At 41.8% G+C, this 136,180-nt stretch overlaps 6 protein-coding genes across 8 annotated transcripts; 2 read left to right on the forward strand and 4 right to left on the reverse strand.

Annotated features, from left to right (window-relative positions):
* Positions 1-17,044: 17,044 nt before the first annotated feature.
* LOC120297685 lies at positions 17,045-23,033 on the reverse strand. Its single transcript, XM_039320603.1, has 2 exons — positions 20,950-23,033; positions 17,045-17,501 (listed from the first exon to the last, which is right to left on the reverse strand). The coding sequence occupies exon 1, from the start codon at positions 22,460-22,462 to the stop codon at positions 21,392-21,394; it is 1,071 nt and encodes a 356-aa protein (XP_039176537.1). The 5' UTR covers positions 22,463-23,033; the 3' UTR covers positions 17,045-17,501; positions 20,950-21,391.
* Positions 23,034-27,769: 4,736 nt separating this feature from the next.
* On the reverse strand, positions 27,770-46,448 carry LOC120297684 (25-hydroxyvitamin D-1 alpha hydroxylase, mitochondrial). 2 transcript variants are annotated; one of them, XM_039320601.1, is made up of 9 exons: positions 45,967-46,448; positions 41,113-41,303; positions 38,384-38,580; positions 37,190-37,390; positions 32,797-32,960; positions 31,568-31,734; positions 30,736-30,817; positions 29,840-30,037; positions 27,770-29,219 (listed from the first exon to the last, which is right to left on the reverse strand). In XM_039320601.1, the coding sequence occupies exons 1-9, from the start codon at positions 46,168-46,170 to the stop codon at positions 29,106-29,108; spliced, it is 1,518 nt and encodes a 505-aa protein (XP_039176535.1). In that variant the 5' UTR covers positions 46,171-46,448; the 3' UTR covers positions 27,770-29,105. The 2 variants fall into 2 exon arrangements, with proteins under 2 accessions (XP_039176535.1, XP_039176534.1); XM_039320600.1 differs by having other exon boundaries at positions 27,770-30,037.
* A 13,705-nt stretch (positions 46,449-60,153) lies between these two features.
* Positions 60,154-74,269, reverse strand: METTL1 (methyltransferase like 1). 2 transcript variants are annotated; one of them, XM_039320606.1, is made up of 7 exons: positions 74,111-74,213; positions 73,582-73,691; positions 71,305-71,471; positions 67,016-67,200; positions 65,877-65,990; positions 63,820-63,921; positions 60,154-60,650 (listed from the first exon to the last, which is right to left on the reverse strand). In XM_039320606.1, exons 3-7 carry the CDS (start codon positions 71,450-71,452, stop codon positions 60,510-60,512), a joined length of 690 nt encoding a protein of 229 aa, XP_039176540.1. In that variant the 5' UTR covers positions 71,453-71,471; positions 73,582-73,691; positions 74,111-74,213; the 3' UTR covers positions 60,154-60,509. The 2 variants fall into 2 exon arrangements, with proteins under 2 accessions (XP_039176540.1, XP_039176539.1); XM_039320605.1 differs by lacking the exon at positions 73,582-73,691 and having other exon boundaries at positions 74,111-74,269.
* Positions 74,270-106,779: 32,510 nt separating this feature from the next.
* On the forward strand, positions 106,780-113,573 carry EEF1AKMT3 (EEF1A lysine methyltransferase 3). Its single transcript, XM_039320607.1, has 3 exons — positions 106,780-106,999; positions 112,234-112,345; positions 113,088-113,573. Exons 1-3 carry the CDS (start codon positions 106,814-106,816, stop codon positions 113,480-113,482), a joined length of 693 nt encoding a protein of 230 aa, XP_039176541.1. The 5' UTR covers positions 106,780-106,813; the 3' UTR covers positions 113,483-113,573.
* Positions 113,574-115,738: 2,165 nt separating this feature from the next.
* LOC120297686 (elongation factor Ts, mitochondrial-like) lies at positions 115,739-124,503 on the forward strand. The gene is made up of 6 exons (XM_039320604.1): positions 115,739-115,890; positions 117,608-117,751; positions 118,976-119,104; positions 120,504-120,626; positions 123,325-123,409; positions 123,878-124,503. Exons 1-6 carry the CDS (start codon positions 115,795-115,797, stop codon positions 124,294-124,296), a joined length of 996 nt encoding a protein of 331 aa, XP_039176538.1. The 5' UTR covers positions 115,739-115,794; the 3' UTR covers positions 124,297-124,503.
* Positions 124,504-127,556: 3,053 nt separating this feature from the next.
* Positions 127,557-131,294, reverse strand: AVIL (advillin; the record flags this gene model as incomplete). The annotated part of the gene is made up of 4 exons (XM_039320608.1): positions 127,557-127,675; positions 128,471-128,581; positions 130,458-130,526; positions 131,106-131,294. Coding segments are annotated over 4 exons (483 nt in total), but the record flags the coding sequence as incomplete, so codon positions are not given.
* Between the last annotated feature and the right edge of the window lie 4,886 nt (positions 131,295-136,180).

Below are 136,180 nucleotides of genomic sequence, written 5' to 3' on the forward strand. Positions count from 1 at the left end.
GAATTGCATGAATTGCAATGAACAGAGGAATATCTACTTGAATGATTGGATGCATTGAAAGAAGAACATGCAAAAGAGTGCAACCCAGCTCTGTAAATGTGTTGTGAAATCCTTCTTTCTTTGAAGCATTTCACCTTTCTGGTCTGCTATTTCGCATTTTTACATACATGGGAGTCTTGCTGGTTTCTAAAGGCTATGAATCAGGTCCTGGATACCTTAAAAATGTGTATGCATACTTCCAATTGGTGGCGTCAATTATGTAGTGGATTGAATGGTGCAAATATCGTTTGCTGGACAGTCCTTCATAAGCCTAAGTGCACTTGCTTGAAAGTTAGCTAACTTCATAGGAAGTACATTTAGGACTAGTAATGTGAAATATGACATTGTTTCTATTCTATAAATCTAATTGATAAACTCGGCAAAATGCAGTTTATTTTTTGGGGCATTCCTCTCCCCAATATATGCTGATAATTGAAAACACAAATGAGATCTGCATTTCTTGCTTTAATTGCCTTTCATTTGCCACCTCCCCATATCATGAAGATAGGTATGCAATGTTCGGCAACAATAGTGAAAGGCCCTGTGCATGTGTATATATACACATATGTGCACATTTCACAATTCTCCCCTTCAACTGCATTGTTTCCACATCTGTTCCCTGGCCATGTGACTAAACATAGCACATGTTCTGATGTGTGTGTCTCAAGGCATCTTTTAATACTGGCAGTAGCATATTTTGGCAAATTTACTCCATGACTCATTCTTATATCAGTTTTTTAAAAGGGGAATGACATCATGTAATTAATACCCATTCACAAACAAATCGAGATGTTCTAATGATTTAGTTGAACCTCATTTACGCAAATTCTAATGGGAAATAGAATGATCTCAATGAGTATTACCTGCTGGTGTTTACGATGAGAAGCAGTCATTCACTTACAGAAAGACTGAAGAGGTTGGCAATAAAGCACCACTCCTGTTGTGTAGCTGTGGTACCTGATAAAGGTCCTGAGAGGAGAATAAGATGAAGGAAATGGTGTTTGTCACTTCTGCCAAAAACGTAACATTAATGAAATATCAGATTGGGTGGCATAGTTCAACTCTGTTGCTGATAACCACAATTAGAGGTACGATGGTGAAGCTGATGGAAACAGCTTGCATGAAGTGAAGAAGCTTCTTGGATGAGAAGTGAAATGTCTTCAAGGAAAAACAAAGGAAGTCCAGTTGCCTCTTGAAAAAGCACCTTTGGGGCAGATTGCATGCCTCATTCAAATCAACAACACTACTAATGGTTCAAAGAGAGTGATTTTCTCAATATCCACCTGCCTAATAGAGAAGGGAGTGTGTAAAGAGATGGAAGCTACAGTTCATGCTATTTGAAGTGAAAGGATTCTAACCATCAAAGTGAAAAGAAATTTTTCCATTGATCTGTGTCCACATTTTAGGTAGGCACACAGGGAGGTTAAGTAGACTCAAGTTAAATGAAGAGCTTTTCTCTAGAGTCAACTGAAGCTGCTAAAACTAACTTTAAAAATAGAAGTTCACACACACACACACAAACATAAACCCTGAGGGTGCATTTTCCATAAAGTTTTAAACCTGTGTGAGGGTGAAAGTCTAATTGCTTCTCCTTCAGAGATACAATAAAGTGAGTTGCAGCAGTAAGGATAAACTTTGGTAAAAGTAGTTATGTGGGCAAGAATCTTTTTTTAGGAATGGCAGGGGGTAACTCATGGAGATGTATGCGGCCCTAAAAGTCCTTTATCTACATCTCCCAGAATTCAAAGGACTTTGCCATAAAATGAAAAATCAAAGGAACAGCATTCTGGGGCATACAAGCTGGAAGGCTTGTTTATGAAACAGAAACATAATAAACTGTATAATTTTCAGCAAACCGATAATAAACAATTAGTAAATAATAAAAAATAAAAATTAATTTAAAAATAATAAATAGCAATAATGCCACGCAATACCCCAAAAATTGTTGATTTAAAAAAATGTCCCTAGGGGACTTTGTAATACCTGGATACAACAGAAGAAAAGGCAAAGAATGAGAGAAAATCAAATAAAAAGGTAAAATGCAAATAGAACAATTGTGACAAAATAAAGCAAAGACGGTACCAATAGTAATAGGTGTCTGGAGTGCAATCCCAAAATAATTGGAGCACCGTTTTAACGTCATCAGCATTGGCAAAATGCTGTCCATTGCAAAAAGTAGCCTTACTTGGAACAGTTTACATCCTGCAATTATACCTTTAACACTATAAAACAACAATATGTGCTTATCCCTCATCCTTGAGGATGACTCAATAGATGGATAAAAATGCCAAATCCAATCAACTATCTGGCTGATTGTGTGACCAATCATAATAATACCGTAATATAATCAAACTCTCCTTCCTGGACATTTCCCCAGTTTTGAATTAATTTCTGCTTCCCCTGAGGAATAAAACCATCTCAGTGGGAAACTCACTCAGGTCAATCAGGGACACATACATATATTTGGGGAGAAGGGATTTCTGGGCTTTGCAAGATGTTCATCTGAGAAACTCAGAAGAGCAAGCAGGAAAAAGCCAAGAAAAACCATAACAAAGGCTTCAACCACCCAGCCACCCCAATACTTTGAATAGAAGGCCCTTGATGAATTGATGTCCTACTGCTTTCCCTTTTTTAAGGGAATTTCAAGTTTGCTCTCTCTCTTCCTCGTTAAGACAGGCAAGAGTAATTCCTCCTTCAAGTGGAGGTCAGTTCTTGGGGACCTGATCCACATTTGTTAATTACATAGTTCTATACCATTGTTGAAAAGATTTATCATTAGTTTTTTTCTGGATTTTTTTTTTTTTAGTTTCATTTTAGCCTGGAGTCCTGGGATTCCCCAGGTAGATTCCCATCTAAATAGCAACCAGGGCTGACTATGCTTAGCTTTCAGCCCAGACAGACAGCTACTGCCACCTGCTGAGACATGTGCAGTTTTAAACAGCACACTTCCCACCTCCTCTTTTCCATTTGGCCATCGCCGAAAGCAATTTAAGTTAATTAATCTAACAATCCATGTAGAAGATGTAAAAATCCAATATAAATGCTAGAAATTCATTGAGATTATGGCTGGCTACAAAATGTACAAGAGGACACAAAAGATATAAGACAGATCCAATGAAAAATTTAAATTGCTCAAGAAACAATAGGAATACTTGGGAATACAAGCAAAGTGAAACCTTTAAGAAATGTAATGCTTAGAACAATAGCCATGCATTTCTTTATGATATAAACGGGATTAATGTCTATAACTATCAAATATTTGCCGCATAACAAACTTTCTTCCAACAGCAAATAATTAATTTTTTTCCAGAAGTGGGGGAAAGAAGAAACAGACATTCTTTTCCTAAGATGAAAATAATGACAGCATAATCAAAATCAAGATCTTTTTTTTTTTAAAAAAAAAAAACACATTACATTTATTACAGCCCTCACACCAATAAACTCTGGGCAGTTTCCAATATTGTTAAAAGCATGAAACAAAATGGAATAGCCTGACTAAAAAAGCCATAACAATAAAAACATGATAGAAGCTCCATACACACTTTACCTCAGGCATGGGAACAGATTAGCGCGTATTTCTTTCTGAATGGAAGATGAACACGAATTTGTTAAATGTTTGTGATTTCGTAAAAATGTCTCCTGTTGATTGATCTAAATGGTAGAGTATTGTCCTTTTTTCAAATTCCATCCAAATAACCAATTTAGCTATTGTTCTGCTCATCACAATTTGGAAGAACAAATGCTTGATGTTTTCCAATAACCCTTAAAGGCCTGCAGAATGAATGAGCACTATCCTGTTGCCTTCCAATTTTCTTTATTCTTTTAGCTTCTTCTTTAAAAAAAAAAAAATCCTTCCAATGCAAGCAGTCAAATCCTTGTACCATAGAGTTGGAAGCATCAATTCACACCATCTCAGCCAGCCTCCTGCTCAGTGCAGCAAACCAAGAAACGAGATTTTTCTTATTTCTAGAAAAGTCCCTGCAGTTCCAAATGGTCACCCGTGTTCTATACGCCTTCCTTGGGGTTTGTTTGGTTTTTACCTCTGTGTTAATTTGTTCTGCTTCCTAAATACAGTAATTGCCTTCTACTTGACATTTAGCCAAGCTTTTATTCTCCAGTGAAGACCAAAACCAGGAGAATTGTCTTTCCATCACCTGCTCCAAATTTGGTTAGGAAGCCCACTCTTCCCAGCCACTGGCCCTGTTTTCATGGAAATATGAAGATGTCTATAAAATCACCTAAAGTGCTGCAATCAGGCCAGGAAGTTACAGGTATCTGAGTTTTACTTAAACTGCACTAGGCAGGAAAGGGAAGTGATCAGAATATATAATTTTTTGGACTGCACTGGAGGGAAAAGGGTTAGTCTTAAGAAAAATATTCAGCTGAACTCCACTATTACCTTTACATTACAACTAATGAAGTTTGTGGCACAAAGATGGGAAAATACTGAAATAGCCACAGCCAATGAATAGATTGTAAAGATGATGGGATTTGAGGAAATGGCAAAATTGATCTGTTTGATCAAGGATAAGATAAGCACTTTTATTAAAGACCGGAAACCTCTCGTGGACGTTTGCTGAAAATGGAAAACAGTGAACTAGTGATTAATGGATTTGCTGATTAAAAGGGTTGATTATGGGAAGAAGAGAGTAATGATGTAACTTTATTGAAGTAGGAGAGCAGGTACATTGGTCTGTAACTGCTGTAAAGTTGGGAGTTGCTTTCTTTATATATCTTTTCTTTTTTCTATTTCTTTTTATTTTCCCACATTTCTCACTTTTTCACTTCACACTGATCTTTTTTCTTTTCCATAATCTTACTTGATATTATTTCATGTTTATCTTTTATCTCAGATTTGTTTTAAATAAAAATTATATTTAAAAAAAACAGTTTGTGAACAAGCAGCCAATTCCCAGCAACCTGGCCCTGCCTGGCCACAGCTGGCCTAAAGAATAATAAGCAATAAATAAGCTTGCATAAAGTCGATTTACTGAGAACGTTTATAGCTTACCACTGCATCCCCTTGAAATGGTTGCTGAGCCAAAGATACAGGTAAGTGCCTACTGCATCACATCAATGTCCCATGTTCAATGTCTCTTCAGGTTTCCTCTTTCCTTGTGGAAAAAACCTGCCTCCTCCTTCTTACCACTAAATTGCAAATTGTTGAACAGAGAAATGGATGTCAGCAGATATAATAATAATAATAATAATAATAATAATAATAATAATAATAATAATAGCACCACCCCCAGTGAGGCACTACCTTGACGTGGTTGTGGGGCTTGTGTACTCTGAGGAAGATGAGAGCTATGCCAGAGGTTCAATCATACTGGACAGGTCTCATCAGAGGAGTCAGACAAAGAGTGTCTCTCCCATAAAAAATATGGTGAGACGTAAATTTCAGAATGCCATACCGGCTCGGACGTCGCCCGGGTTAACAAGGTCCGCGCTAGATATTGGAGTTCCTGGATATCTGGTGAAAAATGGGTTACAGGACTCAGGACTGTTGGCTGAGCAACCAGGGCCAGCAGCTGCAGAACTACTGGAAGAAAAGGTGTTTACCCGTCGCAGATACACAGTGATGGAAAACAAAGAAATAATGATCTGTTACTACAGATCAAGTCCAACAAGAAGAGGATATCTAAAACGAATGCACCAGTTCTGGAAAGAACAACATCCAGAATCAGAAATAACAGAACAGAGACTAGCAGATCAACGCCGATTTATAACACGAAATAAAGTATTTACAGAAACAGAATTGGACGAACTGCAAAGGTTTACCCAGGGCAAAGAAATCAAAGCCTTACCAGAAGTAATTCAGAATGTAGAGGCAAACCAGGGGGAGTTGGCAGTGAAGGAATCCAGCAGAGATATACAACTGTTCTCATTTGGAAACCAGGCACCTCTTCCTCAGGAAGAACAAAACCCTCTAACTAAAGAAATAAAAGAATTGAAACAAAGAATAACTGAGCATCTAGAACAGCACAAAAACAACAGAATAAGGCTGCCTGCATTGAAGCTTGTTCCAAAGAAACAGCTAGCACAAGCATTAAAAGATGCAAATACTGCAATAGCAAGTATAAGCACCAATTCACTGCAAGAAACAAACCAACTAATGTACAGCACAGCTGCAGTTATAACAGAATACCTGGGATGCAAAATCAACAAAGAAGAAAAACAAACAAACAGTGCACCAGAAAAATGGAAGGTTAGACTAGAAAATAAGATCAGCAAGTTAAGATCACATGCAAGCAAGCTAGAACAGATGAAAGAAAAGAAGCTGAAGAACAAGAAGACCAAAGAATACCTAATCAAGAAATACCACTTAGAAACAAGGAAGATCAAGGAAGCACTGGAAATAATAAAGCAACAAATAACAGCTATAGCCAGGAAAATCAGTAGATATGAAGCTCGAATTGCAAACTATAGGCAGAACCTCCAATTTCAATCCAATCAGAAACGTTTCTACCAATCCATCAATGGAGAAACTGCAAGGAATCAGTCAGTACCTGACAAGGAAGAAACAGTGCAGTTCTGGAAGCAGATATGGGATAACCCAAAGAAATACAACAAGGATGCGGCTTGGTTAAAAGAGGTGGATGCAAATAAAACAGAAGTTGAAATGAAAGAACTAGTAATAACAACAAAAATGGTAGAAAAAAGAGCAAGAAAATCAAAAATTGGTCAGCACCAGGTGAAGATGAACTGCATGGGTTTTGGTTGAAACATCTAACTGTTATACACCCACTCATTGCCAAGCAGTTCAACAATATACTACAAGGTGGAGAAATTGAAAAGTGGCTAACAACTGGGAAAACCTACCTAATAATGAAAAATCCAGCAAAAGGGGCAACACCAGGTAACTACAGGCCAATTACCTGCTTACCAACAACTTTCAAATTACTAACTGGTGTAGTAGCTGATGCAGTACAACAGCATCTAGTTGAAAACAATCTCTTTCCACCTGAGCAGAAAGGAAACCGCCCCAATAGCAGAGGAACAAAAGATCAACTCCTAATAGACAAAATGATCTTGGAAAACTGCAAGAGAAGGAAGACCAACCTGAATGTGGCATGGATTGACTACAAAAAGGCATTTGACTCTCTGCCACATGATTGGATAATAAAGTGCCTAGAAATAACAGGAGTCAGTAGAAACATCAGAAAATTTGTGCAAAGATCGATGGCACAATGGAAGACACAGTTGCAGATCAATGGTGAGAGGCTGGGAGAGGTTAATATCAAGAGAGGAATATTTCAAGGAGATTCATTATCACCATTACTATTTGTTATTGCACTGTTTCCTCTGTCAACAATACTGAATAACTCAGGACATGGCTATCAAACATCAAAAACATCTGCTAGACTATCCCACCTCCTTTACATGGATGATCTGAAGCTGTATGGAAAAACATCATCTGAAATAGAATCGCTGCTCAACACTGTCCGTATATATAGCCAAGATATTGTAATGGAGTTTGGCTTGGACAAATGTGCCACACTTACTATCAAACAAGGAAAAATAGTGAAAACTGAAGGAATCAAGATGCCCCACGAAAATAACATTAAGAGTCTGGATGAGGAAGAGTACTACAAATACTTGGGTATCCTTCAAGCTGACAACATCAAGCACACTGAAGTCAAGAAAAAGATTAGAGGTGAATACATCAAGAGAGTGAAGAAGATCTTAAAGTCCAAACTCAATGGAGGAAATACCATAAAGGCAATCAACACCTGGGCAATCCCAGTCATTAGGTACACAGCTGGAATAGTGGACTGGACTCAAGCAGAACTAAAAGCAATGGATAGGCAGACCAGAAAAATAATGACAATGAATCATGCCCTTCATCCACGCAGTGACATTGATAGACTTTATCTACCAAGGCAAATAGGTGGGCGTGGAATGCTACAAGTACATCAGATGGTTGAAGAAGAAAAAATGGCTTTGGAAGAATATCTGAAGAACAATGATGAAGATGCACTGAAATTAGTATATCAGGAAGGTTACTAACTACTGGAGAGACCAAAATGGCCTACAAGAAAGACCAAATGAAGAACAGAATAGAGGCATGGGAAGACAAAGCACTACATGGCCAATACATGAAAAAAATAGCTGGGAAAGCAGATAATAATAAAACCTGGCAATGGCTAAGAGTAGGAAAATTGAAGAAAGAGACCGAGGGACTAATTCTGGCTGCACAAGACCAAGCCTTAAGGACAAATGCATACAAAGTCAAAATTGAGAAGACAGCAACAGACAGTAAGTGCCGCCTATGCAAAGAAGCTGAAGAAACAGTGGACCACTTGGTAAGCTGTTGCAAGAAGATTGCACAGACTGATTACAAGCAGCGGCATGACAAAGTAGCACAATGGTGCATTGGAAGATCTGCAAAAAATATCATTTGCCTGTAAGCAAAAACTGGTGGGATCATAAAATAGAGAAAGTCATAGAAAATGATAAAATTAAACTGCTCTGGGACTTCAGAATTCAAACAGACAAGCACCTGCAACATAACACCCCAGACTTAACAATTGTCGATAAGAAAGACAAAAAAAGTCTGGATAGTGGACGTGGCAGTGCCTGGAGACAGCAGAATAGACGAGAAAGAACTGGAGAAGATAACAAAATACAAAGACCTACAAATAGAAATAGAAAGACTGTGGCAAAAGCAAGCAAGGGTAGTACCAATAGGCATAGGCTCCTTGGGTGCAATCCCAAAACAACTGGAGCACCACTTGAACACCATTGGCATTGACAAATTCGCTATTAGTCAATTGCAACAGGCGGCCTTATTAGGAACTGCTTCCATCCTGTGACGATACCTGTAATACCATCAAACATCCACATCTGCCATCAAACATCCACATCTGCCTATCCCAGGTCCTGGGTAAGGACTCGATAGGTAGACAAAATGCCAAATCCAATCTGAACATCTGGCTGACTGTGCGATGATCCATATATAATAATAATAAAGTTGGAAGGGACCTTGGACGTCATCTAGTCCAACCCCCTGCTCAGACAGGAAACCATTTCAGACAAATGGCTGTCCAGTCTCTTCTTAAAAACTTCCAGTATTGGAGCATCCACTGCTTCTGGAGGCAGGTTGTTCCACTGGTTAATTGTTCTAACTGTCAGGAAGTTTCTCCTTAGTTCTAGGTTGCTTCTCTCCTTGATTAGTTTCCATCCGTTGCTTCTTGTCCTGCCTTCAGGCGCCTTGGAAAATAGCTTGACCCCCTCTTCTTTGTGGCAGCCCTTGAGATATTGGAACACTGCTATCATGTCCCCCCTCGTCTTTCTCTCTGTTAAACTAGACATACCCAATTCCAGCAGCCTTTTCTTATATGCTTTAGCCTCCAGTCCTCTAATCATCTTTGTTGCTCTTCTCTGTACTCTTTCTAGAGTCTCAGTATTCCAAGTGTGACCTTACCAAGGCATTGTAAAGTGGTATTAATACTTCACGTGATCTCTGTTAATGCAGCCCAGCACTGTGTTGGCCTTTTTGGCAGCTGCAGCACACTGCTGGCTCATATTTAAGTGATTGTCTACTAGGACTCTGAGGTCCCTCTCACAGTTACTACTATTGAGCAAGGTACCCCCTATACTATACCTGTACATTTGGTTTTTCTTGCCTAAATGTAGAACCTTACTTTTTTTACCATTGAATTTCATTTTGTTAGATAGCGCCCAGTATTCAAGTCTATCCAGATCCCCCTGTATCCTAAGCCTGTCTTCTGGAGTGTTGGCTATTCCTGCCAGCTTGGTGTCGTCTGCAAATTTGATGAGTTCCTCATCTATCCCCTCGTCCAAATCGTTGATGAAGATGTTGAAGAGCACTGGGTCCAGAACAGAGCCCTGGGGCACCCCACTACACACTTCCCTCCTCAGTTCCATTGAGGACCACACGTTGAGTGCGGACGGTCAGCCAGCTATGGATCCATCTAGTGGTGATGCTGTCTAGATGGAGAAAAAATTAGATAGATGGAGAAAAAATTAGCTATGTGGAACTTAAACAATACTTTGAAGTGAAAAGCTGTACAGATATTAAGCGTAGGGTTCAACATCACCATGCACCAGAATGAAAGGCCTCTACTTCAGGGATGGCATGCTAAAAGTTGGAGCAAGTTTTTTGGAGCCTGGGATGGAGCAGAAGAGTGGCTTTGGGGGCTTCACTTTAACCAAAAATGTCTTGGCTGGACATCATCTTTAGAACATCTGCAAGCCTCAAGCTTTCTGTCACTCTGTCCCCCTGTTTGTTTATTTCATCGAATTTCTAGACCATCCAATTCCAGAACGACTTTGGAAATGCAGTATTTTGGAAAATAGGAAATGTTCTTGGCGGTGAATAGCATTAATCAGAGGCTGCCAAAACATGGAGTTATCTCTTTCATAATGCACTGTCTATATAAAGCAGAAAAAGATCACATAAAGATTAACTTGTACAAAAATAATGTAGTTTGGGGACATTTTTTTTTCAGTTCCTGAAATGAAAAGAATGATATTTGAAGATTTTGTATGTTTCCTGTATATTTCTCTTTTTTAAAATATTGTAATAAAATAAAAACTTCAAAGAATTGTTCCCATTAAATGTAAGTTTTACCCATTATTAACAATTAAATATTTATAGTTGCTCCTATAGCTATAAATCTCAGAATGGAATACAATCTATAAAAGTAATAAAGCAATCAAATCACACTTAAAATACAGAACTTGAGGCTGGTTGTTGCATAGACAGGGATACATTGGTAAACTTTAGCATTACCTTCCAATAAAACTTATGGATATTTATTTTTTTTTTTGAGTTGGAGGAAAGTAAGGCCCTGATCATTTCAAATTTGGGAATTTTGCCTGAACTGCATTTTTTCCCATTCAATCCGTGTAGAGGCTTGCTGTTCACCTCTAAGGGATATGTATAAAAGTCATATCCGGTGAGGAGTGGCAGTAATAAGAGTGGAAGTTGCCCAGGGCAGACCAAGATAAGACATCTGCCAGGTATATCCCAAAGCTATTCACATGGTGCCAACGCTATCTGCATAACTATGACTTTCTGTGGCACAGGAAACTGTTCTGGAGAACCCACCAATTTAATTGAATGAGCACCCCAGGGTTAGCCCTGGCCTTGCCCCATATCTTTAAATCTTCTGGTAGCCCCTGCCAAATCCCAGGATTAATAGCTCTTAGGATATCAGAGGCAAGCTGTGTGTTGGCTTTCACACTCAGAGGAGTCAGCAAATTACTCCATCCCTTTCCTGGGGAAGTAGAGTGTTACTATAACACCTACGGTAAGAAAAGTCATAACCCTTGACACAGTGATGGGATTCAAATATGTGAACCACCGGTTCTCTGTGTGGATGCCGCTTCCAGAAGTCCATTCTGGGCCTGGGCAACAAAAAATTAACTACTGGTTCTGCCAAACTGGTGCAAAGTGGTTGAATCCCACCACTGCTTTGACATTGACATCATGTTGGCTAGATCCATGATACCAAGAACTCCTTCTTTGTGAATTGGCAAGACTTCCTTTTTTTTTCTTGTCTTTCAACGGCATCTGTAAACTATTAGTAGATACTAGTCTCTCACTTTCAACAGTATCCCATAATTTGGCATCACCACTTTCTCTGCTAGCTTCACCAGCATCATGAAAGCCTTCTGAAGACACCACAGCCAGGAAACCACTGCTGAAACAGGAACAGAAAATGCCTTTGACCTTATAGATCAGAGGTTCCCAACCTTTTGGGCACCAGGGACCGTTTACATGGCGAGAGCTTTTTCTGCGGACCAGAGGGGGCGTTGTTTTGTGTGCTGCCTGCATCCCACAGATGGGGCTTTGCTTGTTTTTGTGGCCTGGTTACTGGCATGCCATGGCCCGGTACTGGTCCACGGACCGGGGATTGGGGACCCCTACTATAGACCACTGGTATCAAACTTGCCATGTCACGTGACGTGTTGTGACGTATTATGACTTTTTTCACATTGCCAGAGCTGGGGTGGGCTCAGCCTCTGCATGATGCAACCAGCCCACAGTTTGACACCACTGCTATAGACGAAAAAGTCCCAAGCTATCTAGAGGCAGAGCTATGCAATAACATTTGGCACATAATATGAAATGCTATAATAAGCAAAGCTGTGAAAAAAATAATTTTCTATTCATCCTCATTCTTAAGTCCTAAAGATCCTAAAATAGTTTCTGCAGCTGCTAATGTACACATGAATTGCACCCCCTATGCTTACATATGAGACAACTTGGAGCTCTTTAAAAGTTTTGGACTACAAAATTTCTGTCATCGGTTGTGGAACTGATGCTGATGGGAACTGACGTCCAATCATTCTTGTTTTCCTTCCCCGTCCTCTGATTTTATCGATAATCTTTTAACTTGATCTAATGAATTCAAATGGTGCAAAGAAAAATGTCAAGCTTCAGCATTCTCTACATTTCCAAGAGTACTTCTGAGCCTCCAAGACATCCAGCTTGAGAATCCAAATAAATTTCCAGGTTCATTCGTCTTTGAAAATCTTCCTGTTTATTAAATACACTGCATGGGCATGTTGAAGCAAAACTAACTCTAAGGTTCCAACCTCATAACTCTATGAATTAAGTCTAATTCATAGACTTAAACAATAATTTTCCCAGCCAACCCTCCCCAACATCTTATGTAGTCCATATAAACAAGTTCACTTTGTTATGGGAGCCGTCTGCTTCAAATCCACACCTGGTCTGGTATCCTTCAAAAGGTTTCAGGCTGTCATGGTGTTCAGCTGAATTCTAGAAATTTTGTTTCTCCATCTAATTACTTGGAAGTAACACCTCCCCCCCCCCTTAATCTAAAGGCAAGTTGAAACACAGAGGCATGTAGCTGCAAAAGTTTCATCCTTGACAGATCACAGCTAAGGTTTCACTAGAAAGGGTGTCCATCTGCTAAGGGTGGTAGAAATCTTCAACATTTGGGCATGTTCTTTGACCATCAGGAAATAGTGTATGACTGGGTTCATCTTAATTGGGACTCAGTCAGTACCCACAACCTTTGTAGTTATATAGAAGATTCTTCAATGTTTTGCTTTCTGATAAATATTTGGTGCCCAGCTCACTCCCTCCATAGCAGCCACATTGACAGCTGTCAAATTCTCCCCTCGTTTTGTAATTCTTCACAGCATGTTCTACACATTGTGTCCATTGTCCAAAGATCCTAAGGGAGAGCTTACTGTTGGTTCAATTAACACTAAGGCAGTGGGCTTTTGGACCATACACTCCAAAAAAATGAAGAATGCTGGGTCTTTTACACAATTGCGTGCTTAAGCTGTATTCTCAGATCTTTTATTAACAACATGGTGACCACAATTGGGGCAGACAGGCATAACCACAGATTTGCCAGGAGGGAAACAGGTCCTCCTCCAGCTAAAAATCTGTAGCTTCTCTTTTTTCCTCTGAGGAGGGTGGAGAGTATCCTCTTTTCACTCCAAAGACACAGGCAGCAACCTGTGTCTGTGTCTTTGATAGTCTATGATAGTCAATGGCTTTCTTATAAACAAGGTTGATTGTTTATTGATTGTTGATTGTTGAGGCGAGATCTAGATCTACATCTAGGTAGCCAGCCATAGGTTTAGTCACTCTAGTAATTGCTCATAAATAATGTAATATGCATCATTTTATTCATCATTCATACTGGGTGTTTTCAAAATAGTTCACTGCTTTGGTGTTTTATATTTTGATACACATTTTGTAGGTTGTCCCAAAGTTGCTTTTTTTTTTTTCCCCAAAAGGCAACTGGACTTTGTTTTTCCTTGAAGACTTTTTGAAAAATAAAGTCCAGTTGCCTTTTGAAAAAGAACCTTTGGAACAACCATGGATGACTGAGGATGACTGGATGACTGAAGATCTCCCTAGACATTCTGTATGTTGTTTCTGTGAATTTGTATGCGCTAATGCTGTATTCTATTATGCCACATGAAATAATAATAATAATTGTTGAGGCTGGGGCTTTCCTTTGCAGCACCCCATTAAAAGTGAATTTCTCAATAAGCTGATCTTCTGAGGAGTGAAGCTTATTAGACCAAAGATAGTATCTGTGGCACCTTGGTGACTACAGGCATTCATTGGTCTACTTATGGATGCATTTTATTGCACGCAGCAAATGGAAATTTCTGGAGGGAGGTATCATTTTCATCAAGGAAATCCCTTCCAACACACACACACACACACACACACACACACACACACACACACACACAATAATGGAAGATCCCAAACAGGGACCTCCTGCATACAAATAGTCCTTGACTTAACAATAGTTCATTTAGTGACCGTTCGAAGTTACAACGGGACTGAAAAAAGTTATTTATGACCATTTTTTGCACTTAATCATCATTGCTGCATCCCCAGGGTCAAGTGATTAGAATTCAGATGCTTGGTAACTGACTCATATTTATGAGGGTTGCTGTCATAAATAATGCCATCTCGCTGAGCAACAGAAATTTTGGGTTCAGTTGTGGTCATAAGTAGAGGATTATTTGTATTCAGTTGAACTTTGGTGGTGCAGTGGTGAGAATGCAGTACTGCAGACTACTTCTGCTGACTGCCAGCTGCCGGCAGTTCAGCAGTTCAAGTTTCACCGTCTCAAGGTTGACTCAGCCTTCCATCCTTCCGAGGTGGGTAAAATGAGGACCCAGATGGTTGGGGGTAATAGGCTGACTCTGTAAACCGCTCAGAGAGGGCTGTAAAGCACTGTGAAGTGGTATATAAGTCTAAGTGCTATTGCTATTGCTATTGACCTTGGAAGATTCTTTAAAGCAGGACTCCTATATATGGCAACCTTTGAAGAAAGCTTCAAGAGACAAGAACAAAGCATCCATTCCAGCAAATTATTCTTATGTTCTTTCAGAGGAGGGTCTGTATTTCCATATGAAGAAATTTAGAAAAGTACATTTCAAGCCAGGTTTAAATTAATTGATGGTGTATGTCTGGTCTGGTGTCTCTAGGATTTAGTTCAGGAAGTTTGGGAAGAAATCTGGCACTGATGGGCCAGATTGAGTTGCTGTTCGATTACCCATATTTTGGTGACGGATGGCTGCATGTGCAAACTGCCTCAGCTGAAAAATTTGACATTGGGTGTAATGTGGGCAAATACAGGCATGCTGGTTTGTCTAGTGCTCCTTAACCTTTACAAGCTAGTCACATTTAATGGCTCTCTCCTAATTTTGCCACCATCAAGGGGATTCCATCGTAAACAGTGATTTATTTTATATAGAAACTTGTTTTAAAAAATTGGGACATGCTTAAATATACCAAGCACAGCACAAGACCTATTTTTTACCTACAAAAACCACCCCATGAAGTAAATTGGGTTGAGAAGAACCATAGAAAAACAAGTTTAATCACATTGTTGTGGTCTTGACTTTTTTTTTTCAGGGTGCCTCTGCCGCATTGCCTCTCTGTCTGGATCCCAGTTGTTTGACCCAGATGGGTAGTGAGAATGACAAAGACAATCAAGAGCAACAGAGAAATTCAGTGGCAAAATCAGGGTGATGGGCAATGCGAATATTTATCTTTAATAGCACTTCTGTTCCCTGTGATTGTGAGCAGCCTCTTAACTAAATCAGCTTTTTCTCAGTCAAGTGTCCCAGGTTCTGGATGGGCTTAAGTACCTACTTCACTTTCCTGAAGAATACTCTATCGAACTTTACAGGTTCAAGTTCTTTTTGAACTTCACTGTGTTTCTCTTGTTTATTATTTGGTCCTTTTGTTGCTCCTTGATTCTGGCTCCTAGAAGGGCTCCGTCTTTACTTTCAACTCCCCCCCCCTTTTTTTCATGGTTATGTTTTGTTTCCAGCACTTTGGAATTCCCTCGCGCAATCAGTTTGTTTCATTTCCTCATTAGCACCTTTTAAGGAAAGCCTGAAGTCCTATTTTTTACATTTTATCTCCCCCCACCAATAAAAGCTGGGTTTGAATTGCTGACATTACTGCCTTTGCTTTTTTTCTGATGATTTAAGTATTATTTTATTCATGAGATTGCTCTCACCTCAATCTTTAATGGACCATAGGCAGTTTGCAGATACTAGTACTAAATAAGACATAGTAAATAATACAAAGTCATGGAAAATACAAAAGTTACTTTAAAACATTAAAGCAAATATGGGAACCGATACTCAAGCTGGTGTTCAAATGCCTTCTGGAAGAACTGGGTTTTTCTAGCTTCTGGAGGAGCACTGGGATGGATGGTCCTCCAGGCTACTCCGTAGGAAAGGAGCTTGCACACAGAGGTCCCACCATGAGGACTTTTCTGCACTGGGCTGAGAAAGTATCCCTGGGAGTAGAATGGGATAACTTGCCATGGTCCACTTGCTGTGGGACAACTCACCACAGGACAATTCGACAATTCAATTAGTTAAAATACTTTTAATTTTTGTCATTCACATTTCATTTTATCCCTCCTTTGGCATCTTTTCTTTGATGATTCTATTCCACTATTTCTTCAATATTAGTGTAACTCTTGTCCCGTGGCGAATTGTCCCACAGCAAGTTGGCTGCAGCATGTTGGCTGCAGTAAGTTGGCCATGGTGAGTTGGCCATGGCAAGTTATCGTAGTTTCCACCCCCCCGAGAGACAGGAGGAAGAGCCACAGGCAGGACAATAGTCGGACAAAAGATATCTCAGCTACAGAAGAAATGGGGATGGAGAAAACAACTCAGAAGAGACCCTCCCTAGTAAAGGGATTGATGTCAGCCTGTCCTGTTGCAGGTTTCAGTCACAGACATACACTCACAGTTTCTCAGGAGAGTATCAGTTTTACTTCAAGGCTGAAGAGTTAACAGTGAAGCAAAGGAATGAAAATAAAGCAAAGGCTCGCCTGCAAAGTTTGTGTTGCCTCGTCTTGACTACACAATCAGTCGATACAAAATCAACACGTCAGGAACGAAGAACTTCCACTTTATTCCAGTAAAGTAACGATTTAAAGTCAGCACTGACAACCATTATATTCATGGCTCCTTTATACAATTCACAAAGACTCCGCCTAGCCCACACCCACGCTACCACCCATGCACCACCACCCTCTTCCGGACCGCCCAATACCCCCTATATGGCCATCCATCCGATTATCCAGATCTGCAGCTGCCGCCTCCCGACGCTTCCCGATGCTTCAACGGCTTCCCGATGCTTCGGCAGCCTAGTAGTCTCTTTTAGTGATGTTAGCTTCAGCCTAGTGTCCACGTAAGGAGACTGCGCAGATTTCGTTGTTTTCGCCATCTGCGCATGCGCTGTGCCATCCGGAGCACCATTTGCGCATGTGCAGCTCCAGCGGGACCAGCTGGGTGTCGGAGTGGCTCTTGCGCATGCGCGCCAGCCAGCTGAATGTGGGGCCTTTCGGACCCGTTAGACCGCGCGTTCGGGGAGTCGAGGCTTCATTGGTGCAGGTAACCCGGACGGCCTCCGCTACGGCCCGACATACTGCCCCCCTTTACCAAGGCTCCCCCTGAAGAAAAGAGAAGATATGTTACATCGGTTCCCCCACATCCACCTTTCCGACCCCCACTGCACCAATGGGTTTTGGTTTCCCAGGGTTTTGTACATGGAATTGTTTAACCAATCGAGGGGCCCTTACATCATCTGCCCGTACCCACGTAGCCTCAGGTAAAGGGTAACCTTTCCACCTAATCAAATAATACAATTTACTTTGCTTAATACGGGAGTCGAGTATTTCTTGTACTTCATAGTCACCATTAATGACAGGGCCTGGTTCAGCTTCCTTTCGGTACATATAGACTGGTTTTATTAAACTGCAATGAAACACCGGATGCACTTTCCCCAACAACCGGGGTAACTGTAATTGTACAGTAACCGGATTAATGATTTTAACAATTTTAAACGGGCCAATGTATTTAGGTCCCAATTTTCTACACGGGATTTTCAGTTTCAGATATTTGGTGGACAAATAAACTAGTTGACCCACAATGAATGGCTTACAGGGTTGCCCTTTTTTGTCCGCCTGCTCCTTCATTTTTCACCCATATTCTACCAGCGCTGTTTTTACAGCCGCCCATGCCCCAGAAATCCTTTGGGTCCACTCCTGTGGGAGATATGGCTGCGCCTCCAGGTTCCGACATTCAGGTATGGGAACAAAATCTTTCCCAGAAACCACTTTAAATGGTGCATACCCTGTACTGGCGTGCACCACATTATTATACGCAACCTCTGCAAACACCAGCAGGTCTGCCCAGTTAGCTTGCTGGTATGACACATAACTTCTCAAATACCGTTCGACCGCTGCATTAGCTCGTTCAGCAGCTCCATTGGTAGCAGGATGGTACGCAGTGCTAAGTCCCTGCGACGACCCTAACAATGCGGTGAAACCTTTCCACAATCGTGCCGTAAATTGAACCCCCCGGTCAGATATTATTCAGATATACCCATGAATACGGTATATATGTGTCAGGAACATGTGGGCCAATTTCTGAGCAGTCGGCAACTGCCTACATGGCACAAAATGGGCTTGTTTTGAGAATAAATCGATTACCGTCCAAATTACCGTATGTCCCTTACTCCTTGGAAGTTCCACAATGAAATCCATGGCAATATCCTGCCAGGGATGTTCCGGGTCAGCCACTGGCTGTAAATACCCCACTGGCCTTCCTGGACGGGATTTGCATGTAGCACATACAGAACATGCTTTTACATAGTGTTCTACATCCCTTCGTAACGTAGGCCACCAGAATTGGCGTCTAGTCAGGTATAATGTTTTGACGAATCCGAAATGTCCCGCCAGTTTTGCATCATGACACCTCTGAAGGATCCTAGTCCGTAACACAAGCGGTACATATAATTTCACTCCGAACCATGCCAACCCGTTTCTCTGAGTGAACAGATTACGATGTTCCCGGAACCACGGGTCCTGTGGTATTGCCGCCCTTAACTCCGATTCGATATTTCCTATATCGGAACGGGAACTTACCCTACCTACTCCCTGCGTATATGGCGGTAATATAGCCTGTACCAGCTCCTCCTTTTGGCTCTCATATTGGGGCAATCTAGATAACGCGTCCGCCAAGAAGTTACTACCCCCAGGGACATATTTAAGCTGAAACGTAAATCGTTTAAAGTATTGCGCCCATCTCACATGTTTCGGGGCTAAACATCGGGGCGATTGCAATACTGCTAGATTTTTATGGTCCGTCCATATTTCTATTTCTTGCTTAGCCCCTTCCAAAAGATGTCGCCACGTTACCAAGGCCCATTTAATAGCAAAGGCCTCTTTCTCCCATATCGCCCATCTCCTCTCCGTCTCTGTTAACTTGCGTGAGGTATATGCGCAGGGCTGTAACTTGCCGTTGTTGTTTCGCTGCAATAACACAGCCCCCACCGCCACATCACTCGCATCCGCTTGGACGGTGTATTGTTTATCAGGGTCTGGATGCAGTAGAATGGGCTCCTTGGCAAACAAAGCCTTTAGATGTTCGAACGCAGCCTGACTTTCTCTGGTCCATGCCAATGACTGACTAGGACGTGCCTTTACAGGAGAGTTCCGCATTTTCAACAATTCCGTAAGTGGCAGAGCCACCTGTGCGAAATCAGGAACGAACTGCCTGTAAAAATTTGCGAACCCCAAGTAGCTCTGCAATTGGCGTCTCGTCTTAGGTGCCTGCCACTCAAGTACCGCTTTCACTTTTGCCGGATCCATCTCTATCCCTGAGGCTGATATTCTGTATCCCAAATACTCAATACGGGTTTTGTGAAACTCACATTTTGAGAGTTTTACGAATAATTGGGCCTGGAGGAGTTTGTGTAGGACCTCCCTAACCATCCGTATATGCTCTTCCATGGTCTTAGAATATATCAAAATATCGTCAAGGTACACCAATACCCCGCGATATAAATGTTCGTGCAACACCGCATTAATGGTTTGCATAAATACTGCAGGCGCTCCCTTTAACCCAAACGGCATGACGGTGAATTGGAAGCTCCCCAAAGGGCAATTAAATGTGGTCTTCCACTCATCTCCTGGTTTTATGCGGATGCGGTAGTATGCTTCCCTAAGATCGAGTTTAGTAAAAAACCTCCCTTGGGATAAATGAGTTAGCATGTCCTTCAATAAGGGTAATGGATACATATTTTCAGTGCATACTGCATTCAATCCCCTAAAGTCCACGCAAAACCTTAATCCACCATCTTTCTTTCCCTGAAATATCACAGGAGCCGCAATCCGAGACCGGGCTGGCTGTATAAAGCCCCGCGCCAAGTTCTTATCAATGTACCTCCTTAGTTCCTCCAACTCCTTGGGAGACATGGGATACATCCGGGGTTTGGGCAGTTTTGCCCCCGGTATGATATCTATTGCACAACCTGTAAGGGCGATGTGGCGGCAACACATCACATTCTTGCTCACTAAACACGTCCCGTAGATCCTCATACTCCACAGGGAACAAACGTTTCCCTTCACTAGCTTCCACTGCCACTTTGATCCTTTCCCTACAGAGTAGTTTGGCATGTGATGGTTGCACATATGGATTCTCCCTACCATCCTCCGGAGGCCGGGGACCTACAACTAATCTCATATGGCGACATCCACCTGCCCACCATATGACCGGTTGCCATTTGTCAAGCCAGGCCAACCCCAAGATCACTTCTTCGGTCATTGATGGAATTACAATAAAACGTACTAATTCCCAATGATCCCTCATCTCTAACCGTACAAGTTCAGTCACTTGAGTCACCGGTGCCCCACCCAATAGGGACCCATCCACCTGTTCGAAATTGATCGGCCGAGACAAACCTATCAATCGGAGTCCCAATGCATCCGCTATTTTCCTACTGATTAGACATCGTGTGCAACCTGAATCTATCAACGCTTTACATTCCATGCATTGACCAGATTTGCAATTGGCCAGGAAGATTGGTATGGCGAATGGTACCACTGGACTGCTTACCATGGGATCCTCTTCCGGGTCCTCCCGATCATACTTGTCAGGCACCACCTCCGGGGTTGAAACCGCCACTCCTGGTGAAGGCCCATAGGGTGTGCTGTCTTCATTTTGCCGCAAAGCTCTCATTTGATCCGTACCCCAAAATGGCGTGACCTCCTGCCTTCTCGTCGCGAGCCCAGACTGTCCCGAAGACACTCCCATTCCTGGAGATATTGGACACTGGGCCACCCTGTGACCCGGTTTATTGCATCGGAAACAGCGGAATATCCCCCTTGGCGCCCCCGGTGGGACTGTTTGTACTGGAACCCCACAGCCTTAGGTTTACTGGTTGATTGCTGTGCGGGTGCGGGGAGAGAGGCGGGTGTACCTGGACTTATCTCCTGCAACCCAGCATAGAGTTCAGTAACTGTCTTATACCAATCGTGTAAACGAGCCGGAACCCCCCTCACCAGACAAGCCTGACGTAGTCCACATCTAGCCCATGCCGGAAGTGATGCACTAGCAATTTCTCAGGCCATGATCTTAATCGGCCTGCCACACGCTGGAATTCCCTAATGAACTCTCTTACTGGCCTTCCCCCCTGTTTTAAGTGTACTATTTCTGCCTCCGCTCTTTGAACCCTGGTAGGGTCCTCAAACTGAATCCTCAAGGCCTCAAGAAAAGAGCCTATATCGGCCAACTCGCTGGCGTGATCTCCAAACAAGTCTGCTGCCCAGGTAGCCGCCTCACCCTGCAAATTGGCAGTCACTGCTACCACTATGGCCCACTGTGAGGTGTAATGGGCCGCAAAGCGATCTAAATGATTCAACACATGGCCTAAAAACATGGCCAATTTGTCAGGATCGCCGTCAAACGTAATCCCAAGAGGCGGAGGGGTCCGTGGTATACCCGTGGGCCACACTAAAGCTGGTTGGCCACCCTGTTGTCCCCCAGTGATAGCGGATTGTCGGCCAAGATCCCCAGACCCCAAAGGCAGGGAAACAGGGGTGGTACGACTGGCATGTGTGGGTCCCATTCTCACACCTCCCTGTCCCCCTTGTTCCAGTTGTGCTGTTGACACCCTCAATTTCGGGCTAGCCAAACGGAATCCAGATGAATCAATAGGACGCTGGGGGGCCACCCCTTGTTTGGGAAGGAAACCTGTCTCCCCAAATCTATCCCTTAACACATCAAGGGTGTACTGTCCAGGAGCGGTGGAGTAACTCCAATCACCCTCCTCGTCACCAGCCACTCTCCTTTCCCTCCAAGCTGCATAAGAGTCTCTGTCACCCAGCATAGGCCGCCGACCAGTGTCCAAACGTTGTAATGCTGGACTTAACCACCATTCAGCCGCCTCGGTCGCTGCCGGCCTCTGCTTAGTCTCGGGGCCCACATCCACAGCTGGCGGAATAATCCTTTCCTTCGGGCGTACTACAGGACCCTCCATCACTGCACCTGGATCCACAGACGAGCCCTGGTCCTCCACCTGTTCAGGAGCATCTTCAGCCGGGACACCGTCTTGCACCCCTTCTGCCATGCTGCCTCCCGTCTGCTCCAAGCCTACTCTAAAGAACGAGTTTAGGGGGAGTGCTGACTTATTGTTGCCTCGTCTTGACTACACAATCAGCCAATACAAAATCAACACGTCAGGAACGAAGAACTTCCACTTTATTCCAGTAAAGTAACGATTTAAAGTCAGCACTGATAACTATTATATTCATGGCTCCTTTATACAATTCACAAAGACCCCGCCTAGCCCACACCCACGCTACCACCCATGCACCACCACCCTCTTCCGGACCGCCCAATACCCCCTATATGGCCATCCATCTGATTATCCAGATCTGCAGCTGCCACCTCCCGACGTTTCCCGACGCTTCGACGGCTTCCCGACGCTTCGGCAGCCTAGTAGTCTCTTTTAGTGATGTTAGCTTCAGCCTAGTGTCCACGTAAGGAGACTGCGCAGATTTCGTTGTTTTCGCCATCTGCGCATGCGCTGTGCCATCCGGAGCACCATTTGCGCATGTGCAGCTCCAGCGGGACCAGCTGGGTGTCGGAGCGGCTCTTGCGCATGCGCGCCAGCCAGCTGAATGTCGGGCCTTTCGGACGCCGTTAGACCGCGTGTTCGGGGAGTCGAGGCTTCGTTGGTGCAGGTAACCCGGACGGCCTCCGCTACGGCCTGACAGTTTGTTTTGAAAAAGGGGCACACAGAAGATTTGTCTAAAGTTAGTCCAAGTTTCAGAGTCAGGTCAAAGTTGTCAGCCAGTCCAAAGTCAGAGGTTCAAGAGTAGAATCTATACATGTCATACACAAGCCAGAAGTCAGACAATCAGATGTTTCTAGCAAAGAGAGCTTGACTCAGAGCTGCTTCTTAAATAAGGCTGCAGCCGGCTATCAATAATTTGAAGGTTTACTCCTCTGCCTGGCATGGAGTCTAATAGAACTTTGCTGTTCTGCTGTCTTCCCTACTGGTCTAGTGCAGGGATTGGAGGCCTTACAGCAGTGTTTCTCAACCTTGACAATTTTAAGGCATGTGGGCTTCAACTCCCAGAATTCCACAGCCAGCATTCCCTGGCCACCCCCTGCAGTGAACCACTGCAATACTCGTCACAGTGCTACCATTGTAAAGTATCTGGAAGCTGCAGCTGGCGCAGAATATATCAGTGCAGGCATTATGGATGCCTCTAGGTCCAGGAGAGGAACAGTTGAATTTTCAAAAGCTCTTAACAGGAGGGTTGAATTTTCAAAAGCTCTAACATTAAAAGATTCCGGTTTCTAGCAGAGCAGTCGACTTCTGTCAGGAGGCTGTTTTTTTATCTGTAGCACAACATTGAGGAAGGTATTTTAAGCGCCATACATGCAACCTGCTCTCTCGTTTTCTGTTGCTAATCTTGTCTTGATGCATGCTCTCTTGGCTTCTTTTTAACATCTAAATCAGGGGTCCTCAAGCTTGGCAACTTTAAGACTTGTGGACTTCAACTCCCAGAATTCCTCAGCCAGCAAAGCAAAGCTGGCTGAGGAATTCTGGGAGTTGAAGTCCACATGCCTTAAAATTGTCAAGGTTGAGAAACACTGCCTTACAGCATCCTCATCTCAGTTTTCAGCTGTTTCAGTGGTGCCTGTGCTTGGTCAGCCTTTGCTGATATCTGGTTTTGTCCCTCCTTTGGCTGACATTCCAGAGACAGAGCTGGAACAGGTTCTTCAGTGTCAGAATCAGACTTGGAATTTGTATCCTGAGCCTGGGCCACGACACAGCCCATCCCAGTAGTCCACCCAGGAAGCAATTCCATGAATACAAACATTATCTTTACAGTAAAGTTACTGTATGACAAAAGAATTGTACAAGTCTGAAAGCACTTGCTCCCCTCCCTTGCTTTTACTTTCCAGAAATCTAGAAAGGGTGAATTAAAATTATTTTATGAATGTCCCTGGGCCCTAATTATTATCCTTGTTAAATTTTTTTATCCTTTTATATATTCCAGTCAACTCACAGTGGCAAGCATGCTTAATAGTCTTGTCTTCTCTTTTCCCCAGTGGTTGGGCTGGGAGAGATGGACTGGCCCAAAGCTACCCAGCCAGTTTCCATGTCTAAGGTGGGACTTTTATTTACTGTCCTCTGGTTTCTAGCCCAGCACCTGAACCTCTACACCAGTGGTTCTCAACCATTTTAATGCCGCGACCCTCAACCAGTCGTAAGTCGAGGACTACCCAACCGGTCGTAAGTCGAGGGCTACCCAACCGGTCATAAGTCAAGGACTTTCCCTGCCTGGGAGCGCCGCACATGCATGGTGCCGCCCCCCTGTGCCGGCCGAGGCGTAGCTGGCAAGCGGCAGAGACGGCACAGGCCGACCACTGGCTGGGCCACTAGCTGGTCCAGCCCAAGGGAGGTAAGGCACCCGCCAGGCCCCACGCGCGCCAGCAACCCTCCCTGTGCCCGCCAGCTTCCCACCTCCCACTCCTGGCCCTCTTTTACTTACATTTTTAGTAGTTGCTCAGCAGGGAGGGGTGGAAGCTTCCAGACAGCTCGCCTTCGCAGCAGAGAACTTGCAGCACCGTTTGCAGACTGGGGCTTTTGGCGGGCTCAGCAGGGCAGAGACAGCCTGGACAATTCCTATTGGCTTTTGAAAGCCAATAGAATTAGACTCTATTCAAGAGCCTTGTTTGGCGACCCCCATGAAATGGTCATTCGACCCCAAATGGGGTCCCGACCCACAGGTTGAGAACCACTGCTCTACACCAAAATGGCTCCATGACACCAAATTGATCCCATAGCTCCATTCTTAAAATCACATAGATATTCTTGCAAAGTAATGGTTCTATCCCAGTATTTTTTTCCATAAGAGAATAGAAAAGGGTAGATCATGGGTTCTGAAGAGAGAAATTGATGCTTGCTATCTAATGGGTCCAGCTTCTACAAGGTTAGTGACTATGTGAGAGTGTCCAAAACATGCTTTCAAAATGCCAGCTGAACTCACAAGTCCTTAGAGTTGCCCAATTCTTAACTGAAGGTTTATATGCCACTTTTCTTTCATTCTCAACTGGTTTGGTTTACCCAGACTTAGAAGCTGTCAAAGCAAGAATATACAGTATTTGCAGCATTGATGTCAATGCTGCAAATACTGTATATTCTTGCTTTGACAGAAGCCTTGTCTTAAGAAGTCAGTCAATCTATTGAAATTGGTCCTTTCACACAGAATTGAACTGTACATACAACTTTAATTTGTTCTCTTCGTCAAATCTATACAGGAAAACAGGCAAATTATTTAAAATATATATGCCAAATTCAATTCTATTTAAATATTATAAAATTATATATTTCATATTAACCAGAATGGCCATTTTCATAATTGTGAGCCTTTTTTAATCAGACTTTTCTCCTGCCTTGATTTATGTGCCAACACTTAGGTGATGTATTTTATCTCTGACTTCATTGTAAAGAATCTATATGCAGAATTGCTATTACAGCTTTTCTTTCAGTAGGAAAGTCCTACAATCCCTCCCCTGTGTTCTTGTGAGGAATGGTAGGATATTTTGTTCCTAATAGGCTACTGGAATGGGACCCAGCTGAAGGAATCTTTCTGAGATGAAGTTTGCAATTCTATTCTTTATAACTTTTGAAAGGCTTCACATCCAAAATCCTATGAAAAGATCTGGGAAGAAACTACCTCTGTGCTGGGTAGAAGATGAGAAGCAGAAGTGTGTGTTGCTGTACATTAGCTTCCAAAAGCAGCAGCTTATCATTCCTAACCTTCTATACTCCCAGTGTTCAGAAGCAATGAATTACTGCTCAAATTACCTTTCCAGGGTTCAAATATATGGGCTGCAAAACTATGAGCAAAGAAAAGTTCTTTCCATCTTTTTTGTTGTCGAAACTACAATGGCCTGAAAGGCCATAGAACTCCATGTAAAAATTCTGCTGGCTTCTTCCCATCTCCTTGGGGCCTTTAGCATTAGAGCAGCTTCAAACGTAGACATGGCCTTGGCAACTGTGGTTCCCAGTGAGAAGCCCACCCTTCAAGAAAGGAGACTTGAAGTAGGAGGCAGGTGACTCTCTCTTTCTCCCTCCGTCTGTCCCCAGGAATGAAAAAGGGGTAACACCGCACAGATAGCTTGTGACAGTTGGTTAAGGTTTACTGTAGAAATACATTTGGCTGTTGTCCCATGGATGTTCAGCTGATAGATGGAAAGGAATTGCTAGCAGGCAGAAGAGAGAGAGAGAGAGAGAGAGAGAGAGAGAGAGAGAGAGAGAGAGAGAGAGAGAGAGAGAGAGAGAGAGAGAGAGAGAGAGAGAGAGAGGGAGAGGGGGAGAGAGAGAGAAAAGAAAGATAAAATCCTACAATTTTCAAGGGCAGTAGAACATTTTATGCCCTGTTCCAGTGTCGCCTGAACCACCTGACTTTCTAGGTGATTTCCATCTGAAGACAGTAACTCGGGTGGTCTAATCCTCCCTTGGATACTCTCCATCAACCCTTCTGTAGAGTTAATGATCATGCTGGTTGCCATACCACTGAAGGTTCTCTGAAGACAATCTTCCCAATAAACTACTCCCTCCATTAATGAGTCTAGAAAGGGGAGTCTCAGAATGGTGGTGAGCAAGTTTCCCGCAAACAGGACTAAAGGCTGGACTGAGTGGCCATGTAGAAGGCTCCACTATATTATAGAGAAACTAATTTAAAACATCAGCTAAGACTTAGATGTGCCTTATAGTCCAGGAAAGTATCACCAACTTATGGGCACTGGGACTTGGCACCAATTGTTTTATCTACGTCTTCCAAGCGCCAGTGCTAAACACACCAATGTACATCAGTAAGGAATAAGGAAGATACCCTTGATGTTAACTAGGCAAAGGGCACTGAACAGGCTTTTAAGTCCAGACCCATGAGGTAATTTTCAGAAGCAGCTCAGGCAGATGCCTCCTACTTCACCGGAGTATAAGGAGGAGGAAGAGGTGGAGCACAATCAGACTTGCTAGATTCTGTTATTATAGTCAATAAAAGTAGTTTTAGCCCTCCAGTGGAGTTGATTGTCTGGTCTTTTTTTAAGACTGACATCATATGAGTATTAAAAAAAAAATCCTGTATTTTTTTTTGACAATGTCAGCGAACTTGCCCAAATATAGCTCTACCACAGATTTACAAATAGGTTTTGTATTATGATTGACTACTGCACGGTGCTCCCTAGAAGGGACAGAATGAATGATAAACAGCTATAATTGAAAATAGATCAGGAAAGTTTTTAGATTGAGTTGTATCATTTAAACCAGGGATGTCCAGCCTTGGCAACTTTAAGACCTGTGGACTTCAACTCCCAGAATTCCCCAGCCAGCATGGCTGGCTGAGGAATTCTGGGAGTTGAAGTCCATAAGTTTTAAAGTTGCCAATGTTGAACACCCTAATTTAAATGTTTTTAAAAGGGATGCTTATCGTTTCAAGCTTTATCTGATTTATAATCGGTTTATATAGCTTAGCTTCTCTCCAGAATAGTGGGTGTTACAATTTGAGGAGTGATGAGTGTTTTCTTTCGATGATCCTGAGTGTATATCATGTTATATCACCTTTGGGGAATCAGAATTACATAATTCTCTTAGTTGCAACTTTAAATATGTAGCGGGAGTAGATAACCACAGATTTGTCCCTCAACCCAATTTAGATTTATTGTGACCTTAAAGCACAGGCAGAGTCAGTATCATATTTTTTTTAAAAAAAAGTTCATTATTTAATTCAAAGATAAAAAATAAATATAGCACCAAATGGACGTGATCCATTGTAATTACAGAAATTGCTTCAGTACAACTGTTTCAAAATACAAAAAAACCTTACTTCATTTTTAAAGATAAAAGTTTTTTTTCTTTCTGACAGCTTCTGCTACCAACATTTCTCTATTCATAAATTACAAGCTAGAAAAATATAAATATGTTGAGAAATGCATTAAATATTAAAAATTAGCATGACAATAATAACAATAAGGCACCGAGATACATAATTGTTCCATTCCCAAAGTTCTAAATGTGATATATCCACTGTGTTTTCACAGCAATAGAGGAGTTCTGATTATGGCGTGGTGGCCTAGTGGTGAAGACATTCGCCTCCCACCCAGAAGGTTGAGAGTTCAATCCTAAGTAGCAGCAGATGTTTCTCTCCTAGGGCGTAAAGAAAAAAAACGCGAACTCCATATGGCATCAGGAAGGGCATCCAGCCAGTAAATGCTCAGCTCCATCAACTCTGCCCCGAATTAAGGGACTACAGGGTTGTAAAAGGGGAATTTTAGAGGAGTTCTGATTACAGCTACAAATCAGAAGAAAGTCTTTTCATTCAAAATCCTGAGTTAAGGAAACCACACTCTATTGCTTTTTAGCAATTTGTGTTATTGCTGTGGCTGAGATTTGAAATAGGGTTTGGCTGGTTTTTCATAGCCTAGATGGAGACTGGGAATCATTCTTAGTGTTGAAGTCATTTTGAAGTGTCCATGTCCCAGAACTGCAGAGGGGATTTCTCTGGAGCTAACCTTGCTCAGCAACATGGGTCTTCACCCTCTTTTGTTGTCCTTTCAAACCAATATCAAGAATTCAAACAGGTAGCTCCACTCGGGGCTACCGAATTTTATACAGTAAGGTTCTATAAGCACCAGTTGTGCATTAACAGGAAATCCAAGTCAATAGTTTTCCCTTGTTTTGTCTGGTTTCAACGACTGAGAAACTGCAAATTGATGTCCTTCTCTGGCACAAGCAAGGTCCGTGTCATGGGGTTTACAATTTGCCCCTCCTCTTCAGGTTTCACTTCAAAATGCATCAGGATCTGTTTTTTTTTAAAGGGAAAGAAAGGAACCTTTTAGCATTCTTTGAGAGCAGGCTAACTTTAACTCAGTGAGACAATTTTTAATTTTAACGTTGTCATCTCAATTTACAGTACGAAGTCTAACTATTGGAGGTGGGAGGAGAAATGCATTCAAACAGGGCAGCTATAACCTGACTGATCCAAAATCCTCATGCAACTATTCCATCTTTTTCTCTTAGTGATATTTTTGCAGAAAAAAAAGGGAATAATTAATGGGAAACATGGGAGATTTAAAAATGGAAGACAGCCACCCAGAATTCCTTTAATAGTAAGAGTTCCTTTAATAGTAAGATGAGTGGCATATAAATTTAATAAAGAGGGAGGGAAGGAAGGAAGGAAGGAGGGAGGGAGGGAGGGAAGGAAGGAAGGAAGAAAGAAAGAAAGAAAGAAAGAAAGAAAGAAAGAAAGAAAGAAAGAAAGAAAGAAAGAAAGAAAGAGAGATGACAATGTTTTGCCATTATGTCCTTCCCCCCACCTCCCCAAAATTCCAAGTTTTCAAGCATGCCAGTTGTAGAGCAAGAACCTATCTGGAAAATATCATTATCATCATCATCATCATCATCACCATCTGTAGACCGTACCCTAGCTAGTGCCAGATATACTTCAAGTTCCGCAATGCGTCGGCCAATGCAACTGCGTTTGCCAAAGCCAAAGGGAATGGAGGCATAGGGGTGGTGTGAAGCGTTCTTCTGCAGCCATCGCTCAGGCTGGAAGGAGTTGGGATCGAAGAAGTACTTTTCATCTCGAGAGGTAGCAAAATGGCAAAGGGTTATCAGGGTCTAAAGAAAAGAGGAAGAGGGGGAAAAAAGGAGCCTCATGAGAAAAGCAATTCAGAGACCCATGTTCAGAGTGTCTACGTGATTCATTGCTCTACATCCACTTCCTTGTCCTTCTTGAAGTGTTTTCTTAGTTCCCATTTCTTGACCCAAACCTTCAATGGTCCCTTGTCTTCATTTTGCCCTTAAGACAATATTTCCATTAAGGAATCCTTTCCTTGAGTTCCAGTGTAATAAAAATTCCTGTATGCTTATCCCAAAATATTTATACATTTCCAGAGACTTGGGGACCCAGAGTAACAGGTTTGTTTTAGATCTCCCTGGTGTCCTACAGTGAATAGTTGTATCTACTTTACTCTTTCTTCCCATTTATTGTATGTTATTAATTTTTTCCTCTTGGAAAGGACTTCATCACTTCTGTGCTCCTTACAACTTTGTTGCACATTAGACATGTAAGGAGAACACCAGCAGCACATCATGGGCAGCTGGTAACTACCATCCTAGATCAATCACATGTGGCTGAGATCACATTTTGTCTAGAGTATCAGTCTTGTTTTGAGTAGACTCATAGCTTAACTCAGCAGTTGCTTCTAATTGTTGTATCCAAATGAGACACGAATGGTTTGTGGCAAAATACTGCAGACTAATGGTTACTGTGCTTTTTTTCCATTTCCATTTGCATCATCTCTGCCCTTGCTCACCTTCTTAGGGATGATATAGTCTCCCACTTCGATATCCCTGTCTGAAACGACTCGTGCATTACCAGGAATCACTGGGTACAATCTGTAAAGAGCAAACAAAAGCACAAGTTATTTTAAAGAAATCACAGATTTCACTCTTTGCTCAGCTGCCGAGGAGTATCGATATTCAGAGCAAAGCATGTTGATAAAAATAAAGTTATCTAACTAGGAAGCTAAATTTGCATCCAGCCTCTGTGGGTTACCATGTGATTGGAGCCAATTTTTTGTGGTGGCTGATAACCCATTTTACCTAATGGGAATTTTTTTGACTGGAAGTAAATACCAGAAACCAGAAAAAAAAAACTCCAAAATTTGTGGTCATGTGATCTCAGGATTCTGCAAAAAGCCATAAAGGTGAGCCTTTTGACAAGTGTCCAAAAGGTGACACCCTGACCATGAGGAATATGTGTATTACGGCCTTCAAAATTGGCTCATAAGTAGTTTGTGGTGAGTCTATCGTAACTTTGAAGCAAACAGTGTAAGCCAAGCAACTACCTGTACTCAAATGGATTTTTACATGAACAAATAAGTTACGGATGATAAAACTTGGCATCTCTGAATGCCAAAGGCTGACAAGAATAGAAGGCTGATATTAAGAGAAGGTCTTAAAAATAACAAGTGACCTTGAACTGCTACCATTCAGCTTCTGCCCTGAAAAGCACCCTAGCTGGCTTCTGGGCAAGGAGAAACCTATCCATCTTTTCAGCTTTCCCTAGCAAGATCAACACAGGATGTTTCTGTGTTTCTACCTGCCGCATACCAGCTTCCCATCTGCTCCTGAAACAAGACTCACCTCAGGACCTCCTTCACCACCGCCTTCAGCAGAGGCATCTGAGCGACCTCAGCAGCTGTTGGAATGAGTCCGTCCTGCATCACGGTGGTGATTTCTTCATGGACAGCAGCTTGTATCTGAGGGTGACGGGACAACTCATACAAACTCCAGGACAAAGTGCTTGAGATCTACAGGGATACAGAGAGAAATGGATTCAGAACTAGTCTAAAGATATAGAGAATAGGCCCTCTGTCAGGCTGGAGGCATTGTTGAAAGTAGTCCGTACTGTTTTTTGAGCTAGCTGTCTAGAGCAGGGGTAGGCAACCTTGGCTCTTTTATAACTCGTGGACTTCAACTCCCAGAAGCTATGCTGACTCAGGAATTCTGGGAGTTGAAGTCCACGAGTCATAAAAGAGCCAAGGTTGCCTACCCCTGCTCTAGAGTATTCTTCTTTCGTACAGCCAAAGAACACAAACTAAGAATCATGGATGGAATCCATGTACCTCCATCAGATTATGCCAGGTAAAGAGCAGAGCAGCTAATACTATTAGCTGCATTAAACAAAGCTGCAAGGAGGCCATATGACCAGGAAAAATGTCCTCAGACAACGCTGGCTCCCTCAGCTAAGAAACAGATGAGCACCATCCCCTAGAGCAGGGGTTCTCAACCTTGGCAACTTTATGACTCGTGGACTTCAACTCCCAGAATTCCTGAGCCAGCATGTCTCAGCTTGGAAACCTCTCCCTTTCCCCTCAGCATGGCTGGCTCAGGAATTCTGGGAGTTGAAATCCACGAGTCATAAAAGAGCCAAGGTTGCCTATCCCTGTGCTAGACTATATCCCTCACTAACTGGAAATGATGGGAAATGCAATCTAACACTATTGGGAAGTTCCTGATTGGGGAAAGCTGTCCTTGCTCTAAGCAATGGACACAGGAAATAAATTTCAGGTTCAGGCACAATCCCATCACACCTACATCCTTGTCCTCCCCTACAGAACAGCTACTCAAGGGAAGGAATATGGTCCTCCTGACTATTCAAGATAAGGTTATCGGGGCCTGCAGAACAGTTAAGTCCACCATAAGAAGATGAGATTATCCCTCTAATCTGTTGCCCACAAAATCTATCAATGCTTTCCCCATCACACAAACTAGTTTCAGCTGAAAAATTGGATGTGGCTTCCGCAGCTAGAGAGAAATAATGCTTGCAAGTATAGAAAATGTTCTATTTTAGAGCATCCCCAAATACTTACTGTGTCCACACCAGCTAGCAGGAGCTCGGTCACATTTCCATAGATGGATTTCATGGAGAGTTTTTCTTGTGCCAAGTAATAAGTGAGGTATTTTCCTTCGACTTTCTCCCCCTGGTTGATTCTTTCTGAAACTTCAGCCATTCGCTTATCAATGTGTCCTTTGGCTAGAAAAGAAATGGGCAAAAGATCATTCCTTGTCTCTTTGTTGGAGCCATCCAACAACATATTCAACAACATTCACGACATATCAGTCAAGTCTGAATGTTTCTTGTTTCTTGTTTTAATATGATCTTAGGCAAACAGGAGAATATCATCTTGTACATAGACTATCCCTGGCTCTCGCTAACATGTTAGCAATAGGTATCTATTTGTTTTAAGTATTTACACACTACCCTTCAATCAAATACTCAAAATACTGCTATTTTAATTCTGCATTCAGGGAAATTCCTGAATAATGTGCAAGGAGAAAAAGACAATTGTAACAGAAAATGAAATGAGAAATAGCACATTTCTGGTCCTTATAAAGCCATGCTTTATAATAAATAATACTAACAATAACATTGATAATCACATAAGACTATCTATCTATCTATCTATCTATCTATCTATCTATCTATCTATCTATCTATCTATCTATCTAATCATCATCTATCTTCTATCTGTCATCTATCTATCATCATCATCTATCTTCTATCTATCTATCTATCTATCTATCTATCTATCTCATCTTATCTATCATAATCATCTATCTTCTATCTGTCATCTATCTATCTATGTATCTATGTATCTATGTATCTATCTATCTATCTATCTACCTACCTACCTACCTCTCTCTCTCTCTCTCTCTATCTATCTATCTATCTATCTATCTATCTATCTATCTATCTCATCTTATCTATCTATCATCATCTATCTTCTATCTGTCATTTATCTACCATATATCATCTATCTCCCCTTTATGGATTACTGCCTTGTCGTGGCGAAGGGGCTTGCGTAACTCAGTGAAGCTATAAGCTATGCCGTGCAGGGCCACCCAAGACGGACAGGTTATAGCAGAGAGTTCTGACAAAATGTGATCCACTGGAGAAGGAAATGGCAAACCACCCCAGTATCTTTGCCATGAAAACCCCATGGACAGTACTAAAAGGAAAAAAGATATGACGCTGGAAGATGAGCCCCTCAGGTCGGAAGGTGTCCAATATGCTACTGGGGAAGAGCAGAGGGCTAGTACTAGTAGCACCAGAAAGAATGAAGCGACTGGGCCAAAGCCGAAAGGACGCTCAGCTGTGGATATATCTGGTGGTGAAAGGAGAGTCCGATGCTGTAAAGATTTTTTCTCCATAGGAACCTGGAATGTAAGATCCATGAATCAAGGCAAGCTAGACGTAGTCAAAAAAGAGATGACAAGACTGAACATCGACATCTTAGGAATCAGCGAACTAAAATGGACAGGAATGGGTGAATTTAACTCAGATGACCATCAGGTATACTACTGTGGGCAAGAATCCCTCAGAAGAAATGGAGTAGCCTTCATAGTCAATAAAAGAATAGGAAAAGCAATACTGGGATACAATCCCCAAAATGACAGAATGATCTCAATTCGAATCCAAGGCAAACCATTCAATATCACAGTAGTCCAAATCTATGCCCCAACCACTGGTGCTGAAGAGGATGAAATTGACCGGTTCTATGAAGCCCTACAGCACCTTATAGAATTAACACCAAAAAATGATGTCCTTATCATCATGGGGGATTGGAATGCTAAGGTAGGAAGCCAAAAGATAACCGGAATAACAGGCAAGTTTGGCCTTGGAGTACAAAATGAAGCAGGGCACAGGCTAATAGAATTTTGTCAAGAGAATACGATGGTCATAACAAACACTCTTTTCCAACAACCCAAGAGACGGCTCTACACATGGACATCACCAGACGGTCAACATAGAAATCAGATTGACTATGTGCTCTGCAGCCAAAGATGGAGAAGCTCTATACAGTCAGTAAAAACAAGACCAGGAGCTGACTGTGGCTCAGATCATGAGCTTCTCGTTGCAAAATTTAGGCTTAAATTGAAAAAAGTAGGGAAAAGCACTAGGCCACTCAAGTATGAACTAAATCATATTCCTGATGAATATACAGTAGAGGTGACAAATAGATTTAAGGAACTGGATCTGATAGACAGAGTGCCTGAAGAACTATGGATGGAAGTTCGCAACATTGTACAAGAGGTAGCAACTAAAACCATCCCAAAGAAAAAGAAATGCAAGAAAGCAAAATGGCTGTCTGAGGAAGCTTTGCAAATAGCTGAGGAAAGAAGGGAAGCGAAAGGCAAAGGAGAAAGAGAAAGATACACCCAATTGTATGCAGAATTCCAGAGAGTAGCTAGAAGAGATAAGAATGCCTTCTTAAATGAACAGTGCAAAGAAATAGAAGAAAACAACAGAATAGGGAGGACCAGAGATCTCTTCAAGAAAATTGGAGATATGAAGGGAACGTTTCATGCAAAGATGGGCATGATAAAGGACCAAAATGGCAGAGACCTAACAGAGGCAGAAGAGATTAAGAAGAGATGGCAAAACTACACAGAAGAACTATACAAGAATGAGCTTAACATCCCAGATAACCACAATGAGATGGTCACTGACCTCGAACCAGACATCCTAGAATGTGAAGTGAAATGGGCCTTAGAAAATCTGAGCAACAACAAAGCTAGTGGAGGTGACAGTATTCCAGCTGAGCTATTCAAAATCTTAAAAGACGATGCAGTAAAAGTGCTACACTCAATTTGCCAGCAAATTTGGAAAACTCAACAGTGGCCACAGGATTGGAAAAGGTCAGTTTACATTCCAATTCCAAAGAAAGGCAATGCCAAAGAATGTTCAAACTATCGCACCATTGCACTCATTTCACATGCTAGTAAAGTTATGCTTAAAATCCTACAAGCTAGACTCCAGCAGTATGTGGATCGAGAACTACCAGAAGTACAGGCAGGATTTCGAAGAGGCAGAGGAACTAGAGATCAAATTGCCAACATACGCTGGATCATGGAGAAAGCTAGGGAGTTCCAGAAAAACATCTACTTCTGCTTCATTGACTATGCAAAAGCCTTTGATTGTGTGGATCACAACAAATTGTGGCAAGTTCTTAAAGAGATGGGAGTACCAGACCATCTCATTTGTCTCTTGAGAAACCTATATGCGGGTCAAGAAGCAACAGTGAGAACCGAACACGGAACCACTGATTGGTTCAAAATTGGAAAAGGAGTCCGGCAAGGCTGTATACTGTCGCCCTGCCTATTTAACTTATATGCAGAGCACATCATGAGAAAGGCAGGGCTAGATGAATCAAAAGTTGGAATTAAGATTGCCGGGAGAAATATCAACAACCTAAGATATGCAGATGATACCACTCTAATGGCAGAAAGTGAAGAGGAACTAAAGAGCCTCTTGATGCGGGTGAAGAAGGAGAGTGCAAAAGTTGGCTTGAAACTCAACATTAAGAAAACCAAAATCATGGCATCTGGCCCTCTCAGTTCCTGGCAAATAGATGGGGAAGAAATGGAGGTAGTGACAGATTTTATTTTTCTGGGCTCCAAGATCACCTCAGATGGGGACTGCAGCCAAGAAATTAAAAGACGCTTGCTCCTGGGGAGGAAAGCTATGGCAAATCTAGACAGCATACTAAAAAGCAGAGACATCACCCTGCCAACAAAAGTGCGTATAGTCCAGGCCATGGTTTTCCCAGTTGCAATGTATGGCTGTGAAAGTTGGACCATAAGAAAGGCTGAGCGCAAAAGAATTGAGGCCTTTGAACTATGGTGCTGGAGAAGACTCCTGCGAGTCCCTTGGACTGCAAGGCGTTCAAACCGGTCAGTCCTAGAAGAGATCAACCCCGACTGCTCTTTAGAAGGCCAGATCCTGAAGTTGAAACTCAAATACTTTGGCCACCTAATGAGAAGGAAGGACTCACTGGAGAAGGGCCTAATGCTGGGAAAGATTGAGGGCAATAGAAGAAGGGGACGACAGAGAATGAGATGGCTGGATGGAGTCACTGAAGCAGTAGGTGTGAATTTAAATGGATTCCAGAAGATGGTAGAGGACAGGAAGACCTGGAGGAACGTTGTCCATGGGGTCGCGATGGGTCGGACACGACTTCGCAATTAACAACAACAATCATCTATCTATTTATCTATATCATCTTATCTATCATCATCATCTATCTTTCTATCTATCATCTATCAATCATCTATCTATCTACCTATCTAATCGCTCATCTATATCTGTCTATCATCTATCTCTATTTATAACATTTATATAGCCACCCATCTTTCAGCTCCAAATCAAAGATTAGTTAAATATTATTTAAAGTAAAAAAGTTCAGTGGCAGCAACACTCACCAAACTCAAACATATAGTCCCAAGATTCACAGAACTTCTGCCATGGCTTAGGAAAAATTTGGTGCAAAAATTTGGGCATGGCCATCGTGAGCAGAGTCATGACAAACATGGTGTTGATGGAGCTAATGAACTTCTCTGTTTCTTCTGGAACTTTGGGTTCCAGGCAGCCAATGCGGGATTCAAAGAGGACCGAAGAAATACCTAAAAAAACCAAGCCAGGAAGGGAATTAAAAGAATGGACACTTCAATCATTACAGCAGAAACTTTCTACACCAAACTTCATCCCTTAGTAGCTGAATTTTGTTTTGGTTTTTTTAAACAAGCACTGGCAACATACTTTCAACTTTTTCTCTGCAACCATCAGGGTTTTTAAATTGTAGTTAAAGAATTAAATTTAAATATTGAAGTTAGAGGTTTTCACTTTGCAGAATTCAACAAAAGTTGCCGTTATTTTAATGCCTAAAGCCCTCTGATTAACAAGAAACTTGGAACATGAACATTTATTGAGGACTCATTAAGTGATGGTATAATTGTGCTAAAGAGAGTAGTAATGAAAGATGTATGGGGAGAAAAGTATAAATTAAATATTCTTACGTGTTTGTATCATCAACCCTATAAAAATAGTATGTAGGTAGTCCTCGACTTCTGGCCACAATTGGGACCAGAATTTCTGTTGTTAAGTAGGGTGGTTGTTAAGTAAGTCCTTCCTAATTTTATGACCATTTTTGCCACAGTTGTCAGTGCAGTTATTAAGTGACTCATGCGATTGTTAAGCAAACTTGACTTCTCCCATTGACTTTGCTTGTGAGAAGCTGGATGGCAAGATTGAAATTTTTATTTTATTTTATTTACTCATTAAAGCGATTTGTCATAGCAAAATGACTCTGGCAATCATGTGACCCAGGACACTGCAACCATTGTAAATACGCACCGGTTGCCAAGCACCAAAATTTTGATTTGTGGGATGCTGCGACGGTCGTAAGTGTGAGGACCAGTTGCAAATCACTTTTTTCAGTGCTATGACTAAGTTGAGGACTAATTGTAGCTTATCTCAGATAAATTCAGCCCGGCTCCATTGTACTACGTTATAACATCATGCTATGTTTCTCTATTTGTAAATGAAGTCGCCAGTGTAACTTTGATACAGATGAAGTTTGGTGGGGCGATTACAAAACAGGCATAGCGATAAGGTACCTTCTAATCCAAACTTGTAGAATTCATCAGCCACATTCTTGACAACGTGTCGCTCATGGAGATTTCTCTGGTGCTGCAGCCGGCAGATCAGATCACTGACCACCTCATTCAGGGTGCCCGTGTACGATTCCACCTCCTTGGGCTTCAGCATATGTTTTCCTAGGATGCTGCGAATTTGCTGCCACTCCTCACCTTCCCTGCAGGGTAGAAAACAGCCTCCGTTAGCCTGCTGGGCAGGAGGAAAGCTCTGGGAAGAGAAAACTTAGAAACCAGCAAGGACATTCTCCCATTTCCAAAGAGAGATATAAGTATCAGCTTGGCAGAGCTACACCTCCACCCTCGGAAAAGAGATTCCCCCCCCCCATTCAATTATGTCTGATTCTCAGAGATTGATTGCATAAGTCGCTCCTGGCAAGGTTTTTCAGTAGTGGTTTACCATTGCATCATTCATTGGGCGGAGAGAAAGTGACTGGACCAAGATCACTCAGTTGGCTGTGTGCCCCAGGCAAGATTAGAACTCAGCTTCCTGGTTTCTAGCCTGAGGCCTTAATCATTACACCACACTGGGATAGATAGTCCACTAATAATCTGTAAACAAACAGCCCAGAGCCCTTCCAAAAGGGCTGAGGGCTTATCTCTTTGTTACATTTCCTTTTCTTGTTACTCATATCCTGCACCGGTCCAGGCTGTGGAAGCCACCAGCCAGCAGATGGGACAACCCCTATGGAGGGAGCCTGAATCATCCCCACGGTTTAGTGAGGCCCTCAGAGCGATTTCTCACTTCCCAGTTTGTATGCTTGCAGAAGACTCAGCAAGATTCTGCTGTTCTCACGTAATGCAAACATGAGGGTCTCTCCTTCCCTCTGGTCCTCTACAGGCCAGCTCTAGGGAGCAGTCCTCCAAAGGAAGAAACACAAAATGAAGCAGACTAGCCATGAGGCTAGTCCTTATGATTCAAAGTTATCTCCATTCACGCACTCATACGGGTAGTCCTCGACTTACGGCCACAATTGAACCCAAGATTTCTGTTGTTGAGACATTTGCTAAGTGAATTTTGCCTCATCTTACAACCTTTCTTGCCCCAATTGTTAAGTGAACCACTGTGGTTGTTAAGTTAGTGGCACAGTTGTTAAGTGAATCTGGCTTTCCTATTGACTTCGCTTGTCAGAAAGTCGCAAAAGGGGAGCACATGATTCCCTGGGACACTGCAACCGTCATAAATATGAGGCCAAGTGTCTGAATTTTGCTCACATGACCTCAGGGAAGGCTATAACCATCGTAAGTGTGAAAAACAGTCACAAGTCACTTTTTTTCAAGGGCGTTGTAACTTTGAACGGTCACTAAATGAACTGTTGTAAGTTGAGGACTACCTGTAGTATGACAGAATCCTTGACCTGATGCTTTAAGGATTTTAGCCTACCCTTTCCAGAGCCAGAAGGCTGAGATGCCAGAAGAAAGAGAATAATTTCAGCTCGGCATTTAAAGTAAACAAGCTGTGACTAAAATTCGGTGGCTGGCAGCTTCAGCCAGTCTGGCCGATGGTCAGAAATGTTGTGTGCCGTAGCTTTGGAGGGTCCATCGGTTAGAGTGGCATATAGTGATATATAAAAGACAATAAATAAGGTGTGTCCCTCCCATTACGCAACCCAGCTGTGAAATCCTTCATGTAGGACGATCTGAGATCTTTGCTCCAGAGTTTCCATTACTGCCCAATTCTGCTGATTTTGTGTGAGAAATAGAGAGGGCAGGAAACATCTTATCCCGTGACATGAAAACATATCTTAAGACAGCAGAGGCTGTAGTCAATTGTGTAATTCACCACCACCACCTACACATGTTTTGTGAGTATGTGTAGGTAGTAGTGGTAAATTACACAATTGTCTACAGTCTCCGCTGCCTTAAGATGTGTTTTTGTGTCATGGGAACAGACAATACTGTTGATATCCACATTGCTCAGGAACAGAAATTTTTTTTCAGAATAATATGTTGCCTTCTGTGAGATAGCAGCCCTCCCCACCCAAAACCTAAGTGAACTGGCAGTCAGATCTTACTTGAGCACTGATTGAAAGACAACACACATTATTGGAATTGAGGGCAGAAGACTAGTTGACCTGGTTCAGGGCAACTACACACAACTCTATCCCCCACCCACTTCACTTGCTTTGGCTGCCCGAAGTAACTGGTTCACTTGACCTACTGGTGGGGCTGTCCTATCTTGGTCTTTCTAAGCTCCTGCAGCCTTCTCAACTTGCAAACTTTGGAGAGCCAACAGCTTTCCTGGTTTTTTGCTTCCTAGAGAGCAAGAAATTCTTCCCCTTTCAGACAAGATTTATATGTTGCGTGGATAAAGGTTGTATTATATGGGGCTTTGTATTATATTGGGCTTTGATTCTTATTTTCAAGTTTGATTGTTTATTTTCTAGTTCTGATAGTTAGCTGTCTCAAGAGCAGAAACTCCTATAAACCAAAGGATGAATGGCAACGGGCTTTTAAAATGGCTGCCTAAATGGCCATCAGAGCCCCCTCTTCATATGCATAAAACCTTCTTGAAAGTCTCCGGGAAGTCACTAGGGGGAGCTACTCCATAGCTAATCAATGCATGAAATTATTTGCTGGGTGGGAAATAATGAAAATGGAATAACCTCTGCAAGGACAGCCTTCAGGGGAACTCTCCTGCAACATGGACTCCTGCCAGCCTGCCTGGACAACAAAAGGCAGCAAATACTTACGCTGTAAGCAGCCCGTATGCATGGCCTCGGCACACTCGATAATCCTTCCAGGAGGAGAGGTCGGAGCGAATGGGATGCTTGCCTTCCTGTCTTAGCACCTGTTCAATCAGACTGGGATCTGCCACATGGACTGTGAGGATGGGCCCAAAACTAGCCTTCCAAACCGGGCCGTATTTAGCCTTGCCTTCAATCTAGGAGGAGAGCAGGAGAGAAGCTTGTGAGGAGGGATCCCATAATGATCCAATGGCTTTCCCACTCAGGGAAGAAGATCCAGTCAGGAAACATAATAACACTCCCCCCTCCCATCTCTTTTGTTTGATGAACCCCAAACTCTGCATAATTTCTGAAGGGATTACTAAATTAGGAAGTATCTAGAAGGGAAGTATCTCAAATCCAATCCATTCCAGGCAAAAATATACTGAACCCCTGGAAGATACACTTCATGTGTCAAGTTTCTCAACAGTTACATTTCCTTCCTGAAGGAAAATTGATTGTGGAATTTTTCTCCCTTACTGGTAACCTCCATGTCAAAAAGGATAAGCATCTGATGTCCAAAATGAATACCCAAATAAAGGTAGTCCTCGACTTAGAACAGTTCGTTTAGTGACCGTTCCAAGTTACAAAGGTGCTGAAAAAAGTGACCATTATGACCATTTTTCACACTTATGAGCGTTGCAGCATCCCTGTGTTCACATGCCTTATATTTGGATGCTTGACAATTGACTCACATTTATGACGGTTGCAGTGCCCCAGAGACATATGATTCCCTTTCGCGACTTTCTGAGAAGCAAAGTCAACGGGGAAGTCAGATTTCACTTAACCACCGTGTTACTAATTTAAGAGCTGCAGTGATTCACTTAATGAACGTGGCAAGAAAAGTCATAAAATGGGGCAAAACCCACTTAACAAATTTCTCACTTAGCAACATAATTTTTAGGCTCAATTGTGGCTGTAAGCTGAAGACTACTTGTACATCGGTACATCACAGTACCTCTGTAATGCAAGGATCTTCACATATGTGAAAAGGGATTAACTTGGATTTAATATCTAAAGAAGCACTAAAAAAAATGCCAGTGCAAAGACAGTAGCTTATTGGACAAGATGGGGCAATTTAAATCCTGAAGATTATGTGACAAAACTAAGTCAATGGGCTTTTTCTGCTGCAATAACTGGGACTGAAAAATAGGTTTAGTCTTCTTTGGATCGATTCCTTGTGATATAGACTCTTAAAAGTGGGACACAAAAGGATTTTTGGCCCTCTGAAAATGTGTAAGATTGTGCTTTTCATTTATTTGGTTAGTCTTCTGCAGATTCTTGAGTAGCTTTCATTATTTAGTCTGATTTTCTGTTAAGTTGCTACTCCTTATGGTTGTATGTCCCTTATGATAAAGTAGAAAAGTGAAAGAAATCTAAGTACAAACAAAACTTGAGTTCTTAAGTTAAGCATCAGCATTCTTCAATGGTTCATTTGCTTTTCCCTGTTTGGAAAGTACAATAGTATATCAACAATAATCTAATTGCAAAAAAGGATCGTGACAATGAATATATACAATTGTCCTTAGAGGATATACATGGAAAGAGAGAATATATATTTAGTCTCACATCATGAATACTTCCTACATTATCCAAAGACAGCAGTGGTGCATAAATCAAAACAGCCTCACCCATCTTAAAAGGTATGTGGGGGTCTTTTTACCTTTGTGAAAATCATTGACATTAGATTACCAGTACAGCATTCAACAAACTTAACACTGGAATGGTAGTCCAAAAGAGTCTTCTCTTCACCCCTCAGATTATTTTCAGAGATAATCAGGACAATGATATTATAGATGCCAGCAAGGGCATTTTATAAGACAGGTACTGAATATTTTTCTCTGCCTATCTAAAGATGTACTGCTAAACCTGCAAACCTATTTTGACAATATAGTGTAGTAGTTTGCACTACTATGTTTCAGTAATGTAACTCAATATCAGATTATCAGAGACCTTTGGTAGGAAGAATTGGATTGCAGTAGAAAATTATTCTATACAATAGGACCATTGTAAATTTAAATAGGGGCAATAAAAAAAGTTGCCAAGAAAACAACATTCAGAAAACACCAAGAACACTTCAATAAAAAAAAAGAAGTTTTGTGTCCATTGTGCTAAAGTTACAGGAAACACAAGGATTGATGAATGGCAGAGATTTTGGAAGTAAAATAAAACAGTCTCTTTTTTAGAGCATGCAGAAGGAAGTAATTTCCACAAATATAATAAAACACCGTCTTATTGAGACAACTACTGAACACACTCATTGAACATGTACTGTGTGTTAAAACAAGAACGGGCTAGGGCACTCTCATCTGTACTCACCTCACAGAACTATCAGTGATTTAAAAATTATACAGTGTGTTCCATGCGCACGTAAGTACAGTTTAATGCTATAGATGGCCATAAGGTCAAGATGGCTTTGCTCAGCTCAGTGGCTTAGGTTTTTCAACAAACGCTACTGTCTATGTAACCGAGCACGGTAGACCAGCAAGCCAGGAAAGAACGTGCTGAACTAACATTTACTGAAATAACCACTGCAACGTTTCCATACATGCAAGTGATGATCCTGACCCCAGAACTTCTGCGCCTTGTAGGATACCTATTCCAGTTTTATAAACACGGCATCATAAGCCAGGGGTTCCTCTTATGACATGGTTCAGGAATGTCTTATTGTTCATCTGGCCTAGCTCTTGCTGAATTGTCATTAAGTGCCCGTGATTCCTCTCCCACTGAAGCAACAGAGATTTTTAAGCAAAGCTTTAGAGAATTGCTCAGTATTGCTTATGAGAGTCCTAGGGGGTATATTTCACGCCACATCCTTAACTTGGAGATTCATTTTCACACTGCTTTAAGGACGCCAGGGGCCAATCGCTTCACCACATTCACACAAGGAGATTATTCAGATAATTGGAATTCTGGGCAGAAGCTTAAAAAAGAAATAATCAAGGCATCATCCATGAAGTTAAAAAAAAACAAACCCAAGAATTAAGGATTCAAAGGACAATTTGAGAAATCATGGATCAAGAGCCATACATTCAGAAGAAATTTGCTTATCCAGTGGTGCCATTTCTTCTGTTCTGGGGCACCCCTTTTCAGCGTGTCTCTTTTTGACACAGTAAGAGACCCACAGTAAGGACACCCCTGAATAAACAACTGGGGAGAAGGGAGCAGAATTTGTCATGCTGCATGTGACTTGTGTTCCCGAAAGGTGCTCTGTGCCTGCTGGCCACTGTCCCCTTCCAAAAAAGGAAGGAACCATAACTGAGAAAAAGAGCTCTTAGATGAGGTTTGGATGGTGCAACTACCTTGCTTCATTCACAGATATTTTACAGGAGAGTCAGACTTGGTTATTTCCCATCTGTAAACCTTTTTTTAAAAAAAAAAACCCCACACAAAACATTTCCTTACGCACATAGACATATCACAGCTTGCAAAGGAAAGCCTAGAATGCTGCACATCTTTCGATTGGTAATCCTAGAAAGCTTTTGATTATAAGTTATCTTGGATCGATAGAAAAGTGGGGAAGTGTCCATAGGATCGGGTTTTTTTAGACTATGCAGTTCATTGGTTTTACATAAGCCCTCACAAGAAAAAGGGTTTTCTTTTTTGATGGGGAGAAGCATTAAGGAAAAGACTCATTACAGTTTCAAGCCTTAAAGGAGAGAGAAGGGGGGGAGGGGGAGAGCGAGAGGAAGAGGGATAGAGAGATTATCATAGTGGGTGATGAGGGTGTAGGGATGATATTCTCCTGTCTGTCAGTCTCTATCTCTCTCATCTCATCTCTCTCTCTTTACCTACATCTATCTATCTATCTATCTATCTATCTATCTATCTATCTATCTATCTATCTATCTATCTATCTATCATCTGTCTGTCTGTCTGTCTGTTTATCTATCATCTGTCTGTCTGTCTGTCTATCTATCTATCGTCTGTCTGTCTATCTATCTATCATCTGTCTGTCTATCTATCTATCTATCATCTGTCTGTCTATCTATCTATCATCTGTCTGTCTGTCTGTCTATCTATCTATCATCTGTCTGTCTGTCTGTCTATCTATCTATCATCTGTCTGTCTATCTATCTATCATTGCCTGTCTGTCTGTCTGTCTATCGTCTGTCTGTCTATCTATCTATCTATCATCTGTCTGTCTATCTGTCTGTCTGTCTATCATCTGTCTGTCTGTCTGTCTATCTATCATCTGTCTGTCTGTCTATCTATCTATCATCGTCTGTCTGTCTATCTATCTATCTGTCTATCTATCTATCATCTGTCTGTCTGTCTGTCTATCTATCTATCTGTCATCTGTCTATCTATCTATCTGTCTATCTATCTATCATCTGTCTGTCTGTCTGTCTATCTATCTATCTATCTGTCTATCTATCATCTGTCTGTCTGTCTGTCTATCTATCTATCTATCATCTGTCTGTCTGTCTGTCTATCTATCTGTCTATCTATCTATCATCTGTCTGTCTGTCTATCTATCTATCTATCATCTGTCTGTCTGTCTGTCTATCTATCTATCTGTCTATCTATCTATCATCTGTCTGTCTATCTATCTATCTATCTATCTATCTATCTATCTATCTATCATCTGTCTGTCTATCTGTCTATCTATCTATCATCTGTCTGTCTATCTATCTATCTATCTATCTATCTATCTATCTATCTATCTATCTATCTATCTATCTATCTATCTATCTATCGTCGTCTGCCTGCCTGCCTGCCTGCCTGCCTGCCTGCCTATCTATCTATCTATCTATCTATCTATCTATCTATCTATCTATCTATCTATCTATCTATCTATCTTCTCAAGGCGGCTCTTACCTGAAGCTCATGCAGTCGGGACAGACCTCTTTTGCAGAAAAGGTCGGTGAAGAAGCCGAGAGCGCTGGGTCCCGGCATCTCCTCCAGAGTCTTGTGGGTTTTAATAACTTTCGATCGCGCCCCGAGGAGAGATTCCACCCACAGCTCAGGAAAGAGCTTCGCGAGCAAAGATGCCTTCGTGGCCAGCTTGAGCGTCTGAGACATCTTTGCGCGGGGAAGCCTGAAGCCGCGGAGAGCGTCGGAGAACTGTGTTGCAGCGGCATCTTGGCCCACCTGTATTTATCTCAGCGGAGCTCAGAGCCCGGCTAAGAGTAGGCTGTCGAGCAGGGCCCGCCCCCCCCGTCACCCGTCCAATCAGAGGCGAGCGCTAAAGGGCTTTCACCGTCTCGTGCGCTTTTGTAAGCAGCCAAGTATCCCGTCGAGACTTCGGTCGTATCTCTTCTCTTCTCTTCTCTTCTCTTCTCTTCTCTTCTCTTCTCTTCTCTTCCCATCCCATCCCATCCTTCTCTCTTCTTCTTCTTCTTCTTCTTCTTCTTCTTCTTCTTCTTCTTCTTCTTCTTCTTCTTCTTCTTCTTCTTCTTCTTCTTCTTCTTCTTCTTCTTCTTCTTCTTCTTCGTCTTCTTCTTCTTCTTCTTCTTCTTCTTCTTCTTCTTCTTCTTCTTCTTCTTCTTCTTCTTCTTCTTCTTCTTCTTCTTCTTCTTCTTCTTCTCTTCACTTATCCTATCCTATCCTCTGCTTCTTTTCTCTTCTCTTTTCTCCTATCCTATCCTTCTATCCTCTTCTTCTCTTCTCTTTCCTATCCTACTCTCCTCCTCTCCTCTCCGTCCCTTCTTTTCTCTTCTCTTCTCACCTTCTCTTCTATCCTCCTCTCCCCCTCTCCTATCCTCCTCTCTCTTCTTCTCTTCTCCTCTCCTCCTCTCCTATCTCCTCTCCTCTTCCTTTCTTTTCCCTTCTCCCTTCTCTTCCCCTCCCCCTCTACTTCCCTCTTTGCTCCAAAATCTTTAAATCTTAGGAAAATTTAAAATCTTAAGTGCTTAGTAAAGAAAAACAGTGATCAGTGATGGTAATGAGCTATATTCATTATATAATCATAATCAAGTCTTTTTTTTTTTTAATCCCTCTGATATTTACATCCTATGACTGAAGTTGACCACATCATAGCATTGGAATGGATGGAGTTGTGTATGTCTGGGGAAAGTGTCCAGAGGAGGGCAACAAAATCATATTTTTTTAAAAAAAGCGGTTCATATGAGGAAAAACTAAACTGCTGAGTACATTTAGGAAGAAAAAAGAACTGTGCTAAGTGTTGCACATAAATTAGGGATGGAATTAGGAAGGCAGTTATGAGTCTGTGATAGATCACTGAGTGACTCAGAAATTGGCAAAGATTTCAAATTGCATTGTTTTAAATACTAATGACAACAACATTACTCCCTCCCACAGTATAGTGCTGAAATTCAGAAAGCTTGAGTTAATTAATCGTAGGGTTATGTAAAAGAATTATGAACAAGTTGCAAAATGAAGCGTGCTCTGAGTCCAGAATTATTTCGTTTTTTTAAGCTGGAATGAATACTAGCTTTCCCTGAAAGCATTTATCTGAAAAATGGAAACACCATCTCATGACTTTTCCACATGACCAGGTCAAAGTGCTGCCCTCCAGTCCTTGATGTGGAAGTTGCCTTACACCAGTGTTTCCCAAACTTGACAATTTTAAGGCATGTGGACTTCAACTCCCAGAATTCCACATGCCTTAAAATTGTCAACTCCTAGAATTCTGGGAGTTGAAGTCCTCATGCCTTAAAATTGTCAAGTTTGGGAAACACTGCCTTACACCCATTGCCAACTTCTATTCTGCCACAATAAGGCTGGTAAAGAAGGCTGTCTATGGGCCAGGTTAAGGGATCAGTGAATTCCTCAGTTTCCTTTTTCTCCCACCAAGCACTCTCTTTGTGTGTGTTTGTGTGTGTGTGATGTGCAAATGCACACCTATGAGTCAAGTTTGACTTCTGGCAATTGCCCAGATAAGTCACTGCAGTTTTCTTGGCAAGGTTTTTCTGGAAAAGGTTTGCCCTTGCTTTCTCCCTGGGGCTAAGAGAGAGTGACCGGCTCAAGGTTACCCAGATGACTTTGTACCTAAAGCAGGACAAGAATTCAGCATGTCCTGCTTTCTACTCCAGTGCCTTCAACCACTACACCAAACTGGTTCTCAAGCATCGTACATTCAGGGCCACCTAATGAGAAGGAAGGACTCACTGGAGAAGGGCCTAATTCTGGGAAAGATTGAGGGAAATAGAAGAAAGGGACGACAGAGAATGAGGTGGCTGGATGGAGTCACTGAAGCAGTAGGTGTGAACTTAAATGGACTCTAGAAGATGGTAGAGGACAGGAAGACCTGGAGGAACGTTGTTCATGGGGTCGCAATGGGTCAGACACTTCGCAATTAACAACAACAACATTCAGGGCCAAATTAAGGCCAACTGACGCCTAAGCAAAGCCCAACAATGCCCCTCCATTGCTTATTTGACAAGACATTAAGACAGGGGTCTTCAAACTTGGCCCTTTTATGACTGTTGGACTTCAACTCCCAGAATTCCTCAGCCAGAGTGCCTGGTTGAGGAATTCTGGGAGTTGAAGTCCACCAGTCATAAAAGGGCCAAGTTTGAAGACCCCTGCATTAAGACATTAAGTAAGTGCTGAAGGTGAAATAAGATGTGAAAACTTCAGATGTCTTCCAGGCCATTCCCCCAGGCTGGACCCCACATCTCTATTAAATGCAAACTTAAAAAAATATATATTTAGCGCTTAAAAAAAAATCAATAAAAGAACAAGCTTAAGGATCCCTTATGCGAGTCAAGCAAATGCTAGCCAGACCAGGACAGCCGGGTGCCACGGCCAATTTGGACTCGGATGAGAAATCCGACGATGTGTAAACGGTTCTGTTCCGAGGAACTGCTGCCTCTGCAAGCAGAGGAGGCGGCGCCGCCGGTAACCAGGAAACCCAGCGGCCACCGGTCCCCCCCCCTTCCCGGTGCAAAGGCTCGCCGTGCGGAGAGCGGAGAGCAGAGCAAAGAGGATCTCGCGCTTCCCAAGGAGCGTCCTCAGAACTGCTTCCGTTTAAGAAACTCTGGTGCCTTCTGTTTTGAATTTGGCGCTCTCTCAAGGCAAGTTTGCTGGACTTTTGTGGTGGGGGGATTTGAATTCTCGAGCGGGTATGTGCGCATCTGCGCTCACATTCCCTTTTATCGCTTGTTTATTTGCTTTGCAAACTTCCCAGTCAAGTTTGCAAACGCCCTCCTTCCGTGCGTTTGTCGGTGCCTGGCACTGCGCTTGTACTGGACGGATGCAAAAGTCTCGCGCCACCGGACGGAACAAATGGGATACCCGATGCTTACCTTCAAGCGTAAACGTTGACATTTTAGTCGCTCTCCACACCAGAGATTTTTTTTTTAAAAAATGCAAATTAAAGCTGAAAAACAGCAGATGAGGACAGTTGCAAACATGCCGGGTAAAGTTGAGCGTGGCAGTGAAAGATTTAAGGGCGTGACCGCCGGGGGGGGGGGAACTCTATGTTGCCGTTTCTAAGTGCCCCGAGCGTATGCTTAGTGTGGGTGCCTGTACTGAATGGGAAAAGCAACCATCAATGACATATTTATAAGGTGACCAACCGTCCTCCTTTAGGGAGGACAGTCCTCCTTTTGTAGGTTCTGTCCTCCCTTGAAAAGTGTCCTCCTACATGTCCTTCTTTTCGATATTTGAAGACTAATCTGCAGGGCTTTTTTTTCCCCTCATAGAACGCTCAGAATGGCGTTCTGGCACCTTTTTTGGGATGGGTTTTTTTTCAACTTTTGCATGAGCTGTGCTACTCCCCCTATTGGCTTTCGAAAGCCAATAGGAATTGCTGCTGAGCGCGCCAAAACACCTGGCTGGCAAACTTTGCACATGCAAGCTGTCTGTATTATTGTTGCAATGAATAAAATGTTTCTTTTATTTACGATATTTTTTTCTTCAATTTATTTGTGTCCTCCTTTCCATTGTAAAAAAGTTGGTCACCTTAATATTTAGACAGAGGCAGAGAGCGGTGGGTTTGACAAAGATGGCAAACGTGCTGGCAGGAGTAAGATGAAGGAAGGAGGAAGAGGGAGGGACATCTCCAGATGCTTGCAAAACTGCTAAGCCCACCGATCGAAAATAATCTGGCTAAAAGGCACAGAAGGAGTTATGTGGTCAAGTGAGAGGCTAGCTCCACAAGTCCGTTCTTTACAAGGACTGTAAGCACTGACTAGAATCCATACTAACCAGAGTGGCAAAGCATCCAGTCCTAGCCCCACACCAACAAAAGGCAGAAAGACCTGTCCCAGAGCTAATTGAGATTGGTCTAAGAACAGCCACCATCACTCCGGCCCCTGGAACAGCCAAAGCCAGAGCCAAAACAACAAACCCCAGGGTACCAATGCCTTCCACTGACAGTTACAGAGATCAGCGTAGTACATTGTCCTAAAAGCCAATGAAAAGTGCAGTTGCAGGATGCAGGTGCCAGGCCTTTGGACCGGGAGGAACAACAGGGGAGACTTTTGGTTGTGCATTCTCAAAAATAGTAAAAATACAGCCAGATGAAACTGCTTGTCAGTGGAAGCAGCAGAAAACGTCTACTGCAGCAATGGAAAGAGGGCCAGTTGGGTGAAGCTGGTCCTTTTTTCCTGGTTGAAACTGTCTTTCTGTGCCAAACGGCTTTGTTGCACTGGATTTGGTGTGTCTTTCATACAAATTGCTAAGAAGAAAATAAATGGGTAGCTGTTATAATCACCAGATGTTCTGTGCAGTCCTTTTGTATCTTATGATTCTCTGAATAAAAGAAAAAGAACAAGAGAAACAGTGGCTTTATTCACATGAAGGCAGGACAAGAAGTAACGGATGGAAACTAATCAAGGAAAGAAGCAACCTAGAACTAATGAGAAACTTCCTGACAGTGAGAACAATTAATCAGTGGAACAACCTGCCTCCAGAAGTGGTGAATGCTCCAACACTGGAAGTTTTTAATAAGAGACTGGACAGCCATTTGTCTGAAATGGTATAGGCTTTCCTGCCTGAGCAGGGGGTTGGACTAGATGACCTCCAAGGTCCCTTCCAATTTTATTATTATTACTATTATTACGTATCTTTAATCCAGTTACCAAATTAACCCAGCTCTGGAATTTTCAGTAATTTGAACCAATACCCAGCCAAATTAATTGAATTGACACCCACAGTTGAGCCACAAGGACATTATTCCAAGCAGAACATCTTGGCCATCTGTATCTGCTTAGTAGTTACGCAATCTGGGTTGTTGTATAGGGAAATAATATATATTTCTGTTGGACAGGTTTCTTTGTTTGTCTGTTTATTTGTGAAGCCTGTTACACATCAAAATCTCCTTGTTTTTTTCTTGCTACAAGATTTATGCAAATCATCAGTTTTGCACTTCTGGGAAGTCTGGATCAGTGCTACTCAAATAAAGATGTCTTGAGGAGCATTTTCCCAGAATGTATAGTGAATTATTTTCTCCTCCAGATTTTTCTCAAGAAAATCATTCCATCTCACTGCCAGAACAGTGCTTTGTAGAGTTTTTCCTGGGATCTTTCCCTGAACATATATGTGGCTATTTTTTTCTGTAATTTCACTGTAGACTTTTTTTTTTTTTAACTTGAGATTATCAAGTAACTTGATTGCAGAAGGGGTAATCTGCAAGGCAGGTGGGATCTGACTGGAAAAGGTGTATTAGTTCTCTGTCTTACTTTTATATTTTTTGGTTGCCACACCTCTGTAGTCATCCTGTCCTTTACTTTTCAATAACCAGCATTTGCTGTTCAAGAGGTTCCTCCCCCACCAGAAATTATATTCAAATAATTAAGGAGTAAATTGTTCAACTATATCTTCTGAGATGGCTTTGGCTGGTGGTATGATGAAAGTTAGTTTTATTTCCCTTCCAGAAGTCTGCCTGCCAGACTATGAGGAGCATCGGTGTTGTCAGGACAGCACTTGGGGGCAAATGTTCAGGAGAATGGGCACAGCATGTTGGATCGCTAAAATTCCCTAACCTCAACTGTCAACAGTTGGGAACTCAGAGCTACACACAGCCTGAGAGGAGAGAGCCATTTCCAGTAAGTTGCACATGTCATTAGTAAGCAGACGGGAAGGGCTTAAGTGAGACTCCACCATTACTTTTGTCTAAACCAGTGGTTCTCAACCTTTTTAATGCCGCGACCCCCAACAAGTCGTAAGTGGAGGACTACTCAACTGGTGCAGCACCATTTGCAGAATGGGACTTTTGGCGGGCTCAGCAGGGCAGAGACAGTCTGGACAATTCCTATTGGCTTTTGAGAGCCAATAGAATTAGACTCTATTCAAGAGAGTCTATTCTATTGGTTTTCAAAAGCCAATAGAATAAAAGGGAGTAGCACAGCTAAGGAAAAGGGGAAAAAATGGCGGACTGCATTGTTTGGCGACCCACGTGAAATGGTCGTTCGACCCCAAATGGGGTCCCGACCCACAGGTTGAGAACCATTGGTCTAAACTATATCAACCATTAAGGCTGTCCATGTAAGGTAGTGGTTAAGGTGTTGGAGTAGAAATAGAAGACATAGATTTTCATCCACCCATAGAAGGTCCCTATGGGCCAGTCACTCTCTTTCAGTCTAGGCACTGGTATGGTATAGTGCAGGGGTCTTCAAACTTGGCCCTTTTATGACTTATGGACTTCAACTCCCAGGATGAACTTCTGGGAGTTGAAGTCCACAAGTCATAAAAAGGCCAAGTTTGAATACCCTTAGTATAGTGGTTAAGGCATTAGGCTGGCATCGGAGACATCCAGGTTTTCGTCCATTCTCAGCCACAGAAGCCAATCTACTTTACAGGATTGCTTGTGGGGGGAAAATGGGAAGAGGAGGGGTCTGTGCCTTGAGCTCTCAAACTGCAAGAAAGTTCAGTTCCATCAGCAACCGAGCGTCCAGCTGTGAATCTCACCCCTGGCACCCCTTGATGACATTTCAAATCCTTCTCACCATTTCTCACTAATTTAATACTACAGACTTTTTGGTCATTTCTGTGTCCCAATGCTTTTTGTTATAAAAAAGCAATTGTATCAGCATAGGTGTTCACATTATTTTAACATGTTAATTCATCTAATTAGAAAAAGCAGTGCAATCAGTAGGGGGCCCTGGTGGAGCAGTGGTTAGAATGCAGTATTGATGGCTAATTCTGCCAACTGCCAGGAGTTCGATCCTGAGTGGCTCTAGGTTGACTCAGCCTTCCATCCTTCTGAGGTCAGTAAAATGAAGACCCAGATTGTTGGGGGCAATAGGTTTACTCTGTAAACAACTTAGAGAGGGGTATAAGTAAAACACTGTGAAGTGGTATATAAGTCTAAATCATATTGCTATTGCTTGCTTGTGACTCTTTATCATCTCATCAGTGGTTGTGATCTCGGAGCAAGCAAGATGGAGGACAAAATGAAGGAGCCACAATCTCCGTCTCTTTTCTTTCTCTGGGTCGTGGTTTGGATTCCTAGGTATGTCCCCATGTGCAGACAGGGGAAGAGACTGTATTTTTCCAGCTCTACGTAGATCCAGGGGACTTAACATGTCTCAATATGCATACAAAGAGATCCTACTTATGATGGGAGAATTTTGGCTTCGTGACATTCCACTTCACACGGAGAAAGTCTCTACTTACATTGGTCATGGAGTGAAAGGGCAGCAGTGTGTGAATATAATTCCTTCAATCGTAAAGCTACAAACTAATTTTAACTCAGAGTCAGCAACATGGAGCTGGACGGAGGGGGAAAAAATCCCGTTTCCGTAGCAGGGCAAGGCCATACGACAGCATAGCTCACTCATTTTCCTTTGAGCACTGGAGAAATATTAGTTAAGAGGGAACTTCTGAACTTTCCTTTTTAAAAAGTGTGTTGTGTGTGAAATATTCCATTCAAAATCTTTGCTGCAGGTAGAAGACAGTTGTTGCCTTATCAACTAGTTGTGCTTATTGAATTATCAATCAACAACACAAAAGTCAAATCTTAAAACATTCTGGGCTTGGGTTTTTTTATGTTAAAAATGGTTAAGGGGAAGTGAAATTATACAATTGATCTCACCGTTTATTTTAAATGCCACGAGTTATCTCTCCAAGTAAACAAAACATCATGAGTTAAGATACCCCTTGCATGGTATCATGCAGTTCTGGCATCATCAGCCAAATCTTTTCTTTCCTTTTCTTAAGGTATTTATGATCCAAAGATAGCATTTTGACTTCAGATTATGTTAATGGGAATTAGGAAATAGGAAAGTTTATATTCATCTGAGCCATTTTTATCTAGTTTTATAACCAAAGAAGTCCCCTTTGGTATAGGAAGCATCATTTGATTAATAATGCACTGAGGTCACTGTCTTTATTTAAATTATGTATGAGTCGTTCTGGTTGCTTCTAAACTGTTAGCTGCATTTATGCATTCGCAATAAAGTAGGATGAAATTGTTGGAATTTTAATTAAATTGGTCACCTTAATCTTTTATCTTGAATAATCTTTTAGATCCACAATTTGTAAACTGCACACCTTTGCAGTTACAATGGGTAGAAATACAACGTTGCTTAAAAATGAATGTCAAATACTGACTGTTCAGCAAATATATTGTACGTGGTGCCATTCTGTAGTTTTTAGTGCTCTCCCAGCATCACGATTCTAGTTATTTTCCCAAAGCCAGAGAATTGCATATTGGTCCTGCCAAGTTCTACAATATTTGCAGTTTTTACTTTTCATTTTGTAAATAGAAGAATTGGAGACAGCTGCCTTACCTGCTTACTCACTTTGTCTTCTTGATTCCAAATGGGCTCTCCAGCAAAGAGAAGCCATCACCTACTTCCTGTGATAATTTGAACCAGGGATGCTAAGAAATGAATGCAGGACCATTTGCAGATACGATTAAGCAGCCCCTTGTGGGTAGCCCCCCCCCCAAAGAGGCAAAGGAGCCTGGATTTCCAAAATTGGCACATGTCAGTTTTAAGCAGAAATGCAAAGGTGGAAATAATGGATGTGATTTAAATGAAAGAAGATGGCACATAATCAGCAAAGCTGACACCAGCCAGAGCACACAACGTACAATGTTCCCCATCCAGGTTTGCCTACACTTTTTTTAAAACCTTAAACTGCATTTTAACAAGAAAACTAAAACTGTAAAATCAAGAACTCCTCTCTAACACCTTTCCCACCATAAAACAATTCTAACACTGATTTCTGGCCCTGTGTTTGAATTGTTTGGGCTCGGGATAAAGTCAGGCAGCTCCCTTCTTCCACAGATCTGTGTTCCTCTGCTTTGGCAGATAGTTATTGGCCCCTGGGGCTTTTCAGCAGGGACCACGCCGAGACTATGCAACTCTGAAGAGATCTGACCCTTTTTCATACTTTGCAGCATTTTAGGTAAAGTCGTAATTTATTGTCTAGTTTCCAGCCGCTGTTGCAACAGTCTTTTTTTTTTTTTTTTTTTGCTTATTTGTAAGCACCATGAATCGTTTGGAAAGAATGGATTTCCTGTGCAAATATAGGTAGTCCTCAACTTATGACCACATGAGAGGCCAGAACTTCCCATTGTTAGGCAAAGGCAGTTGTTAAGCGAGTCACATCCAATTTTACGACATTTTTGCCATGGCTTTTAAGCGAATCACTTGCAGTTGTTAATGATGTGATTGTTAAGCAAATCTGGCTTTCCCCACTATCTTTCCTTGTTGGAAGCCAGCTGGGAAGGTCACAAATGGCAATCACATGACCCTGGGGACACTGCAACCGTCATAAATATGAGTCAGTTGCCAAGCACTCAAATGTTGATCTCATGACCATGGGGGATCCTGTGAGGATTGTTAAATATCGGTTGTAAGTCACTGTTTGTAACTTGGAATGGTCGCTAAATGAATAGCTGTAAGTTGAGGACCATCTGTACTGTATGCTTGGATAGACGCTGTTAATGTGACTTTTGTTATTCCTTGTGTCTCCTAGTTCATTGTCGAATAATTGGCTTGTTGCAATTTCTGTTTATTTACAAGAACGCTACGCAGAATGCACAAACTACACACGTGCAGTTCGGACACAGAATGTAAACATCTGGCCGTAAAGTGCTCTGGGGACTTTCCAAGATGCAGACTGGCTTCGTGTTTGATGCATAAACAAAATCTGCTTCGAACAGTTTGTTGACCTATTTTAATTAAAGATAAGCAAACAACATCTAGGCAGCAATACACCCAGACGACTGGAGTTTTGTAGTCCAGATACAGTGGCCCTAATCAAAGAGCAGGATAAATGTGGTGGCAGGAGTTTGATCTTTGCACTTTGATTTTCTTCCATGAAAGAGCATTCACCCCAAGATGACAAGATGGCAGCTCATCAGAAAATGCAAGGTAGAAATTAGATAGCCTTCCCATCTGCACTTTCCCACTTCTTTCCTAAACACAAGAAATGGCTCTGCGGTATAATCCTCCGTTTTATTTATTTATTTATTTATTTATTTATTTATTTATTTATTGCAGATCCCTGTGGAATTCTGAATGCATGTTACGAGCATTCACAAAAATAGCTCTCTTGGTGGCTGAGACCAAGCATCGTACATCCAGAAGGGAAACCAAATTGCAAAAAGAAGTCAACTGCCACCATATTTCTCATCTTACACCAGGGGTAGGCAACCTTGGCGCTTTTATGACTTGTGGACTTCAACTCCCAGAATTCCTGAGCCAGCATGGCTCAGTATGGAAACCTCCCCCTTTCTCCTCAGCATGGCTGGCTCAGGAATTCTGGGAATTGAAGTCCACGAGTCTTAAAGTTGTCAAGGTTGCAGACCCCTGGTCTAGACAACCACAAGAGGATTGAGACCAAACTTTGCTGGGGGTACATAGTTGTGCTATGCAACTTATTAGTGAGTAGCTTCCCATTTGTTTTTGTTTTTGTTTTTTTTGTTTTTTTAAGTTAAAAATCGTCAGGGGGGCATATTAGGGACCCTGGCTCTATGGGATCTGTCTTTGAAATTGCTGAACACTCTGGTTGGAATGCATGTACCAAGTGATTGAGTAATCATAAAGGCCGAAACACAACTGGCTCTAAACTGAAATGTGCACCCAAAGGCTGGGTGCTTTTTAGCCTTAAACTGCTTAGATGGATTCTTTCAGACCAAGGTTTTTGCCTTCTGCTCAACAGGTATTTTAAAAACATCCTCTTTGAAATTGAAAGCATCTCCCCTACTTTGCGCATACTCATCCTTGGCCTGTCGCAGAAGGTTCTTGGGGGAAAAGTAGCTGATTATTACAAAAAGCTTTTTCATGATATGATAAAAGAGCCATCCGGAATTGATCTGCTACAGGTGGTGTCACATCTGTTGCTCGAATCAGGCAGCGGCCTATCATTTTTAACAGGTTGGAGGAAAGGACCAGAATGGCAGGACTTTTGTTAAAGGTCCTTGGCCCCAGTGTACAAATACAGATAATTTGTAGGACTATCCAACACAAAGGAACAAAAGTCATAAAAATCTAGCCTGATCCAGCTTTGGGAAGAGTAAGGAGCTTTTCCTTAAAAAGGGAAGCTAACCTGTGGTCTTAATCATTCTGAGGTCTACAAATTCTCGTGTTTGGTGGAGGAAACATGCCTTCACCCTGAGCCAGACTCTCTCATCCTGAGCGCTGCTTCCTAGGAATTACCCAGCTTACTACACCGAGTACTTGTTACTCAAGAATTCAACACTGATGCACATCGGTGTTCAGTCTGCCAACCAGAAAGTAACCGAAGCCGCCTGGAGCAACGGGGAAGCTGCGGGAGGTGGGGTTAGCAATGACAACAACCCAATAAATATAACAAGCATTTCTCACCCAACTGAGAAGTAACTCATAACTTGGGGAGTGTTTACAAGGTTGCACGCACAACAATCACCTTGCATTCATTCCCGTTTGGCAGTGACTCATCCTGAGTGAGAACATACTAAGTCTCCGAAGAGAGATAACATTATGCGTTATGAGCCTTTATGACACATTGCCAATTCTGTCTATTCCAATTCTGCACCAATTGAGAAGATGGCATTGGTAACTAGAGGTTACATTCCTAGCTCTTACGGATGCAATGAAAAGGCTGAAACTGTGCAGGAAATTCCATTTTAAATTTCCTCTAAAAACAAGGAGTTCTCAAGCTCTTGCTAGGAATGGCACTGACATTGATGGGAATCCTCAAGGCTCCTAACTCTTCCTTGAAGTTAGTGGCAACGAAGGAAATTACAGAAAATGAGTACATAACTTTAATTAAATCTTATGATTATTCAAATAATAATTTGGACAATGTTCGTAGTATTTTACATGCATAAACTTCTATCTATGCTAAAATATACATTGCATGCATGGCATGAGGGAGAAGAGATAAACATGTCATGCAAACTCCCAAAACTTAATTTAACTAACTAATTAATCCAGATAGGCTTAGATTTGGATGTTGACTGACCCAGTTTTGTTTGGGGCTAAACTATTTCCATCCAAGTGAGTTATTTCTAAATGTTTATATTTAGTAATCCTTTTACCGTGGGCTTTTAGATCTTGATCTATTGAAAGTTTCTGTTCTTAAATTTTACTTCTCCTTTGCAATTATATTCTACAGTTTCATGTCTTTTAATTGTTCTAAGCCACTCAGAACTGTGTAGCTGAAACAGAATAGAAATAAGACAAAATAAAATGAACTACCCCCATTCATAGTGCAGATAGAGCTATTTTCCCCCGATATTTTTAACGGAGGCAAAGTCCAAAAGAGGCCTTGTAAAAATGGGGCCTAACAAGCCTATTGGGTCATTTCAGGCTACCCACTTGCAGTCAGACATGGAAGAGATAAAGTTAGATGGAATTGCAGTGGCGCAGTGGTTAGAATGCAGTATTGCAGGCTACTTCTGCCGACTGCCAGGAGTTCGATTCTGACCAGCTCAAGGTTGACTCAGCATTAAATCCTTCTGAGGTCGGTAAAATGAGGATCCAGATTGTTGGGGGGCAATATGCTCTGTAAACTGTTTAGAGAGGGCTATAAAACACTATGAAGCGGTATATAAGTCTAAGTGCTAGTGCTATTACTGTTATGTAAGCCCTCCCAACCTATTTGGAGTAGCACTGATTATGATTGCACTGTTTTATTTTTAATTCCATCCTGGAGGGGAAGTGAAATATTCAAAAGGCAAAAAGGGAAGAGAAAATGATACCCACCCACTAAAAACTTTACTATGGAAAGATTGGTTGAAAGGTGTAGGCAAAACAAAGAAATGAGTTGACGGATTAGGAAGAAGGATAGCTAGGTCATTTGTCATGGCTGCAGCAGATCACCATTATCCAGAACAAGCATTTTCCACCTCAAAGGAAGCCACCTGAGCAGAGGACTTGCTCTACAGTTGACATGGAAATGACAGCTGTCGTGTAGCCACTGCATTCGAAGGACAAGAGTTTCTTCTACCTCTTGTGCATTTTAGACAGAGAACTATTTAATGATTCAACAAGGAGCCTTCATACAGGGAAAGGGAAGGGCAAAGCACGCAGTTTCTCCTGCAACTGAAGCTCATGAAAGGATGAATCACGAAAAACCAAAGTATACTAACAGATGGCTTTGGGCAGAAGGCATTTCACCCATCTGCCCCTCAGCTTCTCTGCAAATTGCACTGGCCCATCACCTAGGAACCGTGGTGACACAGTGGTTAGAATGCAGTATTGTAGGCGAAGTCTGCCGACTGCCAGAAGTTCAGTCCTGACCGGCTCCAAGTTGACTCAGCCTTCCATCCTTCCGAGGTCAGTAAAATGAGGACCCAGATTGTTGGGGGCAATAGGCTGACTCTGCCTCAGAGAGGGCTGTAAAGAACTGTGAAGCGGTATATAAGTGCTAAGTGCTATTGTTATTTTTTCTATATGACATTATGAGAGGAGCAGGCTGGCAGCTTGTTGCTGCAGTAATTCCCCACCATCCCATTTTAGAATTGGCAAAGATCTGGAGGAAGAGGGGAAGGCACTTGCCCTGTAACATATACCAATTCTTGGAGATACAAGAAGAATTGGTTTGAAAGTGAGCTTTGGGGGAGATAAAAGAGAATGACAAGAAATACCAGAATGGACCAAGTCCCCAAAGGTCTTACTCATGCTCTGAAGCCAAGGGAAGCTGGATCCCCCAATTCACTTATTTTAATGAAACCTTTCCAAGTTTATTATAAACAAAATAAAGTGACAAATGAAACTATGACTTAAAAGAGCCTCACCTCCATCCTTAACTCTTAGTCCTGCTTGTGAACTTCTGACCTTTATATGGTCATCAGGAAGGTCAGTTGGATGTATTCCTTCTAGGGACAAAATTAAGAAGCAAACATGTGAACCAAGAAAATCCTTTTGCAACAGGGAAATGTTTCACCAGAAAGGATTCTCCACCCCTATTAATGAAATGTCAATTCCAGGGCAGCCAGAAGTATCCAATCCTACACCTTCTCCAGTCTTCTTGCTGCAGACATGAATGCCTTCAAGGATTTGGGAAACTCCCCGTCATGTCCTTGCCATTTCCTGTTCCTGTTCCCTGTCCCTGACGCGACGGAAGACAGCCGGGAAGACTTTGCCTCCATTCCTCTGAACCTTCTTCCCTTCTTCAGTTGACGTTCCTAGAAGGCTTACAACGGGGTCAGTGGCCTGTTTGAAGAAACAACGGTATGAGTTTACTGGATGATCCCAACATCCAGATCAGCAAGTATGTCCAATGGGGACACATCACATCACACAGCTCCTCAAACAGTCCTTGCCCAACTGGCGATCCCAAGATGGAAGCACAATTTGCCCAACCGCCTGCAACTTCTGCAAAGAGCCAATACAGAAGTTGAACATTTGGAGAGTTTTGTCCTTCCCTCCCTCCCCCCACTCCATTATAATATTATTATTATTATGGATCATCGCACAGTCAGCCAGATGTTCAGACTGGATTTGGCATTTTGTCTACCTATCGAGTCCTTACCCAGGACCTGAGATAGACAGATGTGGATGTTTGATGGTATTACAGGTATCGTCGCAGGATGGAAGCAGTTCCTAATAAGGCCGCCTTTTGCAATTGACTAATAGCGAATTTGTCAATGCCAATGGTGTTCAAGTGGTGCTCCAGCTGTTTTGGGATTGCACCCAAGGAGCCTATGACTATTGGTACTACCCTTGCTTGCTTTTGCCACAGTCTTTCTATTTCTATTTGTAGGTCTTTGTATTTTGTTATCTTCTCCAGTTCTTTCTCTTCTATTCTGCTATCTCCAGGCACTGCCACGTCCACTATCCAGACTTTTTTGTCTTTCTTATCGACAATTGTTAAGTCTGGGGTGTTATGTTGCAGGTGCTTGTCTGTTTTATTATTATTATTACAGTCCATTGCACAATCACCCAGGTGTTTAGACTGGATCTGGCATTTTCAAGGTGTTCCCAAGGATCTGGGGTAGAGATATGTTGTCAGATAGTGTTAAAGGCATTATCACAGGATGTAAACTGTTCCAAATAAGGCTGCCTTTTCAATTGACTAGTGATGATTTTGTCAGTGCTTATGGTGTTCAAGTGATGCTCCAGTTGCATTGGGATCGGACTCAAGGGCGCCTATTAGTATTGGTACTATCTCTGCTTCCTTTTGCCACAGTTATTCTAATTCTATTTCCAGATATTGCCAAATGGAGTAAAACAGTGATGGCGAACCTTTTAGAGACCGAGTGCCCAAACTGCAACCCAAAACCCACTTATGCATCGTCGAGTGCTGGGTGGGTGTGGCCCATTGGCTGGGCATGGCCAAATGGGTGGGCGTGGCTGTGGTGGTAACGGCAGACTGGGGGGGGGGGACTAAAAAGATCAATCAATCAATTCCAACTTTGCAAGATCTTTTTTTTTCCCGTGAGAAGTTGAAATCGACTGATTGAACCTTTTTTTTTTTTTGCACACGGTGGCGGAGGCCTAAAGTGAAAAGATTTTATAAAACCCAGCTGAAGGCCTAGGACTGGGGCAACGGCGCGTGTGCCCACAGAGAAGGCTCTGAATGCCGCCTCTGGCACCCGTGCCATAGGTTCGCCACCACTGGACTAAAAGTTAGCAAGATGCTTTGTGAATAAATCTGTTTATTAACTTTTACTTGCAGGTCTGGATTTACAGATTTTCAGTCCTAGGTACTCTTACTAGGAAGTCAAGGTTATAATCATAATGCCGAGGTTGTAGAACAACCTTTCCCAACCTAGTGGGATCTTCAATTCCCACACCCAGACATCATGGGAGCTGAAGTCATTGTTATGCTATTTTTTTCCCCAACTCTAGGATGTAAGAGATGCATAATGCATCTAAATTTAGCCTCTTAATGTCTTGTGGATCAGCAGGATTTACCCCAAATGAATCTATTCCAGCATATGCACCTTCTTCTTTGCTGAAATCCCTTGCTTTCACTCTTGAGTTTCTAAATATAACCATTTAAAATGGCTGTTATACAATTGGATTATCAGTGAACTCCCAGTACATCACATAACTAAGGATGGTGTGGGTGGAGGAGTAGAAATCTCTTTTAGAGAAGTACGGAAGCAGTTCCTGTGGTTTTCAAGCGGTTGCAACCCTATCTTCCTTCTTTCGTTTATACCCTGCATATAGACAGATGTACAACATTTATATGGCTACCCATCTCACAAAAAGTGATCCTGGGGGAATACAGAACACTTGATAAAACAATAAAAATATAAAAACAGTCATTATTTTTTTTTAAAAAATCACAAGGTACAAGAGAGAATAGATATTAAGCACGGTAATAGAACCACCTCAAGATTTCACTAAGTCTAAGTGTCAATGCTGCTAACATCGGATGTTTTTGCACTGACAACAGATGGAGATGCAGCCATTTTCTTCTTTTTGCTTTTAGAGTTAAATGATGCTGGGGAGAGGGGGGAATGTGCATGAGAGTCTAGTTAGACATAATAACACGGAACCTAGTGGTGAGAACCAAGGTTATTGAAATAAGAGATGATGAAGAATTGGCCGGACTGGAGAGCTGAAGGGGAAGCCCGCACTTCAAACTAACTGGGGAATGTGATTTATGACTGTTAACTGGAGGAGGGAATTGTGCTTTGATACTATGTGCTCAGGAGAGAGGAACTCAGTTTTTGGCTTTAATTGTGTTAGTGCTGATGCTATGCTACTCAAATAAAGATTCTTTAAGGTAAACAATGCCTTGAAGTTCTTTGAAGAGTTTCATCTGTTAGAACCATGACACTAAGCTTGTTAGTCAGAAAGTTCTTAATACAGAGTGTCTTCGATTTACAATCATTCATTTAGTGACCAAAGCTACAACGGCACTGGAAAAAAGCAACTTATGCCCAATTTTCACACTTATAACCATTGCAGCATCCCCCATGGTCACAGGATTAAAATTTGGAGGCTTGACAACTGGCTTGTATTTATCACCGTTGCACTGTCCCAGGGTCATGCGGTCACCTTTTGCAAACTTCCCAGTGGCTTTTGACAAGCAACGTCAACTGTGGCAAAAAAAAAAAAGGTCATAAAAAGAGAAGGCATAAATTGCTCAAATTTTGGGCTCAACTGCAATCATAAGCTATAATTGCTCATTCTACACAGGTTTGATACTTTGGTAACTTGTTTTAAAAATGCACTTTGCCCGATTGCAACTGGCGCAGAGAAAGTCCCATGAGCTGCAACCGGAATCAGGAACTTTAATGCAACGTGCAAAGAGTGACATACTTATATATTAGTCCCATCCCCCCGACACATATACCCATGGAAAATCATATCTGGAATTGCAAAATCTGTTACGACAGAAATTGCCCAGCCACACACACTTTCTTACCAATTCTTTTAATGGCACTTCCTCGAAAAGGGGGTGTTCTCGAAAATGCTTCACCATCCATGTGTGCACCTCTTCCACGTCTGTGATGGTATATACTAGGGCCTACGTGAATGAAGGCTAAGTTATATAAACAGGGTGCGAGACAGACCTTCACGAATCAAATACCGGACTGCTAATGAAGGGAAAAGGTAATTTAAAGACACTCACATCTGCAAGTTACAGGTTCACTAGAAAAATCTTACAGCAAAAACTTTCCTGTGCTGTAGAAAAAACAATATCAGACCCGTGAGTAATTCCCAGCTACCTCTGACTCCGAACTCCCTTCTCACCTGGAGCAAAATGTTTGCAATCTTGGGGTTGCTGGGAGGCACTGCTGCCACCATTAGTTCCGTCATCCCCACAGGAAGCGCTTCACTTGGGCTTTTCCCAACCTCTTCCTCCAGAGCGCTAACTTTGGGGAAATCATGGAAAAGCCGAAGGGAGAATATGATTCATCCCAACTGGGTGAGGCCGGATGCCGCTCATCACAAAGACAAGACCAAGTTGGTTTCAACTCCAACGAAGGATGGCACACAAGCACTTTCTACTTTTTTTTCCTGGCAGGTGAAAGTGGAGTCAGTCAGAATGCCCTGCAGGAAGCAGCTAGAAATCAGGATTGAAGGAACCTCCTCCCAAGGTTCCCTGCCAGCACCAGCTCCCTGCGAGATGTAGGGTAAAGTTGATCCTTTTCCTCCGGCAAGCAACTGGCACTCTTCCCTACTCTCAGATCAGAAATTCCCAAATGTAAGCAGGGAAGGGTTTAGGATATGCTGACGTGACGGGCACACATTGAGAGATTTCAATAAAGAAATTAATTGACTTTCTGATTTAAAGGCAAATTCCTCTCTGCAGGCCACCAATTAAAATCTGCTCTGATGAATAAACTGATCCTCAAAGAGAAGATGCATCTTCCATTCATACTCTCTCTTAGGAGCACTAAGGAGAGAAAAGACTGTCTAGACCAGAAGTTGGGAACAATGACCTCTTTATGACTCATGGACTTCAACTCCCAGAATTCCTGAGCCAGCATGAATGGCTCAGGAATTCTGGAAGTTGAAGTCTACAAGTCATAAAAGCCCTGGTCTAGACTAATGTTGGGTATATACTATTGTATTCTGCTTTGGCCTGATGTCAACTACTACACCAAACTAGCCCTCGCTCCATTATCGATTGAAGCCAAAAATGTGTGAATGGGCAGACACTGTATAGGGTAAAAATTCAGGAAAAGGGTTATCTCCAAGTACTGCAAACACTTAGGAATGATCAATACAAATGTACAGTCATATCCCTCCTACCTTTTTCCAGTGACCTGATTTAATGGGAAAATCTTAATTGGGATTTTTGTTAGATAACTGAGAACCTAAAGCTTTTACTGGCTTAATGAGAAGTCATCCTGTGATCTATTACTTGCTCATCTTTTGTTTAACTCTGCCTGGGAGTTGGCTGACTCTCCAGGGACTTAGCTGGAATTCCTTCCCTTGATTTGTCAAGGATTGTTGGAAGCCTGTCCAAGAATCTTCTCAGACTCCACTCCTGACATCTGATTATACAATGGCTATTTTGGGAGAGACAATGTTTTTGTCTGGACGATTTTAGGCGGTAGGCTTAACAAACCTATTTTAAACTTTTAAAAAGGACCCCAAAAGTCTAGTCCCTTTTACTCCACTGATTTTACAGCCTCACCAGCATGGGTACTCCAATTCTCCCAAATGATGAAAATGAACGAATGAATTAAAAGTGCAGTGTAATCTGAAGGCATCTGCCTACTGACAAGGCTCGCTATCATAACATTGTTATGATATGTTTGAACTACTATGGTAGGAAAGAAGCTCTCCAATAAGGAAGCTTTCTAATCTTGTACATTAAATGCTTTATTTTATGCCAAAATCAAAAGAGCCCCTGAAATGTAGGCAAGCGGGGAGAACTGAATAAGAATCTTTGTCGAGTAATTTCATTGGATTATAAACCTAGGCTGCTTTGGGGAGGTCTAAGCTACCCAAAATATATTCCCTGCTCACCTCTTCGCGCAAGATATAGGCGTATTCTGTCAGCAAAGTGGAGCTGATAATCCGCCACTTGTGTTTTGTCTTCTTGAAATGAGGATCAGGGAAGAGGAAGAACATTTTGAGGAGCTAGAGAGGTGAGAAAAGATAAAAAAGCACGGAGGAGCTTTGCCTGGTCTTTCAGCAACTCAGCTCTCCTACTCAGCACTCAGACAACATTCAGTCACGAAAGCTATCAAGAGCATTGCGGGCAATCCTCGACTTACCACAACTGAGCCCAGAATTTATGTTGCTAAGTGAGAAATTTGTTAAGTGGGCTTTGCCCCATCTGACGACTTTTCTTAAGTGAATCATTCCAGTTGTTAAAATCAGTAACATGGTTGTTAAGTGAGTCTGGCTTTCCCCCACTGACTTTGCTTGTCAGAAGGTCCCAAAAGGGGATCACATGACCCCCGGGACACTGCAGTGGTCATACATGAGTCAGTTGTCAAGCGTCCAAATGGAAATCATGTGGCCATGGCGATGCTGCAACAGTCACAAGTGTGAAAAATGGCCATAAGTCACTTGTTTCAGTGCCGTTGTAACTTCGAATAGTCACTAAGCAATCTGTTGTAAGTCGAGGACTATACCAGCAATCATCTCTCTCTTTTGAATGAAGGCTGCCCCTCAGCAGCAGGACATATGGATCATGTACAGTAGCTTTTTATATTAAAACACTCTTCAGGCAACAGAGTTATTATCTAAAGCAGGGGTAGGCAACCTTGGCTCTTTTAGGACTCATGGACTTCAACTCCCAGAATTCCTGAGCCAGCATGGCTCAGCTTGGAAACCTCTCCCTTTCCCCTCAGCATGGCTGGCTCAGGAATTCTGGGAGTTGAAGTCCACAAGTCATAAAAGAGCCAAGGATGCCTACCCCTGATCTAAAGCATCTCTTTGATGCCTTGGGAAGTCGGTGCAGGATGTACATAAGATGTCCTTTGTAAAAATATAACAATACCCTCTCACGAGCCACCACAAAGATCCCTGAAAACTCTCCCAAAGCTGAACAGAGCAGGAGAAGATTCTTCCCTGCAAGCACAGAGAAGTGTGTTTCGGGGGCCCCAAGATGGCGCTGCTTCTTGCAGGATCCCCAGAGAGGCTTTTCAGAGACTCACCTGTCCCTTGCAGAAGAAGTTGGGCAGGTACTTCATAGCATTGCTGCGGATGCAGGCAATATTCTGGAACTGCCCAGGGTGAGAGGCTCGGAGTGCCTGGATTCGGTCACAAACATAATCGGAGACTTTCACACGGAGCTCCAGGCCCAGCATTAGTGTGTTTGGGAACAGGGGGGACAGGGCCACTACAAAAGAAAACAGCAATCAGCGACCTTATGTCCATTTATATTCCACCGGCATGAATACAGGTTAAGTGAAGTCTCCAAAGTTTTCTGCCTCCACTCGAATATTTTTCTTCTAATTGCAAGAGCAGGGAGTTGACGTGGTACCAAGCATCAACCTCCTGCCTCTCTTTAAAGTTGAGCGGGCAAAAAGCACCTTGGGACAAGGGTGGGGGAAAGGAAACCACACCATTTTGCCTTCTGATGAAAAGATGCTTTATGAATGGTAGGTCCATTGCGGTACCGGTTCTCTGCCCCTCCCCTGCATTTTGGGTGCGCGGCAACAGCCCACATTTATGGCTGTTTTCAGTGTCCCACAGTCACATGATTTGCATTTCACAATGGTTTTTTTTTTTTTTTTTTTTTTTTTTGCCAAAAATGGCATTTATTTCCATTTTGGGTTGGGGGGGTGTAAAAATGCCCCTTAGCGAACAATTGGTGCACTTAAGAACTGAGGCGGTAACTTTACAACTGCAGTGTTTGTTTAATGACCACCACAAATAAGGTAAAAAGAATGGGTCGGTCATGTGACAACCACTTTAGGACCATCATGACTTAAAACGGTAATGGGCAGCTTCCATTACAGTCTTGAGTTGAAGAGAGTACCTGTATAGAAATAGTTCTCTTGCTGAAATCAGGAGGAAAAGTCCTCTTACTTTGGACTGGATTGCCACCACCTTTGATTGTACAACTTCCAATTTTTTTCATCCATTTTTTTTTTATTATTCCAAGCAGACAAACGTAGCAGGTTCTACCAATCTGGTGCCCGCCAGATGTAAGAGAATTACAATTTCTAATATTCTTAATTACTAAACTGAATGTCATTCTAGCTGGCATTTTGGGAAGCAGTAGTGTCCAACAGCTTGGGAAAACTGATTTAAATTGGGTGGGATAAAATATTTCTTTCTGTATTTAAATTCCACATTTAAAGTAGTAAAAACCAAAGCTAAATTTGCTTAAGATTTCTGAGCAATCTTTTATTCAAAGCACTAATCTGATCTGCCTTCTTTCAGGAAAGTTGAAGCTGCCATGCTCCTTCAGATTATGTCCCAGAATTATGATACTGTGGAATTCAACACTCTATTCAACAGTCTGAGCTGCCTCTTGCTGTTCTTTCAAAGCAATTTTTGAATGCTTCTAGCAACAGAGATGTTCCCTAAAGTGCCTGCCTGACAAGCCTTGACAATCTCTCAAACGTGGTCATGATGGCAAAAGGCTAAAGCTTCAGGATCCTGCTGGGGCATTTTGCAGAATTGGTATTCTTGAGCTCTGATCACAGCACATACAGCCCTGCAACTCTCAATCATTCAATTTACACTAAAAGACTTTAAAATCAGGGCAATAGACAAGCCTTGTTTGGCTGCAATTCCCATTGTCAAGCAGAATATTATAAATCTGCAAAACAGGCATACAGACTTGGGAGTCTCTTATTAGTTAACAGCTTATATATTATGAATGTTTGATAGGTATATCCTCTTGCTTGAGGGCAAAATGGTAGAGCAAGGTCCACCTCAAATTAGCATTGTTTGCAAGATGCATATAACTGATGGGCTGCACAGACCATGCTAACACACTTCTTGCTTCTATCACCTCCAAACATGTCTATCATCCATGCTGGCTGGGGAGTTTTGGGATAGAGGATGGCCTCTTGTTGGAAAGATGGCGGGGGGGGGGGAAAGAGTCAAATGGGAGAAAAACGAAATAGCAAGGTCAACAAGAGATGCATAGCTGGAACTGAATACAAACATTTATCAATAGGATGTGTAAATAACAGGTCAGATGTGCTTCTTTGACTCTACCCACATTTACAGTAGTGGTCAAAATTGTGGAAACCTTTTGGGAAAAGTATATTTTTGAGGTTTGATGGCTAATAACACTTTTTTTGCAGTAGTACCATAAAATTATATATCAATGGAAAGATAATTTAATCAAGAATGTAATGCAACATAGTTTGTTCAATTATCTGTACTGTATTCTATGAAAAGTTATGCAGTGGTTCTCAACCTGTGGGTTGGGACCCCATTTGAGGTCGAACGACCATTTTATGGGGGTCGCCAAACAAGGTTGTCCGCCATTTTCCCCCTTTTCTTTGGCCACGCCCCTGGCACCCAGTGATGTATAAGTGGTTGGGGGTCACCACAACATGGGGAACTGTATTATGGGGTCGCGGCATTAGAAAGGTTGAGAACCACTGAGTTATAGCCAAATAACCAGAAAAAGGAAGCACAACTTGCTTAGATTATATCAGGTAGCTTTCCTTCATCTGATTGTAGCCAATGAGCATGAGTGTTTAGACAGCCAATCAGGTGTCATCTTGTTTTGGCAATGAGCCAATCAGATCACAGTAGGATTCAGTTATTGATGTCATGTATTGAAGCTGAGAGGAGGACATTTGTCAGAGTGTTATATAATCGCTATCAAGTTGGCTGGGTTTTTTTGTGTTCTTTCATTTAGTGAGCTTGTAAAACGTAATAAAATTAAACTAATGATGCAAAGAGTTGACTGGTTGTCCAGAAAGCGATGTGAAATAGTATTATAAGTGAACAAGGCTACAGTTATAAAGAAATTAGAAGAAAAATTGGTGGAAATTTAACCAAAGGTGGCATTTATACTGTACACTTTCCCCAAAAGGTTTCCACAATTTTGGCCACTACTGAGTATTTATATTGCTATTTATTGGGACCAAACTACGTTTGCTTTCATGGAAGGCTGTGCAGGCCTGCAGCCTTCACTGTACCAAAAGATAGGAGCTTTGATAGATTTACAGGTATCCCTTGACATACAATCACTATTGACCAAAATTTCTGTTGCTAAGTGAGATGGTTGTTGAGTTTTGCCCCATTTTATGACCTTCCTTGCCACCGTTAAGTGAATCACTGCAATTATTAAGTGGGTAACATGGCTGTAAAGTGAATCTGGCTTCCCCATTGACTTTGCCTGTCAGAAGCTCGCAAGGGGCACCGCAACCATCCTAAATACACGCCAGTTGCCAAGCATCCAAATTTTGATCACATGACCATGGGGATGCTGCAACGGTCATAAGTGTGAAAAATGGCCATAAGTTGTTTTTTTCAGTGCCATTAATTGTAATTTTGAATGGCCACTAAACCAAAGGTTGTAAGTCAAGGGCTACCTGTACTAGGCATGCCAATAAGACCACAACCCTACATTTTCATTGCTACAACCATTATAAAATTCATTGGGTCCTATCTTCAATGTGGAATATGCTGCAAGGAGTTAAGATCTTCTAGGACAATGATGGCGAAACTTTTAGAGACAGAGTGCCCAAACTGCAACCCAAAACCCACTTATGCATCGTCGGGTGTGGGGTGGGTGTGGCCCATTGGGTGGGCGTGGCTGCGGTGGTGAGACTAAAAAGTTCAATCAATTCCAACTTTGCAAGATCTTTTTTTTCCCCGCAAGAAGTTGAAATTGACTGATTGAACCTTTTGTTTTTGTACACGGCAGCGGAGGCCTAAAGCGAAAAGGTTTTATAAAACCCAGCTGAAGGCCTAGGATTGGGGCGACAGCGCGCGTGCCCACAGAGAGGGCTCTGAGTGCCGCCTCTGGCACCCGTGCCATAGGTTCGCCACCACTGTTCTAGGATATTTCAGATGGAAACAATTTAAGTCTCAGAAGCCTTACAGCATCTCTAGGTTTTATTTCCTATGAACTCACACTTGCCAGGATTTGAAAAGTAGCTTCACAGAACCGGTTCATGCAGGAACAACTGTCCATGCGAAAAACTGAGCACAAACGACCCGTAACTATATATGTGATACCTAGCAAAACAAGGCCCTTTTAATCAAATTGTACACATGGTAGCCACAATCATCACCTGAAAATCACCTTTAGTGGAAATCAGATCATAGGCCTGGATGAAAAAAGAAGAAGTACCCAGCTTCCTTCCTGACTTATATCACAAAACGTTTAGAGATCCTATCCCAAAAGAAAAATAAAATCTAAAAAGGTGGTATGAATATTCACATTATCACTGAAACCACCTTCCATAAAATATGGAAATCAGCTTAGTCATCTCTTATGAATCAACAGAAGGAAAAAAATTACCAAGTAATCCTCCGTAACCACAGCCAATATCAGCAAATTCCACTTGATAACTAGGTTTGATTCTTTCCTCCATGTTCTTTGGATCATTGTTCCAATTATCATTGGTTAAAGGAGCAAAAAACTCTGGATATAGTGCAGACCAGTCCATTTCCTCAGGCTTGGCAGGACTAATGGGGAAAAAAACCCAGAGGTTTATGAAACAAATACTGCAGAAGGGAAGCTATTAAGGCTATGCACACTTCAGAAACAATGCAGAAGACCTATTTCAGATTAGACATAAATGCAGTGCTTGTCTACTATTCAATACAGCTGTTTGGGCTTGAAAAAAGAAGCCACTGCTTTAAAAGTTGCATTAATTTGAACAAATGGATTCCTTAAAGCATCGGGTTTTTTTTCAGGCTTGTGCAGAAGCTGAAAAAAGTCTGGGCTGCATTCACGAGCAGCAGAATTCCTCTTGTATGAGTTGAAGGTCTGCTTTTGAGTCATTTTCAAAGAATACCCAGTACTAAAAACTACATATAGATCAGTTTCTATATTCTGTCTTCAGAATTCTGGGAACTGGAATCCTAACATATTTAAATGGTGCAAAATTTAAAAAAAAACTATTTGAACCTATATTCTGGAATATAATTTAATATGGAGTTTTTTGGTGCTTTTTGAGCTTGTTTGTTTGCATCTGACTAGGTAACATTGCTAATGACTGCAGGTTTGCTCTCAGCTTACAATTCCTTGATTAAGGTATTGTTATCTGCTTGCTAATCTGCTGTTAAACATTGATTATCTGGGTGTAGGCTGCTGGAGAGGGTTTTTTTTTATTTGAATGGTGCATAAATGTGGTTTATCTCTATGTGTCTACTGATGGCTGATTTGTCTGAATGTCAAGTTTCTAGGAATTCCCTAGCATTTTTGGATTTAGCTTGGTGTAGAATGCTCAGTTTTCCAGTTGAAACTATGGTTGAATCTGCCCATGTGTTGCGAGATTGATTTCCAGTTTGTCTTCTAACTACTAGTTGGTGTTCAGAAATGTGCTCTGATAGTCTTCTGCCTGTTTGTTCTACCGGTACATAGTGGCTGTTACAGTCCTTACACTGTACACTGTAGATGACTCTTGTTTTTTCTTGGGCTACCATGTTTTTTTTTAGTTTACTTAAGATGTTTTGGAGGCCTTTAGTTGATTAGTGGGCTGTGGTGATGCCATGTGGTTATAACAGTCTGTTGGTTATTTTAGAGATGCTTCTGAGATGACTATTTTAAAACACAGGAATATTCAAATGACTTATACTTCTGCTAACATTCCAAGGACATGTGTTATAGTCAAATGAAATACCAATCTGGAAGCAAAAGATTTCCCAAATACAATAATTTAGGGACTTTTGTGTTAAGACTAACCACGATAAATTCCAATGATGTCAACAGATTCTTAGGATTGCAATCAATCCACTAATTCAATAAATTCTCACTTTGGAAGTAAAATTATCTGAACTGTCTTCCAAAAATAGCTTAAGTTAGATAGTTTATCTACCTTATTTTCTAAAGTTTTTATATATTAACATTTATCTCCTATAATTATATGCTGCACTATATTATTAGTTTCTGTAGCATGAGTATTTTAAGGTATATGACTTTGTAATAGTAATTCTAAGTGGTATTTTTCATAGCTTATGGCTGTAAAAGTGCCATCACTGAATGTTATTTTATATTGACCAAAATAAAAATTGTCTGACTGCTCTGTAACTTCATTTCTGTTTCATAGGATTACTTCTAAGCAACTACACAGAGGACTGCAATGTTAATAATACTTTGCAGTCAAATCCCAAGGACATTACAGTATTTCTAAGCAAAATTCAACTCAAGCAATAATGGCTGAATTAAATAAAATTTACTCCTAAAACTGACTAAGCACTCACTGCCATTCTCCTATAATGCACCATGAAAAGGAATATGCCAATCTTTTCTGAACTGGGCACTCTCCAGATATGTTGGCATTGCAGCTCCCAGAATTCTTAATTAATGGCCAGGCAGGTTTAGGATTTCTTTAAGTTAGTTTGCAAATCAGAATGTGTAAAAACTGGGCTATGCATACACTCTGCCATCTCTCAACAGGGGCTTGGTGGCAGGTGCAGTTCCAACTGGCCTCCAGACAGTCTTTCTTCTGTCTACATTAAACTCAAAAATAGTCTAATCTAGTTTGCAGAATATTATAAAATTTACATATCCAGTGTAAATCATGGTAAAACTCCACATTATTACAAATGGCCACAAAAATTGGACGTTTACCTATCTCCTTGCTGCCATCTGCACTTCTGTAGCAATGACTATATAGTGTGCTGGCGAGAAAGATGTTGTCTTGCTATCTTTTAGAACAATCCTCCTTTAAAATCAGTAACCTGGATGAAACAAGAATTTCATGCTTTTCTTCCCCCTCCTTTAAAGAGATAAAGCCTTACTCCCGATAGATATATTTTTCAGAATTCAACTAGATTTACATTCAGGTTAATCTATCAACAGCAAGAATTGGCCATCTCATGCTTTGCTAGATGTTCTGAACCACAGCTCAATACGACCAGAAGCAAAAAGGGCTGCATCCACATTGAGCATTCAGAACAGCTCAAACGAAAAACCAGTGACTCGTGAGCAAATGCATTCCCACGAAACAAAAACACTCGCTGGAAATTCGACACTCTTCCTTTTCGGGGAGGAAGGGGAGGGCTTTTGTGAACTCGCAGGAAAACTATTTGCAGCACAGAGTGGGAAGGAGATAAGAAGCTAAGGAACCGTTTAGGGGGCAAACCCTGTCTACACTCACTAGAATAAGGTGTGATCCGCCAGCGGGTTAGAGTGTGCGCGCTGCCGGTAGAAACGCTTCTGGGGCACCACTCTTGCCTCTTCCTCCATGGCCAGAGTCCGAGCGCCGGAAATGCCGAATGCACGTGGATTCGCCTGCAGCTAGGCGTCGCAGATAATTGACGTCACGGCGAAGCGCAAGCGCGGGAGGAAATTGGCCGCGCCTTCCTTTTAAAGAGCCGGTGTGTACCTATCGATGGACGGGGATGGGTGCTATCGATGGACGGGGAACTTCCAGCAATATTAAAAAGAAAAAAAAAGTATATTCGAATAAAATACACGTCTACATCATTTCCTTCGTCGTTCTGTATCTATTAGCTGCAAGGTACGAAGTTGGCAAATCTTTATCGAAAGGTGTATTTGGAGCCAATTTTTTTAAAAAAGCATTATTGTGCCACAGCTCAACCCGATTGTCAGAAGTAGTAATATATATTGTTTAACGTTCAGAACGAGCTACATACATTATCTTGTTAAAGGTTTATTATCGCCAGGTTTAAAAATGTATTATGATTGGTCATACAGTCCACAGATGCTTAGACTGGATTTGGTATTTTTGCCCACCTATAGGGTACTGTACTTCCCAAACATCTGAGATAGGCAGATACCGTTTGATGGTGTTAAAGGTATCGTTTTCATGGCTAGTTGCACAATCAGCTGCATGTTTAGATTTGATCTGACATTTTTATCCAGCTATCAAGTCTTTCCCAAGGACCTGGGATAGGCAGGTGTTGTTTGATGGTGTTAAAGGTAGTGTAAGCTGTCTGCACTTAACTGATGGTGATTTTTTTCAATAGAAACCAAAAGGAAGAGCTGGATTCCACTGTGTGCAGTTACCTTGTGTTGTGTATTATGGATATTCTGCTGCCTCTGATGAAATTTTGAATAGCTTATTTTAAAATTATTTTACTTTGTTATTTCTGAAGGTTTGTATATCAACAGTCCAATTGTTCTGACCATTCAATGCTTCCAGGATCAGTGTCACTAAAAAGAGATCCCCTTCTAGAATTAAGAAAAAATGTCATGTCAACAATTAACTAATTGTAGTTAGTTACAATTAATCAGTGAAATGATTTGCTTCCAGAAGTTGTGGGTGCTTCATCAGTGGAGATTTTTAAGATACTGGACAGCCATTTGTCTGGAATATATAGAGCAGCGGTTCTCAACCTATGGGTCGCGACCCCATTTGGGGTCGATCGACCATTTTTCGGGGGTCGCCAAAGGTGGCGATCCGCCATTTTTCGCGGCGCCGTGCACGCACACCGCGCATGGGGGCACCGCTGCGCATGCGGGCGGCGCCGCTGCGCGCGCGTCGCACATGGGGGCGCTGTCACATATGCGCGCTGCGCATGGGGGCGCCCCCATGCGCGCGGCGCCGCGCATGCGCAGAACGTTTGTGTGACGGGGGTCGCCATCACACAAACGTTGAGAAGCACTGATATCGAGTCTCCTGCTTGAACAGGGGCCCTTCCAATTCTTATTCTGTAATTCATGTACTTATGTTGCCCTGGTCAGAGAATAATGAGTGTGTCCTTTTTCTGCTTTTGCAGCATTAAGTTGTATCAGGATGATTGCTTTTATCATGCATGGGTCAATCATAGTTGCATGTTTTCCAGAGCTATCTACCAGGTACCTCCAGCATTACCAGCCACAGGAACAGAACTGAACTCCTTGCTCACTTTCTTCAGGATGGAATTCATTGGTTATTTATTATTGGTGTTTAATTAATCACAAAAAGGAAAGAAAGAAGAGCAAATCACAAAAAGAATAGTGATAGTCAAAGAAAAGGGAAAAATGAAACATAAGTGCTCTAACACAAAAAGTGAAAGAAATGCAAGAAAAAAATAAGATGTCATTATAACAATAAACAGTTACAATTCTACATACACTTGTATCTCATTTTATCCTGCATGCTGTTTCTACTGCTTGTACCTTTCAATTGGAGTATTTTGAACATGAGTTTTATCACTGTTTTCAACAAGTGTTTAACCTTGTTCAGAAATAGCCTGATTCACAGGTAAGAGTTATGGGATAATCTCTCCCCAATGATGTTTACTATCCCGTTAGATCCAGCAAGAAATGCATGCTCCTGTTCCCATCTGTGAGAGCGCTGTTTCAAAAACCTTGACTTCACGGTCAATTCCAGGGCCTTGATAATGTGGGTGACTCCACTTTGTGGTTAAATTGATTGTGAGGTGATATTTTTGGCTGCTATGTTGTGCTGTGTGTTATTTATGTTTTTAATTATTAGGTTTGCTTTTCTGTTTTTATTATTTTTAAATTGCCACCCAGAGCTATGTATATCAGATGGACTTCCACAATAGATAAATGATAAATAGACAGATGGATAGACAAAGAGGAATTACAAGGGCCATCTGGCAAACTCCCTCCCACTTCCTTACATGCCTCTTGTTAATTGGGCTAAATTCATTTCACTGCACTCTGTCCCATTTTAAAGAGAGGGATTGGTCATAGTTTTTCCTGCTGGCATCTAATGCTTGGTGGGAGGGAAACAAAGCCAGAGGAATCTAGCAGTTTCTTCCTTAACATATCTGCTGGGGCACGCTGTGAAGACAACACCATTTGTCACCTTATTACTGCAGCAAAATGGAAATAAAGAGTAGAGTTACATAATTTATGCAGGCATACTTTTCTGCTGGCTCGTGGATTGATGGATAACCTTTAACTCAGCGTTCTGAAAGCTATGTTTATCTAAAAAACCAAATGTTTGGATCTTTTTAAGATCTCAGGATCTTTAAAAGCATCCCACAGAAAGGGTTCCTTGAAGATTATTCATCTTCAAACCAAAACTCAAAGGTGGGATCTTGTCTGAATCAGTCCATTTGCCTTGGTGACTACTATATTAGTGAGTTCTATAATATCTTCTATATAACCCCATTTTCCTCATGTGGTTGTTTAGGTAATTGCTGGGGGACATGAGCAGTGTACCAGCAATTCAACAAACAAAATTATTTCAAATATTGCTGAATTACAGTTGGTGGTATTACCACTGGCTATGTTGGCTAGTTCTTGTGGGCAGTGAAGACAAAACTCTTGTCCGTGAGATGCCAAGCTTACTATGGAGGTAGACTATGATTTATAACAGGGGTGTCAAACTTGCAACATCATGTGACATGTCGTGACATATTGCAACTTTTTTTCCATTGCCGGCAATGGGATGGGCGTGGTTTCGGCATGACGCATCCAGCCCGCAGGCCGGCAGTTTGACACCTCTGATTTATAGCCTCCTACATTATTAGGTTATTTGGGGTGGTCTCTGAAGCAGATCTTAATACTTGGGTAGGCTCATGTAAAAGAAAGCAGTCTCTGCCTGATACTGCTATTTAGGAATTCAAAGATCAAATAACACTTAGCAATGGCACTTAGACTTATATGCCACTTCATAGTGCTTTATAGCCTCTCTAAGTGGTTTACAGAGTCACCATATTGCCTCCAACAATCAGGGTCCTCATTTTACCCATCTCGGAAGGATGGAAAGCTGAATCAATCTTGAGATGGCCAGGATCAAACTCCCAGCAGTCGGCAGAATTAGCCTGCAATACTGCATTCTAACCACCGCCACCATGGCTTGGGTAGCAAAAGGCTCAAAACCAACCAACCACTTTGGGGTTTGTGCATCATACTATATCATCATGTGATTTGTTTGGATTTGGCTTTGCATATAGTGTGAACTCAGGCAAATGTGGCTTTATTCAAACTATCATACTTAGTGTAAAGATCATTGAAAAGTGTCTGGAAGTCATTGGGATTTAGGGTAACTGATTCAAAATAGATGTGGCAAGTTGTGTTCATCAAACCAGCAGCAGGCATACATCTGCTGTACTTTGAACTGACTATAGTTTCTGGATAGTCTTTGAATGCAGCCATCTGAATGCTGCATTAACTTATCCAAGTAAGCTATTATCAAGGCATAGACAACTATTGTGGTTTGGAAGAGATGCAGCTGCTGCTGCTGACAGTTATCTCATGTTCCAGAAACCACCTGGCCTTCTGAAACCAAGACTGGATTAAAAACACAAAGAACTATTATTCTTTTATCTGAATAGCTTAAATCTTACATGTTCTATTTCCTGCCTCTGACCACTCATTTCCCTGAGTATGTAGGATATGGGCGTAATCCACTGGTGGGATTCAAATATGTGAACAACTAGTTCTCTGTGTGGATGCCGCTTCTGGAAGTCCATTCTGGGCTTGGGCAACAAAAAATTAGCTACTGGTTCTGCTGAAGTGGTGCGAACTGGCTGAATCCCACCACTGGTGTAATCCATAAATCAACCAGAGCATCAATAGGAATGCTGACCATGTGAGCAAGAAGCTTCTTAGGAAGTGGCTCCCAGTCTTACCATTGTACAATAGTAATCTGCTAAAAAGGCAGGAATCCTTTGAAGTTTGTTTGCTGGAATCCTTTGAAGTAGACTTTTGATATAGGAGACTTCCGTACGTGACTTCTTAGTCAATTATATTGTTAGCCTCTTTCAATCAAAATGGTTACTTTGCAGTTTGTTATTTGGAGTCCTGAGAAGTTGAAATTCTTTGATATTATTATCGAGTCTGTATGTCAGACCGGTGTCCATTATTTTTTTTAGTGCAAAGTTAAAGTACCTGATAAAGTACACGTAATATGTCTCACATATAGCTTGCATCTGTATCACCAATCTCCCTTATCCCTGTCAGGATCTAATCCTCCCATCCCCCCCCCCCACACACACACACCATCCAGCCAGAACTGATGAAGCTTCTTGGATGAAAAGCAAAACTTCTTCCTCAAGGAAAAAAAAAAATAGCCCAATTGCCTTTTGAAAAAACAACTTTGAGAAAACTAGGCCTGTCTAATCTAACAAAGAGAAGGTTTAGGGGTGACATGATAGCTGTTTTCCAATATTTGAAAGGCTGTCATGAGGGGGGGATGAGGGGGTTGATTTACTCTCCAAACCATCTGAAGGCAGAACAAGAAGCAATGGATGGAAACTTGTCAGATGAAGATCCAACCTGGAACTAAGGAGAAATTTGGGGTGAAAATGAGAACAATCAGTTAGTGGAATGGTTTGCCTTCCAGAGTTGTGGGTGCTGCATCACTAGAGGTTTTCAAGAAAAGTTTGGGCAGCTATTTGTCCAAAGTGGAATAAGGAAGGATTCGTGCCTTGGGCAGAGGGTTGGACTAGAAGACCTCCAAGGTCCCTTCCAACTCTTATAATTCTATGGGTAATGAGAAGGATTGCAACAAAGATGAGAAAAACCAAGAAGAACTGTAGTAAATTAAGAAAATGATGCTACTTGAATGGCAGCCTTAGGAACAAGAGAGACATGACAAGAAGAAATGTGGTATGAGAAAAAAGATCTGTTGACACAAATCCAAATGGACCTTTCCCAAATCAACTGTTTTTCTTCATTCTTCTTTATGTGGGATTCTTGGGACTCTTTTTTACTGGAAGAATGGCTCTATGGGGATTTTTTTTTTTAATGAAACTGATAGAATGAATCATCCAGTCACTCACTGAATATCAGCTGTTTCTGGTTGAAGAAGAATTTGCTGCATTATTAAGAATTTTACTGTATTTCTTAACATACATGTGAGGATTGTTCCATGGCTCAAACAAAGCTGCAAATGCTTTCAGGTGGGCAGGAACAGAATCAAGAGAAACCTACTGTGTTCCTCCCAAAATAAGACTTACCCCCAAAATAAGCCCTAACTTGATTTTTGAGGGTGGATCTAATATAAGTCCCCTCCCCCAAAATAAGCCATAGTTTTGGGGCAAGGCACACACCTAAAAATCAAGCTAGGGTGGAGGTGGATGCCCCATGCATCCCACACCCACCTACCTTACCGGTAAGACTGCCACAGCCAGGCCTCCCACGCCCCAACACCGGTCTCGCCACTGCCTGAGTTCTTCTGTGGCCACTTGCGACCACATGGCTCATTGCGCCAATTGTGCTGATGCCACCACTCAGCGTTTCAGGCCAGTGCCGCTGCTTGCAGCAGGACACCTTGCGGGTCTTTGGACTGGTGCCGCCACTCATGGCAGGTGGCCCTGTGGTGTTTTGGGCCAGTGGCACTGCTTGCAGCAGAATGCCGTGCAGGGCTTCAGGCCAGTGCCTCACTTGTGGCAGGAGGCCATGCGGTGGTTTGGGCCAGTGCTGCCATTCACGGCAGGAGGCCATGTGGCACTTTGCACCAGTGTCGTCACTCACGCATGCCATGACACAATGCACCGTGCAACCTCCTGCAGCAAGCAGCGGCACCAGCCCCCAAAACCGCATGGCCTCCTACCGTGAGTGGCAGCACCAGTGTGAAGCACCATATGGCATCTGGCTGCAAGCTGTGGCAAGCGGCCGCTGAAGAAGTCAAGCAGTGGCGTAACAACTGTTGGGATGGGGAAGGCCTGGCTGCAGCAGTCCTAAGGTAAGACATCCCCTGAAAATAAGACCTGGTGAGTCTTTTGGAGGTAAAAAAAATATAAGACCGGGTCTTACTTTCAGGGAAACACAGGTATATAAAAATAACATTCAAAAAGAATCCTAAAGGTACTCAAACTCCTAATTAATTAATACAGATTGGCGAATCTGTCAAAGTCCTGGTTGATTTGCCAGAATAAGGACTTAATATAGATACTTTATATTATTCTTCCTCAATATCCTGCATGTACTGATGAAGCTACATGGTGTTTAGTGTTTCCCAAGAGCTCAGGATAATTAAATAATAAGAGCAATTCCTATGGCAAAATGTATGGGATAAAACACCTGGCTATTTGAAGAAAACTCTTATCTTTTTATATTTTATGTGCATTCTTATCCAGCAATAACTATATGCTCTGTCTCCAATATGGAAAACCACTTAGCTATGATTAATTTAAGTTTAAATAAAATTAAATATCCTCTAGTTTTATTATTCGGGTTGAGATGCAAATTATGACCAGCGTGGTGGCCTAGTGGTGAAGACACTTGCCTCCCACTCGGAAAGTTGAGAGTTCAATTCTAGATAGCGGCAGTGTGCAAAGAAAAAATATGTGCTGCAAAATCCATCAGGAAAGGAATTTGGACAACAAACACTCAGCTCCATCCACTCGCCCTGATTCCAGCCTGTGTAGGAACTACAGAGTCATCATCATCATCACATCATCATCAGGTTGGAAGAGACCTTGGAGGTCATCTAATCCAACCCCCTGCTCAGGCAGGAACCCCTATACCATTTCAGACAAATGGCTGTCCAGTCTCTTCTTAAAAACTTCCAGTATTGGAGCATCCACTGCTTCTGGAGGCAGGTTGTTCCACTGGTTAATTGTTCTAACTGTCAGGAAGTTTCTCCTTAGTTCTAGGTTGCTTCTCTCCTTGATTAATTTCCATCCATTGCTTCTTGTCCTGCCTTCAGGCGCCTTGGAAAATAGCTTGACTCCCTCTTCTTTTTGGCAGCCCCTGAGATATTGGAACACTGTTATCATGTCCCCCCTCATCTTTCTCTTCATTAAACTGGACATACCCAATTCCAGCAGCCATTCCTTATATGCTTTAGCCTCCAGTCCCCTAATCATCTTTGTTGCTCTTCTCTTTACTCTTTTTAGAGTCTCAACATCTTTTTTACATCACGGTGACCAATAGTTACTACTATTGAGCAAGGTAGCCCCTATACTATACCTGTACATTTGGTTTTTCTTGCCTAAATGTAGAACCTTACTTTTTTCACTATTGAATTTCATTTTGTTAAATAGCGCCCAGTGTTCAAGTCTGTCCAGATCCTCCTGTATCCTAAGCCTGTCTTCTGGAGTGTTGGCTATTCTTGCCAGCTTGGTATCATCTGCAAATTTCCCCATCTATCCCCTCGTCCAAATCATTAATGAAGATGTTGAAGAGCACTGGGTCCAGAACAGAGCCCTGGGGCACCCCCAACAAACTTCCCTCCATGCAGATGTGGCTCCACCGAGGACCACACGCTGAGTACAGCCGGTCAGCCAGCTATAGATCCATCTGGTGGTGATGCTGTCTAACCCACATTTTTCTATCTTATCAAGTAGTAGGTTGTGATCTACTTTATCAAATGCTTTACTGAAGTCCAAGTAAATTATATCCACAGCATTCTTCTGATCCACTAATTTTGTCACTTGGTCAAAGAATGCAATAAGATTTGTCTGGCATGATCTGTTTTTGACAAACACATGTTGGCTTTTAGTAATGACTTTGTTTGCCTCTAGGTGTTTGCTGATTCGTTGTTTGATTATCTTTTCCAGAATTTTCCCAGGCATTGAGGTCAGGCTGATAGGTCTGTAATTTCCTGGGTCCATTTTTTTCCCTTTTTTGAAGATGGGAACTACATCAGCTCTTTTCCAGTCCAGTTCCCCAGTGCTTCAGGATCTTTGAAAAATATGGTTCAATGGTTCTGAGATTATATCTGCCAGTTCCTTGAGAACCTTGGGGTGTAATCCATCTGGTCCTGGTGATTTGAACTCATCTAAGCTGGACAGGTGCTCACTTACCGTTTTCTTGCCTATCTTAACTTGTGTTTCTATTCTGTTTTTTATGGCACTATTTTTGGTAGGTTGGTCTGTTTGTGTAAAGACAGATGGAAAAAATGAATTAAATAGTTCTGCTTTCTCCCTGTTGCTTGCCACCTTCTTGCCATTTTCCCCCACTAATGGACCAATCATTTCCTTCACTTTTTTCTTGTTTTTTACATGTTGAAAGAAGCTTTTTTGTTATCTTTTACTTTGGTCGCAAACTTTAGTTCTTTTTGAGCCTTAGCTTTCCTCATTTCATCTTTGGAGGCCCGGGCTATTTGCTGATATTCTGACTTAGTTATGTTCCCCTCTTTCCACTTTCTATACTTGTCCTTTTTATCTTTCAGTTTATCAGAGAGTTCTTTATGCAGCCATGCTGGTTTCTTTTGAGAGCTGTTATTTTCCCTCTTTGTTGGTATTGTGCTGGACTGGGCTTTTATTATCTCACTTTTCAAAATTTCCCAAGCTTGAGTTGTTTTCCCCTTGAGGATTCTCATCCATGGAATCCTTTCCAAGCCCTCTCTAAGTTTATTGAAATTAGCTCTCTTAAAGTCCAAGACTCTAGTTTGACTGTGTTCTATTGCTTGTGCTTCCATAATGTTGAATTCCAATATTGCATGATCACTTCCTCCCAAGTTTCCTGTGGCTTCAACACCTTCTATCATTTCATCTCTGTTAGTGAGAATTAGATCCAAAATGGCTAATCCCCTAGTTCCCTTCTCTACTTTTTGGGAGACAAAATTGTCTGCTAGGTTTGCAAGGAATCTGTTTGATCTTCCACTTGGTGCAGAGTTTATCTCCCAGTTGATGTCAGGGTAGTTAAAGTTAATAAATAAGAACTCTTCTCAGACATTGATCATCTTGAGTATTTATATGATCCATTCAATTTATGTGACTCAAGTGTTGAAAGGAAAGTCTTCATTAGGGTCTAGTCCAAGCTGGGAATAACCAAAATGCTTTAGAAAGAAGGCTGCAGTTTACCGAAATGAAGAGCCAGACAGAAAAATGGCTCTGGGAAGAACTAACCACATTTAATCAGAATGGTGGGTTTGTATACCTTCTTGGGCTTTTGTTTGGAGTTGTTCCTGTGGCATGAACTTTGACCTGAGTCTGAGTGTGCCTTTCTGGTATTCTGAAGGTGGTGGGTTACTCATATTATGTCCCAAAGGTCATATTCTGCTTCCCTGGGGCTGTGGCTGATGAGTGTTGGATTTTTGGTGTAAGGGATCGTTGATTCTAGGGATCTTTATCTTTTTAATCCAAGCTCCCCAGCTCCAATCTTTCTGACAAGATTATCACAGCTGCATTTCTGCAGACCTGATTTCTGTTTGGGGCAGAGAGACTTGTGGGAGGGGGGTTGGTTTCTGCCTTTAAGATCCTTTAGGGAAATATATTCTGCCTTTTTAATATTTCCCAAAAATATTTCTTTCTCTTGGGGGGGAGGCTGACTTCCCACACAAGTTATATCCTCATCCAGCTAACTGAATTTGTTGGGACACTTTACCAAAGGTTGATGGGAGCTCCTAATTTTATTCAAATCTGAGTTAATAATTTAATTTCTTCGGGATTTCATCAGCAGTTTGATTGGATCTTTTTGGAACATTGATGTGACACTAAGAAAAATGCCAGTTATCTTTCTACTTTCCAACAGGCTTACAATGTTTCAGTCGTAGCCCTAACAAAGAGTCTGTGATGTCATCATCCTACTAATCTATTACTATTTCTCAGTAAACATTTTTGCTTACATTGGCTAATCCTCCAAGAGCTATTTGTTTCAGCTTGGAATTCTGCTTTCTGGTTTCCACCCAACAACACTCATATTTTTGGGGAAAGAACTATTTTTTTGTGAGATTATTAATTCTGGCATTTTGACCACATATTTGAGTCCTTTTCCAAAGAAACGTCCATCCTACTTGCAAACAAGTAATAGAGGCAATGATAATTTTAGCTTCATATTTATTAAGGAATTTAGTTCCTAATAATGTATGTGATATAAATCTAGAATGGATTTTTAGCTAAGATGCAAACTTTCCAAATTCTTGATCAAGAAGTTCAAGTTCCATTATTGAATACTATTACAAGGTTGAAAGTTCCTTGATCCCCACTGGGTTCTGTAGTACTGTTATCAGACACAAAGAATCTGATCAGAAACCTGTACACCTTCCACTATTTCTTCAAAATATAACCAACTGTAGTTTGTGTCAACCCATTCATCAAAATGTGAACCAGCTCCATAAATAAATGACAGCCCCATCTCCATGATTCCTATATTCCTGAAAGTCTGTTTTTTTTTGTTTGTTTTTTTGATGCTTGAATTGTTTTCTTCTAGTGAGTAATGGCAAAACTGTCCCGATACGTTGCGCGACGTCATGTGACATCGCGAGTGTGACATCTATGTAAGTTTTTAATCTTTTAAAATTTAAATTAATAATTCACTTATTATTGCAACAAATCATAGTGAGGTATCTTTGGCAGCATAATCTTTTAATAAAAACTAATTTATAACCTAATACAAACTAATCTTAAAGAAAGAGAATAGAGTATAAGGAGTAAAAGGTGCCAGGGAAAAAAATAGAAAGAAAGAAGACAGAGAAAAGTAAGAATATAATAATGAAAGAGAATCTTCATCACAATAAGTACAAAATAATATAGTGAATTTTCACTCCCTCTACGATAGACATGTCAAACTCGTGACATCATGTGACGTCGCGCAACGTATCGGGACAGTTTTGCCATTGCCAGCAATGGGGATGGCACGGCTTCCGGATGATGCGTCCGGCCCGTGGGCCGGCAGTTTGATACCCCTGCTCTAGGACTACTATTAATTATATCTTCATCCCATATCAATCTTTGGTCTATAGACAAAGATAAAACATCATATATTCATTCCTGAAAATCTATAAGGGATTGTCAGAAGTAACAACATATCTTGTTTTAATTTATACAAATAAGCCAAATTTATATTCCTTCTATTCTAACATTTTTAATGTTAAGTTTATTCAAATATTGTCATAGGATTTGATTTCTTCATTTCTTCAGTGTCCCATTTCATAGAATTCAAGTCTTTAACAAGTCTCTTTTGTAAATCAATAGGAAAAAAAAGTATCCAAATAATTTTCTTGTTTTATCATTTGTATTTCTCTTTTGAATTTTTAAATCTCAGCCAGTTTCTTTTACCGATCCAGTAAAATATCCTTTTCAAAGTCATTCTTTTGGTTTGCCAGTTTCAATGCCATTGTCTTTTTAGATGGAGAATAAGGGCATCTGGAGAAGAATGGTGGACTGAAAGTGTCTTCATGAAAATGGAGCTGACAACTGCAGTGAAGAACAAAGAGTCAGTGAGCAGACCAGCTCTTTGAAAGCTCTCTGGACAAGGAGATGATGGGAGATTGTTCATGTGTGCTCAGCTGCTCTCACAAGACAACTGCAGGACAGTGAACTCCTGCAGCTTTGAGTGCTGGGACACAATAGGAATAGCCATCTTGTTCACAATCACATAATGCCTTTTTAAAGGACATTAGGTTTGCTAATCTTATTGGCTAATCAGGTTTAGAAATTGCTCATATAACTATTTCTAAGCTATTTAGAGACCTTCAGAATGATAAGTTTGAAAATGCAGGGTGAATTTGCCTTCAATCCTGAACAAAGGAAAATGTTAATCATAAACTTAAAAATTTAAAGAATTTGGCATAAAGCTAAATAAGATTTTGATACTAGAAAGTTATAAAAAGACTAAGGATCCAGATAAATTTGGAGTATTGAAACTTTTATGATAGGATTTTGGAATTAATTATAAAGAACAACACTACCAAGGTTGTAAGAATACCAACCTTGCTGTGAAGCAAAATCAAGACTCTAATAGCGAGAATCACACAAAGTGCACTAACCAATTAGGTGGTAAGACAATAGGGGAACTCAGGCATCACACAGGTTATGTAGAAAGTAAACACAGGGCCGGTCATAAAGGACTCAAATGTCTACACACCAATGCACAGACTATGAACAGCAAACAGGGTAAACTAGAAATTCAGGTTAATGAGGGCAGATATGATATTGTTGCCATTACGGAAACATAGTGGGATGAAACCCACACATGGAACACACAGCTAGAAGGATTTAAATTATTTAAAAGAAACAGACCAAATAAAAGAGGAGGTGGAGTTACTCTCTATATAAGAAATAACTACATCTCTACAGAAATAGAGCACAACAATGATAAAAACTGTCTTGAATGCATTTGGGTCAATATAAAAGGGGAAAAATGACATTGCCATAGGTGTATACTATAGGCTACCCAGCCAGAGGAAATAGATGAACTTTTTGCTAATCAGCTAACTAAAGTATGTAGGAAGCATATCACAATAGGAATGAGGGACTTTAACTACCCTGACATCAACTGGGAGACAAACTCTGCACCAAGTGGAAGATCAAATAGGTTCCTGACAAACCTAGCAGACAACTTTGTCTCCCAAAAAGTAGAGAAGGGAACTAGGGGATTAGTCATTTTGAATCTAATTCTCACTAACAGAGATGAAATTATAGAAGGTGTTGAAGCCATAGGAACCCTGGGAGGAAGTGATCATGCAATATTGGAATTCAACATTATGGAAGCACAAGCAATAGAACACAATCAAACTAGAGTCTTGGACTTCAAGAGAGCTAATTTCAATAAACTTAAAGAGGGCTTGGAAAGGATTCCATGGATGAGAATCCTCAAGGGGAAAACAACTCAAGAAGCTTGGGAAATTTTGAAAAGTGAGATAATAAAAGCCCAGTCCAGCACAATACCAACAAAGAGGAAAAATAACAGCTCTCAAAAGAAACTAGCATGGCTGCATAAAGAACTCTCTGACAAATTGAAAGATAAAAAGGACAAGTATAGAAAGTGGAAAGAGGGGCACATAACTAAGTCAGAATATCAGCAAATAGTCTGAGCCTCCAAAGATGAAGTGAGGAAAGCCAAGGCTCAAAATGGACTAAGGCTTGTGACCAAAGTCAAAGATTACAAAAAAAGCTTCTTTTAACATGTAAAAAACAAGAAAAAAGTGAAGGAAATGATTGGTCCATTAGTGGGGGAAAGTGGCAAGAAGGTGACAAGCAACAGGGAGAAAGCAGAACTATTTAACTCGTTTTTTGCATCTGTCTTTACATAAAGGGAAAAAAACAGATCAACTTATCGAAAATAGTGCCATAAAAAACAGAATAGAAACGCAAGTTAAGATAGGCAAGAAAATGGTAAGTGAGCACCTGTCCAGCCTAGACGAGTTCAAATCACCAGGACCAGATGGACTACACCCCAAGGTTCTCAAGGAACTGACAGATGCGATCTCAGAACCACTGAATTATATTTTTCAAAGATCCTGGAGCACAGGGGAACTACCAGAGGAGAAGAGCTGATGTAGTTCCCATTTCAATAGAAGAAGGGGACGACAGAGAATGAGATGGCTGGATGGAGTCACTGAAGCAGTAGGTGTGAACTTAAATGGACTCCAGAAGATGGTAGAGGACAGGAAGACCTGGAGGAACGTTGTCCATGGGGTCGCGATGGGTCGGACACGACTTCGCAATTAACAACAACAACAAGTTCCCATTTACAAAAAAGGAAAAAAAATGGACCCAGGAAATTACAGACCTATCAGCCTGACCTCAATACCTGGGACGATCCTGGAAAAGATAATCAAACAACGAATCAATGAACACCTAGAGGCAAACAAAGTCATTACTAAAAGCCAACATGGGTTTGTCAAAAATAGATCATGCCAGACAAATCTTATTGCATTCTTTGACCAAGTGACAAAATTCGTGGATCAGAGGAATGCTGTGGACATAATTTACTTGGACTTCAGTAAGGCATTTGACAAAGTAGATCACAACCTACTACTTGACAAGATAGAAAAATGTGGGGTAGAAAGCACCACCACCAGATGGATCCGTAGCTGGCTGACCGGCTGTACTCAGTGTGTGGTCCTCAATGGAACCGCATCTACATGGAGGGAAGTGTGTAGTGGGGTGCCCCAGGGCTCTGTTCTGGGCCCAATGCTCTTCAATATCTATATCAACGATTTGGATGAGGGGATAGATGGGGAACTCATCAAATTTGCAGACAACACCAAGCTGGCAGGAACAGCCAACACTCCAGAAGACAGGCTTAAGATACAGAAGGATCTGGACAGACTTGAACACTGGGCACTAACTAACAAAATGAAATTCAATGGTGAAAAAAGCAAGGTTCTACATTTAGGCAAGAAAAACCAAATGCACAAGTACAGCATAGGTGGCACCATGCTCAATAGTAGTAACTGTGAAAGGGACCTCGGAGTCCTAGTAGACAATCACCTAAATATGAGCCAGCAGTGTGCTGCAGCTGCCAAAAAGGCCAACACAGTGCTAGGCTGCATTAACAGAGGGATAGAATCAAGATCACGTGAAGTGTTAATACCACTTTACAATGCCTTGGTAAGGCCACACTTGGAATACTGCATCCAGTTTTGGTCACGGCGATGTAAAAAAGATGTTGAGACTCTAAAAAGAATACAGAGAAGAGCAACAAAGATGATTAGGGAACTGGAGGCTAAAGCATATAAGGAACGGTTGCTGGAATTGGGTATGTCTAGTTTAATGAAGAGAAGGATGAAGGGGGATATGATAACAGTGTTTCAATATCTCGGGCTGCCACAAAGAAGAGCGTGTCAAGCTATTTTCCAAGGCGCGTGAAGGCAGGACAAGAAGCAACGGGTGGAAACTAAGCAAGGAGAGAAGCAACCTAGAACTAAGGAGAAACTTCCTGACAGTTAGAACAATTAACCAGTGGAACAATCTGCCTCCAGAAGCAGTGAATGCTCCAACACTGGAGGTTTTAAGAAGAGACTGGACAGCCATTTGTCCGAAATGGTATAGGGTTTCCTGCCTGAGCAGGGGGTTGGACTAGATGACCTCCAAGATTCCTTCCAACTTTACTATTATGGATCATCGCACAGTCAGCCAGATGTTCAGACTGGATTTGGCATTTTGTCTACCTATCGAGTCCTTACCCAGGACCTGGGATAGGCAGATGTGGATGTTTGATGGTATTACAGATATCGTCGCAGGATGGAAGCAGTTCCTAGTAAGACCGCCTTTTGCAATTGACTAATAGCGAATTTGTCAATGCCAATGGTGTTCAAGTGGTGCTCCAGTTGTTTTGGGATTGCACCCAAGGAGCCTATTACTATTGGTACTACCCTTGCTTGCTTTTGCCACAGTCTTTCTATTTCTATTTGTAGGTCTTTGTATTTTGTTATCTTCTCCAGTTCTTTCTCTTCTATTCTGCTATCTCCAGGCACTGCCACGTCCACTATCCAGACTTTTTTGTCTTTCTTATCGACAATTGTTAAGTCTGGGGTGTTATGTTGCAGGTGCTTGTCTGTTTGAATTGTGAAGTCCCAGAGCAGTTTAATTTTATCATTTTCTATGACTTTCTCTATTTTATGATCCCACCAGTTATTATTAAAATCTCATGGAAGTAGATCCTGTTTGGGGTTTTGCAATCTGTAACGAAGGTAAAGTAATTGCATGATTTTAAAAACTAAGCACTGGAGGGAAATAAAGATTTTAGGTAGAAAAAAATAGAAGGCTACAAAATGATGCAAAACAATGGAATGGAATGGAATGGAATGGAATGGAATAGAATAGAATAGAATAGAATAGAATAGAATAGAATAGAGAGTTAGAAGGGACCTTGGAGCTCTTCTAGTCGAGGGGTCTCTAACCTCTAATCAGCATGCCAGCAACCGGTTGGCACAAACAAGCAAAGCCCCATCTTTGGGATGCAGGCAGCACACAAAAGCACGCACTTCTTAGGCAGGAAACTCTATACTATTTCAGACAAATGGTTGTCCAATCTCTTCTTAAATCTTCCAGTGTTGGAGCATTCACAACTTTTGGAGGCAAGCTGTTCCACTGATGGAGAACAACTTGACTCTCTCTTCTTTGTGGCCACCCCTGAGATATTGGAACACTGCTATCATGTCAGCCTTGTCCTTCTTTTCATTAAACTAGACATACCCAATTCCAGCTTGGTGTCGTCTGCAAATCTGATGAGTTCCCCATCTATCCCCTCATCCAAATCATTGACCACTCCGCCCTCGCGCCCCGTCGCGCACAGATGATGCTATGGGGCACGGGCGGAGGGCGTGGCCACCTTGGTGCTGCTGGGCTGCCTGGGCAATCTGCTGCGGCGGGCTGTGGAGGCAGTGGGTAGCCCTGCGGACAGGTGGGGTGGGGCTGGAGTGGGCAGGGTGGGGGTGGGGTGAGGGTGGGGCAGGGGCGGTTTTGGGGCACTTGGTCTCTAAAAGGTTCGCTATCACTGACCTATAGTATACCTGTGCATTTGGTTTTTCCTGCCTGAATGTAGAACCTTACTTTTTTCACCATTGAATTTCATTTTGTTAGATAGCGCTCAGTGTTCAAGTCTGTCAAGATCCTTCTGTATCTTAAGCCTGTCTCCTGGACTGTTGGCTATTCCTGCCAGCTTAGTGTCATCTGCATATTTGATCAGTTCCCCATCTATCCCCTCATCCAAATCATTGATGAAGATGTTGAAGTGTACTGGGCCTAAAATAGAGCCTTGGGGTACCCCACTGCAAACTTCCCTCCATGTAGATGCAGTTCCATTGAGGATGACACATTGAGTGCAGTTGGTGAGCCAGTTACGAATCCATCTGGTGGTGATACTGTCTAACCAACATTGTGGTCTATTTTATCAAATGTCTTACTGAAGTCCAAGTAAATTATATCCACAGCTTTCCTCTGGTCCACTAATTTACTTGGACTTTCATTATAATAATGAAAATACTGAAGGGCAATTTTGAAGAATGGAATCAGAAATTAGTAGGCACAATATCAACAATATCAGTACAGGTAATCCTCGACTTATAACCACAATTGAGCCCAAAATTTATGTTGCTAAGTGAGACAGTTGTTAAGTGAGTTTTGCCCCACTTCATGACCTTTCTTGCCACAGTTGTTGTCAATTACTGCAGTTTTTAACTTAGTAACTAACGTGCTTGTTAAGTAAATCTGGTTTCCCCATTGACTTCGCTTGTCAAAAGGTTGCAAAAGGTGATCACATGACCCCAGAATACCGCAACCGTCATAAATACGAGTCCGTTGCCAAGTGTCTGAATTTTGATCACGTGACCCTGGGGATGTTGAAATGGTTGTAACTGTGAAAAATGATCATGTCACTTTTTTCAATGCCATTGTAACTTCAAACAATCACTTAATGAACTGTTGTAAGTCAGGGACTATCTGTAATAGTGTCTGCTTATATGCATACACTATACTCATTTAGACTTATAAATATGATTCTTGATAGCATTATATAAGCTATTTACATGCTTGAACCTAGCCATTGTATTGTTGACCTTTGGGATTTGAGTGCTTGGAATCTTAGGCTAATTATAATTTCTGACCAAAATATTCCATGGCATTGTATTACTGCTATTATATCTTATCATTGTGGTAGCTGCTTTTCTACACTGCTTAGAATAGCTTTGATTGAAGTAGTTGATGAATTAATTAATTCATTAATCAGTAAATAAGGTGGTATCATTCCACCTAGTTGTGTGCTGGCTATTGTGAAATCTCTCTTGAAAATCCCAAACTGGATGATGGCCAGTCTCAAATTTTCCATTTTATTGCAAAGTGCTCAAATGTGAAATAGTATCTTGATTTCATGGATATTGGATTTTCTGTTTTTTAATTAATAAAACATATTTTTTTCCACTGGGTTTCGTTTTAATGTTTAGTTTTATTTCTGCAGAAATAGCCAAAAAACCCCACAAAAAAACAAAATCTTTCTGGCTTCTTTAGTTACTCTGCATCTGCCAACTGTTTGGTCTTTCCATTTTGATTTGCATGATGAACTGGTAGCATCCATCTTGATTGGTTCCATCTCTTCCTTGGTGGTCATTGGGATATTATTCTATTTTACATGGAGGTCACTGATATTTATAAACTTTCAGGATACGTTTTGCAATTTATGCTGTTAAGTAGCTACATGCGGCTCCTGGAAGGATTGTCTAGAGCAGTGGTTCTCAACCTGTGGGTCGGGACGCCATTTGGGGTCGAACGACCATTTCACGGGGGTCACCAAACAACGCAGTCCACCATTTTTTCCCCTTTTCCTTAGCTGTGCTACTCCCTTTTATTCTATTGGCTTTTGAAAGCCAATAGAATAGACTCTCTTGAATAGAGTCTAATTCTATTGGCTTTCAAAAGCCAATAGGAATTGTCCAGGTTGTCTCTGCCCTGCTGAGCCTGCCAAAAGTACCATTCTGCAAACGGTGCTGCACCAGTTGAGTAGTCCTTGACTTACGACCGGTTGAGTAGTCCTCGACTTACGACCGGTTGGGGGTCGCGGCATTAAAAAGGTTGAGAACCACTGGCCTAGAGATTTGGAAATGCATTTTCGTCTATATGCAAATATAGCTTTCCATTCGATTTCCTAACCCACATTTTTCTATCTTATCAAGTAGTAGGTTGTGGTCTACTTTATCAAATGCCTTACTGAAGTCCAAGTAAATTATATCCACAGCATTCCTCTGGTCCACTAATTTTGTCACCTTGTCAAAAAATGCCATAAGATTTGTCTGGCATGATCTGTTTTTGACAAACCTATGTTAGCTTTTGGTTATGACTTTGTTTGCCTCTAGGTGTTCGCTGAATTGTTGTTTGACTATCTTTTCCAGAATCTTCCCAGGTATTGAGGTCAGGCTCATAGGTCTGTAATTTCCTGGATCCATTTTTTTTTTCCTTTTTTGAAGATGGGAACTACATCAGCTCTTTTCCAATCATCTGGTAGTTCCCCAGTGCTCCAGGATCTTTGAAAGATATAGTTCTGTGGTTCTGAGATCACATCTGCCAGTTCCTTGAGAACCTTGGGATGTAATCCATCTGATTTGAACTCGTCTAGGATGGACAGGTGCTCACATACCATTTTCTTGCCTATTTGTGTTCCTAATCTATTTTTTACAGTATTGTTTTTGATACAGTATTGTATTTTCCTCTATGCCATTTGGCTTGAGAGGGACATAGAGCTTGTTGCTGTTGTTTTTGACAAGGGAATATTGATCTTCTGAAAGACTAGTACTTTCCAAATAAATGCTTGTCTTCTAGAAGCTTGAATCACTTGGATTAAAAACAAGCAAACAAATATTAGCTGACAAGTTGGTGGCCTTTGAGATGGACTTGGTATACCGAGAAAGAGATCAGTTGATTGTCTGCAAGTTGCAGCCTGACTGACAGGGCAGGACTTTTCTGCTGCTGTTCGTTGTCACAGTTGAATTAGGAGAGAGAGAAGGAGAGGAAGGAAAGAAGAAAGGAAGAAAGGAAGGAAGGAAGGAAGGAAGGAAGGAAGGAAGGAAGGAAGAAAGAAAGAAAGAAAGAAAGAAAGAAAGAAAGAATGAAAAATAAAGAAACCGCCCTTTACATCCATTTTGAGATGGGTTACAAGACAGACCAGATATCTGCCTTGCACAGAGTAGACTTGTCAGCTGAGATATTTTATTTGTTTATTTATTTTGGGGACACTATCAGTCACCCAGGAGATTGATATCTTTGTGCCAAAACAAACAGAAACGTTCTGTATAGGAAAAGCACTGAATGAAGTACACCTCCTCTAACCCCATCCTGTCATGCATTATAGAGAGTAACTAATAGTTGTTTTTCTTGCCAGCAGATGATTCTGGATGGGAGGGGGGAAAGCAGCCAGGATATCTGTCAATCATTGCCCGAACTTTTTTTTTTCAGTAAATCTGCAAAGACAGCACTGCTCCCCAGCCTAGTTCCTTCTACACAATAAAGCTGATTCAAATTCTGCCAGCCAACTTTTCTGCTGATTCTAAGACAGGAGGAATGTGCAAATAACATAGCTGTAAGGAAAAGGCCCAGAACATGGGACACTCTAGATCAGGCATATCAAAATGCCGGCCCGCAGGCCAAAGGCGTCATGCCAAAACCGTGCCCACCCCATTGCCGGCAATGGGGGAAAAATTGCGATACATCGTGCGACGTCACATGACGTTGCAAGTTTGACATGCCTGCTCTAGACGGCAGTGAAAAAAATCTTTCATTATTTTCCAATCTGCCTTAAGCTTTGACTCTTAACTTAGGTTGACCCCAAAACTTTGTTGCTGAGACAGTTAAGTGAGTTTTGCCCCTTTTGACAGCCTTTCTTGCCACAGTTGTTAAGTGAATCATTGCAATTGTTAAGTTTGTAACACAGCTGTTAAGTGAGTCTGGTTTACTCTAACTTTGCTTGTCAGAAGGTCGCAAAAGATGATCACATGACCTGGAACACTGCAACCATCATACATATGAGTTAGTTGCCAAGGGTCTGAATTTTGATCATGTGACCATGGGGCTGCTGCGATGGTTATTAAGTGTGAAAAATGGTCGTAAGGCACTTTTTTCAATGCTGTTGTAACTTTGAATGGTCACTAAATCAACTCTTGTATGCCAAGGACTACCTGTACTTATATGGGAGATCACCAGGACTAAAGCCCATGGCTGTAGGTTGAAAGTCGAAAATACATATATATTCTGGATAAAGGCCAGGGTAAAACTTCTCTATTGCTGTTCAAAAAACTCTACAGAGTTGCTCACCTGGATGGAGGCTTTGTCTTTTACTCTCCCCTATCCAGTGTTTGACCAAACACGATAAAAATAAGTTTGAGGTGTTCCTGTTCCCTCCTCTCCCTCTGTATTAAAAAAGGTAATAAGACTCTGCCGTGTTTGGAAATCTGTTCTTCCTGTTGATGGAAATGTTTGTAGGTGGTAAGGTTGGCCTGTACCTGCAAGTTTCCATGGAGGATTAATAGCCCACTGGATTCCAGAAGTCAAGGCCATTTCCATCACCAGGATCCTGAATCTGACAAAATCTGTAGGCTGCGTTGCCAGCTTCACCCTCCATTTATTTGCAGGCTTGCTTGCTGTGTAGAGGATGATGGGGGTTTTGGGGGGATGGGGGGAGAATATATCAAAGGAAAAGGAATACTCCTCATCCCGTATTTACAATTTCCAAAATCCTCCCCCCCCCTGCTACATTTACCGTTTGAGGAAAAAAATCCCTTGCAATTAAAATAAGCTGTTTTTCTAAGCTTATTTTTTTTGTGTAGTGGTTAAAGTACTAGACCAGTGGTTTAAATCCACCTTCAGCCCTGGAAGTTCACTGGATGACTTTCTCAGTCCAATTTAAGATTTTTTTTTTAAAAAAGTAATAAATAAAATAAGATTAACCCTATCCTTCCCAAGTATAACTTTTCTGGAAATACTTTTCCAGCATGACATTTAAGTTGATCACCCGCTCCCCTGGCACCTGCGTGGGCACCCTGAATAACAGGATAGTTTCTATGGGAATCTTTTTTTGTTTTTTTTGTCCATTCTCAAAAGCATCGTGTTGTTATCTGGTTCTTCTCTCATTTTTTAGAAGGTACAATCTGTTCTTTTCCAGAAAAGGTTGATGCAGAATACTAGCAGATTCGGTATTTGAGTGTAAGAATTTTAATGTATATTGCAACCCTTGTTAATAGCTGACAAATCAAAGGAGGTGCGTAGTAAGAGGAGTTGTGAGATTCTTTTCCAAGTTGCTTGAAAAATTTAAGATTATCTAGAAGTTGCAAAAATAATATTGGGGTGGTCAAAAGCCCAAGAAGTAGTACGGAGGTCTGAGAGCTTTACTCCCATGCTTTAATATAATATCTTGTTTTGGTTTATGATCATGTTTTTATAGGTCTTTTTCACTACTTTTTATTAAAATGTACCCATGAGAACTCCTGCAATAGAATGACTATGATCAACAGTAAATAATGTTTATAGTTCAGGGCTGAATTGTGGGACCCTTGGTGCTCTCTGAACTTGATTGTTTTCTTGCAGACGTTTCATTACCAAACTAGCTAACATCATCAGTGCCAGAAGGGAGTGGGGTTTGCTCTCTATTCAGATACCAGTGGCTTGCCCTGACAAATATCTTGATTGAGCAAGTAGTTTTGGTGGTAACAATTGGGTTGACTTGAGCTTCAGCTAATGGGGAGGAAAAGCGGTCTAGACCAGGGGTAGGCAACCTTGGCTCTTTTATGACTCGTGGAAGAGCCAAAGTTGCCTACCCCTGGTCTAGATAATGGAGGTTTGAGTCCTTTTCAGTCCTTCCATTTATTGTGGCTCTACTGATCATGCTGAGTCACCACTGAACCTAGACGTTTTTCCTCTTGAATTTCAGTTCATTCTCAAACAGGAGCTGGAATATATCACTCAGAAATGGAACTCTTTCCAGCTTTCCTGAACTAGTTGAAATAATAAATGGGGAGAGAGATAAAGCATATGGAGGTATTTTTAAGCAATGCGGATATGGGGCCAGTTTTGTTTCACATGCATTCCTGTGTCCCTCCCAAATTCATCATCTTTTCTAGGCAAAATTGATCCAGTATTATGAATCTATTCCTGGAATTGATTTACTTTGCTCAGAATACGTCCTACAGTTGTGCAATTTATACTTGTTCTGACTCATGGCTCTTTTATATAGCTAAATCTTGAATATCTTTTAACAGCCTATCTTGGTGCAGAAATGTTGGGAATGAAGAAATTATATTGATGCCTATAGTTACTAGTCAAAAAACAGCCCCCTTCTCAGATTCTTAAGTGGCTTTATCTATAAGAAAACAAACAGTTTATGCTTCAAGTAACATCTGCATTGAAAAAGAAATGAAAGTTGTTGAAGGATCCTTGTTAGTTTGCTTTTTTCTTTCTGTTATTCCTGGAACTCACATCTTGTTAATCTTTTATTTAAAAAATTATATACTGAGTTCTTAACAGAAATTTAATTTATTGTATTTAAGGCAAATGTTCATAGTAAGTTTTATCCTAAAAATTAAAAAAAAGATTTTCAATTCACTGATTTTTTTAAAATAAAGACATTGTTTACCTTTCGCATATAGTCAATCACTGTACACACACCCACACGTCAGTTATGTAATGAAACATAATGGTCACCACCCGCATTAAGCACTCAGTGCATGACGACACAACCAATACAAGCCAAGCAGCGCATCACAACCAGCACGGACAAAGTATGCACGCATCAGACTCGAAACACAAGCAGCCTACATGCACCATTTTAATGATTTTGTCGCCAACCTGCTATGGTCGACAGGACGATTCAAGTCCATTTGGACCAAACATCAAATTTTCAAAAGTTACTTTTAAAACTTGGAAAATCCGTTGAAAAAAGGTGCCAGAATTCCGTTCCGGTGTGTTCTATGATAAAAAAAGCACTGGTGGCAAGTGGCCCTCCTGTTTTTGTGCAGCTCTACCTCTGCAATATGTGATAAACTGGGCTTATCCCTCTTTCTAAATAATACTTTCACAATGCTGATTGGCTCAAAGCTAAGTTGATGAAATGGGAGACACTGGTTTGAAAAATCTAGACTCCCTTGTTGCTCAAACCAGAATGACCCTGTAGAATAGGGCCCAGGAACTGGAGGGGAAGGGATGTGCCCACATAGCTAATAGAAAGGTGGGCCAATCCCATTTCCTAGGCCCAGGGGCTAACAGCAACACTAACAGAATGGCTGGTCAAGTGTTCAGACTGTGTACATGGCCAACCACTGTTGGACTAGGAATCGAGAGGGGAGAAAAATGTAACACTGGAATAGCAGAGGAAAATTTAAGGCTACCCCAGGTTTGGATTGGGCAAAAGGTAAAGGCAACACTAGAGCATGGCAGAAAAAAACGTCATTGTCGGGACATGTTTTGAAAGAGTCAACTGCAAGAAAGTTTAAGACTCCATACTGCAACCCTGAATTCTATATTGGATGGGTGAAAAGCAAGGATGGTGGGAATATATAATAAAACAGCTCCTAACTGGGAATAAGAGCTTTTGGTTTCTCTTGAAATATTAGTTAGAATAGAGCTGGAAAGGATCTTTGACCCCCACGCTCAATCAGAAGACCCTATACCAGTGATGGCCAACCTTTTAGAGACTGAGTGCCCAAACTGCAATCCAAAACCCACTTATGCATCGGGTGGGTGTGGCCCATTGGGTGGGCATGGCCTATTGGGTGGGCGTGGCCCATTGGGTGGGCATGGCTGCGGCGGTAACAGCAGCCTGGGTGGGACTAAAAAGTTCAATCAATCAATTCCAACTTTGCAAGATCTTTTTTTTCCCGTGAGAAGTTGAAATTGACTGATTGATTGAACCTTTTTTTTTTTCTGCACACAGCGGCGGAGGCCTAAAGTGAAAAGGTTTTATAAAACCCAGCTGAAGGCCTAGGACTGGGGCGACAGTGTGCATGCCCACAGAGAGGGCTCTGAGTGCTGCCTCTGGCACCCATGCCATAGGTTCGCCACAACTGCCCTATACTATTTCAGACAAGTGACTGTCCAGTCTCTTCTTAAAAACTTCCAGTGATGAAGCATCCACAACTTCTGAAGGCAAAAGCTGTTCCACTGATTAATTGTACTCACTGTTAGGAAGTTTCCCCTTAATTCCAGGTTGCTTGTCTCGTTGATTAGTTTCCATCCATTGTTTCCTGTCCTGCCTTCAGATGCTTTGGAAAATAAGTTGATCTTTTTTGTCTATATAATAGAGAACAATGATAATAATCACTTTTTTCTCTTCCATTCATAAATTCTGCAGAGTGCAGATATTAGTGCTGAATAGCATACAGCAGCTTACTGGAGGAATGTATCACATGAGTATAAACAGAAATATCCTGGATCTTTCAGAAATACAGTAAAAAAAATCTATCCAGTTTCTCTTGTACTGTTTTGAAAAGCAGAACTTTTATAGATTTAGTCATTTTTCTTGAAAAGCAGAACTTCAATTTTCTTTGAAGGAAGGTTCCCCCCTCCCCAATTTAATGAGCTCTACCAGTAATAGGATGCAAGCAAATTGAAACTGCAAAACAGCTACTCAATTAGTCCCATCTTTGTTACACAGATGGCCAATAGAATGATTCACATGATTTTCAGGACAGGAAGTAGAAATAAAACTGCAACACTCAGAAATTGGCAGAAACAGGCTACACCAGAGCCATAATTAGAAATGTTGCACCATCGATGTGAAAACATATTCTTCAGAGAAAATACCTCTTGCACAAGGCAAATTTGGAAAAGAATCAGACTTCTTCAGAAAACCTTGGCTTGAAATTGTGAGCTTTTTAATCTACACAGAAACACAATCAGAGAACAGGAAGAGGAAATTTCATCTTGCTTCAGCCCGCTTGTCAGGCTGAATGAGAGTCCAGTCAGACTACACTCCTTCTCTACAATCCAGTGATTTTATTGATTTATTTATTGATTTAAATCAATTTCATTGATTTAAATACTCAATTTATATTGCTGCCCATCTCAGCTAAGCGGTGGTGGCGCAGTGGTTAGAATGCAGTACTGCAGGCTACTTCTGCTGACTGCCGGCTGCCTGCAGTTCGATCCTGACCAGCTCAAGGTTGACTCAGCCTTCCGTCCTTCTGAGGTCAGTAAAATGAGGACCCAGATTGTTGGGGGCAATTTGTAAACCATTCAGAGAGGGCTGTAAAGCACTGTGAAGCGATATATAAGTCTAAGAGCTATTGTTGTTGCTAAGTGATTCTGGGTGGCTTATGTAATTAAAACAACAACACTTAGCAACGCAAGCAAAATAAAAGCCATAATTAAAACAATAAAACTAATTTGCAGTAAATTATTAACAATGCACCAACCAGCAGGCTCAGTAACACCACTGGGGATCTGGTACAATGACTGAGCCATACCTTAAGAGACTTCCTGAAGGCCAGCAGGATTGGGGCTAATCTAATTGTTGTGTCCTGGGCCTGATGAGGAAACTCAGCAGGCCCAGAATTGTTGCAAATGGTCCCGGGCATTCTAAAAGCTGCCCGGGACCAGACAGAGCGGCGCCAGACTTGTGCGCATGCGCAAGGCGCGAAGAAAGAAGAAATCTTATTGGTTCACTCTGTCCGGGGTTCAAGCCCTATAAAAAGGCCTGTGTGCCTTTTGCTTTTTGCTGGAAGTTGGAGTAAGAGAATAAAGCATTGATTAGTTGTCACCATGTGTCTTCATCATTCGCACGCGAACGGAAAACACAACACTAATCTTGGGGGAGACTGATGTTCCAAAGGGTGGGTGCCAAGCAGAAAAAAGGGCCACCTCCTGGGTCCTGTCAGATGACATTATTTAATGGATGAGACTCTTAACATGCCTCACCTACCAGGCCTAATAGGACAAATAGATGCCTGTCCTAACCTTATGTTGGGTTCCCCGAAATCTCCTTCCTTATTTCTTATTTCTTTGACTTCCGCATACCTATCTATAATTCTCTCTCAACCGCCCTAGCTTGCTACCCTTGACAGTGTCCACTGTAGAAAGTAATCTAAATGTTGGGGGGAGTGAAAGAGGGCCCATTTTTCCTTTCCCTTGGTGTTGACAGTTAGTCTGCATGGCAGAGGGAAGTATTGAGGGGACATTATCTGGTGGGTTCAAGCAGCCAGTTGCAGTCTTAGCTGCCACCAGGGCCAATGCAGCTATGGGCCTGGTCCCAGTGACGATGGAAGCTGCCATACAGGATGCACCATGCACGAAACACAAGCAGTCACATTAAGGGTGCTGCTGCTCTGGTGTTGGAATGTAAGAGGCCAAAAAAAGAGGGAACAAAAGCTAGAGGGGAGAGGAATGAATAGGGGTGGCAATGTGCCCTCCGGACCAGGCTCCCTCTTAGTCACTTTCCACTTCACTCATTACTTTCTGCTATGAAAGATTAATGCCTACAGTGGATTGCAGCTCAATACATTGTAAGCAGATGAGCCAAGCAGGGGAAAGGGGAAGGTGGCCAAAAGAAAAGAAGACAAAAAGAAAAAGGGTTCTGCTTCTCCTGCTTCTTCCTGTTGGATTTGATGGTCCCCTAGGAGCACGAATTGCAACACAGAGACTTCAACGCCTTGATTTAGCCCTGGTTTATCTTTTCTGTCTAGCCCGGAAGGCACCTACTTTCTTTTCCATGCTCCATTTCCACGTTCCCTCCTTTCCGGTAGGATTTCCAAGTACTGCACTTTATAATATTTTTATGACATTGGGGAAGTGCCATGTTGTGTTCTTCGTGGGATAGGCTAGCTGTGACTATTTCTTGCCAGTATTGCCACGCCCTTACCATACACATTCATTTGGAAATCCATAGTTCTGCCATTTTGTCAAGTAAGGAGAAGTCCATTGAATCTGGGTCTAAAAACAGATCATTTGACAAGCTGGTGGAGTAGAGGATAAGCCAGGAAGGAAGCAATTTCAATGTGTCATATAAATTCCTCTTTATGTGCATCTCTTCTCCAGCCTGTTTCAGAGTGCAGCTGACAAATCTGGGGTAACAGATAGATCTGGGATAAAACGGGAGGAAGCTGTTTTGATGTGCAGTTTTTTCTTGCTTCTCTCAGTTCCCCTCTCCATTATGGCAACTTTCACCTCTTGTCAGTTTGACCACATGATGGCTTTTAGTTAATTCTTATACTGGTGTTAATTGAAATAGCACCATATAGAACCTTGTATTCCATTCCATTCCGTTCCATTCAGGCCATCCTGTTCTCCCTACTTAACACATCCTTTCATTCATCCAGTGGAACCATTTTTGGTCATTTGAAGCTCTCCTGTCCCTCAAATGTCTCTGTCCTTGTTGGCTTTCACGTATGGTGCTGCCTCTCAGCATATCTCTGAGCCTGACACTATTTTGTTCAAACAGTTATTCAAGATTCACCTGCTCAGTGAATCTTTTGATAGAAACCTCTCGATTCCAGATTTGGGGCCTGTAAGCCAAATAACGTTTCCTTCTCGTGTCCTTGATATTGATGTCTAGACTGAAGATCCTGATGATAGACACCAATTTTCTCATTTTGGTGGAGTGCCGTGCATTTATTTCAAGAACATTATTACCTCAATGGTATTTTTATGGGTTTAGGTATAGAGATGGTGCTATTTCAATTAACACCATAATCCCAGTAAGCATAATCATTTAACATTCTCAGCATGACTTTGTCAGCAGAGACCAATGTTTCTCCTAGCTTAAGCTTTGGTTTTCAGATTGTGATGGCTCACAAAAATTATCTCTGTAGCTATATTCTGTAGTCCAGGGGATCCCCAGTACCAGGACCAGTACTGGGCTGTGGCATGCCAGCAACCAGTCTGTTATGTCCTGAGCCTGTGAAGGCAGGCTCGGGGCATTGCAACGGTCCCGGGCAGGTGCAAGCTGCCTGAGACCTGACTGGCTGTCGCTAGCACTCGCGCGCATGCGCATGGTGCAGGCGCGCCAAATATTACAGTTTGGCCCGGGGATCGCCTATAAAAGGGGCAGGGAGACTTGGGCGTTGTCGGCGTCTTGTAACCAGTATGCTGAACAGAAATAAAGAGGTTCCTGAGAACTACAACTGCTTCTCGCGTCATTGCCATTTCGCTGAGGACTTAACACAGTCCACACAAACAAAGCCGCATTCGTGGGATGCAGGCAGCACACAAAACCACACACTTTCTGGTCTGTGGAAAAACCTCTCTCCACACAACCGGTCCCTGGTGACCAAAAGGTTGGCAATCTCTGTTGTAGTCCATTATGGATTCATTTACATCCTCCTAGGTCTTATTGTACTATATCTTCTACCATTCCTCAGCATTGGCCATTTTGCAGCAGCACCTGGAGAACTGCTTGCAATGCACCCAGTCTAAAAAAAAGAAACACACAAACACACCATTAAAACTTTTGAATACTGTGTGTTATTTTCAAAGAACTGGCTTGCAAAAAACGTTAATAGACCATCAGCAGAATTTGCAACGCAATGGGATGCTAAAACCCCCTTACCATGAAACTAAGTACTACTCTCTTAATAAATGTGTTATGAGCCCCCAGCTCATTTCATGGTATATCAGCTAGGAAATCATCTTCAGAGAGTTAACTGTTCAAGATTTACTTCAGAACATCACAATGACCTGTGGCTTTGACGCACATTGACAAAGATGGCTGAATGGTTGGCTACTCCAACAGGAAACTAAAAGGACAGTAGTTAAAGAGTAATCATGTTTGTACAGTTGACAGCCTATTGCTCTGTGAAGAGATGTGGATGAATGATCAGAGAGAGGATCTTAATTTGAAACATCTTTCCTTTTTCCTACAACCACCCAGAAACTTAGTTGTTTTTATTATTACTTGCTTTCATCCATTTACCTTTTCAAGACTATAATTTTATAGCTAAATCACGCCAATATTAATTCTGAACAAGATAGTCTTGCCTAATGAGTAAAAAAAAATCTATATAGAAGATATCCGAATGCTTGGATCTTTTATTAGATATGGAAACTTAAAGTTAATTGTAATATCTCTGTAAAAGCAGCAACACAATAAAATGTGAATGATACATTCTATGGTATCTGTACCACATGGACATAACTAAACAGCATATGGACTTTTTTTATATATCTGTCTTCCAGGATAGTTGACAGAACATTCAACTGAGCCAGTGTTAAAGCTCTTCTCACTTTTAATATCATGTTATAATCTAAGTGTCTTGCCAGTCTGAAAATAGAAGATTGATTGCTCAAAATTCTTAGGCAGGAGAGACTCGTCTTGTTGTCTTTCAGTGTCCAGAATGTGTTGTATCAGAGTTGTTTTGACTTGATCATATCCAAAATAGGGCCTCCTACACATCACCTATAGCAATTTCACTATACTCTGCAACCAAGCCCAGCACATTTGCCATAGCAGTAGAATTAGTCCAATCTCTACTTTGCAGCTCTAATAATTTTGTAGACAGAGCAAATTATTAGTATTATAGAAGATTGTCAGGTAGGTTATTACAGACTATAGATTCTTCGTTACATCAATGCGCAGTTCATAAAAAACACTGAATATATAAAATTGATTAAGTAGATAAGCACGTTAAACTGCTGTGTATCTTACACATTACTTAACAGAATTTGGCATACACTGAAAAAAAAGGATCAGCTGAGTCTGAAAATAAAGAGTTGTAAATAAACCTGATCAGAATGACCTTGAACTTGCTTAAAGGTGCTGTTAACCACTTAATTAAAAAGTTTTGTTGCCCCAAATGAACAGCATAAAATGAACAATATAATAAAACATGTGTGATGGTTTCAGTAGCCATTGCAGGTACACATTTAGCATCTAGCTGTTATCATAATTATTATTATTATTTTATTTTTATTATCATCTAGAGTTTGTTTTTTAAGAAAAGAGAATGAGAGGTGGAGTTGGAAGAACATTAGCACACACAAATTCAAAACAGCAAAATAACTCTAGTCTAAGCAAAACCTTTTTTTTCTTCTCCTTCTGGCAAATAGTAGAGAAAGACATGATTTTTAACGTCTGACAATAAAAACAAGTGCCTTGAAATCCCTCAAAAATTAAACAAAAAGAATGGAAATATACCAAGGATTCTCTGGGCCTTTTAATCTTTAACTCTATGTTGGTTTCCATTAAATGCTGTAACTAGGCCAGCCAAACAAGAGCATCTTCTCTCATTGAACGTCTTGCAAAGATAACCTTTAACTGTGATATGCGTCAAGAGCTAACCCCACCTCTCCAAGCTCAGCATTCAGCAAACAGGTGACTTTGTATGAATGTGGGAATGGCTTTCTTTCCTTGTTCTAAAACTTCCAGTCTTGTGAAGCTAACAGAGATGGGTCAGGGAACATGGAATGTCCTTCTGATCCTTTGGGAGCTGGCTCATAAATCAGCTAGCAGCAGCGTTATTAGTTTACTAGTCAAACGCATAGAATGACGCTAGAGAGCAGAGTTGCCAATGGTAGGGTACTTCAGCAGGCTTCGAGCCAGAAATTGCATGAAAATAAGCAAATAGGAGATTGGAGACTAAAGGTAAGTGTCTGTTTTTGTGAACTATTGCCATGCCTTTAATTATAGGTTGCCTAATACAGCACATGTAGTAGTACAATGGATAAACTATTACATTTGCCAAGAAGAAAATCTGCATTAATGAAAGCAACACTTTGGAGGACAGAAAACTGTCCTTGTTTTGCTATGTTTTATAAATTTGTTACTGTTTATTAGCTGGATTTCTATTCTGCCTCTCTGTTATGGTGAGAGCCATGATGTTTAGCAATCATTTGGGAAAGATTTGTATTACATTTTGGGCCCAGCCCAGTTACTGTAATCATGAGTAAAGCTGTGATTTTACATTCACTTGTTACAGTGAATTAAGTGAGAAATATTCAATGAGATTTGGACTAGCATTCCTTGGGCAACTACCCAAACCCAGCATTTTGGCAGGGCTCACCACTGATATTCCCCAGTCTCCTCCTTGATGGATATTTTTGGACAAGTGTTTTTGCAATTCACAGCTGCATCAAGCTTCTTGCATACAGTGACTATTTGAATTTCCCTCCCAAATTTTTGCATAGCATCAGATTATTTTACAGAAAAATAAAATGCATTCTAATATTATTGCTGGTCACTATGACTGTAAGCATTTCTGGGGGTACCAAATATAAAAATACTCGTTTTTCAATAAAACAAAAGGGATCCAGGGACATAATTTCTGTATAATCCTATCTATGAATGTACTCGAAGGAAATGTTACTGTTCCCAGGAAAATGAATGTAGTGTTGCATTTTGAATAACGACTTCCTTGGTTTCAATAGCAGAGGGTTTTACTTTGATCTCACTTGTTTAGATAGTTGTTAAGAAGAAAGTTATAGATGTCAAGATTCGTTAGCCACTACTACCAACGTGTGGAAATATTTTCTTCATTAGAGACAATAGTATTGGATGTAATTAGTATTCTTGATTCCGCAGAATGGCAAGACCAGATGGTCTTAACTATCTTTCGTTCCCATCTAATATTCGTCTGCATGTTTTATAGCCCGGACTTCGTAAACCAGAAATTAAATCTTCGCGATGCCTAAGAAACACTTGCGAGGTGCGCCTCATTCTGAGCGGAATCAAAGCAGACAACCCGCCACAAGCACAATCACGTGGAGAAACTGAGTAAGATTAAGCTCCCTCCCCCTTTCCCCACTGGGATCCAATAGCTATTAGAGGCGCTGTCCCTCCTTGTCCAATCAGAATAGGGTACGCACTGTTTCCCGAATCGTTCTATGCTAGCCCCAAAGAAAAAGTTGGGAAGATGGCGGCGCTCGTCGCGTTGGAAGGTGACGTGGAAGCGGGTTTACAGTCGGTGTTTCCGCAGGAACTGGAGTTGTTTGCTGATGCTTTTCCTGTGCAGACTCGGTACCGGCTCTGCGGGCACGAGCTGAGCATCATACAGTACCACGGGGCTCGGCTGGGAGTGGCTGCTCCGGTCTGGGAGGCGGTGAGCGCAAGTCCCGCCTGGGACGGTCGAGATCGAGGGATCCTTGATGTTCTCCGAGTTTGGTTGTTAAACGTCTGCAAGAAAACAGCTTCAAGAGCACCAAGGATTCCTCATTTCAACCCTGAGCTACAACTATTCTCCTTTAATAGTCGAGATCGTTAAGCCTGTAACTAGCCCTGCTGGTTGGAGCAGATCTTTTATGCCTATATGGACATCACCAGACGGTCAACACAGAAATCAGATTGACCTGTGCTCTGCAGCCAAAGATGGAGAAGCTCTATACCAGGGGTAGGCAACCTTGGCTCTTTTATGACTTGTGGACTTCAACTCCCAGAATTCCTGAGCCAGCATGGCTGGCTCAGGAATTCTGGGAGTTGAAGTCCACAAGTCATAAAAGAGCCAAGGTTGCCCAGTAAACACAAGACCAGGAGCTGACTGTGGCTCAGATCATGAGCTTCTGGTTGGAAAATTTAGGCTTGAAGAAAGTAGGGAAAAACACTAGGCCACTCAGGTATGAACTAAATCATATCCCTGATGAATATACAGTAGAGGTGACAAATAGATTTAAGGAATTAGATCTGATAGACAGTGCCTGAAGAACTATGGATGGAGTTTTGCAACATTGTATAAGACAGTGGTTCTCAACCTTTTTAATGCCGCGACCCCCAACTGGTCGTAAGTCGAAGACTACTCAACCGGTCGAGGACTACTCAACTGGTGCAGCACCGTTTGCAGAATGGGACTTTTGGCGGGCTCAGCAGGGCAGAGACAGCCTGGACAATTCCTATTGGCTTTTGAAACCCAATAGAATTAGACTCTATTCAAGAGAGTCTATTCTATTGGCTTTCAAAAGCCAATAGAATAAAAGGGAGTAGCACAGCTAAGAAAAAGGGGGGGGGGAAATGGCAGACTGCGTTGTTTGGTGACCCCCGTGAAATGGTCGTTCAACCCCAAATGGGGTCCTGACCCACAGGTTGAGAACCACTGGTATAAGAGGTAGCAACTAAAACCATCCCAAAGGGAAAAAAAAATGCAAGAAAGCAAAATGGCTGTCTGAGGAAGCTTTGCAAATGGCTGAGGAAAGAAGTGAAGCGAAAGGTAAGGGAGAAAGAGAAAGATACACCCAGTTGAATGCAGAATTCCAGAGAATAGCTAGAAGAGATAAGAATGCCCTCTTAAATGAACAGTGCAGAGAAATAGAAGAAAACAATAGAATAGGGAGAACCAGAGATCTCTTCAAGAAAATTGGAGATATAAAGGGAACGTTTCATGCAAAAATGGGCATGATAAAGGACCAAAATGGCAGGGACCTAATAGGCAGAAGAGATTAAGAACAGGTGGCAAAATTACACAGAAGAACTATACAAGAACGAGCTTAGTGTCCCTGATAACCACAATGGGGTAGTCACTGACCTGGAGCCAGACATCCTAGAATATGAAATGAAATGGGCCTTAAGAAAGCTGAGCAACAACAAAACTAATGAAGGTGACAGTATTCCAGCTGAGCTATTCAAAATCTTAAAAGACGATGCAGTAAAAGTGCTACACTCAATTTGCCAGCAAATTTGGAAAACTCAACAGTGGCCAGAGGATTGGGAAAGGTCAGTTTACATTCCAATTCCAAAGAAAGGCAATGCCAAAGAATGTTCAAACTATTGCACCATTACACTCATTTCACATGCAAATAAAGTTATGCTTAAAATCCTACAAGCTGGATTCCAGCAGTATGTAGATCGAGAACTTTCAGAAGTACAGGCAGGATTTCGAAGAGGCAGAGGAACTAAAGATCAAATTGCCACTATACGCTGGATCATGGAGAAAGCTAGGGAGTTCCAGAAAAACATCTGCTTCATTGACTATGCTAAAGCCTTTGATTGTGTGGATCACAACAAATTGTGGCAAGTTCTTAAAGAGATGGGAGTACCAGACCATCTTATTTGTCTCTTGAGAAACCTATATGCGGGTCAAGAAGCAACAGTGAGAACTGGACACGGAACCACTGATTGATTCACAATTGGAAAAGGAATCCGGCAAGGCTGTATTCTGTCGCCCTGCCTATTTAACTTATATGCAGAGCACATCATGAGAAATGCAGGACTAGATGAATCAAAAGTTGGAATTAAGATTGCCGGGAGAAATATCAACAACCTAAGATATGCAGATGATACCACTCTAATGGCAGAAAGTGAAGAACTAAAGAGCCTCTTGATGTGGGTGAAGTAGGAGAGTGCAAACATTGGCTTGAAACTCAACATTAAGAAAACCAAGATCATGGCAGCCGGCCCTCTCAATTCCTGGCAAATAGATGGGGAAGAAATGGAGGTAGTGACAGATGTTATTTTTCTGGGCTCAAAGATCACCTCACATGGGGACTGCAGCCAAGAAATTAAAAGACGCTTGCTCCTGGGGAGGAAAGCTATGGCAAATCTAGACAGCATACTAAAAAGCAGAGACATCACCCTGCCAACAAAAGTATGTATAGTCAGGGCCATAGTTTTTCCCAGTTGCAATGTATGGCTGTGAAAGTTGGACCATAAGAAAGGCTGAGCGCCAAAGAATTGAGGCCTTTGAACTATGGTGCTGGAGAAGACTCCTGTGAGTCTCCTGGACTGCAAGGCAATCAAACCGGTCAGTCCTAGAGAAGATCAACCCTGACTGCTCTTTAGAAGGCCAGATCCTGAAGTTGAAACTCAAGTACTTTGGCTACCTAATGACAAGGAAGGACTCACTGGAGAGGAGCCTAATGCTGGGAAAGATTGAGGGCAATAGAAGAAAGGGATGAGACAAGAGAATGAGGTGGCTGGATGGAGTCACTGAAGCAGTAGGCATGAGCTTAAATCAGTGGTTCTCAACCTTTTTATACCAGCAACCCCGATCATAAGCATGCGCGGCGGCGCCCCCTGCCCCGCCCCCATGCATAGCGCGCATGCGCGGGGCACCCACATGTGCGGCGGCGCCGCATGTGCGGCTGCATGCACAGCTGCATGCACGGCAGCGCCCCATTCGCAGTGTGCATGCGCAGCAATGCCCATGCGCAGTGCGCATGCACGGCGCAGCACTGCGCGGTGCGCATGCGCGGTGCAGCACTGCGCGGTGCGCATGCGTGGCACTGTGCGCATGCACGGTGCCCCCTGCACCGGCTGAGGAAAAAAAATGGCGGACAAAATGGTGGATCGCGTTGTTTGGCAACCCCCGTGAAATGGTCGTTCGACCCCAAATGGGGTCGCGACCCACAGGTTGAGAACCGCTGGCTTAAATGGACTCCAGAAGATGGTAGAGGACAGGAAGGCCTGGAGGAACGTTGTCCATGGGGTCGCGAGGGTCGGACATGACTTCGCAACTAACAACAAATAAGTAATTGGCAGAACAAAGAAAGTTTGGGCATTTTAAAGTCTTAACAATTTATGATCATTCCCAGGAGTCGCTGGTTTGTTTCAACAAAAACCCCAGCAACGCCTTAACAACATGAATATTGAAGCTTTTGTATTCCCATTTCGTTACCGTAAATACATGAAGTGATCTGGTTTTAAAGGGGTCAATGAGGATTTGGCATCCCTTACATGCACATATTTAGCTCCCTTTATTACCTCTTTTCCTCAGTTGGCTTAGTTTCGAAGCTGGATTGCTCCATAGGGTTAATACATGGAAAATAATACAAAAATTCACTACAAGAAGAAACGAACATAATTGTACCAGTTTCTTTAGGGCTGCTTAATATATTTTGGTATATCATTTGCCTCATTTCTCAGTGCATATTCAGATCTGTGTCTCGATTTTATGTCTAATATAAGACGTGTGCTTGGCATGTGATGATCCAGAACAATTTAATATGTTTGTGCAAGTATTTTCATAACACTGTTCTATTTGATTGGGACTTAAAACCAAAGTAAACATAAAAACAAAAACAAAGAAAAAGTCATAATGCTAAAATAACTTCTGAATCAGCAGAGTCCATTATAATGAATAATAAAAAGTCAAGCCCTGCTATCAAATTTGCTTAACTTTATGTATTTATATCTTAATGGTCACATTAGCACCTCTGAGTTAGCATATCACTACTCTGAAGGTCTAAGGATAAAGGATATCTCAGATAAAGATGCATCATGATTGTTTGCAATGGGAGTACAATAGAGAGGTGCTGAAATATATAGCAATGTCAATGAGTTACAAATGTGGATCTAATGTCAAAGTGCATGGACAAAAGGGCGATGTTTACACTATGGCATTAATTTATGCCATTTTTTCATTATCATGGTTACCTGCAGACAGCAGTGGGGTACCCACCTAGGGGTAAGCTGAGATAAAAGTGCCAAAGGGAGGAAAGAATGTCTGGATAAACAGCAAGGCCAGGATGAATATATGAAAGAGGAGGTAATTGCATAAGAACAATAAGAGAAAGGACTAAAGGAAGATATTGTATTGTACATAACCTTGTACAAGGTATATTTAGTTATAAGGAACACATAAGGTATAGACTCTATTCATTTAGAAAAATATGAACATCATGGAATCATATTTTTACTTGAAGAAAAAAAACTAGAAAAAGATCAATCCAATATACGTATAATATTTGGTGGTAAATAGAATTTTTCATAGATTTATTACATTCTAGATATAAACTCTGATGTGATCACTTGAGATGAAAGAGCACCTAGAAGAGCCACAAGAAGCATGGATGAACAAAGACATCAAGTCAGATTAACTGTTCCTCTAAGCCAGGGTTGAATAGAGGTCTGGCTGGAATAGACCAGGGATGTCCAACCTTGGCAACTTTAAGACCTATGGACTTCAAATTCCAGATTTCCCCAGCCTGCACCCCTGGATTAGACTAAGACCCTATCTCATCCAGCATTCTGTATTATACAGTGGCCAGCCAGATGTGTCTGGAAAAGATCTCCCATTTTCCAATTGGCAGCACCATCCTCAGAGTTTCAGATATTCTGGGAAAATATTGTTTCTCAGAATTTGACAGAAATAAATTTTGCAAGTAATAACTTGTGATGTACAGGGTGATGAAACAGAAGGATGCAATGGAAGGGAATATATTTATGTAAAAATAATTGGCTGCAAAACAAATGCTAAAATTTTGCCTCTTGGAAACAAAAAGCTTGTAGAATAGATGGTGTCCTCATCAGAAGTCTATGAAGCAAAATGAATTTATATACGCGTACTGATCTATTAATTTTTTGTTTGAATATTTCATTCTAAAATGCTATTCCCTCATGTTTTTTAAGGCTCTAACTCTCTGTGAATATTTTGAAGCAAAGAAGATGAATTTTCAGGACAAGAAAGTGATAGAGCTGGGTGCTGGGACTGGTGTTGTGGGAATCCTCGCATCGCTTCTTGGTATGTTGAATTAACTCTAGACAAGGGTGGGGAAGAATAGTCTTCAATTTACGACAACAGTTGAGCCCAAAATTTCCATTGCTAAGCAAGATATCTTTGTTTTCTTCCCCTTTATAGGCAGTCCTCAACTTATGACCAAAAACAAGCCCCAAATTTCTGTTCCTTAGTGAGACATTTGTTAAGCGAGTTTTTCCCCATTTTATGACCTTGCTTGCCACTACTGTTAAGTGAATCACTGCAGTTGTTGATAATATGGTTAAGTGAATCTTGCTTCCCCATTGACTTTGTTCATCAGAAGGTTGCAAAAGGTGATCACAATGACGCCGGGACATCACAACCATCATACATATGTTAAGCTGTTAAGTGTCTGAATTTTGATCACCATGAGTATATCCCAATGACTGTGTGAAAAATGGTCATTGGTCACTTTTTTTCAGTGCTGTTGTAACTTTGAATGGTCACTAAATGAACTGTTGTAAGTCGAAAATTATCTGTACTTATTTTTTTTAATTATATTTATATGCCACTCTGTCTCGTGGTTGCATTTTGGTATATTATGCATAGAATTATTGACGTTTATGATGACGTTTGTCTGTATTTCTTCCTCTAAAGTAGAATAAAGGTTAGGCTTGAGTCAAGGAGAACAGATGGATCTCAAGGCTGCGCTTTTGTGCATAATATCTGTGGCCTGAATCCTTGAAAGCTTTTTGTTGTTCAGAGTTCCCTTCCTTTTTCTTTTCAGGAGGTCATGTAACCATCACAGATCTTCCTGTAGCTTTGAAGCAGATAGAGGAGAACGTCCATCAGAATTTGCCTGGACAGTGCATGGCACGAACCAGGGTTTGTGCTCTATCATGGGGTCTGGACCACAAGGACTTTCCTCAGAATTATGACCTCATCCTGGGTGCAGATATTGTCTATCTCCAGGACACTTACCCACTCCTGATAAGAACGCTCCAGCATTTATGTGGTGCTCAATCTACTATCTATCTATCTTCAAAAATGAGAGAGGAACATAGTACAGTGCTGTTTTTTGAGACTCTGCTCCCTGTGCACTTCACCACAAAACTCGTCTTTAGGAATGAGGCTGAGAATATTAACATCTACAAAGTGACCGGCAAGAATTACATGGGTTAAAGACTATCTTTAGTATACCCAGTGCCATGCTCATTTTCTATCTTTTTTTAAAGAAAAAAAAATGTGATTTGAGAATTAAGAATGGAATGAATTTGGTGTCTCTCGTTAATTGCTATAAGAACAGATCTGCAAACCTTGCAAGGAAGAACCGTGTCTGAGAAATGGCAGTCCTACGAAACATATATTGCCAGTGGAAATTTAACAATATGAGGCAGCCATTATCTCTACTATCTTCATCCCCTAGTGCCTAGTCACTCAGTAGACTTCACAACTTAAATTTTTCTGAGGAGAAAGAGAAATCTGTTATGTCTTTAGGAGTGTGTATCTTCTAGGGGTGATATGGCTTCCAGGGATGGCTCATTTTGTTTTTTGCAGAAATGTTCAGAAGTGGCTGTCTGAGGCACCAAATGGTTTGTGTATGAAAGAAGGCACATTAACAAAGATATGTTTTCTAGGTCCCCTAAGATGGTACTGTTGAATGAAAAGGATTCAGAACATGTCCAGAAATAATTGGACACAGGTGATCCCACAAATAATCTAGACCCTGCAGAATGACAACCAACACCTTGAATTGATGCAGAAGTCTACTGGGAGTTTGTGCAGCTCACGCAGTTGTGGTATTTTCACAGATATAGCAAGGTGGTCCATAACTACTATTGCTGCTGCATTCTGGTTCAGGGGTAGGCTCCATGTGATTTTCAAGGTCAGCTCCATGGAGCACATTGCAGTAGTGCAAATACAAGGTGACCAAAGCATGAGTGACTATCCTAAGGGCCTCCTGGTTCAGGTATGAATGCAAATGATGCATACGATGTATTTGTACAAATGCTCTTGATTGAGCAGAAGTTGAAAGCCTAGGAGAAATCCCAGACCTGCACACCAATTATGCCTGGAGCAAAACAACCTCACCCAGAACTAATGGAAAATCCCCAAATTTGGGGGGATGACTAAATCCCATAGCTACTCAAGTTTTATTAAGTTCAGTAGCATCACTTGGTTTGTCAAGAGTCAAAATATATAGCAATCATCAGCACACTTAGGATACTTGATCCTATGCTGATCTCACTCAGCTGGTTTGTGTAACTATTAAATAAGATTGGGTAAAACGAAGAACTCTATGGGACCTTGCAAAGTGGGACCTGAGAGACCAAGGAAGGATAGGATAGATGCATCACTTTTATCCCAGTCCTGCTAGAGGTGATCCATAAATATGATTAATGGCATCCTGTATTATACCTAGGGCGGAACACTATGAAAAGGACCTCCAAAGCTGCAGCTTAACCAACTCCCCCAAAAGACAAATTGTTTAGTGCTGTTGGATACAGTAACCACTTCTAGACTGAGGAGTTTTTTGTCATGACTAAAATCTTAAGTTTGTGCTCTATCCTCTTTCAGCAATATCATTTAACCTTCAGTAGGTCCTTTGAAAATCAGGCTCTCTGGAACTAAGCCACATAGGCACAATGTGATCCAAGGTGATCCACTCAATCCAAAGTGGCAATTAAGGCCTCAGTTAAACCACTAATCAGAAACTCAGAAACAAACTCAAGTTCCCTCTGAAATCCACAGGGATCCATAAAGCTTTCATAGGAATGAGGTGGAATCCAAGTGTTGGTTGTTGCCTAAAAGTATGAGTTCAAGAATATGCTAGCTGGGTGAAGTGAAGCATTTAATGTGTGCATTAAAACACGTGGTGCTTTTTCTCATTTTTAGAGGTTTTTATGTCTTCCTCTTTACAATAACTTACACAAAATGGAACATGTTTGTACGTGCCTGTATACATACACTGTGCATTTGTATTTCCAACACTATACTGTCCCATTCATAAGAATCAAGGCTTCAGTTGAATTTGTATACTGTATTTTAAAAGCTGCTAGTGATATATATGCCTTTTGTGAATAGATTCTTTATTGCTTATCTATTGTAGAAGATGTAATGCAGCAACTACTCTATTGCTGCATTACATGGAAGATATTCAGCATTATGTGGTTTCATGAACTAAAATAATTTTTATTTGTTACTTGACCTCCATCAATTAGTATACTGTAAATGGCTAAGTATTTGCATGATTACATAGTGTTAAAGTCCACCCATCTTAAAGTTGTTAATTTTGAAGAACACCAGTCTAAACCCAGCACAACGAACTGACTCTCTTTCCCTCTCTAAGGCTCAGCGGCGTTTTGCTTTCAATCAATGAAACGTCTAGGTAGATTAGAGCGAATCAGCGTCGAGGGAAGGAGGGGTATTCTGCGCGCGCGGCTTCAGCCTAAAGAAGGCCGGATCTTCCTTGTCGCATACCCGTACGGGGTTTGATGACGTCTAATTCTTGCGTCCTCAACATGCTGCGCGTTTCGGGGCTGGGGTGGACTCTGGTCTCCTTGCAAGCAAGGGGCGCTCTGGTGCTGCAGGTGAGGGGCGCCTGCCTGGAGGCGATGCCAAGCTGACTTGGTTTACTAGCAGGGGTCCTGCTTGTGGTCTGGTTTCATCCAGGTCCCTAAGACTAGAGCAGGTTGCCACGTTCATTTTTATAGGCGGAGACCCCTTTACTTTAAAACTACAGGCTTGCACGCGTGGGAACTTAGCGAGAGGGACTTCCCTATTTCTGCCTGCGATTCAATTTTCACTTTTTTTTTAAATTTCCCAAGACTGCTTTTGTTAATCTTTGTTTGTATAGAATGGCAGGATATAAATTAGTTTGGTGTAGTGATTAAGATACCAGGCTAGAAATTGGCCGGCTCGGAGTTTTAGTCCCCGCCTTGGGCATAAAGCCAGCTGGATGATTTTGGGCCAGTCCTCTCACTCTTCTCTCTCAGTTCCAGGGAGAATGCAAACCACTTCCGAAAAATCTTACCAAGAAAACCGCAGGAACTTGTCTAGTCAGTCACCCGGAATCAAGGCTGACTCGAAGGCACGATCAGTCAATTTAGTGACTCTCTAATAGGGCTTATTTGAAATTGGAAGATCTGGAAGTAGTAATTCATGTCCTCATCATCTCAAGGGTGGACGTATGCTTTTCTTAGGGCTGCCCTTGAAAACTATTTGAAAACTGCAATTGGTGCAGAATTATTGGCAATTTACTGGCAAGTAAGAGCTGCTACAGTCACATGACATCAGTTCTATGCTGCATTGACTTATGCCCATGTTAGTTTTAACCTGTAAACCTTGAATAGCTTGAGTTAGCAGGTTTCTCTAGGACCACCTCCATCAAATTGGATCTGCCCATGAATAAAGGCAAATATATATATGTGTCCCTGGATAATGCTGGGTCAGTCACTGGGACTAGTGGTTTACTCTTCCTTGGTAAAAAAGTAAACTTACGGTCCCTTTGACTGACCCAGGTAGGACCTTCAATCTTCCCACCCCATGTGAACACTAAGAGAAAGGAGCCTTCTCTCTGATAGGTTGCAGGTAGTCCTTTTCAACAGTTGCTTCTACTCTAGAAAACTTTCCCTCCAAAAGTGCAAATGGCCCATACTATGTTATTCTTTAGAAAAGTAGTAGAAACTGTATATTTTTGAAAAGGAGCTTTGGAGGTTGATTTGTATATTATCTGTTCAGGAAAGGGCTCATTGAAGTAGGATGTTTTATTGCAGAATTGTGTGTTACAGTTTTTAACCTATTATTAAATATATTGTAATTTTGTAAATGTTGTATTTTGTATTGTAAACTTCTTAGGGTAGTTTATTACAAACATCATAATAAAAGAATAGAAGTTTGTTCCCATACTCTTAAACTTCAGATTGTTGGGGAAACCGAGAGGTTTCTTTCATGCTTCCAAAGTCAGTTTGGCACTATGGACTACATATCTGCCTTCTTCATTCCTTCAACATCTGAGAAGAGCAACTCTTTTCTGTATGTTCTCACCAGATCATAAGACTGCCTTGCTACAGGTGAATTAGTACCTGCACATTCTCTTTGGGAATAGGCCTTCCCCAACAGAACTTTGTCAAACTTAGAATTCTGGTTTTATGTTTCTCTGCTAGAGATCATTTCTAGTAAGTTCAGTGGAATTGACTCCCAAGTGACTGTATGGGATCACTCTCTAATTCTTCTGCTTCATTTTGCCATACACAAATGGGTCAGTGGGAACTTCAAACCTTTTCATTTTGTTTTTCCCTCCTATAGCAATGGCATTTGCCTCGTTTCCTTCATGCTGGCATTCCTGTCCTGGCAGCAAAAGAAGTGCTGATGAAACTTAGGAAGAAAACTGGCTATTCCTTTGTGAACTGCAAGAAAGCCTTGGAAAAATATGATGATAATTTTGAAGAAGTAAGAATAATTTTTGTGTGTGTGACATTGTAACCCATATCTTTCCTTTTCTCATTCTTTCTTCTATCAACATGCTGCTTCCAGGTTCCAAAATCTTCTTTTAAAATATGAGTAACAGTTTTTGTTTTAAAGCAGCAGTGTTGTGCTTGCTGACTAAATGGTAAATCCTATTGACATTAGAGAATTTAGGCTGGAGTGAATGTAATTAAATCTGTAGTGACCCTTGTTTTTTCTTGCCTTGAAAATCCATCCATACTTTTATAAGCAAACGACTTATAAAGTCACATTTTTGTATATTTTCTGTAAAACTGACAACCTTTATACAGATAAAGTGTGAGCAGGCAGGGAAATGCTCAGATATAGAACCACCCACTGCTGTTCCTGCTGCTCTGAAAATAACATACATGGAAAAACCTGAAATGTGATCAAGGAACATTCCAGTGATTTTCTAACTTTCTGTTTACAAAGCATCTTTGAAATACTTCAAAGATCTATTTACCATTTTTGTAGAAGTATAATGAGAGAATACATTTGTTTTTATTTATTTATTTAGTGTATGGCGCATCATAAACAGACTAGCAATGTATATTAACATTTCACTTAGATAAGTAAAAGGTTAAAAAGATCTGTATTAACAGTTTGAAAACATTGGCTCATGAATCTGCTAAGCCCTCGACATTGATTTGGCAAATTCAAATAATATTCCCATCTCTCCTGTCATTTGGGCCTGAAAAGGTTCATTTTTTGTTTTTCATTGTCATGTATTTTGATAGCCAGGAAAGTCTACAGAAAAGTCTGGCTGCCAGAAATTGCTAGTTCGTTTAGTTCACACTGTCACACTATCCAGGGTGTACCATGAGGAGATGAACTAATCTCATACCCTAATCTAATATCTAATACTCCCTCAATTAAACAACATCTCTGGGGAATACGGGAAATGGGTATTCTTTGTCATGGTGCTGCCCTCTTGGAACATTATTACTGCCAAGATTTATATATTCCCCCTCCAGGGCCTTTTTAAGTGAGCTCTTAATACCTGAGTCTGTCTCTAGGTCAGGAGTTAGAATGAGTGGTAGCTCCCTTTGTTTTGATGGTTTAAATTATGCTTGTTCTTCTCTAGTTTTGGCTTCTGGATTATATATCCTTTTCTCTATATATGTGTGTATGGGTGGATAGATAGATGAACGATTACATTATCTCTCATTCTGGGGCTTGTCTTCAAAGGCTGAAATCTGGCTGCACGAACAAGCACAGAAGGAGGGATGGAACAGAGCATTGAAACTTCAAGGTCGGAAGACAAAAGAAGGTCTAATAGGGGTGCTTCAAGAAGGTAGCTCAGCAGTAATGGTAGAGGTGAGTCTTTCCTTTGAAGATTTGTTGGCCTACAGGCTGATTATGAAGGCCCTGTTTTCTCCCCCCCCCCCAGGAATTGGAGCCAGAATGTTTACAAAGATGGCATGAGGTGATTGGTGGGTGGATGGATATTTTTTATCAGGGCCTCAGTGCAATTTATTGTTTTAAGTAGATTTATTGAAGTGTACTTTTGTTCAGAATTTTTTTTGGCAGATGGGCTACTAGATAAATTGGTTTAAATAAATAAATATTAGACATCTTGGAGCAAGAATGGTTATATGGGAACTATATGGGGATATGCTTCCCTTTGACAACTGTATAGATCTGCTCTGCCTTGAACATGGTGTTCTTTGATGTTTTGGCCTATGACTCTCTTTGAAAGGGGTCTTCAAAATGTTCTACATTTGAACATTTAAAACGGTCTGCCTCAAAGTTATCTAGGTAGTGAGTTCAAAATGAACTATGTCAAACTTAAATTACTGCTTCCAGAACAGCCTATTTGAAATTCACGATGGGATAATGCACCACTGTTTTCTGACCACAGGCAGCAGGACTAGTGATCAAGGATAGCAAGAAGTGAACATTTGCATGATAGTTTGCTGTAATTCCTAAAAGCCCCCTTAGGTATAAGCTTGGAAGCAAGTGTTCTCTTGAAAAGCCACTTTGTTTATGTTTCCACGTAACACTATAAACATAAATACTTGCTTTTGAGCCTGCTGAGGCAATGTGGGAAATATTCCTGATCTTTCCCAGATTCAAACCTCAGGAAATCTAATTTATCTAAAATATGGGTCAGTTCACCGGTCAGAGGTTTTAAATACATGGCGTGTTTAACTTCCTGGGTTTTCCCCTTTGTTTTTTGTTTTTTTTTGTTTTGTTTTTATTGAGCAATACTGGCATTGAATGACATGATGCTGCTTAGAGTCTGTGTCAAAGACAAAGAAATATTTGCAATAGTTTGGCAGCTGTTTTCATTTTCTTTTAGTCTTGGGGGAACAGGCATTAGAGTACTAAGGATCCTTTTAGCAACCATTTTACATCCAGTTCTTGTTAGACTAGCACAAACCTTACAGCAGTGGGGCTGCTTTTAGAAGTAGGTCCAATATTAAGCTAATAATTAACTAATTATTTTGAACACGCAATAAACAGAGAGCTGCTTTTTGACATTCAAGTGTACACAAAGCAACAGTTAGCTGATCCATTGTAGTTTAGAATACAGAATATTCTTACAGGGTAAGGAAGAGAGAAGAATGCTGTTGTCAGATTACCAAAAAGTTAGGATCTCACTTTCACCCAGCCCTGGACTTTGGGAACATCTCAGTGTCTAGCTCTATTTTAACCTCTTTAGCAATATAACTGGTGGTGAGATATTTCTAAGTTACCCCTGCTTTTCTGCCAGGTAAACTGTGAGACCGATTTTGTGGCCCAAAATGTTAAATTTCAACAGCTGGTTCAGCAAGTAGCGATTGGAACAATGATTCACCATAAGGAGACCATAGACCAATCAAACACATATGCTAAGGTAAGAATGATATACACACACATGTATGTACAAACAATATCTGGTAATTTTGAAGAATTTGATACTAACGTTGCATTTAAATCTTCTTGCCGGCTGGTTCTTAAGGGGCACCTTCAAACAAAATTCTAGTTGGGCACTTAAAAATGTAGGAGATGTCAAAGGTAATTTTTTAGGTGGGGGCTGGCCAACATGGCACACGAGACTTAGCCTAAGAAACCAGTGCATTGCTGATCAGAAATAGGTATGTATTCCCCATACTAAGTGATACTAAGGTATCTCTCAGAAGTGCCTGCAGAAATGCAATGATTCTTTGGTATTAAATCCTTAAGAAAAATTGCCTCACAGCTCATACCTTGCATCCACTAAGCAAATGAGTGTCTGACATTTATTTATTGACATTTTTGTATATTGCTGTATTGTGAGAAAACCTAGAGTAATTTAGGCCTTTTCCTTGTTCACAATCATCTTAGCATGAATCCACCATTCTCTGTTTTATCTGTGTCTCAAATGTGTCTCAAAAGCTCTGGCGCATGTTCAACTCAATGGTGTATTAAATTCTCCAGAAAGCCTAAGAGCTTTACACTCTAGGACAGGGATGGCTCACCTTTTCCATGGCAAGTATCCATGATTGACATCTTTTGGTGGGGGTGATGGTCATAGTATATGGAGCAATGATGCAAAATGAACAGAATTTCTGTATAAAATGTTCTATTTGGGGAAGTTGAAAGGGCTTTTGTTGTTGTGGTTTTCTTTTTGAGTTGTGTGAAGAGTATCTTAAAATACACAGTTTTCACATGCTGCTTACCTCAAAATGCTATAAAGCATGCCACTCCTGTCAAAATCCAGCAGTGAAACCAAAGGGAGCTCTAGTTTTCATAGGCTACACATGCTTCTGTGTCTGTAGGCTCCTTACCTTTGCTGTAGAAAAAAATTAAAAGAGTTGTTGAAGTAGTGAAGCTGCAGAGAATTCTTTCTTGGTTTCTCAATGTCAGTTTGCGCCTCTTTAGATACTTGTTGCTAAGCATATGCAAGTGAGATTTTGAAAGATGCTTGGTTAATGAAGCAAACCTTAGTGCTCATTTTCCTTGCAACTTTTTTTTCTTTGGGGGGCATAATTATACTACATCCTGTGTTTGTGTTAGTCTCCTGTAAAATTTGCCATATTGCAGCAATAGCTAGGAGGACTTTTTAGCATCTCCCTATCCAGAGCACAGGTCTTGCATATGAACTTTATTGCATAATCAGCTTCTTACAGGCAAATGGATGGGGTGTCCTGATCCTGCACACAAACCTTGCTTGTGCATTAACATTCCTTTGCAAAGTCCGGTGAGATGGCGATCAGAGCAGCTACTTGAGCAACTGGGCTAAAAATGCAGCCTCAGTCCTCAGCCACAAAAACCTTCCCTTCAAAAAACACCTCAGCTGAGCTGAGGCCCTGGTAAATATAGACTCCCCAGCATCATTCTTGATAATGAGATGAGTGGCATCAGGGCTTTTTTTCTCATAGAATGCCCAGAACGGAGTTCCGGCACCTTTTTTGGATGGAACCTTGTAGGGTAGGCAAGGCAGGTTGTATGACGAGTGTAAGTTCTGGCACCTTTTTTTTTTTTTTTTAGAAAAAAAGCACTGAGTGGCATATACATTTAATAAAAGTAAATATGGGTAATTCTGAAGGTCTCTGGTATATGAAACTGTGTTTTTGGCCTCTTCATGAGGCAGTTTATTTTATAATGAGCTTATTCTTCTCATTTTTATAGTTAGGAATTAGAAGTTGTCGGGGAAAGTGCAGAATTTTCACACATCATCTGTGTTCAGTGAAGTGAAAAGATATCTAACAGCATGTCTCAAAGGCTCTGGAAATTGTTGCCACTTTTGATAGTGGTTAATGGCCATCTTGTATTTTTATTGGATGTCCTGTCACCATCCCAATCAAAAACTGGGCTAGAATGAAGGAGGGTTCCTTAGTAATTCTGTTGCACATTGCCTTCAGGGAAAAGAATAGCACCTACAAGTCAATTTCCTCCCTCAAATGCTTATCCATGAATGTCGTTAGACTTATGTATTTTAAATTAATTTACTTTTTAAAAAAAATGGTTCCAGTATATTACACTACATCAGGGGTCTTCAAACTTTGCCCTTTTATGACTTGTGGACTTCAGCTCCCAGAATTCCTCAGCCAGTGTGCCTGGCTGAGGAATTCTGGGAATTGAAGTCCACAAGTCATAAAGGGGCCAGGTTTGAAGACCCCTGCACTACATTAACTAGATAGCAGGTGGTCTTTTAAGACAATTAAATACATTTTAAGTTAAATAACTTTTACAAACCAGTAGCTGACAATTTCTGAAGCTTTCTAGATACGATTTGCTACAAGAGCACAACAGTCCTATGAAACAGTCCTATTTCTATTTGCGGGTGGCAAATTGAATGGGTTTGATGAAAGAGAAATACAACAAGACAATACAATAGAAGCCTTTTATTGATGTTGCTTGGGCACTGGATTACTGCTTCTTGCTGACATTTTGCTGCTGATGTGGTTTGCACCTTTCTCTTCACTCCATTTTTGTTATTCCAAATTCCTTACCATGTCAGAAGAAAAGCAATGCATATTGCCCAGTCGCTAAAACGAACCAGTCACTGGATTTACTTGGCAGGCTTTCATTAAAAAAATTAATTGACACCATGTTTGAATGTTTTGTAGCGTCTCTTAAATTCTGATGAGCTTTCTCAAGTCAGGACAGGACCAGAAGGATCATTGCTTACTGACCAACTTGCTCTGGCGATAGGTGAGTGTTTGGGGCCCAGTAATAGCCAGCAGTAGTCAGAAGGGAGGGGCAACAATTTCCTGTTTGCATGCACTGTTTTTTGCCTTTTCAATGGATGGAATTTATGATAGATGGACAGACATAATACCGCGTTTCCTTGAAAGTAAGACCTATCCTGAAAATAAGCCCTAGCTTGATTTTTTGGGGTGGGCCTAATATAAGCCCTACCCCAAAAGTAAGCCCTAGTTTTGGGGCATGGCGCACACCTAAAAATCAAGCTAGGGTGGAGGTGGGGGGAGTGGAGCTGTCTCACGTGCCCTGTTTCTGCTTACCGTTGCAGCCAGACCTCCTGTGAATCGACTCCTGCCTCGCCTCTCCGGCCCACTTCTTCTGCACCTTTAGTGGTTCACACTGTTCTCTCTGCTCCCTCTCTCCCCCCCCCCACCACCACATTTTAACTTTTTTAAAACTTTCTTTTTTCTTTTAAAGGCAAACTTGGTGAGAACATGGTTGTTAAGAGGGCAGCATGCATATCAGTGCCTGAGAATTTCTTCATCGGCTCTTACGTACACGGGTCACCCTCAGAAAGCAGCTCGTTGCTTTCCAACATGTTATTTGGCAGATATGGTGCCATGGTGATCTGCAGTTCCTCGGAGGAAGACCCAAAGTCCGACATGACGGAAATGAGTAGGAGGCTGGCCCAGCATGTGGTAGGTATGGCCCCTCTCTCTGTGGGCTCTCTGGAAGACGAACCTGGAGACGAATCCGAAACAAAGATGCTTGCCCAGCCGTACGTTTTGGAGCCAACTATTTCCTTGGGACAATACCTTCAGCCGACTGGTGTATCTGTGTTGGATTTTGTGCGATTCGCATGTGGAGAAGATCCAGAGTTGTCCGAATTGAGCTAGTTCCCAATTCCGCTTGGGCTTGGGAGCGATTCACAGAAGTAGCTGGTAATGCCAGTAATGCTATGTCTAAAGCCGAGAATGGAAAACGTTGAATGTCTTTCGAAAACTCAGAAATGGCTTTTGTGGAATGTGACCGACAAAATATGGCAGACAGATGTTAATGTAACAAATAAAGTATGAGTTTTAGTAATAGTAATGGCAAATGTATGAGGGTTGTGGCCTCTGATTCAAGCCTGTCATATTGTTCGCAGTTTTCCGAAATGTGACAAATCTGTTTTTATTTTCTGTAAATGAAATCAATAGGATTCTTTGAAACTTACTGTCAGCAAACGGCATATGTCTTTTGCATACCTTTAAAGCTTGTAACCAGAGTGACAGAATATGTATTTTACTGAGTAGTTAATAACTCGTACTATCCTGATTAATGACGTGTCTGTGAAGAAGTAAAATAAGAACAGTAAAGGATTCATGAGGGGGGAGGAAAGGGTGGATTTCTCTGAATGCCAGTGACAAGTTGAGATTGCGACTGACAGTCATCTGGAAAACACCAAATGAGAGAATTCTCTGTGAGGTAAATGGCTGAATCACGAGGAACAGAAATTCCTCATACCCCTTGGAAACTTCTGCAGCCCCTTCTCAGATGAGCACAGGAACAACCATCCTCAGTTGTAATGTGTTGACAGTGAAGACTAGAATTGCCACCTTGCTTCTATTCAAGTCAGTTGTTAAGTCCCTTTAATGTAGTTACTACCAATAGGTAAACTAAAGTCTTAGATTTTTCTTGCCTTGCATCCTCTGTGTCTGAAAGTGTCTGGATTAGCAGCGGTGGGGCATTGTAGTTGCCGTTCACCAGAAGAATGGCTCTTCTGCAAGAGTTTGTGCTTAGGAATTTGTTGTAAACTATGCCTGATCATTAGTAATTGGAAGCATATCAGGGAAAAAAAGCATTGCAGACTTATTAGAGATTGCTCAAGTCAAAGCTAGAGGAGAGATTGTAGAAGATTGCACTAAGTTAAGGTAAATTGGGCTTTTAGTATATATTCTTGTTCTTGGATAAACCTTGCTAGATGGCAATCAATGCTATAGAACAGGGGTCTTCAAACTTGGCAACTTTAAGACTTGTGGACTTCAACTCCCAGAATTCCTCAGCCAGCCCTCACCCTAATCCTAACCCTCACCCTCAGGGCTGGCTGAAGAATTCTGGGAGTTGAAGTCCACAAGTCTTAAAGTTGCCAAGTTTGAAGACTCTTGCTATAGATGACAGGTTCTGAAACTGTTAAGAGCAACTTAGAGGAGAGTTGCAATATTTTTTTTTTCAAAATAAAAATACAGTATATGTATCTTGTCAAGAAACATTAGTTTATTCCAGTGGTGGTGAACCTATGGCACGGGTGCCAGAGGCGGCACTCAGAGCCCTCTCTGTGGGCACACGTTCCGTCGCCCCCGTCCTAGGCCTTCAGCTGGGTTTTATAAAACCTTTTCACTTTAGGCCTCCACTGCCATGTGCAAAAAAAAAAAAAAAAGGTTCAATCAGTCAATTTCAACTTCTCGCAGGAAAAAAAAAGATCTTGCAAAGTTGGAATTGATTGATTGAACTTTTTAGTCCCATCCAGTCTGCCATTACCACCGCAGCCACACCCACCCAAATGGCCACACCCACCCGGCACCCAACATGCATAAGTGGGTTTTGGGTTGCAGTTTGGGCACTCGCTCTCTAAAAGGCTTGCCATCACTGGCTTATTCCATTATTTAATTTTCAAGGCTTTACATCTGGCTTTTCCTTCAGGGGCTTAATGTGGCAATATTTAAGAGCCGTGGTGGTGCAATAGTTAGAATTCAGTATTGCATGCTAACTGCCAGGAGTTTGATCTTGACTGGCTCAGGGTTGACTCAGCCTTCCATCCTTCCAAGTTTGGTAAAATGAGGACCCAGATTGTTGGGGAACAATATACTGACTCTGTAAACCGCTTAGAGAGGGCTGTAAAGCACTATGAAGTGGTATACAAGTGCTATTGCTAATGTATAATTTGATGTAGGTTAAACTGAGAATAAGTGCCTGGCCCACAGAGTGAAATCCGGTCATTAAAAACAGTCAATACGCTTATTTCTTGCCCAGCCCTAACCTCAAAACAACGGTTAGTTTTATTCATGGGTAATACAAATTCATGTATCATTTCAAAAGGTGCAAGGACAAGAACAGTCGCTGTTTATAAACTTCTGAAATGAAACATCTATAATCCAGGGCCTTTTGTATGCAACCTTGAAGTAGATGGAGAGTCTGTGACTCGCTGGATAGCCTCAGATGCCCATCCATCCCAACCAGCATAATCATTAGGAATAATGGGAGCTGTGATCCAAGAATGCCTGAAAGGCCACCCTTTCACAGTTCTAATACGAGTAGTTCTCAGTTTGCAACAGTTCATTTAGCGACAGTTCAAAGTTACAACGGCACTGAAAAAAGTGACTTATGAGTGTTTTTCACACGACCACTGCAGCATCCCCATGGTCGCGTGACCAAAATTCAGACGCTCGGCAACTGACTCGGGACAGTTGCAGTGTCCCATGGTCATGTGGTCCCCGTCTGACAGGCAAAGCCAGATTCACTTAACAACCGTGTTACTAACTTTTAACGACTGCAGCGATTCACTTAATGACTATGGCAAAAACAACAACACAATAATAAAACGGAGCAAAATTCCCTTAACAAATGTCTCATTTAGCAAAAGGCACTTTGGGCTCCATTGTGGTCGTAAGTTGAGGACTACCTGTATTCCTCGAAAGTAGATAGGAGTCAGAGCACATCAGGCACTATTCACACGTTTAATGATGACCATTGAGCAGTACATGCTTATGTCTGATTTTTGAACAAAGTAGCAGGCCTGCCAAGCAGCTTGGGGCTCCAGGGGGTCAACCCAGTTGCTATTTATAGAGTACATATTTGCCAAAAGCACAGCACCAATTCCTGGTGGGTCTGCTGAGTTTCAGCAATTCAGCAATTCAATTTACTTCACAAGCAGTGACTCTTTAGAGAGTGGGTAATTGATGACAGCAGGGAGAATAAACTTCCAGGACGGCAGCAGCAGCCCTTAATACATGAAAACAACTTTCTGAATGTATTTTGGCCCTATATGGATACGCTCTTAAAAGAAAGATAGCTCCCAAAGGAAGCTGCTTCTGGACTTGGCTTCTTCTCCAAAGCAAGAGAAACCCAAGAAAGATGGTTCCCCTTTTTCGAGTTTGATAAATGCCACGTTTTTTTCCCCCCTCAGAAAAGACCCCTTTCTTTTTTCATGTGAAGTTGCTTCCAAGTAGGGAGGACAATGAACTTTTCCCGGGGGATTCCAAAGACTCTCATAAAATCATCATCTGACAGGAAATTCTATGGATGGGGAAAAAACAAGAGATGAGTAAGAAGGATGAGGCAGGAGCAGAGTGTAGAAACAGTGGGATTTCTCCCAATTCAGTTAAAAATATTAATTCTACAGATCCCACCAGACTAAATCAATCATGCCAATTGCTTTTAAGAGATTTATTTTGATGGCAGGAAGAAACCACACTGGATAGTTTATCCGACTGAAGCGTAAAGGGCTTACCGCACTGAACATTATGCACTGAAAAACATTTAATTGATGCCATTTAGAATATGGTTGTCATGAGAAACCTCTGGCAAAGGACTAAAAAAATGGATTGATGCAGTGATAAAGGAATTAACACATGCTGTCCTAGTTACCTATCTGCAGGCTGACTATGTAAGAGGCAAAGAGAAAGCCTTCAATGAGAGAGTTAGAGTTAGAATCCTTTCTGATATGCTAATTTTGTAGATACATGAAATTTGGGGAGATATACTTGGCACTGGGTTGCAATTCAAGCTTATTTGTGGTGTGTGTGTGTGTGTGTGTGTGTGTGTGTGTGTGTGTGTGTTTTAAGTCAGGGTTTATCTCTTAATCTGCTGTTTATGACTTCAGAAGCCTGATACGTTACCAGGTTTAACTCAAAATATTTGGAGCTGGCTTGTACAGCCATGAGCATTAGGAATATACTACCTGCAAGTCTAAAATGATAATTCCTGCCCCTCACTTCTAAAGCAATATGCTTAAGGGAGGTCCTTATGGCATCTTTGAGACAAAGTCTGGTTACTCTTCTCAGCCCATGGCAAATGCTTGATAGGACTCACCTCCTTCTTAGCAGGATCCACATCTTCAGGTAAGTCCTCCAGACTGGAGAGCAAAACTTCTAGAGAATAGATTGGACTCTTGCTGCTGCTCACGATTTCAAGTCTGTCGTCCTAAACAGAGCACAGCAGATTCTTAAAAGCTTGTTGAAATTTTCATGTGGACCAGCCTTCTGGTATCCTCAAAAGAAATGGAACTACAATTCCCAGTCTTCCCTGCTAGACTGATTTTCCAAAACATATAGAGGTTGCTGGACTAAGCAGGACATTCCATAGCAGGAAAAAAGAGATATTTCTGGCCTCTCCAGATGCAGCCCTAGGTAACTATCAGTGGTAAATGATGCTGGAAATTGTAGCTAAACAAATGGAAGGCCATAGGTTCCCCATCCCTCTTCTAGGTTAATGTTTTCTGGTGCCTTCTTTTATCCTGTTGCAAAGATTTAGTCATATCTCATCGTTAAATACCAAATGCTTAATTTAAAGAGTAAGAATCACCTTTTCTACTCCATATCTGAAATGGTATAGGGCAGTGGTTCTCAACCTGTGGGTCGGGACCCCATTTGGGGTCGAACGACCATTTCACGGGGGTCGCCAAACAAGGCTGTCCGCCATTTTTTCCCCCTTTTCTTTGGCCACGCCCTGGCACCCGGTGATGTATAAGTGGTTGGGGGTCACCACAACATGGGGAACTGTATTATGGGGTCACGGCATTAGAAAGGTTGAGAACCACTGGTATAGGGTCTCCTGCTTGAGCAGGGGGCTGGACTAGAAGACCTCCAAAGTCCCTTACAGCTCTATTCTGATTGATTGATTGATTGATTGATTGATTGATGTTCCCACTGTTTTAGGTATGCAGTGTTTTTTTCCTGCTGATTCTCTGCTTCGGGAACAAGTTGTGCTTGATGCTGAGATTAAGCAGAACAGCTGGTCCCCAGTAAAGGTGTTTGGAAAAAAATAATGAATTGTGTAGGATGTTGTGGAAACCCTTCTCTGAAAATAGAGCCTTTGGCCTTAACAGGAGCTTTAAATTATTCTATCACTGCCACCATCTTTTAGCAGCACACAAGCTTAGAAACAGCTTTTGCACAGGCAACTCGAAAACATATCATCAATCCAAAGCCACCTTAACTGAGGTACTGAAGAGGCTAAGACAGTGGTTCTCAACCTTTTTAATGCCGCAACCCCCAACCGGTCGTAAGTCGAGGACTACTCAACCGGTCGTAAGTCGAGGACTACTCAACTGGTGCAGCACCGTTTGCAGAATGGGACTTTTGGCGGGCTCAGCAGGCCAGAGGCAGCCTGGACAATTCCTATCGGCTTTTGAAAGCCAATAGAATTAGACTCTATTCAAGAGAATCAATTTTATTGGCTTTCAAAAGCCAATAGAATAAAAGGGAGTAGCACAGCTAAGGAAAAGGGGGGGAAAATGGCGGACTGCTTGGCGACCCCCGTGAAATGGTTGTTCGACCCCAAATGGGGTCCCGACCCACAGGTTGAGAACCACTGGGCTAAGAGGAGATTTGTAGAGGAAGGTGAGCAAAAGTGGATTAGTCTGAGCCCAGTGTGCTGCATTGATTTATAAGGCTGCGGGGCAAAGTATCTACCGTAACATGGACCAAAGCCCCCAGGCAAATCAGTTTTTAAGTTTCCAGGATTTCCCATTTAAAGGATCTTAGGAAGCAGCTCCTGAGAGAGCCTCTCTGTCTGAGACCCTGGAGAGCTACTATAAAAAAATACAGGGATATATCAGAGGTGAAGAACATGTGTGCCTTTGGTATTACTGAATTGTAATTTCTAGTATCTTCCCATAATGCCTGTTATTGTTTGGGCACTGTGGTTTAGCAACTTCTGAAGGACCATTAGGTCTCCACCTCTGGGCTCATGGGCTCAGTGACTGGATATGACTGAAATACAGCAGCTTCCAATTTCTCGTCCGGGCAGTTGCTTAAAGTTGGGCAGAGGTTTTTCCAGAATAAGCAAACTAACTTACATCTGCGACTCTGATCATGTCGTTGGCATCTCTCAGTTCCTTCTTCAGCTGCTCGTAGGTCTTCCCTTCCTACAAAAACACAAAAGTCCATCATTTAAAGAGTTGTTAACACCAATTAAATAAGAGTGCTGGTAACTGAGTTTGTGATATGCACTGGGAAGTTGAAAAAAATCTATCTCCCAATCTGTACTGAACCCTGGTCATACCACACCAGTTCAAGGGGTGCTTTCAATGCCCTTCCTCCCAGTAAAGGGAATAGTCACTGAACAACTTCTGCCCTGACAGTCCCTTATTACAAGCGTATTGTAGTGGAATGATAAGAAGTATATTGACCCTAGGAATGTTCAGCATAGCTTGTATTATAGGCTGTGGAATAAATTATCTTTCCACATTAAATGGAGAAATTCTATATTCACCTAACAAAATTTGGATGTACAGGTACGTTTTCTAATACTAATAATACTCCGAGGGAGATGGCACGTTCTTAAATATGATAAATGGATAAAATAAATATTTGCAACATGAAATGTCTAAATTAAAAGGTTGTATACGGATGGCTTTTAATTAAATACTCCAGGGCTGATGTAATAATCCCCAGAGTTTCAGAAAATAAAGTATATTTTTAGGTATTCTGTAGCTTTCACTTACACTCCATTTGTTAGGATCCCAAGCCAGGAACCAGCCAGTGAAGTTGGGTGGTTCAAAACCTTGCTTAATCATTAGGATAGGAGTGTCAACCTCCCTCCCACTAGGATGGGTTTGCAGATACTCCTGAGCGGTTGCCAATGCCTCCTTCTTCTCAACTTCATTGGCTTCTTTGCCAACCCACATGAACACCTGGGGTGGGGGGGAAGGGGAGAAGAGCAGCAGTTTTCAAATAACCTGAGCAAAAGATGAGACTTTTAGCTTGGAAATGGTGAGAGTTTTAGGAACTCTTCTGCTGAAACAAGACTCCAACTAAACGTGAGTTTTATGACTAGTTTTATGACTAGTGTCAGTTGGAAGAGTCTATGGTAGTAAAAAAATCAGAAGAATCTGATTTTTATTTTTTCTAACACATTTTATTAACAGGCACAAGCTGTTATGAGTTGTAGCTCACATCAGCAGATGCATAGCTGGCCAGACTAAAACAGCATTTAAATAAGGAAGCGGTGAGGGGAATACAGGTTGGTTATAAAGGTTGGTTATCAAATGCAGATTACATATGAGACCAATTTCTAATATATCAGTTACCAATTGTGTTAAAATCCCATTGTGTTTGTTGAAACGTTGAGATAAATCACTAAGTGATCCTTTGGAAAAATAGCACAATTGAGTGGGAGCTTGCTGAACTCACAAACATCAAAAGAATTTAAGCTATATTTTTCCCCTCCCTTCCCCACCTCATTCCAATTAAAAGCCTACGTTTGTCTAGCTATCCCATGCTAAGATTGCAGGAAAATCTAGAGAGGCCACAAGTTCCTCATTCCCAGACAACAAAAATACTTTCCCCAAGTTTAATATTTTTCCAGTCAGGTGTCCGAATTTAGCTGAAGGGCCATCAGTCATGAATTCTCATGAAAGGAAATGGTAGTTGTTGCGTCCTTGGCGGAAAAACAGACACGAGAAGCAGCTGGAGTTCTCAGTTTCTTTATTCAGCGTTCAGCTTACAGGAAGATGGCTTCAGCCTCGCCCAACGCCTCGCAGCCTCTTATATAGGCAACTCCCGGGTAAATGGGTTACTTTTCCCGCGCCAGCACCCGCGCATGCGCACGGCGCTGGCGACAGCCTGTCTGGTCCCGGGCAGCTTTGCACCTGCCCGGGACTGCCTGCAAACGCCCGAGCCGTTTGCAAAGGCTCGGGACATAACACCCCTTTCCCCCGGGCTAAAACTACTACCAACATACAACATTTATTTTATATGACATTTTGCTCCCCAGTGCTCCCACTGTTTACTGGCCTTTGCCTTGCCAGCAATGTTATGTAGTCTTCTAGGTACTTGGGAGATTTCTTTGCTCTCTGTGACCTTCTTAGCTCTGGGTTACTGGCATAAGTCCCCTGACTGGAGGGAGGCGTGAGCCTGTTCTCTCTATTGTGTCCTGGTGTCTTCCAAGGACTGTGCCCCGATGCCTGGCCTGCTTGCTTGCCCACCGGGCTCGTCAGGCCAGGGCTTCTGTTATTGTGTGACCTGGTTGACCTACCTAGCTGTAGACCCTCAGGCCCCTTGAAGTGATAGCCGCTGCTGGGCGTCTCTGTAGAACCTCCTAGGTCAGTCCAAGACCTGTCAGGAGGCTGTCCATTCCCTGAACCCCATTCTGTGTCGGGCTCGTGTGGGTTTCTGTACTTTCCCAAAACTCAGGTGTTCCCTGATTTGTGCTAGGGTTGTTGTAGTCGGGACTTGGTTCCTCGACTAACTCTGTGTATGTTTGACCCCCTGTAGGATTTGGGGTAAGGTCAGGCCAACCTTGGGAATTGTGTGCCAGTTCTCTTGCGGGGAATGATTTGTTGGGATGCCCCCGGGTATCCTCCGTTGCTGGAGTGCTGTGTGATGTGTGTGGAAAGTGAGTATGCCCCCGGGGTGACTCCCTGGCTGGAGTAGGCGTGAGTGCCTGTTGTGTGGGTAAGCTCATGACTTCCTTTTCGGAGCTTGCGAACCTTGGGATGGCCGTTTGTGGCTCCCTCAGTGGAGATGGGCAGTAGCTCTTGCCCTTCCCTTTGCTCCAAAGGGTCCCCCTCCCCCCCTGGAAAAGACCCAGGAGTCTCAGCAGAAAAGTCTCGCCTAGAGCGAAGTTGGTCGATGTGCCGACGCAGGACACGACCGTTGTCCAGGGCAACCTCGTAGGAGAGAGGACCTGTGATCCTGGACACAGAAGCGGGGACCCATGTATGACCAGGCCCGTAATTGCGAGCCCAAACCGGGGCACCCACAAGTAGTTGTCTAGGTGCCCTAGGATGTGAGGTAGATGAAGGCAGTCTGTCCGGATGCAACCGGTCAAGTCTAGTAGTAAGTTGGCGCCCCCAACGAAGTTCAGCTGGACTTCTCCCTGTAGAAGTGGACGGTGTGGTGCGATAAGAAAGGAGAAAGTCAGCCAACCTGTGATGCCAGTCCCCGTAGGTGAGTCTCTTCAAGGCGTCCTTTGCGATGCGCACCATGCGTTCAGCCATACCGTTGGTGGACGGGTGAAAAGGCGCAGACGTGGCATGACGAATCAGGTTTGCCTGTAAGAAAGCTTGGAATTCGGAGGAGGTGAATTGAGGGCCGTTGTCGGACACAATGACATCTGGCAGCCCGTGTGCAGCAAAAATCCCCCTCAGTACCTGAATAGTCTTTGCAGTGGTGGTGGATGAGACAGGCACAACCTCAAGCCATTTTGAATGGCTGTCAACAAGGACCAAGAAGAACTGGCCCTGAAAGGGCCCAGCGTAGTCAATGTGCACCCTAGACCATGGGGACTGTGTTTCCTCCCATCTATGCACAGGAGCTTGGGGCATCTCTGGGCGAGATCGTTGGCACAGGTGGCATGCGTGTACCTTAGCTTCAATATCTTTATCTAAACCAGGCCACCACAAGTGGCTTCGTGCAAGAGCCTTCATACGAACAATGCCAGGATGACCCTCGTGGAGGGATTCTAAGACCCTAGTCCTCATTGAGGTGGGAATGACAACTCTGTTTCCCCAAAGCAGACAACCCTGAGAAAGGGACAGTTCGTTCCTTTTGGACCAGAAACTCTGAAACTCAGGACTAGGGCAGTGCTCAGGCCACCCGGACAGGACCCAGGAGCGGACACGTGAAAGTGTGTGATCTGTACCTGTTTCAGCGGTAACATCCCTGGCACTAAGAGGGAGCTCGGGCAAGGCTTGGATTGATAGAATGTTGACAGCTGGCGCGGGGTCAGCTTCTACTACTGGCAGAGGCAATCTACTGAGGCCATCAGCATGGCCCATTTCTTTCCCAGGCTTGTGGAGTAATGAAAAATCATATGCAGACAAGAAAATAGACCACCTAAGCATTCTAGGGGAAATGATGTGGGGAGTCTGCTTACGTGTGGTAAACAGTCCCAGCAGAGGCTTATGGTCAGTGAAGACCGTGAAATGCCTGCCATATAGAAAATCGTGGAATTTTTTAATTCCAGCAACAACAGCCAGAGCCTCCCTGTCTATCTGAGCGTAGTTGCGCTCGGCAGAAGACAGTGTTCTGGAGTAGTATGCAATAGGAACCTGAGTTCCATCAGACCTGAGGTGACTCAGGACAGCTCCAACCCCGTAGGGGGACGCATCACAAGCGATGCACACAGGGAGAGACTCGTTGAAATGTGCAAGAACACTGTTAGAAGTGAGCAAGGCCTTGACTTCTTTAAAGCAAGCCTCATGTGCTTGTGACCACAGCCACACAGCTTGTTTGTCTAGTAGCCTGTGAAGAGGCTCAGCTACACTAGCTTTATGTGGAAGAAAAGAATTGTAGAAATTCAGGAGGCCTAGGAAGGCCTGAAGTTCGGCCTTAGACTTTGGCCTGGGTGCTTCTAAAATAGCAGTTAGTTTGGATTCAGCAGGATGAATCCCAGCAGCATCAATTTTGAATCCCAGAAATTCAGTAGAAGGCACCCCGATCTTGCATTTGTCTTTTCTGAGCTTGAGGCCTGATTCCCTGAATCTTAACAGGACAGCCCTAAGTCTTTCAGCTAGAATGTGTGTGGAGTCTCCTGCAATCAAGACATCGTCAAAGTAGGGGCAGACCCCTGGTATACCTCGTAGTGTGTTTTCCATTACGCTTTGGAAAATCCCAGGAGCGACATTCACTCCAAACTGTAGCCTTTTTACCTTAAAGGCTCCCCTGTGGGTCACAATGGTCTGAGCTATAGCAGCATCATCATCAACAGGCAGCTGTTGATATGCTTGAGCTAGGTCAAGCTTTGCAAAAACACGCCCCCCCTTGAGAGAGGCCAGGATGTGACTGACCACAGGAACAGGATAGGCATGTTGCTGCAATGCCTTATTGAGTGTGCATTTGTAATCAGCACAAATGCGAATGTCCCCATTTGCCTTTAGAGGCGTGACAATGGGGGTCTCCCACGGGCTGGAATCAACAGGTTCTAGGATTCCCTGTTGGATTAGTTTGTCTAGTTCAGTGGTATCTTACTTTTTAAAGCAAAAGGGACCCTTCTTGCTTTAATCCTAATGGGAGTGACAGTGGGGTCTAGCTTTAAGGACACAGGTGGTCCTTTGAATGTGCCCAGCTGGGGGCCTGGGACACTCTGCCACATTCTTTGCAGACTTCCTGTAGGTCGAGTGTTTGTAAGCTGTTGAGTCCTGTGACGTGTATCCCCAGGGCCTCAAACCAATCGAGTCCTATGAGACTCGTTCGTTCACCCCCTACTACTAATAAGTCTAGTGGACCTTCAAAGCTCTTGTATTGCACGTTAAGGGTGGCCTCCCCCTTAACACACACTCTTGAGTTCTGTAAATCTGTTAATACAATATCAGAAGGCCTTAACTTGGCCTTAGACCCACTACTGGAACAAATCTTCCTAAATGTATGCAATGAAATGATGGACAGGGCAGACCCTGTGTCTAGTTCCATAGATAATGGAACCCCTTGTAGATTCACGTTGAGTGACAGCTTTTTCTTCATGGGCTTGTGTGTGCCTGTTCTACAGATGCTTCTTCGCGAAGCGCAAAAACCTACCCTATTCTGGCTGGGGAATCTGGTACCCTTCAGGCGTTCTTCTTGGGGTTGTGCCTTTCGT

Source organism: Crotalus tigris, unplaced genomic scaffold (genome assembly GCF_016545835.1).
Source record: "Crotalus tigris isolate CLP2741 ecotype Arizona unplaced genomic scaffold, ASM1654583v1 scf7180000023661.158680, whole genome shotgun sequence".
Taxonomy (NCBI): domain Eukaryota; kingdom Metazoa; phylum Chordata; class Lepidosauria; order Squamata; family Viperidae; genus Crotalus; species Crotalus tigris.

Coding starts and splice junctions, on each gene's coding strand:
- LOC120297685 (XM_039320603.1), bottom strand. CDS start 22,462: ATGGCAGAAGGGGTGCAAGACGGTGTCCCGGCTGAAGATGCTCCTGAA.
- LOC120297684 (XM_039320600.1), bottom strand. CDS start 46,170: ATGTCTCAGACGCTCAAGCTGGCCACGAAGGCATCTTTGCTCGCGAAG. Junction 41,304..45,966: donor CCCGACTGCATGAGCTTCAG/GTAAGAGCCGCC, acceptor CTCTCCTCCTAG/ATTGAAGGCAAGGCTAAATA. Junction 38,581..41,112: donor GCATACGGGCTGCTTACAGC/GTAAGTATTTGC, acceptor TCTACCCTGCAG/GGAAGGTGAGGAGTGGCAGC.
- METTL1 (XM_039320605.1), bottom strand. CDS start 74,199: ATGGAGGAAGAGGCAAGAGTGGTGCCCCAGAAGCGTTTCTACCGGCAG. Junction 71,472..74,110: donor GCGGATCACACCTTATTCTA/GTGAGTGTAGAC, acceptor TTTCCCCATTAG/TCCTGCCAAGCCTGAGGAAA. Junction 60,651..63,819: donor AAGTGCCATTAAAAGAATTG/GTAAGAAAGTGT, acceptor TTCTTCAAACAG/GCCACTGACCCCGTTGTAAG.
- EEF1AKMT3 (XM_039320607.1), top strand. CDS start 106,814: ATGGCGGCGCTCGTCGCGTTGGAAGGTGACGTGGAAGCGGGTTTACAG. Junction 107,000..112,233: donor CTGCTCCGGTCTGGGAGGCG/GTGAGCGCAAGT, acceptor ATGTTTTTTAAG/GCTCTAACTCTCTGTGAATA. Junction 112,346..113,087: donor AATCCTCGCATCGCTTCTTG/GTATGTTGAATT, acceptor TTTTCTTTTCAG/GAGGTCATGTAACCATCACA.
- LOC120297686 (XM_039320604.1), top strand. CDS start 115,795: ATGACGTCTAATTCTTGCGTCCTCAACATGCTGCGCGTTTCGGGGCTG. Junction 119,105..120,503: donor GCTCAGCAGTAATGGTAGAG/GTGAGTCTTTCC, acceptor CTTTTCTGCCAG/GTAAACTGTGAGACCGATTT. Junction 120,627..123,324: donor AATCAAACACATATGCTAAG/GTAAGAATGATA, acceptor AATGTTTTGTAG/CGTCTCTTAAATTCTGATGA.